The following is a 144179-nucleotide window of genomic DNA, read 5'->3' as shown; positions in this document are numbered from 1 at the left end:
AATCAGAAATAAGACTACCTGTCAGATGAAGATCTGTTTTAAACGGCACAATTGTTAATTAATGATCCCAATAAAGTTTTGACCTAATTCAATTGCATAATGCATAATAAAATATATTTTTTTACGATGAAGATCCTCTAACTTTAGACCTCCATTTCAAGGAAATTGCTTTTTTTCGCTCACGTAATCAATCAGCGTGATCCTACTCTAGCATAAAAACAAACATTACCCGAAGTGAGCTTGAGGTAATAAGGTTTTTGTTTTCACTCCATTACCATGTTTCATTTATGTTTCACAAATGCCACTATCATATTTGTAATAGTGCTGTGAGTTTTTTATCTTCCTCCCATTGCTGGCTTTAATCACGGCCAGAAATTTTCAGTCATCTATCTGTGGTCACAATAACACTAAATCAGTATGTTATGCATTGTACAACACAAGAATTATTTCTAATGTGCAATTTTTGTCAAAAGTAAACCTGGCCTAAACAAAAATGTTTTTTGTAGTGTATGGTAGATTGGCTGCTGAACTGACTTTTAATCCATATTTAAAGAGGTTTTTTCACATATAATTTTTAAAAATATGTTAACACATGTTCTGTAAAAGACAACATTCACATCCAATTACATAAACACATGATCTTTTCTGATGCTTGTTTTTTCAATGTTTGCACCATGGTCGGTCCCATGCTGTTTTACACTCCCAGTTCAGAAGGGTCAAATTATTGGGCTGCATCAAGCAAAGAAAACAACTAAGGAGATTTTAAGTGATGGGACCTGGGTTAAGAACCCTTTAACACATTATCAAGACCTAAAAGAGTAGAGACTGGACTTTGCAGGGATGTAAAAAGTTCATGTGATCTAATAAGTCCAGACTGATGTTAGAGTAGGAAGGGAAGCACATAAAGTGATGCACCCATCATGCATAGCGTATGTGCATGTGTTCTGTAATCAAAGCTGATGGTGACCTAATAAAATCTTAGAGTATGTGCTTTCTTTTTTTTTAAGCAATGTATGAGTTCAAGACATCATTGATGGATAATTTATGATTTCAATATTTTCTTTACAAACATCTAATCTTGGATAATAAATTAACATATGAGCAGTATGACAAAAAAATGATTTGACACTGTGGAACACTTTTTGACTATAATATGGCTTTATACAGTACATACAGCAGCTCCTTTAACCAGCCGCTGGAGTTTAAATTTTCTGCTTTCTCAATTTAGGAAGTGTTTAATGTGGATATGCGTGCTAGCTGATGCATGCTAAACTACAGACATAGCCATTCAAGATGGAAATAAAGTCCTAGTGTAGCACCTGTAAATATAGGAATTAGCCCACATCCTTATGTAAATCTAATCCCATCTGAATAGGGTTCTAGTCTTTATTCACAATAGTCATCTACAGTGCACATAAACTGTGAATACAGAGATTCAAAAACAAACTAAACCCTGTCCTACGTAGCAATTCTAGGTAAGCATTTCCTAAACAGCGAGTTTGCTTTTCTCAGTATCTTTCTAAATGTTATAGCAGTAAGCAGGGCCCAAAGCTAGCTTGCTACAAAGTGACTCTGCAGCATCATCCATAACAGAGGAGAAAATTGCAAAGTCTTCTAAACGTTCTCCTCAATACTCTCATTCACGGTCAAGCAGTCATGTATCGATGAGTCGCTGTCGCGTTTGGAAAAACACAGTCATGTGAACTGTATTGGCCGGAGAAACACCTGCAGTGACACAGGTTCAAATCAAACTGGCATCCACAGCTTCAACAAATCCTGTATGAGGTTCAATACCACATCGACGTCCTTGTTCAGTAGCGTGGCAGTGTTCACTTCTTTTGTGCTTTGGTCTTGTTGTACAGTAGCATCATATTGGTGTGTGTGAGTGTGTATGAGAGAGAGAGAGAGAGAGAGAGAGAGAGAGACGATAATAAGCTGGATACACCACTGTCTCGGGGCTTTGTTATATTCCTTGTGTAAGAATCTGACCTCATCGTGGCCTGGATGTCAACGTGACCTGATTTAACCTGTTTCCTGTTACCTCTCTTCTGTCAGCTGCCCTCGGTACACAATGTCTGCTAAATGTTTGTGAAATTAAAACTCCAAATCCTCATTTTGCTGCTCCAAATGATTAGATTTGTTTACTTTTAATGTTAAATGAGTATTTATCCATGCATAAATCAGCTGTGAGCAAAAACAATTCTGTTTAGCTTATGAATTTTGTATTCCACTAGCGTTACTGTACAGTACATGCTGAGAAATAATTTGTTAATAATCTGACTGAATAAAATGTATTTGATTGCACATACAAACAAACTAACAAAAAGCTGGGGGGTGGGGCTTCAATTTAACATTAGTTTTTTATATATATTTGTAACATTAGAAAATGATTAAAGGATGTTATATTTGCATATATACACTGTGTGCATTTCAAATTATTTATGCACAATATATTATTGGTTCCTGAATGTTGTGTTGAAAATGAAATGCAAAACAACTCTTCTGCAATTATTCAATTAATCATGTTGTGTCCTTTCAATAATCAAACTTTGATGAAGTTTTGGTGTGACAAAATAATTTAACACTCAAGCAGTATGATTTTCTTAAGGGATGCAATAAAAAATCTCTGGTCTTATCATGAAATCCCAACCTTGCCATGGTGATCTGTGCCTAGAAGTCAAAGAGAGCCTAATTGCCCCTACTCTCAGGGTCCGGAGGCATGCCTTATCTCCCCTGGCAATCACAGGGACACTAGCAAGTCATGGACACAGATCAGCAAGAACATTGCTCATGGATCATATTTGTTTGTCCAGTGCATCTTATGGATGCTTAATTGGATTGGCATCTGGGGAGTTTGGAGGCTTGGTTGATGGCCTTGGTTCCAGGTGCACAGTGGTGCACTGACTGTTCTGGTGCCTTACATTCATGGGCAGCGTTGACTTTTTTGGATGATTTTTGTGCTGCGTTGGCTTGTCTGTGGGATGAGACTGGACAAGCTGGCGTTTGGTCTCTGTAGTTATGGGTGAGTATTCGGTGCCCATGATCCATACACCAGTTTACTGGTGGAATCCATATACCAGTTTACTGGTGGAATCAGCTAGCTAGCTAGATAGATAACAAAGTGCACAACTTTGTATCAGATTAGACATAACATCAATTTAGGATACATACTGTATAAAAATGAATTTAGAATTTATATTCTTAATGATTTCATACAGATTGGCAAAAATCTCTGCACATCTCAAAAGAAATATTTTGGCAGAGTTATTGTAAGAATTTGGATATTTAACTTATGAGTCTGCAATTTGGAACCTAAACAAAACTCTAAGCTGAGATGAAAGTCCCTTAAAACACCGGAGTGTCTTCACTTCTAGAATATTTAGTATCTGTGCTTTTTTATTCACAGTACTCGTGAGTCACATGAAAGAGAAAAGAATCGAAAGTGACTTTGTTCTTTGTCTTTGCCAGTCGTTCCAATCAAACATGCACCTTACAAAGCCTTTTACAGACTGAATTATAGGCCTCCATGTGTCCACATTTTTTTGGTGTATTGTTACTTTATTCACAAGGAGCACCTCGTCTCAATATAAGTAAACACAAGAAAGCAAAGCAAGTTTTCCAGTACTTACTGCTTCCTCCGAATGGCTCTGAATGAGTGATAACGTCTACAGAAGTTGATGGAGAAAGACAGCTGACTTTTGGATGGGAAAGCCCGAGAGAACACTTCATCCTGGCTTTTCTTAAGACCCAATACAAAGCACACAATGCACTTAGTGACCCCAAAAATCCTCTTTGATAAAGTCTAAGGGTTGTTGTCATGCTTTATTGGCTGTTTGCTGTTGCAATACTTACAGAGACTTCTGGAGTCCTATAGAAGCAAACTGTGAAATTGTTTAACAGTGATATGGGATATGTGAGACAACTTTTACCTTTTAATGCATCCGCCAGCTAACAATTTAGAAAAGATGTTTTCTGGAGTATATTATTTTCGTTTTCTCAAAGTTTTAGGCTTGCTTTTTTAATATTAACATTTAGTAAGTAAGTAATGTTGTGTGAATATTATGATATTGTAAAGCAAATCATTGTTAGATTTTATATAACACTTAACTTACTGATGTTGAATGTTCACCTTTTTCTATAACAGCAGCTGTTTCAATTTGGTTATTATTATTGGTATTATTTTATGTAGTATTATTTAGTATTAAAGTGCATAGCTTTACATAAATTCTGAATATAATTATTTTTAATTGAACAAAAATTGTAGATTTTAGATAAATTTAAAGTACTGTGCAAAAGTCTTGAGGCACCTGTTTCTCACTGGTTTATGCGTTAAGTTAGATGCATTTTATGCTTGAATGATTCATGCATCACTGTGTGGCTTAACAAAGAAAAAAAATCCTGAAACTAGTCATATACAGTGACTGAAATGAAAATGAGAGCCAAAAACTTTAAGAAAAGTCTTTCAGAAAGTCTGCAGAATTATTCTTCATGACTACATTAACCATACAAGACAGTCTATTTGGAAGCAAAACAAAAAATAAGACTCAAGACTTTTGCATGGTACTGTATCGCTAATGAGCAAGCTGGAGTCGCTGACACAGTCTGAGATTTCATGGGGTACAGTAGAAAGGTTCCTCATGGGTACCTTAATGGTTTAGAAATTAGACTACTGATGGGAAGGTCATAGGTCCAAACCCCAGCACCACCAAGCTTCCTCTGTTGGACCCTCAACTGCTTAGATGTGTATGGCAAATGCTGTAAATGTAAAGCTTAGGAAGAACTAGACTGGAAAGAGAACGCATCCTAATTCGTGTCATAATGGCTAAAGCATCCATAATTAAATCCTTTTATAATTATGAGCTGTATAATAAAAGGTGATACTGTGTAGCAGCAGAAATATTTTAATTAACTCAACTTTACTGATGGAGACATTGGAGCAATTGCAATCATAAGCCATCATAGCCATCAAAACTGTTGTATCAATTGTAGCTCAAAGTCACCTTCATGGTTTGTATGGGAAACCTTCCTCAGAAGTCTCATGTACGTATCTATAAGCAGGCCATATCCTGAGCAGCAGTAATTGGTATCCATGAGATGAGCAGAAGTAGGGCATCAGGTTGAATCAGGCAGGTCTGAAGTGCAGAAGGGATCAGGATCACTAGTATCGCAGGAGTGCCATGTGGAGAGAGAGAGAGAGATGATTAGGTATGCTCACTGTCAAGTATTGGATAAGGTTGCTGTACATTTAAGGTTTCTTAGTAATGTTGATGTACAAGCAGGGACACCAGCAGGACTAACTATGACAGCCTAACTAAAAGGGAGAGTGAGAAGAAAACACAGACATGATGGCACCCTGGGTACCCTCGGCAAGCCTGAGTGACTGTGCAGGGGGGGAGGAGATGTGCAACAGTATCCAAATATCCCAATTCACTAAAAATGTGCGTTTTCATTTTTCATGCATGCAGAAATGGGTGGACAGGAATGTCTGCTGAGTGCGTCACACTTTCCCCATGACATTGAATAAGTAGCAGTTTGAAAATGGAGCAGCAAAGAACTGCCAAGCTAAAAGATGGTATGATATTGCTTAAATAAATACCATAAGTCATGTCATAAACCTTTAAGATTTAATGGTAGAAAAAAAAAATGTTGGCAAATTGCTGTTACATCACATTCAAATGCGTATTTTGCAAGGACATATTAGGGTATTTAAATAAATACATAACAGAAGGGCAAATAAGCCACTTTGCTGGATTTCCCAGTATGCTTGGTGTTCATAGTGTTCATGGTTTAATGATAATAGTAATAACAATAATTATTATTTGGAATTCATCAGCTTTTTCAAGCTGTAATAATGTGTTTCTGATCTCTAATTGACTTGTCCTTGGGATTTTTTAAATGAAACCAACAGCCGAGGATTTGTGGTTAGTAATCAACCTCAAGCAGAGCTATTTCAAGATTTATCATTTCAACAAGTAATTAAAAGGATGCTCGAATTCAGGCTTGCATTTCACATCATAGGCTTTGTGACTTGTCCGGAGCAATAGATAAATTGAGGGAGGCGGAGTTGACAAGGCTAGACAGGGAACACTTGGTGACCCGTGGTGATCCCTGCACACATCCTTTTCTCTCATGTTTGTCATCCATGTCATGTACTTATAACTCAAACACCAGATTAAGAGAAGATATACATTTATTGCTGCTTAAAAAAAAAAAAAAAAAACAGTATGTAAATGCAGTATGTAAATCAGCCAGATCAGACCATAAGCTGTGAATGTTAATGTTAACTTTTACTCTCTTTAAAAAAAAGAAAGAAAAAAAGAAAGAAAGAAAAAGTTTGTGTTTTTAATAGACTCTGTCGACAATAGCTCGCAAAAGGACAACTGGGACATTTCACAGGCACGTTGTGAAAAAGTCCTGTGTCCACAGCCAAAAAGAAGGAGCTCTGGCAGGCTGGACAGCATGAATAGGCCTTTTTACAGGTCACGGACTCCATTCAGCTCTGTGAGACTGTTATTATCTGACAGTCATGGATGTGGCTAATTAATATTCCAATCATATGCCGTGAGAGAATAAAAAACATCTTTGAAAATATGCATCCAGCTTCATTTCTAATGAAAGAGGTTTTTGTTTGTTTGTTTGTTTGTTTGTTAGAAATTTCCTAGAAAACTAGTAAGTTAAATGTTTTTAAAAAGTATAAAGGCTTGACTTTCTTTATTTTTTTCATGACTGAAACATTTTTGGAATGAAAAAAAAAATCACACCCTCTTTCCTCATTCAGTCATCAGCGTGATACGGTACAGTATTACCGTCTGTCACTGAGGCCTTCTAGTGAGAAAAAAAAAAAAAAAGAAAAGAAAAAATACTTCCTACAATATCATTATGGTAAAGAAAAAAAAAATCAATTTACTCAACCAGGACGAATATATGACTCGGGATGTATTTCATTACTGTGACCTTCTGACAAAGTACTGCCCCTGAGACGGGCTTTATGTGTTGACTTAAATGCTAATATTCCCACAATAATAAAAATCCATCATATGAATTTGTCAGTATGGAGGCCTGGCCCTGAGGCGCTGCGTTATTGCTTTATTCTATTAGTCACTTATAAGCAGCTTTTCCCAGAGAACTCCACTCACATGCTGGCGCTGCGATCATTTATCAGAGCATGTAGCCATGTCTGCAGCAGATGACGGCTGCTCTCTCCGTTTCTGCTTGGGGGCTAACAGGCTTTCTGCTCACCCACAATGCTTCGCTATACATCTGTTCGCAAACTGCACCTGAACCTGCCCAGGCGATGACACTTCCCTTTTCATACTTGGCTCTGAAATAGCAATTGGAGGAAACGATAATGTGAAGCTGCTCTGTTTAAACCTTAATGGCCTGCGTGGAAATCCAAGATTTCCAAGAGAAACATGGATTATCAGTGAAATGCGAGATACTGCTCTTTTATTCACCAGAAGGTTGTGAGTTTAACTTCAAAGCCTGCCAGTTAGCCATGTGCTGAGCCACGGTGCTGTTGATTTCTGCAAACGGTTAGAAGCTGCTGATTAGAGCTCTGACCGTAGTCCTGGCTGCGATTCAAAACACAAGTTCATATCAAAGCTTGGTTCTGATATGCTGTCATGTCTCCAGTATAGTGACAACTCATACACAGGTTCTTGCACACTGAATGGTTCCCATAAACTAAGCCTAATGTTAGTCGTTATTTTAGTATAGTTGTTAAGTTTTATTTTTGTAAGTAGATGTTAATTTTCGATTTACTAAATGAAAGAATTCAGTAAAGTACTTCTCAGTATCATGTATCAAGCTATATTTTGTACTGTTAATTTTAAAAGGTAAAAAAAAAAGCAGGCTGGTGAGATAATTACCATTACAGATGCTATAGGATAAGTTAGCGGTTTTGTGGACTTTTCTTTACATTAAGTAATACTATCTATCCATCATCATCATAAGTCTAGGATTACAAGGGACTAGGAGACTACTCCGTTGGACCGAAGATACAAGACAGAGTACACACCAAGGCAGACACGCTCACACACTATATGTAATGTGGATCTGTCAATCAATCTGAGAGAACATGCAAACTCCACGAACACACCTCCAACCATGGAGATGCAAGACAACAGCACTAACCTCTAAGTTCAATTGCTGGCAAGTCATTGTGGTCTAAAAGGAATAAAGTGCATGTTGTAATAGAAGTAACTCAGTTTTGTAACAGTTGTTCTTATAACAGCACGATTTCTTATTTAATTGCTTACTTGTTCAAAAGTAATATGAAGTAAGCCCTATAAATCAGAGAAAAACAAATATGTAATGTTCCTAGTATTATATAACTTTGCATTTCATTTGGAAATCACGGTCCCAGAGTCTGGAGGAAGAGTGGAGAGGCACAAAATCCAAGTTGCTTAAGGTTCAGTGTGAAGTTTCCGCAGTTGGTGATGATTAGGGGTACAGTACCATGTCCTCTTCTGGTGTTGGTCAACTGTGTTTTATCAAGTCAAGAGATTAACTGTAGGAGAACTTCTGTAGGGCCATAAATTTTGGAACGAGATACGTTTTTTCAGCATTTTGTCAAAAATATCTGTCAAAATAAACACTTAAGATGTGAGCAAACACTTTCAGCTCTAAATCAAAGGGTTTAATAACAGCGTTGCATTAACTACTTGAGAATTACAGCCCATGTCATATACACACAACCTGTTTTGAGGAGTATCATAAATAATGGAACAAACAAACATGATTACAGACATAAGGTTTCTGGATCATATTTGAAATGAGAATCCTTTGCAGTCAGTGACCACCTGAAGTTTGGAACCCATGGACATGACCAATAGCCGAGTTTCCTTCCTGGAGATGCTTTGTCAGGCCTTTACTGCAGCTGCCTTCAGCTTGGGTAGCTTTTACTGTTTGTTTGGGGTCTTTATCCCGCTGCATTATGAAGTGCTGTTCTGGTACTTTTGCAGTATTTGTGTCAAACCCTATACACTTCAGAATTCATCCTGCTACTTTTATTAGTAGGCAGGTAATCAATAAACCCCAGTGATCTGGCTCCATTTGCAGCCATACACACTTATGCCATAGTGCAATACCGAGCACGTCTTGGCCATGTTTGACAGATGATGTGGTGTGTTTTGGATCACCAACCGGTCCTTTCTTTCAGCATTCCATCCTCTTCCCATCATCCTGGTACAAATTAATTTGGGTTTCATCGGTCAAAGAATCTGGCAAAAATTTCTGGCAAAGTATTATTTGACCTGTATTTACTTTATCTTGACTGTAGACTTTGACAAGACACTGGGCTTTCAGGCCCTTTGCTGTTGCTGGGCTTGCTAGTTTAATTAATTATTTTTGAGTTTGTACTGGACATGTTTTTACTGACATCTCTTTGATTAGTTTATTATAATTTTTTTATTCTTATGATGGCCTCCTTCACTTGCGTTACACCTCTTTGGAACTCATGTCGCGAGCTACCAAATGCTATTCACTCGAAAGCCTTTTTTTCTTATTCATCAATCATGGAGTAACGAGGGAACGGACCAAACCTGGCCATGCAACCGGGATCTAATCTCATTTTTCAGGTGATACTGTATGTTTGCCTGTGTTCACTGGGCCTCCATAAGCACCCACTGTAAAAGAATCAGCTGTGGGCTATTTACATCACCATCCACAAAGTAATTACCAGGCTTTTTAATATAATACCCAGACAATCAGAAGGTGATAGCATGCAATTAAAGCGTGTTTCCGAGGACTGGAGAGCCGAGCGATGTTTCGTAAGCCATCTGACTCTGACGTCCTGAAAGATAAAGTGCCCGTTGCCTCGAATGTCAAACTGTAGTGCTTTAATCTGATTATTTTCAATTAATATGCATGTATCCCTGTCCTGTGTTCAGTGGCGGTATTGACGTTGATAAATTGAGCTCAGCGTAGCAGAATTTGTCCAGGAGACACTCCATTTCAATGAACGTCGTTCTTCTTTGCCTGGAAGCTGTGTGTGATCTAACCTGTTCCCCTTTCTCTCTCTCTCTCTCTTTTTTTTCTCTGAGAAATGCATACAAACGTACTTCTTATGCCTAGCCACCCGGATCGTCTTTAGGAAAGGGGCGCCATGTCAGACAGTAATCCTAAAGGTCACGGGTATAAATAGTGTTCAAATATAATTGTTTGTCACTTCATCTCTCCATGATGGCGAGTTAGTCCCCAGACAGCCTGTTTGAAGGAGGCAGACAGCCATGGATGACAGTCACGCTGGGACACACTGTCCTCAGTCTGCAGGTCCTGAACCACCAAACGGCCTGGCACTTGGGGAATATGTACGTCTATACGAATGCACCGCATATTTTATGCAACACTCGTTATAATCCACTTGAATGAATTTCTCAGCTCATACATTTACCCATATCATGAATGTATGTTTGTGTGTGTGTAGGTTTGAGTGTGTGTGTGTGTGTGCGTGTCAAGAGCCAGGCTGCATGGTCACAATCGAGTAGGCCGTACTTTTTACCCTGCAGCGCTACAGTAGTCACCGCTCTCAAATTGAAACGTCTACCGTGCTCGACTGGCTGCTCCAGGCAGAAATCTAAAATATGAATTGTGTTTGCCCCCCTCATGGGCTGATTATCAAGCAACGGCTTTCCCTGTTTCATGGTGGTCCCAGGAAGCGAGTACCAAAGAGGCCAAATGGGATGCCAATGGGATCACACTCATGTTGTACTTGTGTAGTCAAGCCATTGTTCCGATCAGGCTCAAGAGGTGATGCTTGGCTGAGTCCTTTTTATGTATGTATTTCCCATTGGATGTGTGTGGCTTGGTGAAAGTCGTTTGGTGTGTGTGTGTGTGTGTCCTGCCTTGTCAGCAGTCACTCCAGCAGATGAGGTGCCTTAGAGGAGCCTTGCATTAATGGAGCTATCCGTCAGACAAATCTTGCGTTCAGGCCTCTGCACTCTAGGGCCTTTCTTTTACCGCAACAGCTTACAGCCTAAGCACTGCTAGTGGAGGCCATTTGTCAAAACCCACGTGACGCGGAGACCTGTTGGTTCTGTTCGCTCAAGTAAAAATGCATATAAAAACCTTTATACATAGTAGTGCATCTATATAAAAAAAAAAAAAATGAAATAAATACATTAAAATTACTTGGTCAAACATTTCTGCAAATCTGTAACAGAAAAAAGTGCAACATTTATGAAAAGTTACAAAGATGCTTTAAGGTTAGAGTTGAGCATTATTAACGCTCCTTATGTCTTCATTCATATTAAAATAAACAAAACACAACCATGTTGTTTCATTTGTTTGAATTGGGACGTGTGTCTCTGGGGATCAGATTGCGTGAAGCATAACATCATGTCGTCTGTGTATAAAAACATCATATGATCACATAATGATTTGTGATGAAACAGTCACTGTTTCTGAGGAATTGATGTTATGTACATCTGGCATGTTCCCGAAATTATCTTTGGGTAATTTTTCTCAGCCAAAGAAAGAACATATGCAAGATTTCACACACACTGCTTCATAGCTCTTAGAGTTAGACTGTAACTTTTTTTTTTTGTTTTTCTTTTTTTAACTTATGTGAAAAAATGCAAGCATGCCCTAAATATAGTTCAAATTGTTCCACACTTGTATAAAAGTCTGACCAGTGCATTCGGGTAAATGTAGGAAAATGCATTATTGCACATTGTTTGAGTGCTTATAAATATTTTTAATTAAAAAAAAAAATCATAGAATTATTCTTTTCACAGTTTAAATATCATGTTTATTTTTAATATGCATACGGCCAAAACATGGTATTGGTGCTAAAAAGTGTCTCACCTATGCTAATGCTTCTTATCTCCCGATCCATGCATCATTTTTTGGTAAATATGCATATATATTTATATTTTTATAAAAAAAAAAGAAATGCATTTGCTAAATACAATATTATGCAATTTTATGTAGTGTCCGTAACCTTTTTTTATTATTATTCCAATCTATTAATAATCTTAATCGTCATTCAGATAAACCCTGGTCAATTTTACAGAAACCTGAAAAATTATATTATTCTAAAATGCTAACTTGAATTTGAAATGATTATGGGCGGGCACTACAGATTTTTTTGCTTTTTTAAGCTTTTACCAACAACAATTTTCACAACAATTTTACAGGGCATATGCTTTTAGAAGTTGACATAATTTTTTTATGTCAATGCTTATATTTTATGTTATACTTATATTTATAAAGAAATATGAATAATTTGAATGTTTAATTATTATAGTTTGAAGCAAGACATTATAATACTAAAAAATAAAATTTTGGGGGGGGCACATATAAAATCATCTTTCCAAAACGGCTAAAATTAGCATATGGTCAAAGTAGTGCAGGGAACTTCAGGACACAAGGCAGGGTACACCCTGGATGGGGTGCCAACCTATCACAGGGCACGAGAACACACACTCAATTATATACACCAGGCAACACTTATACATTTGGAAACACCATGTTACCAGCCGACGCTGCATATATTTGAACCGTTGGAGGAAACCGATGTACCGGGAGGAAACCCACAAAGCATGTGGAGAATGTAAATTATGAATATAAAACCTCCACATACAGATCAGAGGTGAGATTTAAACCACCAAACCTAGGGGTGAGCATGCTTAAAATAATTTAAAAAAGTAATAATAAAAAAGTTAACAAAGAAATTATGAATTAAGTATTAAACTATTCTTCTGGTTGTTTCCTCTTTTATTCCATCCTCTTTTTTGTAATTTTTATCAACTTTTTTGCATCTTTGTGCTTTTTGATTCTCAGCATTAAACATTAGTGTTTAATGTAATGTAATTTAGTCAATATAAGCAGATGTAGAATATTTAGTGTATTAGTATGGTTTGGTTGGAGCCTTATAAATTACACCTACTTCTTTCCCCATGGTAAGGTTGACCTTTGCATAGACTTGCTCATTGTCCTAGTGATCATGACAGAATAAGCAAACAGGCTTACAAATTTGTCTTTAAAAAAACAGTTATGAAATATTCAGGAGACTCAAGAAAATCACCCATAAACTCTTTAATCATACATAAAGGAGCTTTTTTACAGTGTCAGAGTGTATAATCGAAAGCAGTTCAATTAGACTCAGATGAGCACTGTGAAGCTTAAATCATTCACAGCAAACTATTTCATTTAACGCCAGTGGTGTATTGAGGAATTTCTGTTTACGTTATGACAGCCAGCAGTTTGACCGAATTCAGTGTCAGCGTGCTGCCAAAGTGACTGCTGAGTAATGAACAGCTGGAATATTGTACCAGTAAGACAGTACTGGATCATCCGTTGCCTACGAACTATGGAATAACATATTTTTTTTGTGGTGCAGCTGAGGTTGGACAACCCAGAAACCATGCCTGCTCCAGATGATCATCAATGCAGAGCAATGTAAATATACTCAAGGGCACGTTTTAACGAGCGTGGTTTATTCCACGATGTGTGGTCTAAAGATTTCGGCAATGCCAGACTGAGGCTTTGACTTAGAAGGAATACTTGGATATTTAGACATTTGTGTCATGAGTTGAGGAACATCTCAAAAGAAATATACAAAACAAGAAAGGTGATGTGTTAGCCTTTCCGAGATCATCGTAATGTGAAGGATTTCACACATTATTCATTTATTTTTTTACATTTTTTACCAAATGCGCACAACTTATTTAAAAACAAATGTTACAAAGGTTAGAGTCAAGGTAAGGGCGGGATAAGTGTCCATGTCAGGAATTACACCTCTATGAGCATGTCATGATTTCCAGGACAGAATCTGCTATTTGTGGTTTTGTAATTATTTCACTTCTCTTTAATGTTTATTTGTTTATAACTTTAATAAATATGTTGGTATAAATTTCTAGATTGTTTTCCAAAAACGTTATTATTTTTTTTTATTATTATTTGCGTGGCTTGTCTCAATTTTCATAAGTTAGGTCTTTAATGTATTCTAAGCTTGTTTTTAAAATCTTTTATGCATTTATATCTTGTTTTTTTTTTAATACTTTCCAGTTTTTAGACATTATGCTTTATTTTATATATTTATATATATATATATATATATATATATATATATATATATATATATATATTAGAATAAAACTGCAGAAATTTAAATTAAATTCGTGTGTATATATATATATATACATATATATATATATATAATACAGCGACAGTACATTTTGTTTACATAACCATTTTCCAATGACATATCAACCAGTTCATACCTTTGATCATGAAAATCACTTAAATTCAAGGTTTAGTTTCAATTTTTTCTTTAACCTTCTATAAAATCAGGTTGCTTCAATTATATATTGAAAAGAGGCAATACAATTTTAGCTGTAGAAGCATAATTGTAGTTATATAAGAAATTTTCTACGTCATATCATCTCTTTCAGCTTATAGTGTATCTGCTCCTGACCCTCAAAATCAACCTTAAAGATTGTGGCTTTAGTGATAAAATCTTTTATCTCTTTCAGAAATGCATTGTTCGCTCTGTATCTAACACCGGAAGGAAAAAGAAACAGAAATGAAAGACAGAAGCAAGACAAGCATTAAGCACGAACATCAGACGTTCCACCGGCTCATATCTGCAAGAAAACCCCATGATTTGCCTTGAGGAGAAATTCTTCAAGTTCGCCGCATGTGTTTCCGCTGCTGAGCGCCTGTGGAACAGCAGAGATCCACAGCTAGATAGGGTTAATAAACTTGCCTTTTTGGATGTGTTTGGCACTTAAAGGCTAAACCCCTTCACACACTGGCATTATGGACTTCTAAGATCTGCGGTCCTTTCCCATGTGATCTTTTCCGTGTTTGAAGAAACCCTGATCAAAGTGCTCTCTCTCGGATCTCCTTTATTAGATTTTACACTTGCTCCATAGGGGAGGAGGAAACAATACTAAACAGTGCGCTTTGAGTGAATAGATATTTATTTTCCCACAGATCGATCACACCCTGCACAGACTCAACACACAGGCCCATAGCTAATTTATATCAATATGTCATGTGATGGGAAAAAAAATTTGTATGGGTTTTATCTGATAGATTTTCAGAAGAGATTATATATAAGCATATGCCATCATATATAGTTACAAATTCATAATGTTACGGCTAAATGATTTAAAAAAAAATTATTGTGTAGTGTTAAGTTCGTGATAAGAAAAAAGGGATGAAGTAATTGTTTGGATAGAAGTTCGCCGTAGTTCTGCTTGAGTACTATCTAGGCACAGAGCCAAGCGAAAAAAGAAACCTTCTTCTTCATTCTCTGATCGCTTGTCATTAGACGAGGCATGCGGAAGGCTCCAGATTTGATTTTAATAACGTCGACGTCTTCATCGGCGAGCATGTTCCTCCTCTCTGCCTCGGTGCCTTGCCACAGGGGCTGATGGCGCACGTTTCTCCTGCATTGTCGGATTGTCATGAAAATACCTCGTCTTCTGTGTGCTCGCCTCTCAAGAGCTATCAGGTGTGTGTGGCACATTCACCCCTACCCTCCCCTAGAACCTCGCTTCATTAAGAAAACTCTGACGGTCTAATCAAAGAGCCTTTTATTACCTCGAAATTACCCAAATATACCAACTCTGCCTTGATCCTTGAGGCTTTAGAGTGTTGATTGTAACATCATTTCCTGGAAGCCACTGTAAGGCCGTATCTGTTAGTGTAAGCCATGTGAGCTTAGGGAAGCTTAGGAGTGTATTTTTTTTTATTTAATTCCCAGGTCTGATTGGTCGGAAGGTATTGATTCATTTTCTACAGTGGAAGCTCTGGATAAGGTTTATATCAATTCACTTATATCATCTTTATTATTTCTGTATTAGCAAGTCATTAACAGGGATGTTATTTAAAAAAAAAAAAAAGAATAATCATGGAGATGGAGATGGAGATGTTTATTTAACATTTATGGAAGGAGTCTCCAGTGACAGCAATGCAAAAAGGGTTTTAACATAACAATCTGCCTAATTGGAAAAGAAACAAAAGAAATGAATGCTATAACGTAAAATAATGCATTAACGGTAATTATAAATGGATTAAAAAGTATGGCATGCCATTAGTAAATAAAGTTGTTGAAGTGTGAGAAGAATAATGCTTCAAGGCAGGTGCTTACCATTTAGATTTTTTTCTAACGTCACCCCTGTGCTGTGAGCGTGATCATGGTCCACAGGGTCACCGGTCTACAGACCTTTAGTTAAACCCCTCACGCTGAATGCCAGAGGTTACACTGCCATTTTGCTCCCTGTTGCTGTGTCACCATGACAACAGATATAGAAATGACAGCAGCGGCTGTGTCGGGAGCGAGAGGGAGGACGACTCGGTGACGCCCACTGGCACAGCGCCAATGCACAAACACCACGGCCTCGGGTTCACAGAGACCAGGGATTAGTCGTGATACAGAGCAGCTTTGAGTGTAACATAATAATGCTGGTTAGAAAGGGGATAGCAAAACAGGTTTATTTGGGGTCTTATGAGTGTAATGAAAGGGGGATAATGTTCAGGAGTTGGATTAGATATGAATATACTGTATATCACTTTCTTCCTACTGTATATATAAAATTATTGTTAGGATCAGGGGGTAATGTTAATGTTTATACCTTTGCATATGACTTGTATGAAATTCATGACATCAATAATGTAATAATTGTTCTTTCATGCAGGTTATATACATTAAATAAATGGAAGTTCAGGCAGGTCATTTATCAGGGAGTTTTTCCTTGCCATCGTCGCTGTAGCACATGACTTGCTCATCAGGGACAATCTGATCATTATGTTCTAGCTCATACACAATTCCATAATTTTCTTTTAATTTTGTGAAGCTGTTTTGAGACAATAAGCATCGTTAAAAGTGCTATATAAATAAAAATTTCCATACTGTGCATACTGTACAGGTATGCACTGGAGGCCTGGGGCCAATCCAATGAGACTTCGGGCACTTCGGGCAGAGTACACCCTGAACAGGGTGCCTATTCATTGCAGAGTATCCATGCACACACACATACACACACACACACACACACCTATTTAAGTACACTACAGGCAATTTGGTAACATTAGTAAGTCTAATCTGTATGTCTTTTGGAAACCAGAGTATCCGGAGGAAACTCCATGCACACAGACCTGAGGTTGAACAACTGGAACCCTAGACTTTAACTGGTTATAGCTCATGAGTCAGCAACAGCAGTCTCTCCTAATCTTCAGAATCCACCTTAGAGCTTTATTACTGTAGATCTAGCCATTCAATGCTTTCTTCATACTCTTCTTCATTAATTTTATTTTATTTTAACAAAACAATACTACTTTACTATATATATATATATATTACCTGAATTTGCAGGTCTGACATTGCAAGAACAAGAAGTGAGTAAGCATTCCAGTGTCCTGGTCATGAATAGACCACTTGAAGCTTGCACAAAGCATTGGAGGCCTCTACTGGCGACTGAAGTCGTAACACGTACTCCGTCTCTGGGGAAATAGCCATAACGGGGGTCGAGTTCAAGTGTTAATAAGGGAAACGTCAAAAGGAAACTTGCAAACCAAACACAATCACCAGCTCACCATCATCACCTTGCTTTTACATCCAGAGACACGCTCAGATCCCTCAGTCTCTCCAACTGAGAGAAAGTTTTATCCACTTTCCTTCTGCTTCTCTGTTGTTGTGTTTCCTTCTTCTCCCGCCTCTCCATATCATATTCAAGAGCGTGTGTCCAAATACACAACCGCTTTCCCCTGCACGCTTTCAGAACCGTATCTGTTCAATAAACCTGTCACACTTCACACGCTTCATTGAACAACAAAAATCGATACCATTAAAACCCTTCTGAAAAACAAGAAGGTTCTTAAGCATTCCTCTCGAGACCTGACAGCCTACCTTGTATTATATCTTTTTTATTTTTTTACACGTCTGTCAATACAACGTTCTGGAGATCTTAAATACTTCATTATATCTCGCAGCTCAAACTTCTCTCATGTTGTTCTCCCTTGTTTCCTCTGTTATTCTCCCTTGAAAGTAAGACTCTGGTCTTTGAACTGTACAGTACACACATTCATATGTTATAAATACATACAGTATTTTGTATATTTTTTATATATACCGTACATGTAGTTTCTATTTATTAGAATATACATATTATAATTATACGTTGGTGATTTTCTCTTTCGCTAGTCGTCTACTTTCCAGGTTTCCTGTTTAGCATTCCAATTCATTCACAGATGTATAAGCAATTTTAACAGTAAGTTAAGCCGAGGTGGAACTGCTCGACATAATCTTGTGGAAACGTACCAGATGACAGCTCACATTAAATCCCTGACAGAACTCAAGCACACACACACACACACACACACATCAGCTACGAAACATCCGAAGACATGGTACATGGCGAGATGATGATGTTCATTGTGGTTCTTAAAACAATGGTATGGTTCATGTGGCCCATTAAAGCGCTTCATAGCGCAATGATACTGAACTCGACAATCTGATTGGTCAGGAAATATCTGGGATAGATCAGAGCAGTACTGATAGTATACTGTAGCTGGCTGAAATTTCAATCACAGGATTACATACAGGTAAATGCACTTGTTTTAACGCAGGTTTATTTTTAATGTTATGTATGGCGCTTGTTCTGGATAATTTGAGTTGGATAAAAACTAGGTGCAAAAAATGAAATAACTTTTAAAAGAAGTTGCATGTAGAAGCATTAACCTGGTGAAATGTCCTACACAGATAGGTTTATTATACAGTTACAGTTATGGAAGGAGTCTCCAGTGTCTGAACTTTGTTCTCCCATACAGAAAATTATTCAGGACATTTCTGCTCATTAGATTCTTCTAACTTCTATAACGTGAAACAAATAAAGGCTGATTACGGAAAAGGCTGTTTACACAAGCTTTACATTAAAGTAAGCGAGACCTGAATAAAACAAGTGTGTGATTCCTTAAGGAATACAAAATCCATTCAACATCGTTGTTAAATTGCCGTGGTGTAAAAGGAATAAAACATCACTGTGTTGCATGCTGTTACAGGAAAATAATCAACGCCCTCTTTTCAGATGGTATGAAACTATACCGCTGTCAATGATTTCCCAAATAATTAATAATATTAAAATAAAAAGAGACAAGAGTAAACATTTTAAATACATTTAATAAGTGCAATGTTACACTTTGCTAAAAAAAAAAAAAATCAATATTGTAGACAGGTTTGTTGAACATTTTAGTTGGTTAAAAAACATGATATTCAGAAAATGTATGCAGATAGATAGATAGATAGATAGATAGATAGATAGATAGATAGATAGATAGATAGATAGATAGATATCTGGTCTGGTCTCACACTGTACTGTAGTTAAACATAAACTGACATTTTAACAATTTATTTTGCTATGATTATAAAGCCCTACCTTTGACATAATTATTAATACGCACAATTATTGCTATGCTACACCTAAAGTTGATCTCCGCCTCAAAAGGAAAAAAAAGGAAATACCTTTTTCTTTCTTTTTTTTTTTTTTTTTAAGAGCAAGCCAAATGTCCACACAAGGTCAAATCTGTTAGACATCATCCATGCGGGGACATAAACATATGAAACTCTGAAACAGACTAAAGCACGATGACTCTCAGAGCCCTTGGCAGCTTTTCTCCAAAGCACTAGTAGCTAATAGCCTCCTTGTGCCTCTAAAGGAAAGCCAAGTTTAACAACCTATGGGTCGAGGAATTCAAGCTGAGGTCACCCCCGCCCTCTTTTCCCGAAATCTCTCCTTCTCCCGAATGCTTTCCTCGATTAATCAGAGATCCCGGCTCAAGCCGGCCTTCAACTTCTTCCCCGATCCGCACTAAGCCTGTCATTTCTGGCCATTATTTACTTTAATGGGCTTTCGCTGATCCGGGCGCGCCGGCAGCGGGGTGAAGAAAGCGGCCGAGGGTAGCGGGGGCATTAGCCGCCGTGCCCGCCGCTCCCCCTCTAGATTAGCTATGGCAGATGGGCTTTCCGGAGGCTTCCTGTGAGCCGCAGTCTTGATTGAGAGGCCATAATGAGAGAGACGGTGTCCTCACAATGGAGCCGAGCACCTCGCTGCACCGCGAGCGTCTAAACAACCCCCCATTCTTCAGACTCGATCTTTGTTCCCCTCTGCCTTTTCTCTCTCTTTTTTTCTCACTGCTTTATTCCTTTTCCTTGTCCTGCTCCTTCCTTTATTTAATTCATAGGAAGTCAGAGGGGAAGAACAAGCACAAAAAAGCTACTGTAAATACGCAGGAGTGTGTTAAGCCTGCATTAATTGGTCCCTTTTACACTTTAGTGAGCACTTTATTTAGAGAGTTGGGAAGTGCCAAGGATGAAAAGATGACTCTATTCTTGATGTTTACTTAACAATTATGTTTTCTCTTTTCTTCTTTTAATATTCTATTGCAACAAGGCCTTTGAATCGGGAACCGTTTGGACTTTTCCCCATAAAATGCTTCATGATAACGTTGATTTAAAGATTTGTTCATAAACGGCATTGTCGTCAATTTTAAACGTAATACAAAGTGCATAGCTCAGTCATATCAATGTGTGTGTGTGTGTGTGTGTGTGTGTGCATGCGCGCGCAGACGGCTTTCCCTCACAGACCCGGCCCACCACATGATGAGCTATTGAAGTCCATCAATGTCGTTGGGTCAAGTTTGTGTACAAGAGTTGAAATTTCTGCGTGTCCGACTCGCTCTTTCCTCCACGCTCTGAAAGTTTCCACACAAGAGCCGCTACAACAATCCAGAGCCACCAATTATCCCCCTCCTCCTTCTTCTCCTCCTCCTCCTCCTCCCTGCACTTTTAGTAACTTTTTCAAAACTCCTTTCACTCGCCTCTTGTCAAGCGATGAAAGAAACTAACCACCATGTCAAGAGAACTCCGCTGCCTAGCAACCGGGCCACAGTTTAATTCTGATTTGCTTCAGGTCTTGAGTAATGGAAATTGACAACGTTAAGCTAGTCACTTTGCGTTGTTTGTCACCTCTGAAATGCAAACAAAACTCCATTGTTTCGCCGAGTATTGAGCATGATTGATGCCCGGAGTCACAAAGGCATCATTCATTTCTCCCTTGTGTTTTTGCAAGGATTGATGTCATATCTTTTCATGGCATATTAAACGTTTCGGAGGAGCAATGAGACCGGCCGGCTTTTTCATCTCGAAGCCGGCCGTGGCTCTGGCTCTGACGCATCCCTGTAACTAGCGAAGTTTAATGATTCTATTCAGATTGTGCATCCATTTCACCCAGAAATAATGTAATAAGAAGCGAGGCCCTCGGAGCGCCCCTGACACCCGGCCTAATCTGAAAAGAAAGAATAAAGGAAACTTGAAAGGCTCGAGCCTTTAGGATGAAAGTTTTTCTCCCTCATTCTTTCAGTGACACTCCTCTTTTGTTTGTCATGCCACCTTTTTTTGTAGGGTTTTGTCTTTGACACACTTTCACGTACAAATATTTTGATCGGAGGACTCGTAGAGGGAACAAGAAAGACTCGGGGAAGGCGACTTTGAATTAATGGACTGTAATCAAGAACGGGAAGAACTTTTAATCGCGTGTATCACTTTGTACAGTGCATGCCGAGAAAAAAAAAAAAAAAAAGGAGTTTTTACAGGAAAACTTTTCACGCTATTTTTGTACACACTTTTATTTTTCCACCGGTGACTGTCATACATGATTTATCTACAGTATTTACGATTTGCCTAATATCTTTATTTTTTTCGCATATTGTTCACATGATGAATCTTCATGTCCAGCTTCAGAACACTGCATGTCACCTTATCACATAATTAAATGTCTTATGCATGTGATTTGTCCTTAACAGGGAGCTATTGTTTGTATATATTCAACATTTCGCAGGGACAGAAAAGCAATGTAATCATAAACACTGGTGATTATAGTAAAAAAAAAAAAAAAAAGGTAATATAGTGATAATCTTCAGTATAGAAGAGAATAAGAACCAATCTCCAAGATCCAAGACTTAAGCCTGAACGTGTCTTGGTCTTATAAATCCGGACACCTGACAGATTTCAGGTCAGATGTTTGATTTCACTGATTTCCTTTTTTTTAACCGTATATATGCAACACAAACAAAGTATTGCAAATACAAAAAAAAAAAAAAAAAAAAAAAACGAGTGTTTTCATACACATGCCTAATTCACACTCAAAAGTCAAAAGTGGAAATGTGTTCATAAAATGCTGAAATTTGGAGCACACTAGAGAGCCACGACACCAAAACTGGGAAATTGTAAATCGTCGTATTCTCGAATCATATCCTTTGGGTGCATCTCGATTTGCTCCTAAGATCTGAATGAAGATCTAATGTCTCAAAAAAACTGGCACTCAGCATGCTGATTGCTCTAGCTGAGAGCCGGATTTGTATGATATGGAAGCTGGCAATTTCTTCTGCTCCAGAGAACATTTTTCAAAGGCCCAAATGGCACAATAAGAAAGCCATCCATCACAAAGGCGGGAAAATTAGTGCATAAATAAATGGCGCTCTTTTCTCTCTCTCTCTCTCTCTCTCTCTCTCTCTCTCTCTCACTCTCTCTCTCTCTCTCTCTCTCTCTCTCTCTTTCTCTCTCTCTCTCTCTCTTTCTCTTCCCCTCACTGTCTCATTGTATGGCTGATTGTCTGAGGCCAGGCAGCGAGAATAGATGACAATAAACAGGGTCATATCAAAGTCCCAGACGGTGGTATCGGGGTAGGCCTCAGTGGGCGAGAGGAGGCCAAATAATGCTGCTGTCCAACCTCAAGCCATAGAAAAACACACATATGATCTCTCTCTCTCTCTCTCTCTCTCTCTTTCTCTCTCCGGTCTAGACCTACACCAGGTTGGCCTTAAATCCAAACACGGATTTAAGTCGGCGTGTGTGCTGCCACCAAGGCAAATCTTTTAACTGTAATCCACTGAGTAAATAATTTTCCTTTACACCAGTCTGTGATGATAAAGCGTCTATTCCTCTTATCTGAACATGACACGATGCAGCCCTGTACAGCTACATGGATTTATCGTTGTTAATTGTGTGCAGATAGACGTCCTGTCGTCCCCTTTCTTTCACAAACAGGCACCTCAAAGACGGTTTCCAACCTTGCCAGCTAGGACAGATAGAGAATGTCGCAGTCGTCTAAACCCTTTGATTCATATATAAGTCCATCATAACATGCAAGACTCTATAGCTTTATAGTATAGATTTAATATCTGAATTAATGATACCTTACACATACATATACATGTACATGCATTTTTTGAATGATCATAAGATTCTAAAGAGATACAGATACAAATAAGAGGCTTGCTATACAAAAACTGTATTTATGGATTTATTTAGGAAAGTTTGCCGAAAAAAATATAGTACAGTAGCATTTTGTTGGAAATAGACACATGCATCAGGACAATTTTTGCTTTCATGTGTGTGAGAGGTACGAAATGGTGCAAGCAAGCAGTTAGATTAGAAACATGGACAACACATTTATAGCCAAGCATTTATTCATCCTTAGTAACTGCCTGGTCAGAATTGTGCCGGTTAAAATTAGGTGAATTTGCTTATTTTGGTAAAAACACAACGGACTATTTGTTCAAAAATATTAATTAAGGGTGTCAACAAAAACAAGGACAAAATGTCTCGCTCAGTTTTGATCACGCCAGATTTATTTCTAAATATGATTACAGATTATTTTGAATATTCAGAGGAATAAACACGACATTGCATTAGTCCGCTTTGTATTATATTGTATATATATATATATATATATATATATATATATATATATATATATATATATATATATATGATACAGTTGTTATAAATACTGTACACATAGATACACACATACAGTACTAAATGCTACAAGGTTCTTCTTTTCAGCCTCCATTTCTTTATCACAGAGACTCGGTGTAATTTTCCTGACACCCATTATCTCATAACCCACCCATATTTGCATGGCTTTAATCTCATATTCTAAAGATTCATGCTGCTTCTTTTGATAATCGCTCTCAGGGTTCGGGGATGGAATCAGAAACTCGATGCACGCCAACACACAGTTTCATTACAGCCCTGCGCCACACAAAAAGGTAAAATACACTTCTTCTTTTTTTCCGTGATACTAATCCGATTTGTGAGTCATTCGAATCGGAGGTCATTCCCACTCATTTACCTTTGTGATTAAGTCATTTTATTGTAATGTGTATTTTTTATTTTTTTATATATATTTTTTTTCATTTCTATAATCAAGAACCAGAGTGCCACAACAAATACGGCCTTGTGTGGTAAACATATCAGCTCTGTCTCTGCGGTCTCTCCTCGCTCGCTGGAACAAATGCCTTTTAGCACTTCTGCCATCTGTCCTTAATGAGTCCACTCCTGTACGCCTCCCATTTCCATACTGTATTGTGTGTAGGCCCTTGGCCATTTGCATAATTGTTGAAAGATTTTGCTTCAAAATTGATACCCACTCTCCGAACACGAGGCCGTGAAGTTAAAAAAATAAAGGACACAACAGATGATAAAAGAAGACGACGAAAAAAGATGTCCGAGTTAGCAAATCAAAGCAAAGCAAATCAAATTTTTTCCCTTTCACTCTTTTTTTTCCCCCGAATGGTCCTCGGTAACCTAATCAGGACTGGCTTTATCTGGTAATCCACATTTAAACTTTAACCTGTAGGGGGCTCTTTGTGTCAGTTAATGTAAGCATAAAAGAGGAGGCCAGTCTGAATGACTAATCAGATTAATCATATTTCGCAAGACTAAAGAGCTTCTCTAAAAAGGAGCAGAATTAGGCCTACTTCCATCTCTTAGGGTGACTTGGGGGGAAGAAGAGAAGAGGGGAAAAAAAATCAAGCGAAACAATTGAAACTGCAGCATGGAATAAATTAATGTTCAAAAGGCAAGTTTTTAATCAGTTCAGCTGTCTGAGATTTACATACTCAGGACCAGTTCAGGAAATAACACACACAAAGGACAACACTGGGGCAAAAGAGCAAGGACGTAAAGATGTGACGATGTGGAGGATGTGGAGGATGTGGCGCTCAACTAACAGGACAACAATTTACAAACTCAATCTTTTTTTTTTTATAATGTGTTTTTTTTTCATCTAGAAACCAATGTAGAAAAATACACCTCTATTAGTATTTATTAACCCATACTAGAATTTTTTTTTTATTTTCATATGCTCTCGATCACCACGGTTGTAAATTCAAACACAGTTTTATCTTTAAAAAAAAAAAATGCTTTTCCCTTCCCAAAAATTCACGATTGGGTCAAGTTTTTCCACATGTGATTTTCTTACATGATTTATTTACGATCTCACGTACAGGATTATATCACGTGATGTCCTGTTCTACATATGGACTCGAATCCTGTGTGAGATTCCATAGTATAACACGCTGAAATTCACACAATATTTTATCATCCACAACGTCGCATCCTGGATCATCTCTCTCTCTCTTTATAAGATCTGTGTCTTTCAAATTTCTTTGCTCTTGGATTTTTCGTTGCTATTTTCAACAACTCCTATACATCAAAAGCGGCTGGTTGGTGTATTTAAATCCTGTTGTCTCATGAATATTCATAAAAACGTATCGAACGTGAGTCGTGCTTTGTTTACGATGACACGTACATTCCGCCGCCGTCTGAGGCTAAAGTCAGGCGTTTGTCACGACTACGAGATGCTAAACGGTGCAATTTGCATGAGAGAGCTTTGGTGATGAGCGCTGTTTTAATTTTATATTTATTTTCTGCCTGTTTTCACAGCGCTGAACATTTGTTGACAGAATTGCGATGTTCATTACTTGAGGACAATATTTCTCTCTAAATAAAGCAACTGCATGAATAACACTGTGATTTAAGGAGCAGTCTTAAAGTCACGCACTAACTAACACTGTTGCATGAATATGCATTGCAGATCGTGGAATACAGTACATTACTGCTTATGAACAAGTGGGAAAGACGTATCTTTAAATAGTGCAACATCGTTGATTAAGTTTATTAAGACAGTCGATTTGGAAAACGCTGGACTGGAAACAGAGGAAAGAAGACAGGAGTGAGGATCGATAGCGAATTACACTTGTCTAGAATTTATCGTTTTATCTGAACCTTAATATGCCTATAATCATCTTTTTATTAGTTTAATTGTACCCTATTAATAATAATCAACCTGGATGTTTCTAACTGTTGGGTGTCAAATCTGAACTTTTACTTCATTTCGTAAATAAAATCCACCTCTTAGAGACAGGCTAATGAATCCAAAACTAAAAACTTCTACCCCTTTTCTTAACTATTGTTATTATTTTAAAACCCAACCACCATCATTATCCTGTCTTCTGAGTGCCATTAAGCCTTTCCTTTCCCAAGCCTAGGATTTACATATTTACTTTAACATGTACAATATAATGGAATAAAAAAGACGAAGAAAAAAAAAAAGAAGTATGAAAGTTAGGAAAAAGAAAGTAAAAAGATTAGTCAGAAAAAAAAACATAGAAATACATTTATATGTAAGTTTATATGTATGGTTGTAAATGTTGTATACCTTTGGGATGGTTCAATAATATAAGAATGTTGACTCAATAATCTTTAAGTACTGTAACGTCTGCAGAATGATTTTAGTGTGGAAATAACATCTGTAAAATAACAGTGCCATGTATAGTATAATACTGATGTGTACATAAAATGTCTAAGAAAATGTGTATAAAAATGAATTTACTTAAAAGATCTCTTAATCCAACACAAAAATAAACACGTCGATCATTTGCTGATACTGTTTCATTAATTGCTTGAATCAGTTTTAGTCTGAAACCAAATAGATAAATAAAGAGAGCACGTGAGAGAGAGAAAGAGAGAGAGAGAGAGAGAGAGAGAGAGAGAGAGAGAGGTCCCCTGTAGCATTATCTGCATTTTTGGGGACATTTAGAAATTTTGGGGTACATTAAGGAAATTGCTTTTAATGGACGAATAACTGAATCTCCCATGTTGGTTTAATGTTTGGTTTTGATTAACATCTTGATGCATTATTAATTCAATGTCAATGAGATGTCCTCAGAATGTCCGTAATACAAGAATGTGTGTATGTTTGTGTGTAGTGTGTGTGTGTGTGTGTGTGTGTGTATATATATATATATATACTTTCCATTCCCATGTCTGCACTAATCCACACTACCCTGAACTGGTCACCTGGTCTCATCAGCTCCCGGATTTTGAAGCCCCTCTGCTGTTCTTCAACAGGGTTGGACTCCATCTAGTGGCCTAAACAGCTTCCTTCAGCTTGAACTGGAAAAACCCCAAAGATGGAGAAAAAAAAAAAAAATCTCATCCAAACACTCCTTCCTGAACAGAATAATAAATTTTATATTCTGTAATCCTTCCCATGTTTGATAAGTGTGTTAAAAAGTACTGAATCTCTGACTTACAGATTTCATTCAGAATCAATTAGTAATTTTTTTTATTATTATTATTTGATTTGGCTTTGACAGAAGGGGATCATAACTATTTAGGGTTACTGTTGTGATGGAAATGATTGTCTGCCCTAACATTCATGGAAATTTTTTGCGCTGTCAGTTTGATTCTCTTTACTCTGAGGAATCGGGATGAAGTCGTCCAGCGCCGGCGGTTAAAATCGAGAAGATTACTATATGTAAAGAAACAATAAGCGAGACAGAGGCTTTTCTCCTCATAGTCGTGTAATTGACCTCATCTCACAGGTTTCATTTGACAGGGCAATTTCCACACTTATTAAGCTCCTGACACACTTCGAGTAATCGTATTAGCACTTTTGGCAAATTAGCTCCGTTTCGTTGCGAAGTGTGGATATCTACAATCGTCATAGGCTGCCTCCATGCACGATGTGTGATGTCTCTATTTCCTGTACCTGCAGAGAGACTGCACAATTCATATGCACCTTAGGGGCTCAGCCAATCAAAAATCGAACCGCTCAGAAATTCTTATTGAATTTCTTAATCCGCTCAATTTTTCCTTGATGAGACAAAAACTTATGGGTCAGGTCGCTAAGGTCAGGAGAAGAAAAGCTTAAACATTTTCGATATCCATGCATTCAAGCTAAAAAATGGGGTGGTGAGGGGTGACATGGACAACTACGTCTTTTGCTATCAACAGATAAGTTTGCTAACAAAAAAAACTATGTACTGTCAGCATTATACATTCAACAACCCAATATGTATGTAGGTTAATCAATCTGTTGATACAGGCCTACTGTCGATGCTATGAGCGGCCATGTTGATTGGATATTACTGATTTCAAGGTTGAGTAGGCCCAAGTTAAAGACGCATTCGTTCTTCATTTTTTTTTTTCCTAGTCCGAAAATTAACAAGTTACAACATTAAGTTAAATGCAGGATAAGTTTAGGATCATTAGGTCACCATTGGAGCCCAGAACCCCCAGAACAACTGAGGACCTTCCTTTTTTCTTTTTTTTTTTTTTTTGGTTTTACTACGGTCGACATTTCGCCTGGACACTGTCAGTAAACACAGCAGAGGCAGAGAGTATGAAGTCTTTGTGTCGTAACTCACCCAAGCGAAATGAGGCGTCTTGCTGGGTTCGGCTCAGACAAGAAAGTACATGCTGCAACCCTGGATACTAGTTAGAGTTGTGCCACATCCTGATACTTTTATCCCCGACCTTTGACCCTGAGCACATCTGGAAAGCTAGTTGGATTTCAAAAAAGAGAAATGTTTTTTTTTATTATTTATTTTGTTATTTTTCTTTATCCCTGGACGGAGTAGTAGAGCTTCACAGCATGGGTTGAACTTTTGGATATTGACCATGTGCTGAAAAGCGCAGGATAAAGACAAGGCTACGTTGCTGCCTCGCAGCTATATGCTTTCCAGATTTCAGAGGAAGATAAACATCTCAGGGTCCAGGAATAAAGGGACTACAAAGGCCAAGATGCTTTGAAGTGCAAGGATGGCCTCGCTTAATAGACACCGTGCCCACAGCCAAGGCAAACACTCCCCTGGCAAGATGCTTCCTGATTACACATCGAGAAGTGTTCTCACTGATCAAACGCCGCCCATCGACTATTTATTTAGCAAGCTTATAAGATGGACTGAAGCCTCTGGGTGTTAACTGGTTGTGTCAGCACATCCAGAAGGCAGTGTTTACAGCAGCATGGCGTGTTGTTTGTCCAGCACAGCACCAGCGTTCCAACCCTGTGGGCTAGACACTTTACTGTCAAATATGCCGATGACTTCTAGCCTACTGCGAGCTTTGGCGAACTCACAGATTTCCACATGCATCCGTCATGGCTTCTCGTTTTTCATGCGGGTTTTTCATGCTCATTTTAGAGTTGATTACGTTGGCGTCGACATTAAGGAACCTTGTGGAGTCGTTTTTAATGATATGATCTTAAAATGAACTCAAGAATACAACAATATAATTACAACAGCAACATAATCAATCATTCGCAAAACTAAACTTGTCCGCGGTTTGCGTTTGGTCAGAGATATTGTGGGAAATTTTTATAAAAGTCCATATAGCTAATGTTCATAACAGGTTATAGAATGATGCACATGAAATAGTGATTAAAAATTTATATATATATAATATATATATATAATATATATACATAAATTCATAATATAAAAGCTGTAACAATTAAAAAATATTTTTTTCTTTTCAATAAAAAATAAAAAATTCAAAATGCATTCTCAAGCCCTCAATAATACATGTATGTGTAAAAAAATTATGTATGTATATTTGTAAATTTTCAAAATATAATTTAATATCACATAAGGTTTTACAAAAAGACCCTATTTAATTATTATTAAATAATTATTAAAAAAAAATAGGCATTATTTATATTATTATACTAATATTGTTTAACATTAAATTGTTTATTTAGATTAATTCATATTTTATGTATTTATAAATAATATTATAATTTTATTTTAATTTATTTAAAGTAACAAATATTATTTATGCATTACTATAAACCTTTTATAACATGCAAAAAACAGTATTTGTGAGAAATGTCATTGTGAATGCTGTAGGAGTTTATTATTTTTTTTAATGAAGGCTCAGTTTACTCAGAGCTCAAAAAACTATTATAATTTCTTATAAACCTAGTGTATCCCAGTTACTGATAATCATTTATAAGTAATACTTTTTAAAAATACAGTACAACATTCAGCAATAATTTGCTGTAATTATTTATCAACAATATATTTTTAAAAATGAAGTCTTACTTTTTTAGGGTTGATTTATTGAAAATACTTTTGCTACATATAATATTGTTCATTGTGAAATATATGATGCTTAATAAAGCTTAATAGAGTAAGTTTAATAATTAATTGTAAAAATAAAATCCTAATTTACTTAGAAAACCACCAGTTTTTTTTAAGTGGTATGATGTCCATAATATACCAATCCATGAGAATCAATAACAGAATAAATTACGTTATTAATTTCAAGCTAAATACGTTAAATTTAAAGTTAAATATGAGAAAGTGAATTATGGTATTAAGTACAACTTTACAAAACCTTCCAAATTAGGAAAGAAATACAGGTCTCACATAAGTCTCTTTGATCTTTGTGTTAGATGTACCTAGCAAAAAAGTGTTCTTATAAACAGTTTAAACAAAAGTGTGTAAAGTGTGTAATGCCTTATATGTTGTATTATTATATGCTAGGAATGTGGTTGTACTGTAGATACGGTCTTCTTATAAAACGTTTATGATTTTAGTGGGAAAATCAGAATAACTGGATGATGATGATGATGATGATGATGATGATTTTAAAAGCCACAACGAGGGTGATTTTCTTTCCAGACAAGTCCTCTCTATTTTTTACAATGTGAAAAAGTCAGTCCATCCCATAACTTAACATCATGGTTGCTTAGCTACTGTATATTGATATTTACTAGCCATCTCTGTCATGTTTTCTCTTCTTTTTACTTTGCTTATAAAACTTCAGGACTCAAGCTGGGCCACACAGGAACACATTTCTCTCAAACACTTAATATGACACATGACGTGTGTCTCTGTGGAGGTTCTCGACTCGAGTGGGACCTGTCTAGGGAATACAAAGCCCTGTCTATCAGAGTCGAGAAGATGATGTCACGGGTCTGGACGAGTCTCTGAGGAGCGGTGAAGTCTAATCTAATCTCACGGGGTCTGAAACGGCTTCACGTTCGGAAAGGTGAGGAGGGAGGGGAAAACCCCTTAACCGCCCGTGTTATCTCGTGAATGTCATTCACGTCGTTCATTTTTGTGAGTGGAAGTGTTCAGGTGTGAAGGGGGAAAAGCTGTCTGAAATGAAAGTCAGAATTTTCACTTACCGTCGATCTGAAACCTGTATCTAATGATAACCTCTTAATTTCCAAAAATAGCCATGAAGTTTAATATTATGTCATTTTCAAATTGATCAATCCCGTTCCAGTGCCAGGTGCGAACCTCTTACACACCAAGGTTTGATCTTAAATTCTGACAGGTGGTGATTTGTCTAATCTCTAAATTGAGCGTGATATGTGGGAAAAGTGCTTCCTACAAAGTCGTGCAACATTTGACATATCGTTAAACTCAGGTTTTATTCCCATTTTAAACGGCTTTGGTTTTCCCTGGCAAAACACCGTTCCCTGTAAAATAAATAACTGTATTTAATGAGATATGAAATGCTTATGAATGCCTTCGCTCTTCACGGGTAATTGGAGCTTGTCACCCAAAGCGTTCAGTGATATATAGAAGGACGTGGTGGGTTTTTCACATGTGAGACTTTTATATTTATATGTATATCTACAGTGTGCGTGGGTGTGTTTTTAGCATCAGGATGTCACCCGAGCTGGTATACAGTAAATGGGCTAGATTAAAAAAGACCTCAGTATAAGGTTTTGTTTTTGCCATCAGATTATGTTGGAATTTTGTGCACCCAAGCAGCACATACAGTATAGAATGGGGTGAGGAATGGAAGCTGGGGCTGATTTCTGTCCAGGCTAGACCGTAGATCCATGCAGGCAATGAGTGACACTTGTGTCAGGGGATTATACATAGTTACATCAAATTAAATGTGACATATTTTAGCTTGTGCGTTAAGAGGGTTAATGCAGTTTGTTTATTCTAACATAATTTCCCATCCTTATAATATTCTTGAAGGACAAATTTAAAGATGAAGGACTATTCAAAAAACAAGTTGGTTGTTTTTTTTCTTTTTTTTGCATGTGTGTGTGGGGGGGGGAATGGGGGGGTGCTTTAATTCTTTCTTGGTTTATCGTTTGAAATGTTGTGTGAGATAAATCCAGGAGAGCATGCTACTGATGAGACCAGCTTGCAGGCTAAAGGAGCGAAAACAAGCAGAACTTTTTGTCAGATTGTGTCCGAAATACCTCTTACTCAATAGTAACTAATAACTTTTTTCTAAATAAAAGATTGCATTTTTGTACTTTAAAAGCCATATTGCATGAGAAATAGTGTGGTGGTACTAAATATCGTTCAGTGAATATCTTTCAGTAAAACCTGCACGCATTCTCATGCAATGGATGTTACTTAATTAGATATAAATTAGAATTAATGAATATCACGCAAGCTGTGACTGCACTAGAGCATTAAAATGATTGATTAAGCACCAAAACAGCCGTAAATATGACCGGATATCGATGCATCAGTTGAAAGTGCCTGCGTGATTCAATAAATAAATAAATAAATAAATAAATAAATAAGATGGAAACTTTCCAATTTAGGTAACATCTGCATCCGTGGCTCTTGCTGAGAAATGATGTTCAAGGGGAACATTATGTGCACTTTCCCGGCTGTTGCTCCTGAAGGCTCCTGTCCCAGTGTTTCCTTTCAGTGTGTGTGTGTGTGTGTGTGTGTGTGTGGGTTTGTGCACGCGCATGTCCTGCCTCATTACCTCCTCCTAAACTCTGCTGCGTCTGAACATTCCTCTCTCTAGCCCTTGCTTTACCATAACACTCTCCTACATTTACTCTCTCTTCCTCAAAGAGCAGGCTGCCATTACCAGAACAGAACTGCATTTGCATTCCATTGAAAAAAAAAAAAAAAGGCCGTGCAATAATGTTCATAGTTGGTATCAACAAGCTTTTGCTGCCATACAATCAGGGTTTCGGCATTATTCTCGAATGAAATGAATGGTCCGGGAGAAAAAAAGAACATACAGATACTGTAGACTTGAGGTCTCTTGCATGCTCAGATAGATAGCAGCAATCCGAAGTAAAATGTAGGAAACGAGTAAGGAACCGTTCCAGAGGTTCCTACGTAGCATCGATGGCATGTGAGATCCTTTAACTCCATTGTCAGTCTTATTTGAAACGATTTGGCTGGATTAACTGAGGTCATGCCATGCTGATGAGAATCATTAGCAAAAAAAAAAAAAATCTAACTTACACTAATTGCTGCACTTATGTACCAGGCAGCACATCACGAATCAGAAAAGGTTAATTACAATTGCGCCCTGGTTTGATATCGGACCAGTCTTTTGTTCTCCCGCTCTGCTCTGCCTTCCTCGCTTTTTTTTTCCCCCTCAAGATACAAAAAGGCCTTCATCCAGACATGACTGCCTGCATGTTTCTCGATAAGCTTCAGGCACTGACACTAGCCGATTACTTTCGTTCCTAGGAAGTGCTGTAATTAGCGAAACGCCATCAAGCAAAAGAGTTAACACCACTGAGGAATTTCTTCTTCTGAAAAGTTATTTTTTTCTCCTTTCTTCTCGCCCCGGAGGTTTTCACAAGCTCCGCCAGCCTGTTAGCGCGCACACACAATCTTTCCACTAAAGTGAAATTTGTTTAGATGCTGTGCAACATCAACAGAGCAACAAAAAATAGCAATATGCTAGCTAATTATGTTAATGCTCAATGTCTAGGGTGGTGGTGATATACTTGCCACAGCAAAGGAGGCATTCCGATTCGACTTTATCATGTGCTGGCCATAGGCCAAGGATCTCTACACACCATGTCTCGCTGTTCACCTGAAGGCAAGAGAGGAACTGCCTCATCCATCGTTCGTGAAGCCATTACCGAATGCGCGGAAAGAAGATAAATATTGCTGCAGATGCTTAACTTTCTGCAAATGAGCGTCTTCGAGTCAGCTGTCTCCAGCCATGCTGGGGCGCTCGGGTCTGAGAGATATGATTCTTGCTAATGTAAAGTGTTTGTGCGCTGTTACCACCTACAGTCAGCCTGATTTGTTTATTACCAAATTGTCACGAAAGACAAGAAATATGAGTTTCGGACCAGGTTATTAAGAGGGCGTTTGGATGACTTGATGTCTTGATCACGGATTTGACTGGAATGTTTGACCTATCATGCTTTCGACACCGTATGACCCGACTCTGACAGTCAGACTCTATGGCATGCTGTCCTGGTGAGTTTGGTAAACCAACACCGGCATATATATACGGCAGAACAACACACAGACAGTCTGCCGCCACGTTGAGCTAATCTCCACCCATACCACTCCACCCAATACTGTCTGTATCACATTACACCAGTATATATATACTGTGTGAGTAACATGGTGAGTGCGATATGGACAAAGTGAGAGTGTGTGGGTTGGACCACCTTACAGCTGGCCATCCAGGGTTGCCAAGTTTGCATTTTTAATGGCAGATCAAGCTAGGTTGTGATAAGGATCTCCATATTTTGACCATATCTGTTTGAGGGTTGAATAATAAATTTTTATTCTTGTAAACATGACTCAAAAGTATTTCAACCTCTGCCTCAGAGAAATTATGCTTTTACGGAGTTTTGTGAGTGTTACCGAATGCAACACCCACACACTTGCCTGAACCAAGTATTTCGAAGGTGATTGTAATTTATCAATACCAACACGTAAATATGAACAAAATAATCTTTTTTTGAAACTTTTTAATTTGTTTTTTCTTGCACAAACATTTGTACAAAACTTTACTTACAGATTAATAACTGTTTTTTTCTTTTTTCTCAGTTGTAAGACCTTATGAGAGAAAAAAAGTGGATAAAGGAATGAATAATGTCTGAAGGTGATGAAAATGATTGTCAATAATGCAAATCAGAAATGCACATGCAACATTGTCAACTTGTTTCTGACACAAAGACCGAAAGAAAACGTGATAAATATTCTTCCAGGTCATTCTGTAGGTCTAAATTCAGCTCTTCCGCTTTGATAAAAAAAAAAATGAAAGTACAATACAATGACATGAAAAAACCCTGAATGTATTACTGTAAAACTCCACAAGATGTACTCTGGAATTAAAAGCACTCCATCCTGCAAAGTTAAAAGCTTTAGTGTTTATAAACAACACAGAAATATTACAGTGAAACTGATTTTCATTACTGTAAATTATCTTTTTATTTGAAATATCAACACACACTACTGTACACCAGTAGCTCTTACAGTAGGTATAAGGCTAAAGGCTTCTGGTAAAATAAAACATTAAAGCAAAGGTTATGTCTGGACATACGCTGCCACAGCTTCATCTAAGATTTTTTAATTAAATGAAACCACAAAATGCCCTTTAGAGCCATCATTTTATAGACTAGGTGTCGTTGCATCATAAATAATGTAACATTTTAATTTCTAAAATTTATTTGCCAATAGTTTAACAAACATCCTAAACATAACATATTTGCACATCCTTACTGACCATTATGTTGCATTTACTATTCAACTGATAAAATAACATAATACCTTGTAAAATAAATTTTGCTGCTATAGTTTTATGCTCATGTGCTTAAATTATTTTTTTATTTAAAAAGAAATGCATTGTCTATGAAACTGCAATAATGATATAGAGTATAGTACAACCCCTGATTTGTTTTCAAGTCTGTCACATTTTTCCTTTTTCCCTTTAACAATAATAAGCTCAGAAATCAAGAAAAGTACATCAGTGTCTTTTGTTAGCTATAGTTTATTGATTTATTGTCAGAGATTGTAAGTTTAACTATACATGGCATCACTATAATATGAGGGGTAAAGAGGTATTAAACAGTTGTTTAGGGGGGAAACTAATGTTGCCTTATATATAAAATATAATGCTTATAAGTTTGGACACTTTTTGGTAGATGACCCCAAAGGCACCCGTCTTAGAGAATCAGCCAAGTAACAAAAAACATTATATAAAAAAAAATCATAATTTTCAAAACACCTTTGTCACCTTTGTCTCTATTGTGAAAACATGGGGAAAAAATATATGAATATACAATTATTACATTTTTGTTTGGTTGCTTAACAAAAATATTTATCCAGATTTATTAATAGATTTACTGATTTGTTTATGTATTTGTTTGTTTGTTTATTTTACCCATTATACAATAAGCGATTAATAGGAAATACTTTTTTATTTACTGTATATATTGAATAAAATTTATTAACAATAAGTACTGTAACTACATATAAAATATTTTTAATAAAAGTACATTTGTTCATATTTTTCCTTTAATTTATTTTTTATTTCCTTTTATTTTTAAATTTTACGTTTTAATTAATGACTGAAATAAATGCCTATTTTGCATCTTAAGATTAAAATCCTTTGTAAGAAGTGACCAAAAGTGAAGTTTATACATGTGAAATTATTCGTTTCTGTTCAACTAGTAAAAATGTTGTTGTTTGCATCATAGTTTCCTCTACACTTAAAAAAAATGTTAAGGTTATTGAAAAGGTTCCTTAAATATTTATACAGCGCCCAGAGTGGCATTGGCATTTACACTAGGTATATGGAGTGTATGGAGTTGTTTATGTGTGTATTAGTGTAATACCTACATGGTCCATCCTCATTTAAAACCAGCTAAGAATAGGTTGAAATCTCAATCCCGAGCATGTGCTTGCTAGGCTGGTGTGTCTTACACCTCGGTCAGTATGAAAACTTTACCAGAGACGGCGGGACGTCTGACACAGATGGGGCCCTGTAGACTCCAGTAGTGCAAAAGGTCATTAAGGCCTTGTCTTTAACCCACTCCTCATTCCGCACTGCACATTATGGGCTTTTCTCATGGCATGCCATGATGGAGTGACATCACATTTGTGTTTCTAACCCAGGTCACATACACACATAGATATACGCACGGGTTAGGGAGTGTCCTCTAAGGAGAAAAGGGGAAAAAAACTAAGCGAGGCACAGTAAAAGTTGTGTGTGGCTGTGCTGGGGCTTTAACGGTCCTCCGTAGGGCGACCCGCAGAGCCTGCTCATATTTATATTGGCAATATATGCAAGAGGATTAATCTCGTAAAAACCTGACGACCACACAAAGCCCTGGGTAATGTGCAGGACTGTGTGCTTGGGATGGCCGTGTTATTTATGCAGTGTGGATAGGGATGAAATGGCGCTCTCGCCCCCTCTTGCCCCCTCGCACCCATTCTCTCAAGCCCTCAGTCAATATTTTCCTTTCATCCAGTTTACTGCAATTCCTAGGGTTTGGACTTGATTTCGGTTTTCAGTATTACTAAAGAAGTGATGGAGCAACAGTAATGTGTGTTTGGTGTAACAGACAATACATCCGAACTCACATCCTTTCTCTTTCCAATTCCCTGTTTTTCCAAATCACACTGTTTTATGTTTCGCGTGATTATTTCTTCTGAACAAAAGGGGACGTCCCCATGCAGTCATTTTTATTTAACCGAGTGTGTAGAGGTAAAAAAATAAATAAATAAATTTAATAAAGCGCATTAGGGTGTCCAGATGCAAAATGAAGGCGCATTTTAATTCCGCCCTGTCTGACATTAATGATCATTATGGAATGAAAAAGCGTGGTGCTCAAGGAACACTTACTGATAAAAATGATCACCGTATCACCAACAATATTTTGGACAAAGGACAAAGATTGTGCCTAGATATGCTATTTATTATTTTTCCTTTGGTAAAAAACTGAATACGTCCCGTTTATAGTTATGCTGTCTGAGTGCATGTTTCTGCCGTGATATATTTTAAATAAAAAGCAAATTTGCAGCTGGATTTCAATGTTCAAAATGGAAAAATAAATAAATAACAAAGTATTTTCACAATTTGGGATAAATAAACTTATTATCTGACTTAAACACATTACCCATTAGAAAACCGCTGTTCTGAGCGCAGAGCGTTACTTCGCGAGTCGGCCTGGTGTGTGTGAAGCGAAGATTTGAGCTACAGCGTGTTGGCAATTAGCCTCTTCCTTCACAGAACATCTTGTCATCACAGCTTGCCCTTAATGAGATGGATTGTGGAGATCGTTTCCAGCATCACAGAGAAAAGCCTCCAGATAAAACCACACTTTCTGTTGAAAAAAAAAAAAAAAGCTTGCTTCTTTTACAACAAAGCCATAATGCTTTCTTTTTTTTTTTGGGGTGCTATAATCAGTAGAATATTTACTGGTTCACCTTAGGAACGTGACAGAAAAGAAACATCTGAAGAAATCGTACTATTTAAGCTCGCATAGGAGTTCCACTGAGGAGGCTTAAAATGTTATTAGGCTGAAAGTGGTACGGTGATAAAACGTTAACGTCCTTTGGATGTGGAGATCCAGCGCAGGCTTTAAGTGATCGCACAGAAGGTTATAGACTTATGAGTGAGGTGAAGTATGACTTAAACACCATGATGATAATCTCACAGTCCAATACTATGGTATTTAAGCACTGATGGCTGTAGAGACAGTTACGGAGACCTAAAAAAAAAAAAACAGACCATAAAGCACCAAAGGTGTTTACAAGCAACTCAGGATGGAAAGCTGAACAGATTGTTTTTTCTAGCAAGCTATAACAAATTCATTGTTATGTTAAAATTGCCCATTGGTGGATCAGTGGTGGGTTTTTAGCTGCAATGCAGAAGACCCGGGTTCGATTCCTGCCCAAACTGGTCCCAAGCCAGGCTAAAATGTGAGGGTTGCGTCAGGAAATTCATCTGGCGTGAAACCTGTGCCAAGTGGTGTGCGGATCAGCTGGTCACTTGTGGTGACCCCTCAATAGGAGCGGCTGAAAGACCAACAACATTGGCACTTTTTGTTTTTGTGATCGTTGTGAATCTGGTGTCTCTGTAACTTTTTATCCCCAGAACAACATGTACAGCCTACGCTCTTTTGGTGATGTGTTTTACTTACTTCCCGGGCCTGTTTCTGCCCCAGTGTAATACAACCCATTACCATCCATGCTAAGTTTCAAACTTTGTATAGTTCACTTGTTCATATTCTCTTGTATCTCTATGTCTATGCATAGCCTTGTTTTTAAAAACCAGAACGATCTTTTAATCATGTATTGTGTAGTTTAGTTGAGACGTTTGTTTAATGGTTTATTTCATTTGGTTTTGATATCTTAGCATAGATATTCAATTCAAAGCAGTTTATTTAATATTCCCGTATCATGATGGAATTTTATAATGAAAGGCAAAAAACATGCTGTTTTTCTATCAAGCCTGCTGCTTTCTTTAATGATAAAGTGAGCGATATCTTTTGGTTTTCTTTTTTCAGATTGGTAACGTCCATCAAGGTGGCACGGCGGCTTAGTGGTTAGCACAGTCGCCTTGCACCTCCAGGGTCCAGGTTCGATTTCTGTTTCTGTGTGCATGAAGCATGCATGTTCTCCCTGTGCTTGGTGGGTTTCCTCTGGGTACGCTGGTTTTCCACCCACGTTTTAAATACACGCAGATTAGGCTAATTGCTGTTCCCAAATTGCCTATAGTGTGTGAATGAGTGTGTGTGCTCTGCAATAAAGTTAAAGAAGGGTGATATTCTGAGTTTAGTGCCTTTGTGCTTATGCAGGTTTTGTTGTGCTAAAATTTTGGGTGCTTTCACTATAAAGACTCGAACACAGTTCAAATCAGAAATCTCTGAAATGTGCGGCCAGAGCATAGAACAACATTAGTAACATGTACTGTAAGCTATCCAGGGTAAAATGGTGGGCATTTGTACTTGCGCCTTATACTAGGCAGTTGTGCCTACCTGCAAAAAACAGTCTGAAGAATTGGGTACTTTTGACAAACAACATTAGTCATGATGTTAAGATGATATTCAGAAGTTATTCACAATAAAGAACTCAGTTAAGATACACAATACATGTCCACTTATTTAGTTATTGTTAATTAGTCCCTAATAAATGTCCTGCATTTGCACAAACATTATGAACTTTAGGAAAACCTTTGAAATGGAAAAAAAAACATTGACCAAATTCATTGACAAAATAGTGCTGTAATGTAAAAAAAATTTTAATAAATGAAGATGAGAAGAAAAAGAACAAATGATTTTTAAAAAAGTTGTTTTCTGTGAACACGAAACTTTTGCTAAATGATGCAAAATTTGCCCCTTAATGAGATGGGTATGGGTGTATCTGGATTGAAGTTCATTGCTAGACAATTAAAAAGAAATCACATTTAAACATTGGTTGTTTGTAGACATACCCATAATTTTAGTTTATTCTTTGTTAATCAAATTTAAATCAACAAATGTTAGGTTAAGTTAGTTACACTCACAATATTTTTCCAACAAATTCCACCATTTGTTTTATGACTAGTTACAAGAATTTGGTTCGAGCTTCACTGAGCCAATCATAGAGCATGTGCGTGGAACTTTTAGTTTGTTTTTTTTTAACAGTTTTTAACAGTTTTAGTTTAGTAATCAGTCTAAAACATGTCATTATATGTCCATCTTTACATTTCCTTAAATAATTGGATTATTTTGCTAATGTAACGGATTGTCCAGCAACTGAAAAATTAATGCCCTGATCATTTTTGCATTATTTTTCACTTTTTTTTTTCTTGTCTCTGTTGTTTACTCTTTCTTCCCCTATGTCCTAATGTATGATGTAAGTCCCTCCGGGTAAAAAAAAAAAAATGATTTGAACCCTGATGACAGAGCTAGCAATGCTTAGTATGAATTTTCCAACTCACTTCTTAATATCCTTTTACACACCCTGATGAAAAGAAGATCCAGGCTCTATACACATGATACACTGAATCAGCACATCTCCCTGCATTAGCTCCCGTCTTTTGACATCTGTGTCTCATATGTCACATGACTTCCAACAGCCAGAGTCCAAAAACAACCACAAAAGCCCTGTGGAAACCTTCATCTGTGGATACACACACACACACACACACACACACTCTCTCGCTCTCTTTCTGAAACACACACACACACACACACACATACAGTAAATCTCAGCTTCAGCAGGAGGTCGAGGCATTCCCCGTAAAACAAACACTGCAACATCTCTGAGCGCTTTACCTGTCTACCTCTGACAGATATACAAAAACCCAGAGTATGGCCAAAAACAACATCAGGTGACCATTTCTTCAGGAAAAACATACAACTGCGTTTACAACTATGTGTTTAAGATCAGCTCTTAAATGAAAGCAAATCAGCAAATAAAATTTTATCCTTAAATAACTGCTCTAACTGCTTCTGACACAACATGAGGAGCTTTATATCCTCGGATTTTAACTCCAGATTCAACACATACTGTATGTACACACACACACACACATACACAGACACACACACTGGATTGTATGATGGGAGGTCTAAGATGAATTAAGTTAAATTTAATTAAATTCAATTTAACAATTATTATTGTCGCAAAGCAGCTTTACACAATCAAAAGAATTATTAAAGATGTCTTTTATTCAGTCAACCTGTAAAAGGCATAGACAGACACACAGACGGACAGATAAAGAGACAGACAGACAGACAGACAGACAGACAGACAGACAAAGAGACAAATACAGACATAGAAACCAATGCAAAAAGATACGCATTCTGATAGACATGGACAGACAGACAGACAGAGACAGACATGCACACAAATACTGTACAAGCAGACATAAAGACAATTAAACTCGGAGACAGATGCACAAAGACAGACTCAGACAGAGAGAACCAGACAGACAGGTGTTTGCAGACAAATGCCACATATAGACACTCCACATACAGACAGATCAACACAAAGACACAGATAGACACTTACTGTACTGGCATGCATACAGATGGTTATAAATACATATGAAGAAAGGTAGACATATACACCCATCACAGGCAGAAAAACACAGACAGACGGACAGAGCGATAGACAGACATAATGAGAGTTGGATAAAATTACAAAAAAGGTTTCACTATTTGTGATCATTAGATTAATTCATTTTCAGAACATCTACACGTCTTAGCTGATCAGTTCTTAAAGCCATGTTGGCATTGTGTGTGTGTGTGTGTGTGTGTGTGTGTGTGTGTGTGTGTGTGTGTGTGTGTGTGTGTGTGTGTGTGTGTGTGTGTGTGTGTGTGTGCGCGCTCTCTCCTCATCTATGCACAGTTCTACAGCTCCCCGTTAGATGGAGCTCGGTGTGTGGTGCCAGTTGCCCAGGGAAACGGAGGAAAGGTGCTTAGCTCGGAGGTGTTTGATTGGCCGGCGAAGGCAGCCAATAGAAAATGCCTGTGTTGATTGGCATCACAGGCGCTACAGCTGCGGGACGTGGAATGAGAAGCAATAGAGATGAGGGTCTGAGGCTGGTTTTATGTCTAGAGGGATAAAATATATATTTAAAAAAAAAGAGCATTATGTTCATGTTGTTTATTATTGTAAGTCATTCATCTAGTAAAACATTCATAATAAATTAATCAAAGATAACAAACCAAAGAAAACAATCATGTGAACATGTGTTGTGTATTCTACCTTAAGGATGATGACAGAATTGAGTGGTTGTCCTTTGTTTTCATTTTTGTTTTAGAATGAGTCTAATTTGAAAATATTTTAACGATTAAGCATTGTAAACACACACACACACACACACACACACACACTTTTTGACCCACTTTTGCTTTGATTACATACAGTACATGTTCACCATGGCATTGTCTCGATGTGCTTATGTAATGTCAGTGCAGAGACGCATTAATTTCTTCAAGATTGAATTGATGATTCAAAGAAATTTCTAATATTCTACCAATGCAACTGTGTACAGGTTGGCAGAGCCAGCTCTTAATACAGGTTGTACTCCTCAACTACATTTAAAAGCCTGGACATGACGTCTGAGACACACCCTACAAACATTAATACTGTATCCAAGAAACTTACATTTTTAGATATTTTCCACAACAAAATTATAATGCATTAAATATATGTATATACTGTTAGATGATAAATCTTGGAGAATCTTGGAGAAATTTTTATTTAAACAAAATATAAATCTACTGATTTATTACTATTTAATACTGATATTATACCTCGCCATACTAACACCCTGCCTCTCAAATTTTCGCCTTAAACTAAAATTTCCAATAAATTTTCGTCAGCATGCGAAACATTTATGGCATACAATACACCGAACCGTGGCGAAGTCGTGCGTGAGTCTGGGAGCCGTTCAGAACTTGTTCGTGTCAGTGGAAGGCCAAACGAATGAGTTTAAGTAATTTTTTTTTTTTTTTGGGTTTTTTTTTTGCATTTAATGTAAGAAGCTACTTTAAGTTTCATGTTTAAAGCAGCTGGTGCCGAGAGGAATTATGAATTAGGGTTAAGTCAGGTTTAATGACTATTTATTTCATATTTTACTTTATTCATGTCTTTTCTAAATGTTTTTGATTGTTTTTATATGCAAAATATGATTATAGTTTTGGAAATTGATAATATTGTAAGATTTTTGGCTGGTATGGATTATTTGCATTTACATAACTTCTTAAAATGTGTTTTGCAATATGAAATTTCGCCTTAAGAACTCACCTCCTAAACGGATTACAGTTGTATGCCGAGCTACTGCTGTAATATATGAAATCTATATAGGAATTAATCCAAGAAGTTTAACAATGGTGCTTGTGTAGGAAAATAATCCATGACGAGGACAATTCAAAGTCATTGCTTCTTTTTATATTGCTGGCAGCAATTAAATGTTTTTAATTAAATACTAAATTATTTTTATCCATTTACAGTTATGTATGTTGTGTAACATCTGCAGGACAAGTTAGTTCTTACTGTCACTAGTCGTAGAAAAGCGATAATCAGGCATTCTCTTTGTTTATACTGACACTGGAGACTTCCTTCATTAATGCTTATACAAAAAATAATAATTCACTCTTTTGATCATATCAGAATAAAAAGTCTGACCAATCAGAAGGAAGCATTCAACAGTGCTCTGGTAAATCTGTATAGATTAAACAACTTAAAATATCACAGTGCATGAACGCTAATAATAACCTCCCACTTGTGAATGTGATGATGCTGCTTTGCCTTTACAGGTTTTTATTTATTTTACTTCTCCTGCCCCAGTTTTACCCAGCACTCCCTGTGCAGATGTGGTGAGAGCCCACAGTCTCACTGGCACTGGAACTGCCAATCAGGCTCACCGAGGCACACACATGCAACCTGAACCCTGTGCCCGCTGCTCATTACGCTAATGAGGCAGAGCGCTCTGGAGGTGCACTGATGAAGGTCTCGTGTGGCTCTGTGCTGAAACTGCTGAAGTGCTGTGTGAACACTCTGGGAGGAATGCAGGTTAACTGTTAAGCAATTATTCATTCGTTCGTTTATTCATTCATTCATTCATAGGTTTATTTCTTCATGCATGTATAAATGAAATCTACAGTATGTACTGTACATACTGTATGTATTATATTTCTACAAAAAGCCACTCTTGTTTTTTTTTTGTTTTGTGTTACATCCCAAATACACACACACACACACACACACACACACACACACACACACACACACACACACACACACACATTAATATTCTCAAATCTCAAATTTTTATTTGTCACATACACAACCCTACAGTATGCAGTGAAATGCTTACATGACTGTTCATAACCTTAACAAGGAAAGATGAAATGGAATACGAAAGATAAGATAAGGCAAATTGCATTAGAAAAAAGTGTAAATTAGTGAATTCAGGAGTTTCCAATTAGGCCTCTTATACCCGGTGAAGGATAATCTTAATGCTTCAGACATCTTGGACAATGCTAAGCTTCCAAATTTGTGGAAACAGTGTGTGTAAGACCCTTTTCTATTCCAACATAACTAAGCTCCAGTGCACAAAGCAAGGACTATAAAGACATTGTTTGATAAGTTTGGTGTGGAAGAACTTAACTGGCCCTCACAGAACCCTGACCTCAACCCCATCGAGACTGCAAAAAATTCTCACAGAAACATTTCAAAACCTTGTGGACCACCTTCCAAGAAGAGTGAATATTTCAATACAATGTCAGTTGTATCCAAATACAGTTTTGGCTAAATACTTTTGTCCATAAGGTGAATGTTCCTAATATTTTATTTTTACTGTAAAACACTTACCAGATATATTGAAATATTGAAAGCAGTTATTCACATGCGGAAAGTTGTATGATTTAGAGCATCATTTCAAATTGAACACAGGAAAATGTGTTGACTTATGACACAACACGTTCATGCAGATCATATGATCATAAAAGAAATTGAGGGAAAAGCAGCAGCTATGGCATTAAAATGTAGAATAAGACCTTGAGATGTTTCTATGTTATCTGAGACGTCCAATACCATTTAAATTTTATCTGTATAAGCAGTTTTGCAGAAATCCAGATGTAGCTTTAGATCCATAATGAACAAGCCAGAGGTGATATTGGCAAGGAAAAACTCCATGAGAAATCATGATGAAAGAAACTTGGCATTATACAGAAAAATCATAAAAGTAAAAAACAAATCAACCTATTCTCACCGTGCAAATCTTCACATGCAATTTATGTCCAGCTCCCTCTATACTGTACGGTAAATATATTTACAGTAGGTTCTTTCAAATGCACATGTTGCAAAGTTAACTATCACTTGAACACTCTGTACACTGTGTGTTGCGCTGTTCTGTATTTTAACCAACCTAACATTTACCTATTGCTCGTTGTGTAGAGTGTTTATCAATGGACATTGTCAGAAAGCAGCATTGTAGGAATTAAAATTCTGGATATAAATTTTAAAAATGTGTATTTCTTTTTAGCTTCATCAGAAATAATGGTCTTCATTTGGGTTATACAGATAGAAAGACAATAAATGCAATACCTCCGTAACTTTGTTATATAAGTTCAAAAAGTGCAGTTGTATAACAGGAAATGTATTTCATTTAACATCAATTCCATTTTGTTGAGGTTTACCAACTGTTCACTGATAGAGACTTGGGTATAAATCGGTTCCTGGCAGTTTCAGTCCTTAAACTATTTGAGTGATTTCAGACACATGCCATCAAAGACAAACTGTTTTTACTATTTGAATGATATTTAATAAATCATTTAAGTTTGTAAGTGCTTTCTTTTTTTAAGACAAATAATACTAGGATCATGAAACAGCTGCTTTTCTCTGCTAACACAAACAGGGAGCATGGTATTGTAACAGATATTTTTTGAAATGTTGAAAAACTCTGTATTCCCAGTATCCTTGGAAAAATAATATATATATATATATATATATATATATATATATATATATATATATATATATATATATATATATATATATATATTTATATATGTTATATGTATTGTAAAAAAATTGCACCTTAAAAAGCTGGGCATTAAGTGTGGTTGCATGTGCAGAAAGAGAGAGAGGTGGAAGAAAAAAAGCATTTTAAAACCTTAAAAAAAGTAACTGCTAACCAGTTTACTGTAAAAATGCATGCAACAGTTTTAGTCTGGTTTTTGCTAATTGAGTTTTACTAAAACAACAGTTTTGAGAGTTACAATAAAAAGTTATTAATACAGGGTGATTCAGGAAAATCCTCAGTTTGGGTGTTGATGGCTCTCAGTGTGGCTTTTGACACAAGGGATCAAAGGATCCTTATTGATAGACTTAGGCAGTGGATTGCTATATCTCGCTCTGCTTTGAAATTATGTTCTTCATATCTTTATAATAGATTAGTGGGCTGACTAAAGTGTAACCCACCTAGTGCCTTAAGTTGCCTGGTATATAAGCTCCAGGCCCCTTACAACCCTGTACAGAATACATGGTCTCTGGTCATGAATTTCCTCCGATTTCTGTGACCTGTAAAATAAAATAAAAAATAAATCTTTTATTTTATTTCCTTTATTTGTTTAAACATTTCTGAAACTTTCTTGATGTTTTTTTTGTGTTAAAAGTATAACATTTTGGCTGAAATTTCCTTTTTTTTACTTAATTAATTAATTAATTAGCCAAGGCTAGATTGTTATTACACAGTACCTAGGAAAAAGAAGATTTTACGTAAGTGTGGATAGGTACAGTATGTCTCTTTATGTGCTCCCCAGCTATATCGGGTGCCGCAAAGTTATTTTCTCTTTATTTGACAAAAACATTTGAAGTTTTACAGTATCTTGTAATATCTAAGTATATTATATACATATCTTTTAATCGCTAAAAACATGACAAAACTGTCAACTTTGCTTGGATGGCAAAACATTTTTTACAGCTTAATAATGACAAATCCGAGGTCCTTATGTGTGCCCCTGCTGGTCTTGTCCTGAAGATACAAACAACTTGAATGTTTGTTCTTATCTGTGAAATCCTCAGTCAGAAGTCTCTGTGTTACTTCTGGTGTCTGACTTTTTTGTTTTTATCACGTGAGAAACATTGCTAAACTTAGATCTATGGTATCTCAGGCTGAGTTGGTGATGATTATTCATGTTTTTATTTCACCACAATTGGAATACTGTAGTTCGTTCTACAAATGTCTTTAAAAAGACATGCGCTGCTAATATTCTGACTCCATCGACAAAGTTTCTTAAAAAGTTTAGAATTCAGTTTATAATTTTAGTATTAAATATAGGGCTTTGCATTGTCAAGCTTATGTGTACATCAAAGACCTACTGCAACTGCAAAATATTTTTAGATGTGCTTTTTCTATAGAGTGTGATTTTATGTGACTCTTTTTTTATAATGTTATTACGTGTTTTATTTATTTATTTATTCCTCTTATTAGGTTTTAAAATAATTCTATGATTGTTTTTTAAAGTGTCGGCTTGGTCTGTTTTATCTTGTTAAGCATTTTGTAATTCTATATAGAAAAGTGCTATATTAATAAAAACTTTACTGATTTACTTATCTACTTACTTACTCAATGCAATCAAGATTCAAATAATGTACCTTTATTTATCCCAGGGTGAAAAATAACTTTGCCTTGTTGCAGCTGCTTACAGTTTTTTCTTACTTTTCTATATTTTGCTACTGTTCCATGTTAGGACCTAACATAGAACCTTGTGGGACACCATCTTGTACTGTTTAAGTTTAATATTCTCTTTTAATGGTAACACTACTATAAACTGTTAATTAAGATTTAAACCAAGCAACAAGCTGTTGACAGAGAACCTTAAAAAAATCATGTCGTTTACAATGTGATGCTCGTGGTAACCTGACTGAAGTTCTGCTCATCTCAATCTTTTATAGTTATCTAAATGTATGATCTTTTTGTAATTTGGTATTTTGTTTGATTAACAGCATTTACTTGAGCTTTTAAGTTTAAGTAGTGGTTGTTAAAATATTTCTGCAACTTTCTTTAACAAAATGTCCTTTCTGTGTTAAGATTTTATCAATATTGGCTGAAATTGGCTTCATAAATATGTTTGCTTCTTTTACTTAATTGAATAGCAACAGCTAGCTTGTTATTATACCTAGGAAAAATAGACATATTATTATTATTATTATTATTATTATTATTATTATTATTATTATCAATAATAATGTAGGGATTTGTGTCCTGTTTTCTGTGTCTGAATGAAAATTATTCTTTCTCTTTCTTTCTTGAAGATGAAGAAATCACAGAAGAAAAGGAAGAAGAAGGAGGAGCAATTAATTCATTGCTGCGATTATACATTGCTAATAAATTAGCGCTGGGATTTTATTACTTCTCACGCACAGTGCCTTGATATCACTTGCACTTTGGCCAGGCTGTTTGTTAAAATGGTTTATTTTATTACAGACACACTAATTTCCTGGCTTCGGGCCTTCTAGCCACCCTTGTGTGTGTGTGTGTGTGTGTGTGTGTGTGTTCAAGCATGTGCAACTGAACTGCACCGGGTGTTGCTGGAACTTTTCCATGCATCATAATCATTTGTTAATTCACTATGCTAATTAAGTAATTAATTCTGGAACAGGAGATTAGACAGAGCACAAAACTAAATAAATAAAGAAGCAAAGCGTCGGGTGTTACCGCCGGGCCGCCATTTCAGACGTGCCACATTAGAAATGCAAACTGACTGTGGTGCATCGCTTCGCCCAAGGCCTGTTCTGTGAATGAGAGCTGTGCAGCGTTCACAAAGAAAACATTACAGCATCCATACACTGGGCTTGCACATACATCAGTGTACACCAGTTTATTACAGCTGCAGATTAGCACGCTGTGCTTCACTCATTTCAACCCAGCTAGAGAAGTCAAACTGTATGACATATGCACAAGGTTTTTTAATTTGAGGATTATAACACTTTGACACATGCTGTTACAGGAAAACAATCAACAGTGCAACAAAAATGTTTATTTTTCTCATATCTTGGAGTGTTGTATTCCTTGTACGTTACCAACTAAATGTTTGGACACACATTCAGTGTTGTTTGTTTTGTGATTTATTTTCTACATTCTAGAACAATTCTGAAGATTTCAAAACTATGAAATAACACATATGGCATTATGTAATTAGGTAACAATCTAATAACAATTAAAAAAGACAGTACAACAATAACAAAAATTTGCTAAAAGTTGTAATGTTTAGTTTATTAAACATTGATAGATCATACAAGTAGTCTAGAATTTAGAATTACATTAAGGTTGTAGAACATCCAAAAGACATGTTCTTGTTTACAGTATGTTAGTTATAGCAGCTGTAAACAGTCCTTCCTTCAGCATCATCTCTTTTTTTCTCTCTTTTGAAGTTAATTTTAAAAACCCAATTCATCATGTTACCAATAAAGTCCTCTGTCCTGAAGAATTTCCTGTGATGGGAACATTACTGATGCTATAAAGTATTTCCACAAACGTTGCACAAGCATCTCCTTACTGTTACTGTAGCTTCCTCGAATCAGTTAGGCCCAGGAGAGACTATTTTTCCTCAAGAAACAGCACTTTTCACTTTTAAGCTGCTGGTGGCCTTTTATCGATGCTTTGTAAAAAGGATTCTGACGTACCGTGTTTGTGTTTGGTTTGCCAGCTGCATAGCCGTGGATAGGGAAGTGCTCCAGAGAGTCATCACCACCGCTCAGACAAGAATTGGCTGCCCTCTCCCCTTACTGGAAGAACTTTATAGTTGCTGTTGCCTCAAAAAGGCCAAGAACATATTAAAAGACCCATCTCACCCCGGGCACCCTTTGTTTGACATACAGGACTCTAAGGGCAAGGACTTATAGATTTAAAAAACTGTTTTTATTAAAGACCTGTGGCTGCCTTAAATGCTGCTGGAAAAAATTAAAATGTGTATACGATGTATATCGGTTGGACTTTATTGTTTGTTTGTTTGTTTGTTTGTTTGTTTGTTTTTTGTTTGTTTGTTTGTTTGTTTGTTTGGGGTTGTAGCTATCTTTTTGTGTCATTGTTTTTGAGGTGGTATCCGCACCAAGGATGGCACTCTATTTCGTCGTGCTTGTGTAACGACAGAAACGTTTCTACTCTATTCTATTATCCTAGTGAAATTATAACACATTTTTCAATCTGTTTATTGATTGTAGTGTCTGCCATAAATGTCTCCGTGTTAGAGCTGTAACTATGGAAATTTAATATAAACCTGGGATTTAAATTTTAAGGCAACCTTAAGGGCGGCTGCAAGCCAGCCTAGTGCTTCAGTAACTTTTTTCAGCCTTTTTTCAGTAACACTCCTGTATGTAGGTTCGATTGGCGTGTTTAATAAAGACATAAAAGTTCATGATCCTTAGTGTTTTATCAGATTAGAAGTATTGTCTTGGATTAAATTTGTGACTTTGTTGAAAATCAAATCACATTTCATGACCAATTTATGCAGAAATCCAGAAAATTACAAATGGTTCACTTACTTTTTCTTGTCAGTGTAATTGACTTAATACACTGGATTCCTAGGACGCTAATATGACTATTGCTGCCTTTAAGCCCTGTCAGTAATATTATAATTACAAACTGAGTGCACTTGAACACCAACCAAATGTCATAATTACATGTAAAAACTTGTATTTTTCTATTGCTACCTTCAGGCTTGTGTGTATGAGTTTCCAGGTGTTGATTATGAAATGCTATGTGTTTAAGTGGTTTGGGTGAGTAAAAAAAAAAAGAGAGAGAGAGAGACTAAAATTAAACCTAAAAACGTTTCAACGGATGTTTGTCATTTGCCTGCTCCTGTTAGGGGTTTCCACTTCAAATCATCCACAGGCTTTACAGTACATCAGATGCACTTCCTGACACAGCTCTCCCTATGTTGTCTTGGGATCCTGGCTGGTCTTGGGATCAATTTATGCAATTTATCCATGGCTGGGGTTCCCATTAGGAAATCGAACCCTGGTCTTCTGCAAGAAAAATCACACTGTACAACTTGGGTTAAAAGCTAATTAGCTTGAAGTCAGCATAATTAACATGGTTAAAAGTGAATAAGTCTGCTATTTACTGTACTTTATTACACTTTCTTGCTAACTCTTATGACCTTTGCTGCCTTCAAGCCTTGTTATATATTAATATTATATAATATTGCAGTTATGAAATGATTGCACTTTTAGCACCATTGTGTAATCATTTACATGGTCTTTTTAAACAATTTTTTAAAACAAATTTTAAACTAGTTTTAAACTATGACTCCAGGCTTTGGATCAGTAACAAAAAGTCATGACAGCTGTCGGGATGAATGTCAAACCTACATCAGAAACTAAAATATACACCAGTCAGCCATAACCTCAACATCAACTCCAAGTAAACTCAATAACATTGATCCCCAACATTGCCACCAACAAACTGTAGGTTTAAGGGGATGTAGGAATTAATATGGCACAAATCACTGAAAACGTTAATGCCAGCTATGATAGAAAGGCACAAGAACCCCCATAGCCTGCCATGCATCGGGCCCATTAGGCAAAAAGACCAAGGTCTCCAACCCGGCCCCCAAACTCTCCAGAGCTGATGAGGCACCACATCACAACCCACACCCTGAGATCATGTGGAGCCACGCCCCAAGGGGGCAGGGCCGCCCCGATAGTGCAAGGGGAACCCAAACCTACTGAGAGTTTTAATGTTAATGTTTTTAAGGTTAATGCTGATTGGTATAAGTGGCTGTTCTGCATGTTTGGTTTTAATTTCCCTTCAGTAGGACAAAATAAAATTGTCATTAATGATACAAGGAAAAATAAGAAAAACATTTCCACATTAAGTGCATCAACTTAAGAACCTAATGCAAAATAAAAAAAAAAATTTTTTGGATAACAGTAAGCACTTAAAACATTTGTAAGTTCAAAACCATTATCAATACAGTTTATGTTGTTTAGGGTCATGACCAACCAATTTCATGGCACAAGCACACACACATACTCACACATCCACTCTAAAACCATGGGCAATTTAGAAAGTTTGATTAATCTAGACCATACGTCTTTGGACTCTCTGATGATAAATATGATATATGATCAATATGCTATATTTGTGTTAATTTCTTCTGCAAAATCAGATGTGCCTCATTTCACCTGCACTTTATACACAAATCCACAAGAGGGCAGCAGCCAATGACTTCTGAGAGTTTATTTAGCTTCCCCTGAAATATCCTCCTAACTGATCCCCAATGTGCAATAGGTCACTGTAGTTTGTTCATACCGAACCAGTGTTTATTTTGACCGTGTAGTGAAACTGAAGTAGGGAGTACAAGTGGCCGCCGCTGAGGCATAAACATCCTGTAAGATAATAAAATTGCACAATGTTCTGTGAATACCAGGCGGACAAAAAATGCTCATGTACTGTATCTGTAATGGAAAAAACAAGTACGACAGAGGTATACAATAAGGCAAGAACTGTATGATTGCACCTCTACTGAAACAAAAAGTATAAACCTATTGCTATTACTGTACTGTAATAGCAGTAATACTTAGGCCAGTACTTAGGCACATGCAAGTAAGTGATATAGAGCAAAAAAAAAAAAAAGGTTTCTACATTAAAAGGTACTATTAAAATCAATAAAACAGTAAATATGAAACAAAGTCAATAGTTGGTGTGTTAATCCTTTGTTTAAAATATATATAAACTTTGTGCAGTTTTATAAGGAAATTAGTTGCTTATTTTAACTGAACATCCTGCAGAACCAGTCGCAGTCCTTTTTACCCTTTTTTCACCAAAGTGAACCAGGCGCTTTCATGTCTGATGCAAAAGCTGATTCGGAGCTGGATCAATAGTGAACCTTCTAAGAACTGGGTTTGTTATTCCATGGGCTAGGGCTTGTGTCATTTCATGACTGTATACATCTACTTGTCCGTCTTCCCACTAATGCTAACAGTGATGCTAGCAGCGATGCTAGTGGCAAGCACAACAACAATAATGTCAATATCATTCAACATTATTTGAGCATTTAAGCTGCCTATTGCATATTAAGTCCATTTTTTGATGGCAGTCACAAATTTTTAGTTGGCCATGATAATTCCCAGCTCTTGACTTTGTTCTAGGCTAGCAAAGTGTTGGTGCCACCATTAAACCAGTTTTTCTGTCTAAGGGTTTTCGGAAAACAAAGAATTGGTTCATAGCGGGGGACCGGCTGCAAACTAGTTCCAGAACTGCCTTGGTTTAAAGGGGGTATCTGAGGACACGTGCTTCTTTTTCATGCTTGCAAAACCCAGTAACTTTTTTTGTCTTTTTCGATCATATTATTATTATTATTTTATTTTTTTTGCCTAAATTAGTTTTTTTTGTTTTTGTTCATTTACTAATGTTTTGAAATCAGATAATTAGTCTTAGTATGGCATGTGTAACAGGGTGTCTAAGACTTTTGTACAGTACTGTACATGCTGATGAGTCCTTATGTTACTGTATGCCCACAGGCGCAGTGTAGATACCCTCCCAGAAGAGGACAGCTTTCCTTTTAAGTCTGGTTTCCTTTAAAGCTTTTTTTTTTTTTTAATCTCAGGACTTTTTTTATATATATATTTTGCTACTGCTGTCTTTGGTTTGCTCATTAGAAATCTAATTCTAATCTTGATTAAATAAACTTATTTTTGGTCCTCAGTTTTCTCATTTTCATTCATCTGTAGCTTAGTAACTTCATACAGTACTTCAGTTTGAAAAATAGCTTAGACAGACATTATTCTGGATTATTAGTCTTATTTCATAGGTGGCATTAATGTCAGACTGTGTATATTATATTATAAGAAGCATCCTAAACACTTTGATAACTTATCTAACACTTATCTTAGCTGTTTCTCTGTTGATAATACCGGTATCTGTGTGTATTGTTTTAGTCATGATAACTATCTAACTACATATGAAACTAACTAAATAACTATCTGACTTCATAATGCAACCTACTTAATCAACTGTAAAAATTAAACCGCAGGTTCAGATATAAAAGATATTAAAAACATAATTTTGGTTTGAGTCTTGTGTGTCTTTAGTTTACCTTCATATTAGGTTTTGAATATGTGTACCTGTTTTGACTTGAATTAGTTTGTCGATTTAAGCCCTGATGTTTCTGCTTCTCAACATTAAGTCTTATTATGCATTGTGATTGTTAAGCCTGAGCCATATTCCCATGTTTCTCGTTCCAATCTTCTTAGTTGTTTTTATATTTCTGCGCTTCCTTTGTTTCTGCTCTACTGTTCCCTGGTTACACTGTGTTCCTGTATTTCTGGTGTTCAGTCTTTGCCTCGTGTTTTGACTTTTGCAATGGGTCTGGATGACAGAATAAACATGCTGACCTTATGCGCTTGTGTCCTGCTTCGCATGTCTGCAAGTAACAAAATTCATGCTACAATTTACACTTTTGCTTAAACAAATAATAAATCTTTCTAATATGTAATCGTTTTAGGAATCGGAATTAATGTGATACTTTTGAAAATGGTCTTAGTAACACACACACACACACACACACATTACATTATGCTTCCTTTTAGGAAACTCCCCTTTCCAAAACTCCCTCTCTGCTGAAATTACAACCTGTTGCTTTGAAGCCAAGCAAGTAATCACATTGCAGTGATGCACACAGGATATAAAGGTAAAACATCCACAGCATTAGCCACACAACTGAGTAAACCACTAGAGAATTTCCGGGATAAGATATATGAGAGGAAATGCCACCAAATACCTCTGAACTCCCCAACTATAGCAAACATGCATGTAGAAAGCAAAGCTTCATCCTTCAAGCAACCATATCAAGCGGAAATATCTGCCATCAGAAAACAGAGATTACTCTGGCCTCATGACAGCACAAGGTCATGCTCTGCTGAAGCTATTCTTCTTGCCATGTATCGAGCACATTAAGCGCTTTTGTTTTGGCTTTTATGTGAACTCAGTCCTTCCACTTTTTGTTTCTAAATTGACACAAACCATGACATTTGCATTATAAAATTTTTCTTTGATTAACATTTCAGTTTTTTTCAGAACATGGATAGCAAGTGCTTTGGAAAAGCATCTACGTGCAGGTTCATCTTTGATCCAGCCGTGTTATGTCACTGCTTTAAAAACATATTGGCTGTAGCTGTATGATAAATGAATATGTTGTTTTAACCAGGTTAAGCCCAGCAGTGCTGCGATGACTGGAAAGATGCACGTAATGCTCTTGGCACACAGAAGTGTAAGGTAATGAGATTTCCCAAAGATCTGTGTCTGCACAGATACACCAGCGTCCCCGCGGGCCGTTCGGCAGGATGGCTACCTTTAATTAAGAATTAGGAGTGGACATTATCTGTCAGGCCGTTTACCATGACGTGGGCCCATGAATGGGTCGATATTTGTCTTTGTCTCCAGCATTCGTGTCTGTCTCTGCAGATGAGGGTGTGACATCATTCGACAAAGACCAAAGGTAAGTCTGGGACATTGTGGCATCAATCACAACAGAACACTACAGGTGAGTGTATGACATCATGGCATTAATTAACACATAAAATACTACAGGTGAGTTTATGGTATCGATCTTCAAAGAAAGATGCTATAGATTAAAACATTAAAAGCGATGGATGACATTAATAAAGGAAAAGCTGCAGGCTAGTGTAAGGTACCAATCACCAGACAGAATACAGCACATGAGTCTATGTTATCAATCACTAGACACTGTGCTGCCGGTGAGTGTATATTATTGGTATCAATAAACAGTAAGCCTACTGTGGGTGAGTACACAAAGGAAAATACACTGCCTGGAAAAAAAAAAGTCGCTATTTTAGAAGCATCGTACAATTGGACTGCATCAAGCTGAGAAAACAACTATGGAGATTTAAATATACTGGAGTTAAGAACCCTTAAACATCTTAGCAAAACCTAGAAGGATAGTGCTGTACTGTTAGTTTTGTGGAAGAAATGTGGTCATTAAAAAATCATAAATGGAGAACCCTTTAAATCTAATGAGCACTCATCGGATTGAGACTAAACAAGTGTGTGGCCATAAGAAAACCGCTTGTTGTGAAGGTTTTCTTTCCAAGTGTTTCAGGCATATTTCAGGACTTAAATCATGAAACATTGGCTCTGAAAGCATGAGGAATACTTTTCATGCATAACCTCGCCACCACATTTTTTTAATGTTTTTTGTCCAGGTAGCATGTGTTGTTGAACAGCCTTTGATATGCTGCACATTTGCCGTGGCGTAATTTGAACAATTTATGCAGTGTCCCATCATTCATTTTTAATAAGTATACATTCTTGTTTGAGACCTTCTATTGATGTCTGGATGTCTTGATAAACTCTTCTCCAATGCATTCCAAAGACTTTAAATGGGGTTAATGAAGATAACTCCTTCTGCTCTCAGAGCCACTCTTCCACAATCTGAGTCCTGGCATATGGCCTGCTATCATAAAAGATAAAAACCAATAGATGTTAGAACATGCTAGAATAATGGTGGCGATTAATACCATGTCATTTTAAAGGTGTAAAAACATTGAAATTTACCTAATTAGTATTTGGATAAAAATCATAAACCCTAATTGCCCTGTACACCACAAATACTAACAGGTCTTTGTTACTATTTCAGTCCACCCAATAATGCCTAAATGAATCATAGACATTAATAGACAATGGACTCATGAATGCCTGGTTAAATGCGTATAGATATAAATTGCCCAATTATGTGAACATCATTGTACAATATTGTACTGGACGCTCTCCCTTTTCTTTGGCCAGTTGCAAGTGCATTGGCTTACAGTATATCTGCCTCATCCAAATCCAGAAACAACCCAGGAACTATTAGAGATCCTTTATCCAGGATGGATAGTAAGTCACTCTCACTCACCTAGCTGTTGAAATCACCTGTTTGACGCTGACCTGCATTTAATTATATCTACTTATACTACTTCATTTATAATATATATCTTTGTCATTCCACAGTGTATTTCTTGTCTTTGTTTGTAAGTTAGGGCAGGGGCAGTGGCTCAGGTGTTTGAGGCTCTGGGTTGCTGATTGGAGGTCCAGGAGGGCGATCTCCATCTGCGCTGGATTTTGGCTATTAAGATCTTTGGTGTGACCCTTAATTGAATGCTCATACAAGTTCCACAATAGGAAGGGAGACCCACCAACTTAAAGGATGACCAACAAGAATGGTGGACGAGTTTAAGATCCCTGGAAAGCTGGCCATTTGAGCAGTGTCATGCGGTGGACACTTAAATACAGCGAGTGGTATGCAAGCGTGGGGATGTCTTGCGTCCCAGGGACTTTAGAGACATTGAACGAATGCTGTTGAGGAAAGCTTCACGAGCTCCCGCGGCACTTTCACTTTCGCACAGAGCTAGCTTTCATGATCCTGCCACCAAGAGGAACAGGCTGCTGTGTCTTCACGTTAAGACCCCTGTTTCCAACCAGGAAAGCAGCCCAGCCACCAGACATCACAAGGAACTCCCAACTGTGGTCGCACCTAAGGAGAGCTGGGAGGGGCCGGTTGGCCAGTAAGCAAAGAGAAGCCATTGCTCGGCCGGCCTCGTGCCTGCATGCCAGCTGGGCACTGCCAGACCCGCACATCCACACCTTCACTATTTTCTTCCTCTTTCTTTTTCATTCTTCCTCCTTAGACCCTTTTCTTCCCCTCCTTTCCAAATAAAATGACCCTTTTTCCATAAGACCTCCCCTGTGTCTGTGTCTCTGTGGTATGGCGTTAAACCCTCTACCTGCTATTAATTCACTGCAATATGCTCCTTCATTTTAATCATGCCAGTTTAAATTGTGCACTGGCTGTTGTTACACTGTCTTGTGCTGTTTGTACACATTTATACACTTCATGTAGTCATTTGTAGTTGTGTAGATGGTATGTCATTACTGTATGTGTTTTGTGTAGGCCCTGGAAGAACATTGTTTCTTTCGCTGTGCACTGCACCAGCTGTGTATGGTTAAAATGACAATACAAACCACTTGACTTTATTTGACTTGAATTTGATTACGTTTTGAGTCTTTGAACAGACATCAAGCATATTGCTATATTTGTATCCATCTGCCTCTGCATTGTGATATAACTCCTCTATATAAGAAACATAATCTTGTACATTTGTGGTATAGTAGATGATAATGCGGTTACCTGACTGGTGAGTAGTGGATTTGGTGTAAATGAGTTACAGTAGCAAGGCTAACTCCTTTCTTTTTTTTGTATTTTTTTCACCAGAGTGGATCAGGACCAGTATCTGGCATTGGTTACAACCGTTAAATTTTGTACCCACAACTGCATGTGTTTGGGTTGTATAGAGTGTAGGGTTAAGGGTCTTTGCCAAGTTCCAAACAGTTGTGACCTGGCGGTGGCATGGCTCGGACCGCTAGCTGTTTGATTAGCACCCCAGAGCATCAACTACCTAAACTGCCATGGCCCCTCCTTGTCTTTTATCAATAAAAGAAAGGCATTTACATTGGAATAATTGATATTAATAAATGTTATGAAGATGGGTTAGTTATTTTAGAACAGAATGTTACTTGGCTACTACTAATAATAATAATATTGTTGTATGTTTTAATGTTGTAATTGCATTGCTAAACACTTACATTGGTGTTGTTGAGCTATTATTAGATATTATATTGTAGCCCTCCTATCCAATATCACCAGCCAGTACTGCTGGAGACACATTAACTCATGTTGAGTTCAAAGTTAATAAAAACATTCTTGTAATCTGAAGATTTGAGGGCAAAATATCTATCCTCCTTTTTCAGGTTCAACTCTGCTCAATTTACCCACATAAAAACTGTGTAAACTATAAAGGAGTGTGTTGATGCAGGCCGATCCCGACAGCAGACATCCTCCCTTGGCGCCCTATCCTAGCTGGCTCGGCATTGTGTTTGTGTGTCACCATCATTAATTAGAAAAAGAGTAGAGGTGGGTTTTGGAGTAGAATGGTGTCTTTGAGTAGGGAGGTGGATAATTAGTCCTTAGATAGGCATTTCATTAAGTGTGTGTCAGGAAATATTACCCATCTAGCCGCTTTGCTGCCATAGCAATTGTTTTTTGTTGGTGGGGTCTGCAATAAACCCCTTAATGAAATTTTTAGGGTTTATCATCCAGTGACTTAGTGGACAGTTATATAAAATAATTTAACTAATGCTATTTATATGCCTATATTTTTAAGCGTCTCAAAAAGTTTATACGCAACATTCTCTGTCCTGCACTAATCCCAGGACTCTTCTTCCTAATCTGAACATCGTGTCAACACATTTTTTGTCTACACTTGTATCCAATAACAATTTATAATCTCACCGCCAGCTTTTACCCCTTTTTGAGTCTGGTTCCTTTCAAGGTTTCTTCATCTTGTCATCAGGGTTTTTTTTCCCCTTGAACTGTTGCCTCTGGCATGTTCATTCGATAAGAAAATATACCTCTGGATCTCTTAGATGTTTACCATGCAGTTCATTATCCTGGAGACCTGGAGAAGTCAGTGTAGGTAGGATACGAGAAAATATTAAATTATAGGATGACATGAAATTATAGAACTACAGTACTATACAACGTCAAGGCTCTTACTGCGACAGGCTGCAAAGTTCCAAAAAATAAAATAAAAAAAATTGGTTGTTAATGTAACAACCTTAGCAGCAACCAGAAATCATCTGTTCCAACCAGTCAGCATTTAGCATCAGCACTATATCGATCACCGGCCTGACCATCTGTACCATATCATCTGCATGTGCTTATTACTACAGAAGTTCATGCCTTACATTAGATTTTTTTTCTTTTAATAATTCAATAATTCATAGGCTAAACTGGTCAGATACAGTACAGGGGCTTGACTGAAAATGAGAGCCAAAAAGTCCTTCAGGAAGCCTGGAGAACTGATTTTCTATATACTATTCTTTTAATAATACTATATTAAAAATCCAAGAAAGTGACTCAAGACTTATGTGCAGTACTAATATGACTGTTCCGTGAACCCCTGAGGAACTCTTTAGAGTTGTAAATAGTTAAAAGAAAAATACTAGCATGTTAAACCAGGGGTAGCTCAGTGGTTAAGGCATTGGACTACGATTCAGAAGATCCTAGGTTCAAACCCCACAACCACCAAGTTGCCACTGTTGGGCCCTTGAGCAAGGCCCTTAACCCTCAACTGCTCAGATGTGTAATGAGATATAAAAAATAAAATAAAAAGTCTCTGGATAAGAGCGTCTGCCAAATGCCCAAATGTAAATGTAAAGCACAATTAATACTTAACCAGACATGACAGTCAAAATAAATTTAGGATTAAAGATAGTCTTGCAATAAGTGGGCCAATAATTTTGCAAGTGCTGACTGACACATATACAAAGATATTTATAAAAGAAAGAAAGAAAGAGCCTACCTCATCAAAATCCAATTAACTTATTTTGCATAATCTTTTATAATTTCATACTTGCCTGCTTTACCCGAAAACCTTAAAGACATATTCATGAAACTTGCAGACAAACATCAGAAACAGGTGAACCCCTCCAACAACCCCAACATGCTATCTCAGTTGTCATGACCCTAACAGGCTGTGTGATTGGCATATGACGCCCCACGGCTCTGTGATTTCCTCTCATTCTTTCCACATCCTCACTCCTCCGCAGGAGTTAACAGAGACTACACCGGCTTCATAAACACTTCATACAAAGCACCAGGGGAGATGTGAAAACAGCCCTCCTCTTCATCCTCATCCTCAGGAAGCGGGGCAGAAGACAGTAAAGGAGATGATATTAGACCCCCATTGTTTAGCAGATTTGTCATCTATTTTTATTTACACTTTAAAATAGAGGGTTAGTGGAATATATGAGGTTAAAGATTAAACCTAACCCAAGTATCATAGTAGTATGTTTAAATGTTGTTGGATTTTCTGGTGGTTGTACCAAATCCATCTGTTCATTTGGCAAAGGTTTTTTCCCAGCTTTGTGATCTCACTGACTTTAACTGTGGCATGGTGATTTGTGCCAGATGGGTTGGTTTGAGTATTTCAGAAACTGCTGATCTCCCGGGATTTATCCACACATCAGTCTGTAGAGCTGGTGCTAAGGCAGTTCCACAGGCAGAAACACCTTGATGATGAGTGAGCTCATTTCAGTTGACAGGTTAATGCTAATCAGCACTCTGTATAATACTGTGTAGAAAAGCATCACCCTAGCAGGGATCATCAAAGCATTGTGATGACGTTAATTTGGCTACAGAGGTATTAGGTTGTATATTAAAGTTAGAATTACTTTGATGAAATGATGTTGGAACATTGAATCAAAGGTGTGAACCAATGGTGTGACTTTGCAGTACTACTGTATAGATTATTGGGAAGCAAATTTAGCATACTGAGCAAACGTTCTACCTTGGTGGTATCCAAGCACTTGTGAAACACTGAGATAAGTGCTTTCGTGTAGCAGGGGATTATATATAGACGTAAAAAGAGTTTTTACTCTCATAACTGTGTTCTGTGACAGGTTGGGTGATACCGTATCCATTGTAACATCACTAGGGAGCAGGGAAAGCAATCTAAATGATAAAAAAAAATTACATCTAAGATCTGTAAAACAGATGTAATTAAGAAGGAAAATTAAACAGAGGGGTAATATTGCAATACTAAGAGATGAGTGAGATGAGATACAGTACACGTGTTGTGTGAGTGAAGCTGTTGTGTCCTTCCCAAACTCAAATCAAAATTTTAAACCCTGTTATGAACATTAGGGATTGTTGATGTCATCTGGCTTTGTGTGAATGAATGTTAATCATCATAAATACTCCAAATAATGCTTAGAATTTCATTGTCTTGATGTTTTTACAACATTGTGTTTGTGTTATTTATTTACCATTATCTCAACATAATTTAATCAAAGTCATGCTAACTTTCAAAAACAGCATTGTCCAGAGGTTCTCCCGATGGTTGAGGGCATCACAACATTGTTAAAACTGCATTACAATGATCGTGCAAAGTTAGGGACAGAAAGCGTAACATGATAAACCTTGCGGTAGGAGAGCTACAGAAGCAGAACACCACATCATGTTTCACTCCTGTCACCCAAAGACAGGAACATGATGCTGCAGTACAATGGGTACGGGATCACCCAAGCTAGGAGGGGTTCTTCAAGAAACACTGGGACTTTTGATTGTGCAGAATAAAATAACACATTTATAAGAGTAAAACCTCCCTTTATTTCTTTATTTAATCCTCTGCTACATTAAAAAGGTAGAAAGTTTTCTCAGTAAGCCAGAGCCATGATCGGACTGCCAATTGGAGTCGTTCTCATAAACATTCAGCGAGTGGTAGAAAACTTGTGGAAAAGACGCATTTGTCAGTTATTGCCACATCCACCATACAGTCCTGATCTAGCTCCAAGCCATTTCCACATTTTTGGGTCATTAAAGGAGCACTTGGAGGCCGGTGTTTCAGAAATGAAGCAAGCAGTCTATCAAAGCTCTAGCATACTGAAAAAACTTAAATTGATGATAGCCAAGCACTAGCAAAACCCTAGGATAATACATTCCCCTTTCCCCAACCATGCCCTTTCCCATCACACTGCTCACCAGCATCTAAACACAGAAATACAAAAGCATCCTGACAAATTCTATTACAGACTTGTGGTGGTAATTAAATGTATTTTATTTTCCATCCATCCACTGTTTATACCACTTGTACTTGGTACGGTCTCAGGGGTCTGAAGCTTGGAACCCGTCCCAGTGAACTTTTTTTTTTGTTGCCGTAAGTAGTAGTTAAGTACAGTAGCTCATAGCCAGTTGCACAGTAATTAAGTGTTATATCCCAGTCCAAAATCACTGTTTCTCCAGCACGCACTGTTTCACCATTCCTATTGTATGTTCCTTTTTGCAATGTACTGTATATTCTGTAATAACATATTTCTGTCACTAGGTTCAAATTTCCTCTTCTCTACCCATTGTTTGAAAACCCTGTCCAATGATATTTTCACAATATCATACAGAAAATACTGTATATGTGAGGTCAACTGGGTGAAGAAGTCAAGCAGCAGAGCTAAAACCCTCTCTCACATACACACAAGAAAAAAATCTGCTCAGTGGCATTTTGGAGAATGTTGATGCAAATACAGGTATAGAGAATGTTTACAGTCTGTTATTACATTACAGTTTCCACAGCAGTCACAGACTACTATAATATAGAGCCAACCAAAGTGAAACTGAAGCTGGTAAAGCGGGTGGACATTCTTTGTGAGATTTTTTTTTGTGAGCACCAAACCACTTTTTTTCTGCCAGTAGAGATATACAAAAATGATAGCTTTTATGTTTTTTACAATGTCTATTATTATTATTATTATTATTATTATTATTATTATTATTATGAGGTGGTATAAAATAGTGTTGAGAAATAGTGTGTTAGTTTTGTAAAATTATAAAATGGATGTATGGGTGCGACCCCGAGACAAAGCAACAGTGTTCACATTGGAAGAGCTCATCATCAGACAGAAAAAGGTCAGGCAGATCTGCAGCTCAACCAAGCACACGCTCAACATCTTTTGTGACATTCGCGGCATACAACATCGAGAAGTTCATCCCCAGGGGCCAGACCGTCAATAGCACATTCACCAAGCAAGTTTTAAGGTGAAAAAAGACATATGGCAAAAGTATGTCTTTACTGCTTTAGAGTCCAGTGGTGGCATGCTTTACACCACTGCATTTGATGCTTTGCATTGCACTTGGTGATGTAAGGCTTAGATGCACCTGCTTGGCCATGGAAACCCATTTCGTGAAGCTTTTTTACATACTATAAAAGGCCACTTGAAGTCCATTGCTTTATGACTGACAGAAAATCTCATCGTCCGCTGACCCCACTCTATTGTTCCCAATCGCTTCCACTTTGTTATGCACAGGTGTCATCCTATCGTGGTAGCAGGTATATATATATATATATATATATATACAGTTTATGCTAGCATTAGTTGATGGATAATATATATTGTATGAATGTATGAATGTATGAAATGTACATACAGACGTATGAAATGACCAATGTATGAAATGTACATACAGACAAAATCTTACATTTATTTATATAGATTGTGGTAATCTATATATGTAGTATGTAGGTGCATTATGATCATTTCTGTGTCTTCTGTGTATACATGGTATGATTGGCTCAGTCGAGTCACGCGTATAACCACCTACAGTAAATGGAAAAAGTGCTAAATAAGTAAAAAAAAAAAAAAAAGATGCTGTGGCTTAATGTGGCACATGACTGCTTATAATGTCCCTTCAACTCAATATTTTAATTTTATTTAGTTTTAACTTTAAGCAAATCCCGAAGGACTGGCAAAGCTTAATTAAATTCCGTTTTAGCCGGTTTTGTGTGAAGCACAGCACAAAATCAGCTAGACAGACATACAGACATTTTTTTTTCTGAGCCTGGTTTCGGGTTCTCCAATGTATTAAACCTAAAGATATCATTAGAACATTATTATATACTATATATAATCAAATTAATGGTATTATAATTATAATCCATATTATATTTTTTAAGTGGTCACTTGCTCAATAACATGTCAACTTACCAATAATGGCTGTAATCAGTTCTGTCAGGGTCAGGGTTTAGAATTCAAAGTTCTGAGGCTCCTATAAACAACCAGAATTATATTCATTAATCATAGTAATAAATGTTTACCCTTCGGTGTGAATTAAGCAACCATGTTCTCGCAACAGGCTTTTAAAAGTACTTGTGTACTCTCTTTGACTCTTTGTTAAGCTTGAGGAAAGGATGACTGTTTATTGTCAGCCATGGAGCAGAGCGATCCTGTCATCCCTAGGGCATCTGCCAAAGAGACTGAACAGTTTTCTCCCTTTGTGATGAGCACACTCCAGTCATTGAATTTCCTATGATCCTGTTTGATAATTATGTTTCAACTGGGCCCAAAATGTGGCCTGCATTTTCACATTTAAAGTCTCTGAGGGGGTTTAAAGGGAACACTAAGAGGAACATTTACCACTACGTATGTTTGACTCGCTGCGTCATTAGACTTGAGCAAACATAAGGTTAAAAGGTGAATCATATTTCACTTACTTGTGACCTTGTTACATGGGCAGTAGGGACAAGCAAAGGTTGAAGGAAGTGGAAACAATTTGGAGGAGTGGGAGCACATGGAGTTCCACAAAAACACACTCCCTTAGATGGAGCAAAACTCCTGAGAGAACATGGCTGTGTATGGCTGCTGTTAAACTGAAAATTACGTAAATAAGATAATTTCAGATCTCTCTCTTAAAGTGGGTAAAAAGTCATGAAAATTAAAACACATACCCACACACACGGAGTGAAAGAGAGATGGTATAAAAAACAAAATGAGCCAAAATGAGTCATAGTTATAAGGTTTTAAGGGTAGCTTTTGAAACGCCAATTACATTCATTGGAAAAAGGTAAGAGCACATGTAAGGTTCCTTGTCGTAAGCTGGAGAAAAGCTTTAAAATGATTACAGTAATCATAAACACCCCACAATGAAGGTTAGAAATGAACTCTTTTTTTTTAGTTTAGAGTCAAGTAACTTATTTTGTTGCTAAGGATGCTTCTGGATGCCACCAGTGATGTTTCTATCTACATGCTTCCTCTGAGCAACATAATTCATAATCATGTATACTGTAAGTTTCTACTCTTACTGTATGCTGATGACACACAGTTATATGTCTCAGCAAAGCCAGATGAGAGACACCAGTTTAATAAGGAATGTGTCAAAGATATTAGACACTGGATGCTAATTGACTTCATTCTGCTTAATTCTCACAAGACAGAAGGACTACATCCAAAAGACCTTATAGATTCCAGTCTTTCATTTAAAGCTCATATAGATAATATTACTAAGATTTTTTCATCTTAGAAACATTGCCAATATAATGAATATATTGTCACTACACAATACAGGAAGATTACATGATGCAGAAAGCATAGTTGGTCCCTGCTTACACTTTCTACATACAGTAATATGGTCATTTATTATATCACATACAGTATTTACCTTATACATTATGTGACTGTTACCAAACTTCTCTCTCTCTCTCTCTCTCTCTCTTTTTCTCTCGCTCTCTTGCTCCTGGTCGAGCTACAGTACACATGCTACCCCTGAGTGATCCAGACCCCCTCTGCCCTCCGGACCTGTCTGACTCATCCTGGTGCCCCACTTCTAGTTGGAGATCTCGTCACATGAAGGCCCCTTGTGGTCTACTTGGGATGCATTTAGTGACTGGGGTCAGTTTCATTTGACCTTGAAGATAATCATGGACTGGGCTGATGTAGACAGCAGTTATCTGATGACGTGTGATTGCAATCGCTCAATAGTTCAGGACTGAAATTCCCAAAAACAGTTTTGTACCTGAGCCTCAACTAACAGAAGTGGTCTTCGTATTAACTTAAATACCTCACATCCAGAAAGAACATTCCATTTCAAAAGGATTTAAAATATTGAAAAAGTATTCAAATATGTAAAAGGTTTTCAAATTTTATTTTAAATAAATATGGCGTGTGGCATGCATGTATTCAGTCCCCTTTAATCTGATAAACCCTAACTAAAATCCAGTGGAAGTCAACTAATTAGTAAATAGAGTTCACCTGGGTGTCATTTAAATTCAGTATAAATACAGCTGCTCTGTGAAGCCCTCAAAGGTTTGTTCGAAAACATTAGTGAACTACCAGGATCATGAAGCCCAAGGAACACACTAGACAGCTCGGGAATAAAGACGTAAGAAGTTTAAAGCAGAGTTAGGTTATAAAAAAATATCTCAAGCTTATCCCAATAGTTGTTGCAAGAACAGTATTGTCGAGTGCATTTGCAAAACTCATCAAGCACCATGATGAAACCGTCTTTTATGAAAACAAGACCAAAATATTACCTCTGCTGAGTTACCAGCCCCAGAAATCACCACTTAACAACCAGCACCTCAGATTAAAGCTGTTATAAGGGATTATTACAGAGCATAACTCAACATATGCTCATTACAGAGTGTAATATCAACTGTTCAACAGAGATTATTGTGTATTTTGCACACCTTCAGCGTTGTTTTACAGTGTAGAAGGAAATAGAAATCAGAAAGAACACTGAATTAGGAAGTGTGTCCACATTTTGTCAAGTATTTGTCAATGTTTTTTTTTTTGTTTTTTTTGTAGAACCAAAGAACCAAACGCTCTTTTTTTCCCTACAGTACACAACAGCCAAGTTATTTTCTTGGTTAAATGAAGAATTCATAATATAAAGAAATATTTTAGTGCATAAAGGTATACAGTATTTTGCCAGTCAGTTCAGGGTCAAACACCAGTCTGCGAGAGGTAGGAAGACCCTCGGTGAATGTCACTAATTAGTGTTCTCTGTTGCAGTCAGCAAGAAATGAGATAAGAGGAGGCACAGAAAGCTAGGCAGTGAAAGCCAAGCACAAGACACATGCAGCTGTGTGTGTAAGTCTGTGTGCACTTGCCAGTGCACAGAAAATATGATGAAATATAAGATGCTGGTTGATTATGCCACGGCCACCTTGAGCTGGCCCGACTTGCAGCTGCTGCACCCATACAGAAAGGTTCATCTCACTGCCTATCAACTGCCCTGAAGCAGTCACAACAGGATAAAACCCTGAAGCATGCCTTTGGCTTAGTGTTCCGTGTTGCAGTGAGCTACAGTATAAAGGCAATAAAACATGAGAGTTGATACTGTATGTGTGTTAATGCATATAAAAAAAGGTGCAACAAAAATAATTTTGAGCCCCATTCTTTACTATCATTAGCCCCAGAGAGGGTTGTGACCAATCTACTGATCACACACTCTCGAACTTATCAACTTTACCGCTTAAACCTGTATAGAGGGTCGCGGAGGGCCTGGAGCCTATACACCAATTAGCCTATTCTGCACATCTTTGGACTGTGGAAAGAAACTGGAATACCCAGAGAAAACCCATTAAGCTCGAGGAAAATGTTGTATATATATATATATATATATATATATATATATATATATAAATATATATATATATATATATATATATATAAATATATATATATATATATATATATATATATACACACAACATTACCCAGTCATTGATTGTTTTCCTACAACAGCACACTCGCAAGTGTTTTATTCCTTACTTAATGGTATAACAGTATGACAAGGTTCTGTGTCCAATACAATTCTATCGAGTGTATTGTGTCAAAAATATCCGACATTTGTGCAACTGGAAAAAAAAAATTGACTCGCAAGCTTATAAATATTTCCTGCTATTCACCAAGGCAGTATGGTGTTTTTTAGCACTCTATGGGAAAATACAGTGTTTTTACTGTCATTCAACATCTTTGTGTCGAAACAAGAGGAGTTGATTTGAGATATGCATCAGTAACCTCTTTCGGCTGTCTGGTTTAAACATGTTTAGATCTAAATTGGGCATTCAATGCTGCTTTATGTCAGCGTGTTTTATCTACTGCCACTTTTTCATTTTCAGGAAACATCCCCAGTGACTGTAGATGCCTATCTGTAAAAATGCATATTATAATGTTTACATAGGAGAATGAATTTAGTGTACAGTATAATGTTCCATTGTAGATATTTCAACATTACACAGTTCAAAGAAAATGAAGATTAGTGGCAACGTTCACCCGTTCTTTAAACACAGAGATTATATTTTCACACCCCTGAGGTCAAACCTGATCGCAGCTTCACCTCTGGAGCTTCTTTCCAAATATAACATCCTTAATCCGACCAGCATGTAAAAGAAAAACATGGCAATACCAGATCCATTGATCATCACATGACTATTTTTTCTGCCAGGTTCTTGTTTGTTTTCTGATAGCTATTCTTGATATAATAATAATAATAATAATAATAATAATAATACATGCACTAGATAAAAGTTTTTTTCCATTCAGAAATCTCATTAAGTCTCCTTTATAAAAAACACTGTCTTAAAGACATACATTTCGGTTATACGATATCCCTCCCGAATTCTTGAAACTTTCCCACCAGGAAAAAAAACTTTCCCACTATTTATTATTATTATTATTAGTAGTAGTAGTAGTAGTAGTAGTAGTAGTAGTAGTAGTAGAAATAGTTTTTTTTTAATCTAATAATTTCTACACATTGTGACAATCTCAAAAATTTAATTCTAATAAACACTCATAAAATCAGGTTGTTAGTTGACAAGTAAAATGTGTAACCATTTATATGGCGAAACTTTCCATAAAGCAGTGTTTGTTTATCAGTTGTTGCAAAGGGTCTTGAGTTTTCAATATTTGATGAAGTAGTTTGCACTATCTGGATTGTTGGTATCATGTCCATCTGTGCCCATAAGAAAATGTACCATGGTATACAGTAGGTACCTGTGAAGTTACCCATAAAGTCTCTCTTGAATTTTTAAAAGTTCTAACAACTCATTATATGATGATTTTAAATCTGGTAGCTGTAAAATCCCCCAAAAAAGTTGAAACAGTTGACTGTTTACCAACGTTTAACATCACTACTTTGGTTAAAAACACTTTTTAAGTATTTAAACACTTCACAAGGCAACAGTTGGTCAAGTTTAGCTAGCGGGAGTTTCCTCTATTCTTCCATTATGCAGATCTTTAGCAGCGCAATTGTACGGGGTCTTTGTTGCCACTTCATAATGCACCACACATTCTCAATTGGAGCAGGCAGGCATTTTAGTACCTGTACTCTGTGTTTAGCAGCACTGCATGTTTATCCCTAGCAGAATGCGGATTGGCATTGTTCTGCAGGACAATAAAGGGATGTCCTTGCAAAAAAAATGCCGTTTAAATGGCAGCCTATTTTCCTCCAAAAAACAGATTTTTGTTCATTAATGGTGTTCTCACAAATATACCATTTACCCACGAGCACTGGCACACCCAGTCCAATGACTGATGCTTCCTTTTGAACCCAACGATGATAACAGCTTGGATTGTCCTTTTCCTGTTTGTCCCAGAAAACATGCCAACTTTTGTTTCTAAAAACTATTTGAAATGTTGACTCGTCGGACCACAAAACACATTTCCAGTGTGCCTCTGGCTATCTCATATGATCCTCAGATGAGTCCAGAGAAATCTTTGATGCATCTGGACAATATTGACGTATGGCTTCCGTAGGCCTTAAGTTGAAGTTAAAAGTGCAGTGAAAAATGATGTTAATGGACAAAAGTATATTGTACCCAATTGTTCCCACATCATGATCTCCACTACAGAAGCAGGATGTCTGAGGGATCAAAGATCATGCAAATTCAGAAGTTGTTTTTATCGGCTTTGCCTTTTGCCTTTGATTTGACGGGTGTCCTTGAATTCCTTGATGATAACCTGTGTGAAATGAATCAAATACTGTGTATAAAGTGCATTAATAAATGAATGTATGCTTTATGTAATGTAAAGCATGTTACTGTATCTGAAAGAAATCAATTTCTAGGAAGTAACAGTGTTTTAACTTTATTACAGTGTATAATTGTTGATTATTTTCCTAAACAAACACATCACAAAGTGGTTTATTCCTCATAGGTACACACTGAATTATGCAGCAAACAATTTCCACTAAGACCAGTGACTCTCACATTGTCCTTGTCTTATAGCACCAGTCTGGAAATAACCTTCTTATCCCTGATAGACTTTTATATTAGCTGACAGATCATAACACTCAGAATATGACATGATAAAACCAGCCCAAGTGCACCTCGAGCTCTTGCAGCCTTGTGATGCAATAAGGATCGCTCTTTGAAGATGGTCGCAAATAACATCTGGCCATACAGAGGCTATGTTAACAGTGTCCTGTAAATATTTTGGGAACCTTGATAGCCGCCTAATGGCGGAGATAAAAACGTGTGTCCTTGGTTTATTGTGTAGTTCTCCTCACAAATGGCTAATATACCTCTTTAGTCACTGCATAAGATTCCCACAAGGCAGTGTCCAGGGATACACTCGAAGTTCATTCAACTATATATGCATAAATAGCCTTAAACTCAATTTTTATTCTGTGGGAAATGTTGTCTTGACTAAGACATTTTTAGTCCCAGTTGCTCAATTAGAGGAACAATCCTGAAGTTATAAAGCACTTGGGAAAAATCTTTTAGCTAAAAACATATTTCCTGTAGTAAACAACTTAGGCTCAGATTTGAATTATGGTTAATAAATGCAATTGTTAATAAATGCCAAACTCATTAAGAAAGCTATGCTTATAAAAGGAAAGTGATATTAGTAGCGACTTTTTTTTCTCTCTGAAATAAAACTGTAGTAGTATCTGTATAAGGATTCAAGTAATCAAGGTTGAAAATAATCTAAAATCTACTAAAGCTTCTACCTCATGGGAGAATTCTCCATTTTGATTGGACAGACAGTGTTTACTACACTGCTTAGCCAAAACATAATAAATTTTAAAAAATCACAACTTCACAAGGGCCAAATTATTGGCCTGCATCAAGAACTAAAAAACAATTCATTTATAATTAGAATTTCTAGAATTGAGTTAAGAACTGTCTGTATATTAATAAAACCTGGAAGGATAGTGCTGAACCTTCAACATGTTGGAAGACGTGGTCAGAAGAAAATCATGAATGGAGATCACTTAAATAATTAGTAAAGATGTATAAAGTAAGTATATACAGAAAGTAAAACCTTAAAGCAATGTTTAGTAGTGAATACGCAGAACGAGAATTTACATGATTGGGACTAAACAGCTTTGTGGCCATAAGGAAACCACTTGTTAGTGAGAATAAAGTGATGAAAAGCAAAAAGGAAGCAAGAGGAGTCACTTTCACATAATTCGCCACAACACTGTGCAAAGCTAACGGTAGTCAGTATGTAATGCCATGACTTGAGATGTTTATTCTTCATTTTTGGAAGGAGTCTCCAGTGTCATTGTTTTAAAATAGTAAATTTGATTTTTGCTCATTTTTAGAATGTCTTGATTTTTTATTTTTTTTAGAGGTTGCATGATGAGGTACTAGTGTTGTTGTTGTTTTCATTGTTGTTGTTGTTGTTGTTACTTTCAGGAAAGAAAAAAAATCGGTTTTCTGGCTGGTGAGGTATGACAGTTTATAGCTATATATATTTTTTAGCAACAGCAAGCAACTTCTTTCACTGAGATTCCATAACGTTCTTTAATTCTTTAATAATAAAATATAATTTTATTTAAAAACTAGATTTGTTCTTTAATCGTTAAATTGAAATAGAATGAGGAATCGAATCAGCTCTGCTTTGCCTCCGGCTGTATTACATCACCCTATTATATCTTTAATTATTTTCCCATAACATCACACCCATAAGTGTACCATTCCTTTATTCCATTATTATTTCACTATATAATCACCAGGTGCAGAAACAAGTCATTATAAATCATGTTGCATTAAACCTGATAATGAAGTGATGTAGACATGTTTAGTAGTGTGATGAAAACACCTCAGAATTTGGATTTATTGTACAGTAAGTGACAGATGAGCCTCTGTATGTTCATAACACGAACAACATTAATTATTCAGTGTTGTGTTTCTCATTTATGGAAAAAGGTGTTATTTGTGACTGAGTGTGTGTGTGTGTGTGTTTAGGTGTGCTTCCTGTATCACCTACACTGTAAAAAAAAGAAAAAAAAAAAGAAAGAAAGAAAAAATCTGCCTTAACGTAAAAAAAAATGTTTACTAACAAGTTGACAGCTTTTTTTTTTATTATTTACCCAACTTTTAGAAGAATTTGCTGGCCAAACTAAATATTTCACATTGCTGTTTAGTTGACACAACGTGTACCAAGTTCAAAATCTTACTGTAAGTTGGTTCAACCTTTAATTTAAATATTTAAGTCAAGCTCATCTATTGCAAAATGTACTTTGTCTCCCACACACAATTAAAACACACAAACATTACTTAGGAAAACATTCTCCTTCCAAAACTAGTGATCTAGTGATAACAGTGATCTGTATAAAACAGGAGAATACAGGTTCTAACACCAAATTCTTATCAGTTCCTTACTGATTCTTTTATATTACAATATCATAAACATTTTTCAAAACTATCAAAGATGAACAGTTCTTTACCAATGTGTCAGACACAAAATATCACAACAAAAGTTTGTTTCTCAACATGTGGATCTGAAAGGAGCGTGCCTTACCGATTCAAAAGTAATCGTTTGGATGGCTTCATAGGTGTATGTACAGTTCTTTTGGAATTTATTACACAGAGCATAGACCCGACCAAACATCACTCCTAAAGCCGCTGTATAGTCACCCAGACGCTTAATCACTACAGTCACCTCCAACACCATGTTCACACTCCTCCAGTAGCTCCTAAAGGCCAACCGTCACCCCTCTGACCCCAATCCTCCACAGCAGAGCTCTGGGTAAAGAGAACATGAGAAGTCTTGTAAAGACAAAGAGAAATACATTTCATAGAGTATTTGGTTATGATAAACAATAAAAGATATTAATAAAGCTGTGTACCACCAGAGTGTGTAAAATACTGTTTTTGGAAGTCTAGTGATGGGGTAAAGCTGTGTCGCTGTTTCATATTCAAAAGGTTTAATATTTTTAAGGGCTTTACTTTGTAATTTTCAGAAATAACTACATTTTTTAGAGTAATGTTTTAAATTATCTGGGTATATACTTAATTTGTTTTTCATACAAATATGTAAACAGATATTACACTTGTTGATGAGCATTAGTGACTCTGAAGCCAGACTAACATGGAACTTTTTATATTACTTAACTTACTGAGTACTGAATCATAAAAAATCAGGGTGCCGGGTTGTATCCTGAGCTCAGGTTACGCTTTGTGTTTAGAGCTTACCAACTGAAGTACTCGTCATTGATGGAAAAACAAATGGTAGAAATAATTAAAAGGTTAAAGCGTATTAATGTAATCAGTAATAGTATTATTTCGGATTGAAATAATAGATTGTACTGGCTTGTATGTGCATTATGGTCATTTCAATGTCTTCCACATATACTCTGTGAATACACGGTAACGTCATACTGTGTGTTAGACGGCTAGGAGTTCAATATAACAGTTTAAATGTCTTTTAGTTTAAATGGAGTCCAGTTTGTTGTTGAAGGCTCAGGTAGATTTGTAGGAAATTCCAGTCCTGAACAATCCTAAATGAATGCCTATAAATTATCCCTAAGTGTAAATCATTATGTCTATGTCTATGCGCTGTGCTTCGGGATGCCTTTTCATCTCATTTAATCTCACCCACGTGCCTCACAGCCAGTATTAACAGGGAGAGGCTCCAGATCCACTACAACCCTGATTACTGAAGATGGTTGAGGATGAATGATTGAATGTCAGGTGATGAAGACAGATGCAAGTACAGGTGGGCTTTATTTCAACAGGTTAAAAGAAAGAAAAAATAACAGGCTTCAGTCAGGAAATCTATTAACTGACTTTCAAGGACAAAATCAGAATCAAAAGCACAGGGGGGAAAAAAAACATGATCAAAACCAGATAGGAACAAAGGCTTGATGATGTTATGAGCAAACACAGAGCGAGGTTTCACATCGTGCATGTGTATATATTTGATTAAGTCCAGGTGTGTGTGAGATGGGTATTCAGGTGAATATTGAAATGATAGCAGGGGATGAGAAATGGGAGTCCACATGCAGCATGATGTGATGCAAGATTCTGGGAAACAGAGACGATGGACGAGTCCAGCGCTGAAAAGCCAATGTGGTTGTGTTTGTAATCTTTCCTTAAGCCTTCGGAATGTGCTATCTAAATTCTAAAACAAACACAGTGTCATTATGTGTGACAGTAAAGCTTATTATTATAACATCTGGTTAGAGATGGTGAAGTGTTGTACCGGAACAGGATATCAAATGTTTACTTTTGTACTAATAGAGTTTGCGTGTGGTGTGCGTGGGGTCTTTCCTAATGTATCTACTGATTTGGAAAACTTCGTCGTGCTTCACTGGACATTTTAGTGCTCTGGTTTTGTCATATGACTGACAGCAACAAGACAAGGAATCAGTGTCAATTAACCAAAACATGGTGCTAACACCTGGTCGGGAATATGTATATACAGAACACGACAGTATATGTGTGAGAGAGCTCAACTCAGAGTGCATATTTATTTGTAAATCTTCATCCTTCATCCATACATTTGGTTGCAGGGGGCCTGGAGTATATCACAGGGATACACAAGGTGGATGGCTTTCCAGCCCATTTCAGGGTACAAGGACACACACTCACAAACCCAAGCAATTTAGAAACGCCAGATTACACTGCATGTCTTAGGGCTGTGGAAGGAAACCACAGTATGTGGAGGAAATCAGTAAAGCACAAGGAGAACATGCAAGCTATAAACAATCAGGCCAGACGTGAGGTTCAAACCCCCAATTGTGCCCTAAATCTTCTTTATAAATAGTATTTTTAATTATTTAAAAAAATACATTACTGATCAATTTCCTGTTGCATGATACAATACAGTCTCCACTGTGCTTCCATTTTTTTTCTGATCCAGCAAATTCCCATCTACAAACGTGGCATAATGTAATCGAGTTTTCTCTAAAAACTTTATATTATAACAGGCAGACAGATCCAAGTTTTAAAACAAAGATGCAGCCAAATAAGAAATGGTCAAGTGCTCTACAAACATCATGAACATGAACAACAAAAACTAGAAATGCCAAATGTCAAAACCATAACTCAGACAAGTAATTAAATAAACAAAACTTAGTGTCATGACAAAAATGTTCTCAGGCAGAGTCTTCGCAAAAGACTGCTAGATATGTAGTCTGGGTTATTTATGCTGTGAGAGTCATTGGGTTCAGGTTTATGTAATTTGATGTTCAGTGACCTTGAGCATTGCTATGACTGTGGTTGATGGGAAATGAAGTCCAGTAACCTTGAACATGGCCGTGATCGTGGATGATGGGAAATGGAGTCTGGGTTTGGTCATGTCGTGAAGCTGCAGTGAATTATAGGAGCTAGAGTACGGTACATCATTAAAACCGCTGCTAACATGCTAACATGCTAACATGGAAATATTTGGACCATTGTACTATTTACCACTTTTATATGGTTGTTGAATATCTTTTTGTACTTTATGGCTGTATTTTTGTTACAGTACACATGCACAGACCATTATCGCATTGACTTCATTAAAATACTAACATGCAATTGGCTGGTGTACTTTATGATGCAGTAACACCCACATATTCTGTACATTTATTAGAATTGATGTTAGAATAGAAGTTTTTATCCAAAAAAATTTCTAAAAAAATGTAATGAACACTATCCAGCTGGTTACTTCAGTTATCATGGAAAAATATGATAAAATGATGCTATAAAATGACGACAACTCAAATATTGACAATTTAGATCACCCAAAATGTGACTTATTTATTAATCATAATATGATGATTATTATGTGACCTTAATAATGATTTGATGTGATAGGTCACATTTACTGGGATTTGAATCATAAATTATTTCTTATGGGTAGATTTAAGTCTGATTGCATGTGGGTGTGAATGCTAGCCCATTACTTTTAAAATGTAAAATTAAATTTTCATGGTAATTGAGTCATAAGAATTGAATACTGAACTGGATCTTATTGAGCAAAACAACCACAGGGACATTTTTTCTCTGTCTTCTTATCCAAATAGTACCCTTCTACAGGAGCGGTTATAGTAAAAGTGAAGCTATGTATTGATTTTAAATAAATAAAACTAATTTTCTTGAGGTTAGAGGAAACAATCAGGAACATGTGAAGGGTTAATTTGCGAAAAAATGATGACATAAAATTAAACTGACTGCAGTGTACAATTGTTCATACGTGACACCTAAAACTACTAAAGCAGTTTGTTTGTTTGTTTGTTTGTTTGTTTGTTTGTTTGTTTGTTTGTTTGTTTGTTTGTTTGTTTATCATAATTTTGATTTGGGCAATTAAAACAGGTTATTTTTTGGCAAATAAACCCTTCATTCATTTTTAAATCTGTTTACAAGTTAGAGAAATAGATTTATTGATAGATATTCATGCATTTTTCTTTTAAACCAGAAATACTTGACTATTTTGAGTGTTATCAAAGTCTCTTATTATTATTATAATTACTGTAGTAGTAGTAGTAGTAGTAGTGGCATTAGCCACCAATTATATCAATGTTAGTTTTTTTTGTCAATAGAGTTCAGTAGTTGAAATGTATTTAAATTTCTACAAAAATTGGTTAATTAATACTTTATCTTTCTGATCGTTCATTAAAATTGAACGGTTTTAATCCTAAACAATCTTTTAAAGAACTTTAGTAAACACTATGCAAGCTGGTTAATTCAGTTATCATAGAAATGTTTATTTATATTTAAGCATTTTGCTTTTAAATCAGAACTACTTGACTCAGTTCCTTATTATGAGCTCTATTAAAGTCTTTAAGACTTGTGAGAAAGGGCAAACCCTTAGATATGCAGCGGGTAGAGAGAGGACAGGAAACAAGTGACTAGAAAGAGAGAGCAGTGTGTGTGTCTGTATGTGTGTGTGTGTGTGTGAGAGAGAGAGAGAGAGAGAGAGAGAGAGAGAGAGGTCGACTGTGATGCCTCATGGGAACAGATAGGAGTGTGTGTATTTGTGGGGGAGGTCAGTGGATTAAGTTCATCATTGCTTGTGTCCGGGAGGTGAAGACACAGTGTGTGTGAGTGTGTGAGTGCATGTGTGTGTGGAAGCCTGACAGGTGTTTTTGTTGCTCATCTGGATTTCGTGCTCCAATTTAGGTTAAGGAAACGTATTCATCTGAAGCTCCTTCACGTGGACGCTCTCAGTCTCCAGCTCCTTGTAGCATTGGGTATGATCTCTTCGTCTTTTCATCTCTTATACACTTTTGTTTTCGCAGAGGAGTTTCTGGACATTTCCAGCTTATTACTGGACAGGCATGAAATATCATATCCAGTTTATTGTTGATAATTACATGCTTCATTGTCAGTACGCAGGAAAGGAAGTCAAATGTAATTGTAGGTAAAGGAAAGGAAAGAAGAAATACAGGGTATCATTTTTCCTTTTGGCTTTTCACATGTAGAGGGTTTAAAAATTAAGATTTATTTATTTTATTTATTTAAAATATTTTTGTGCTTATATTCTAAGTGCAAAGAATTTGAACCTTTTAACCTTGTTTATTTATTCTTAAAGTAATTCTTAAAGTGTGTGTGTGTGTGTGTGTGTGTGTGTGTGTGTGTGTGTGTGTGTGTGTGTGTGTGTGTGTGTGTGTGTTTGAGGCACACAAGGAAGTATGCAAAAAGTTGGAGTGACCTTATCACTTACAAAGATCACTATATAATTTACCGTGTTTTTATTACAATGTACCATTATTATTGGCACCCTTCATGCACCGAGCGGTAAACCTATGGGGACCCTGTATTGTATTATTTGAACAATATATTTCCAAAAGAAACATTCTGAAGACATTTTGTAGTTTATGAAGTACATGTTCCCCCTGTGTTTGTATACGTTTCCTCCCGGTTTCCGTCCAACTCCCAGAAACGTGCTCCTCCCATTCTCCCAGAGGATTGCCTACTCTAAACTGTGCCGGTAATTTAGGATGTACAGCTCCATATACATCTGAACCCTGCTCAGGCTAAAGGGCTTACTGATAAGATAAACCATTAAATACAGTAAGTTGTTCTACAAAACGATGCAATTACTTTCTAGACTTTTTTCGTAAATGTCCGAGAGAAAAAAAAGGAGCACTGAGTCACTTCCTGTAGTGATGTACAGGGACAATGTTCATACCTGACCTTTTCATGTGGCTAGTCTCAAACTGACTAGTTTGGATCACATTTCCTGTCTAGAGAGGGTTGCCAAATCCACTAAAAGCAACACGGGATTAATTGATAAACAGCCCCAACTCTAATCCCAGGCAGTGGCGGCTGGAGCAAATGTTTTTGGGGCGGGAATGGGGACGGGGGGGGAGGGGCAAACAAAATTTAAATGAAACTTTTAATAAACACCTGTAAATAGCCATAAGAAGTGCTGGGAAAGCAACAAGTGTAAGCTCAGCCGCGATCTCTTGACTGCTGCTTAATTAGAAGATCAAGTCGATCTGGTCCAAGCTGTTTACCTTTTTTTTTTTTTTCGTCCGATCGCCTTGCGAAGGGGTATTTTAGCAAAGAAATTACAGAATTTTCTCGCATATTTATCTGCCGTCCACGTCAATCACTATTCAATATATTAACTTAAAATCTGCTGACTGTTAATAAGACTCGTTGAGAATTGTCCAATCACACGAGCCCAAATATTTAAAAAACAATATTGATTTGCTAAGAACAAAAGTGGGAGGGTTCAGGGCGAACAGTGCTGCACCCCAAGGATGATTTGAAAAAAAACAATTAGAGCTCCACCTCAGAACACATGCTTTTCAAAACTTTACTTCCCTACATAGACAATTGTTTGTCTGGCCCCGCATACACAAACAGAAATGAGCATAATACAGTTTAGATGTTTCATTTTCTTAAATTATATTAAGAAATACAGTAGAATCTTGTAACTAAATGACTTTATATCATAATTAAATAATTATTATGTTAAAAAATTACATGTTAAAGTAAAGCATTTTTCTCTGACTAACTTTAAGGGAGCGTAGCCCCAGCGCCCCCTTATTCACCGGTGTATCTACTGTATAGGTCGTATTTTATCGTGGGACTAGCACACAGTATTTTAAATATAATTTTTTATTAATAATTTAAAAAAAAGTAAGAAGCATGTAAATAAAGCATATAAATCGCAAGTAAAAAAAAAAGAGAAAATAATAAGTGAAATTTCTTAATTGCAGTGCAACATTGATGTGTAACTTTTTGCGTGTCAAAGTGACAACAGTGTAAATAGTTTTCAGAAGAAGAAGGCATTCAGAGACATTAATAAAAGCTGTCCAAAGAGAGAGTACATAACGTTCAGGGTATCTTTTGTTAATTTCCTGTTCTAGTATAACTACAGTTCCAGTGCAGTGATTGGTGATCATTTTGAAGGTTTCCCCTTAAAACAGCTTGTTTTCATGGACATGGTATCTGATGGTTCATTTATTCACCTCCATTGTGTGCTTTAAAAGCTAGAATACAAAACAGCAGGCACATGAGAATGATTCCTGGCAAATCTCAGTCCGTTCCAGACTTTGAATTATGACATTTTTGTTCTGGCCTCGATTTTCTTTAGTAGGATTTTAGCTGCATGTACCACATGAAAGGTGTTAAAGCCAAACCTGGTCTTTGCAGAATAACAGATCAAAAAAACTCCCTTTATTTCTCTATATAATCCTGTGCTACACTAATGCACTTATCCCAGTGTTTCACCAGTGCTTGGATACCATCAAGGTAAAGTTTTCTTAGTACACTGGATCCATAATCGAACTGCCTGCTTTACAGTATGTCTGAAACCATGGCCTCCCAGGAACTCCTTAACATGTGGAAATGGCTTTGAGTGCAGTCAGGACTGTACGGGGGATGTGGCAGTAACTCCCAGCCGAGTTCCTGTAATGTGCAAGTGGTGTTGGTGAATGATTGTGTGTACAGTTCACACAGACAGATGCGTCTCTTCCAAAAGTTGGCCCTTAAGTTATCTGTCGATTATTAATGATCAGCGTTTTACTCGCTGAATGTTCACAGGATTGACTGCAGTGGGCTCCGAGTCACATCAGCCGGTATCATCATTCAAGGACGTAAAGATTTCTTTAAAATATTTGCACTATTTATATGATTTACTGTGGCTAAGATTCTCATCACCATCCTGTGCTTGAAGTCTTCTATAAATGTCAATCGGGTTTATCCCTCATATTTTTAAAGCCTTTCCCAGACCATCTGTCTGTCTTTCTCATCAAGATGCAGCATTTTCTTTCAGGCTCTTACTTTGTGTACTTTATTCATCAATCACACAAATAGAAAGGAGGATGTAAATAAAGGCAGGCAAATAAGACATAATAGGCATACACAATCATATCTCGAATGAATCTGATAACAGCTCGAGCTACAGTAGTCCAAACATAGGGGCTGGTAATGGCTAGAGTGCTTTCTGTTTATTTACTGCAATCTAAATATTTATTGTAATGTTGGTTCCTAAAGCATCATATGATATAATGTAGCATTATACAGTGTATATTTTTATTAACTTCCAGTTTATACCAAAAAAAAAAAATCAATAAAAAAGTAAATAAATAAACAAATAATTAAATAAATAAAATAACAAATAAATAAATGCATAAATCAAATTAATGAAAATTTATTGAAGAAATGTCCAACACATTATTAAACCTAGGCAGATAGTTCTTAAAGTTTCCTTTGAGGAAAATAAGGTGGTCGGAAAAAGTTAAATGGAAAATTCACATCAGTGATCAGAATTCACTTAAATCCCTGTTGAAGCTGCGCTGTAAAAAAATAGACAGGAAAAAAACATAGCTATGATTAATAGTGAAATTAAGAGCATTTCCATACACACACAGGATGATGAGAACTCACATGATTGGGACGAAATAGCTGTGTGTCAATAAGAAAGCTACTTCTTAGTGAGACTCATCAGAAAAAGTCTTCGGCTTGTTAGGGAGCATAAAGAAAGGTCTGGGAAAATGTCTCGTGGTCTGATGAGTCCAGATTGAGCCTATTTCTGAATGAGAATCCGGGAAATAGGGGAAGCACATGAAGTGATGCACCCATCATGCATAGTGTCCACTGTACAAGCCTCTGGAGACAGTGTTATGATCCGGAGTTGCTTCAGTTGTCTCAGGTCTAGACTCAGCAACGTTATGTGGCGATAAGATGAAGTCAGCTGACGACCTGAATGTATCACATCTATAGAGGTTTTCTTCCCTGACGTCATCCTATTGTAGGACTCAGAATGTAAAAGAGTGGATATAAGAGTGAATATAAGACTTTTGTTGTTGTTGTTGTTGTTGTTGTTGTTGTTTTGCATACAAAATTGCTGAGGTTTAGATTTTGAGATTTTGCGTAACACTTAGAGCACCCCTTAATGCCCTGTAGTCATTTAATCACTATGCTATTTACAAAATGGCCAACACACAGTTAAAGGTACATAAACCATTATATGTATTAGACACAAAAGAACAGACTTTTAAAAGAAGCTTGAATCTGTCTGAAACACGCACCAAATGTAGTGTAGCCATATGCCTCTGTGCGGAGCTCCTGATGTGGTTCAGTTGAACAAATCTCAATGCATCTCCAAGACACACACGCACACACATGCACACACACTCCTTGACCAGAAAAACAAACAAACAAATAAAAAGTTGCATATAAATATTTTGTTTCACTGCATTTATTTATTTATTTCTATTTATTTTAGTTAGTCAGCTAGTTAGTAAGTCAACCTTTTTCCTTCTAGTTTTTTTTCTAATTTGCATTGAAATATATTTAAATATAATTTTATTACATTAATATAACATATTTAGCAAACTTTTATTTAGCAAATTAGTAAAAACATCTCAAATGATCTGTAATAATCTTATAATTGATGTATAATAATTAATAATCTCATAATAAAAATATTTTATGAAGTTGTTTATATTATCTATATGTTATTAATTATTTATAATTATTATATTATTATTAACATATTTTCACTTGCTGATGTTTTCAGCCGTATATAGTAATAAATAACATATAATAAAAAAAAAAACTTAACATCTTAGAAAGGGAAATATTCATCTTTAATTTCTTAAAATGTGATTACAATCAACCAAATATAACATTATTAATATTATTTCTAATAAAATGTTACTAAAATTGTAAAAAAAAAATAAAAAATTGCTTGCTCTCCTGGCAGATAGGTTTAATAATTTTTAGGAATGTATTTTTTTTTTTTAAGCTGATATCGTAGGTTTGCATTTCATGCAGTGTATCTCTGTAAAAGAAATGATGCACGAGTAAGAAGCAAGAGTACTCTTAAGGACACTTAATTGCACTGTTGGTTATTGTTTTTCCCTCTATTACCTGTTTTAACTCTTGTGTTCCTAATAGAAAAACCATAGTAATCACTGTATGATATAACCCTTATTTGTAAACTGTACTGTTCTTTTTTTCTGTAGTTACAGTAAGTGAAACCTCTCTGAATAGATAACAGTGTGTTTGGAGAGTTTTGTAGCTCAAACTGCTCTGTCGTTAGACCTTTTGTTCAGGACACTGTTTCATTTTTGGCTCTTGAAGTGGGAGTGAGTAAGTGGGGGAGTGATAGAGCACAGACGCTGCTCACAGATAGCATGGCTTGTTTGTTAATGCATCATGAGCTGTCATGTTTCAACATTTCACAATCTGGTTTCGGGGTTGTGATGTACAGTTGAGATCATGTGGAATTTGTTGAAAATTGGTGTCTGCTAAATGGACCAAGAGTCAGCACAGTTTTTTGTTTTTTTTAAGGGACAAAAAAGCATGCATATGCATTTTTGTAATTGGAATTTTGTATTTGGTTTATGTATTAATATTAATGTACTGCAGTATAAATGTATTTATTTATTTATTTATTTTTGATAAATGTCTTGGCTTGTTTTCATTTGGGTTTCCTGCATAACCACAATGACGTTTGACTTCCGGGTGATCCCAGTGGTATTTAACCCTTGGGTAATCTCTATGTAAGGTTGGCGATGCAGCAGAGCTTTACAGTAATCTTTTAGTAAGTCCAGCTGCTTTTACCCGCAAAGCATCACGTGTCTTCCTAGTTCTGCCATCATGCTGTAGTTTACTAACTAGCCAAGCTGACTCAGTGTCATTACTCAACACAAATGCGTCATATTGCTGCACTGCATTCTGGGACATTGAGTTCAAATGCATTAACATCTCCATATGTTTATTTCTTATTGATATATGTTGGAGATGATGACTGAGATAATATTTTGTTTTTCAGAGCTAATAGAAAGAATCAAGTATTATTCTATTAATATTAATATCTCCTTTGCATGATGCCTCCAACCCACCAACCAACCAAGATATTACCACCAGAATAATGATGTGCCCAACAGATCACATACCTTTTAACACAAATATATTTCATGCATTCTGGCGTGGATTAAGATAGATCACAGAGATAAATTTGAACTTTACGTCTTCTTCCTGGCTGAGTTGATGGCTAAGTGCATTTAGCATAGTCTTTAGTGTTGCATCTGCTCTTAAATGCACGTGCGTATTGAACAGAGCTCAGAAGGACTGTGTCTGCCGTCACAGCGCGACAAAGAAGTGGATAATTGTTTTTATAGTGGCCACAGTTGTGCTGATGTGGTGCATTTCCAGCCCAGCCCTCCACACAGCGGGAAACGAAAGATTAAATGACTCATTAACTCGATCGAGGAGCACTTTCGAGTGCCTGGCGCCTCTCTCTGCCAGATGGCGTTAACAACCGCTGCTTTTAAGGGGAGCGCAGATAGTTTGGTCACTGTTTAAAGCTGGACCAAACGCACCTTCTCCATCGAGGATTCGCCATTGTCCTCCAGGGAGTCGTGCAACGTGAAAAGCAGACGCTGGAGTTTTACTGAGCTCGTGAGGACGCTGAAGTTTTGAGACAGTGTGGGAATCGTCTGACTGCTTCGTGACTAGGGTTTGGAGAAATCATCATGTGTGCCATCTAAGCTGCTCCAACCGTCATGTTCTTGTATCGCTTCTCAAATAGTTCTAAGCACATATGTGCTTGGATTGGATCCACGAGTCAATTACCAAATTGTGTTAATGAGTCAATTACCAAATTATAACCAGAATACAGCTGGAGTTTAAATATGATTAAGTGCGATGATCAAAGTGTAACCAAAAAAAAAACAACAAATAAATAAACAGTTGAAAATCATACACCGCAGTAAAGATGTATGATAAAGGCAAACACTATTAATAAATGGCCAAGACTTTGCAAATGATTGAGTGAGCTTGATTGGAAATGCCAGCTAGAATTTATGTGATAGAGAGCTCAAACGTCTGAGAGCATTCTATCTGATTTAACACAACAAAATTCATTACAAAATGCATTATTAAAACAACCAGACAAGCAATAAGTAGAATCTTTTGAGTACATGCACGGATTTTAGAGTTTCTTAGTATGTCTTCTGCTTTAAAGGGGACCTATTATGCAAAATTCCCATTTTTAGACATTCTGATGGCTCTCCTGTGTGTGTGCGTGTATACAAACTAACAAAAAAACATGAGAGAAAACATTCCCTGCTGTTTGTCCTTTTTCTATTTTTATACAAGCTAAGGTTTGAACAAGCAAATCAGATCCCTCCACACACCCCCTATTGTGACTTCATATAGACAGACAATGTCTCCGGGCTTAACGCGCAACTCAGTCCATTTCTGCTATTCTCTTGGGGTGCATTTTTAAAAGCTACGGTACAGTACATCAGGCTAGGCTATTAGGTAGCAGCTAACTGCTAAAGGCTAAGCTACAGAGGTGATCCTGGAAGGGCTAGGGTAGCTGTATAAGGTCCCAAACATGGTCTTTTCTGGTCCCTGTCTTCTCATTCGCTAGGAAAAGGCACTTCCATAGAGGGACATGTTTTTAAAAAAAAAAAAAAAAAGGTTGAAAAAGAAAAAAAATCAAGTTAACTAGAATACAGGATCTGAGTTGACTTCCAAGAGTTATGCAAACTTGTTTAAAAAGGAGCATAACATGTGACCTTTAAAGACAGTGTACACTTGAGCTGGCACGGACTCCACAAGTCAGTGCAAAACCTCACTTTGGATCAAATCCATCAGGTCCAAGCATTTATTTTTTATAGAGGAGATTAGACATGAGGAAAATTTGACCTTTTGTACAAATCAGTTAATAAGGTCAATTTCACACCTTTGCTAAAACTGGAAATATTGCAGACACTTAAAAATGACTGGGAGTCAATGGGCATCATTATTTGATCTGACACGCCAACACAGTCGATATGGAACGTAGTATTTATTTCATAATTACACTATAGTGAAGGACATACTGTATACTTCTTGCAACTAATCTTAGGAAGTGCTAGAAATGACATGTTCAGATTTAAGTGGTTTTAGATCGGAAAGACTTTTCAAACAGCTGCTCATCTGGTGATTAATGCCATAATTAAACAGAAAAGATAAAAAAAAAAAAAAGTCTGGATTCACAGCAGGGGACTTATTTTATATAGAAATGCTACAAAACGTAAATAGGTTCAACGTACAGTAATTGTTCAATCAGTGTAGCTTTTGCTGCAATATAATTCTCAATGTATTTTTAAAACTAGCACTACATTTATTTTATTGGCTTGATTCACTCGACATGTAAAAAAAAAAAGTTTAATATTTTATATACATACATCATCATATAACCATAAAACGGTTCATCTCAAATGGTAAGACACTGCTCAAATATGTTTCCAGGAAGTCAGATCTACTAGACTGATCTACAACACAGAGTTTCCTGTGGCAGGGCACCTCCCCTATAGAGCTCATCCTGTATTTCATTTCTATGACTTCCAAACTGTCACTGCATCCACCCCAGGCCTCCTGACCCGCCGTGACCCCGTGTACCTAAATCACAAACGACTGACAGTCCTTCCCATCGGAGAGAATGCTGAGAGATTAACTGAACACATGCAATTGCTCCACGAGAACTTCTCATACTCTGGCTCTGCACGTTGTTGTAGCTTTCAACATCAACAGTCAGGCACGTATATATGTTTTATGTCTCTGTCATGCTGTAGGGGGCATTTATTTATTTCGCTGTATTATCAACCATTAATAGTCTATTAACGGGAAACATGGCTGCAAATCAATACTGATTCTCCTTCTCCTTCAGTTAACATTCCTCCCCATGATAGGAGTGTTCTCGTCCAGGAGGACTTCACCCCCATCCCAGGCTTAATGAATGGTTTGATGAGAATGAAATGATGCAATATATTTGTATACTATCAATTTACACTCACTACATCTCAAACCATGTGAACACTGAAGAGATACAGTATGTGCTCTCAACCATCAGCTTTAAAACACTTACTCGGGGAATTGCGCTTGAAAGAACGGTGCTGACTTTTCACCTATACGTAAATAAAGTTTCATTTTACACTTGTTTAATTTAAAACAAAATTCAGTTGATTTAAATATGTTTGACGTTTTTATTTTGAATTTTCTTTAAAAATTGTTTCTTAAAATTGTGAGATACATACAGTACAGTTAATACTGTATATATTATTTAAACATTGTTTTTTTCTGGTTCTGATGTTACATCACCGCCTAGCATTTTTTTTTATTTGTAAATTGTTCATGAACACTATTACAAGAAGTTTATAAGATAAAAAATGTATATACACCCTCCATCTTTAGTGATTTTGATTACGATCTTGATTACGATTTTGATTATTATGATTTGTTATTTGTCCTTTATTTTGTCTCTTTATGTCCTTATTATATTATTATATATCATCGTAGATAATAATTCAGATTCTTCTAAGTTTGTTCGATTTAGTTTGTGCTTAAACTTTGCCATTTCTCTGATAGTTCTGTAAAGCAGCAAGAGTGTAAGAAAGACACTTTATAAATAAAACTATTACTACTACTACTACTACTACTACTACTAATAATAATAATAATAATAATAATAATAATAATAATAATAATAATAATAATAACAATAATAATAATAATAATAATAATAATAATAGTAGTAGTAATAGTAGTAGTAATAACTGCTTACTGGAAATGTTCAAAATTTTTTGTACATTTCCAGTAAGCACTTATTTGTTGAAATATGTTTTGCCAAATACCACTGAAGCGTGTTGAACTAATATATCCTACAGACGCCAGTGCGTGCCTGTGCCATGCGCCGCGTACACTTGCTGTATGGAAGTGAATGTTTTCCACATTAATAATAAGTAAGCGCAGGTCTGCTCCATCTGCAGGGACGCTTGCGGGTCTTGTGCAGGAAACTCAGGGTGTTATTTCATCGCTCTGTTGTGCTTGGCACCCGGACATTCCCCTCCTGCAACAAACACCACATCTGTAACTAATAAAGCTGTTTCTGTTACACCGGGAGGCCTTCGCTGTGAAACTCGAGAAACATACATGAAACTGTTCTCAGGTTTAAAATGAACATAATATACTGGTAAAAAATGAGGCCTATTATTGCTGCAATTAAAATGGATCACGGCCTGAAATGTGATCAGTTAACAGCAGCTTGATATGTAACTGGAATGGTTAGGACTGTCACTGGTATGCCGGGTGGAGAGGAGAAGCGTAGGCTATGTTAATAATAAGATTCTTAATAATATTGTGTTTTTGCTATTGAGGCTTTTGTTCCAGTGTACAGTGATGTTCAGCTGCTCAAGTCTGCCCTCTTGTGGTCTTTATCAGTAACATGTTAGACAAATAAGTAGATAAATTACGCATTAAAGCCAAGTAAAAAGTAGAATTTTGACTGTATTATTATTATTATTAGTATTATTAGTATTATCAGTATCAGTAATTGTAGTAGTTATATTAGTAGTTTTGATCGTATTGTTGTTGCTATTATTATTAATAATAATAAAAAATAAAAAAATAAAATAATAATAATAATAATAATAATAATAACAATTTGTATTATTATTATTATTATTATTAGTATTATTATTATCAATCAGAGGTTATAAACATGGATTTTTTTTTTCACAGAAATAGAGCCCAGTCACAAAAATGTATTTAAAAACTAAAACCTTAATAACAGTGCTACAACATTGCATGATAAAATTCCATCACTCTGTGACACCTATTTGGATGTGAGTCTTTCAGCTGCTCCCATCGAGGCGTCGCCAAAGCGGACCATCTGTATCCACGCTCAGCTTGGCACTGGTGAATTGAACCCAGGCCTTCCACATGTCAGGCGAGAAACCTACCACTGAGCCACCAATGCCGTTGGAATAAACAATAGAAAATATTTCTTTTTTATTTGTTCCCCTTAACCCCCACCCCACACGCAGGTTTCAAATCAGTGACATAAACAAATATGTTTGTTTGCATGAAGTATAAAAATAAAACAAAATTATGAGATGGAAAAATATGAAATCATGTCATATGAAAACATGGTAAATTCTAGAAGAGAAAAAAAGAAGAAGAAATGACCACCAAATTGAGCAATAATAAATATAATATACACACAGATAAGTGTCTCAGTCAGGCATTGAGCCACCTCATGTCAACACTACCATTGCATTACATGTAGGTTCCCTTTGTGCCACCTGGGCAGCTCTGGCCTCTCGAGGCATGACTTCACAAGACCTCTGTGTGTGCTGCGGTGTCTGGCACCAGGGCGTTTGGCGGTGGATACTTTGGGTGCTATGGGTTGCAGAGTGGGGCCTTTGTGGATTGGACTTTTTTGTCCAGTGCATCCAATGGGTGCTTAATCAGACTGGTATCTGGAGAGTTTGGATGCCAGGTCTTAGACTCGTTGTGCATGGCACACTGTGGTGTGAACACTGTGTGTTCTGATTCATCTCCATCATAGCCAGGATACTGTATTTTTTGTGAGTTGTGCTGCATTGGTTTTACTGGACTTTGGTCCCTGCAGGCATGGGTGAGCCTTGTGCGCCCATGATCTTGTCACCCGTTTACTGACATATAATTGATAATCAGTGTTAATGTCTTAATGTGTTAATGTTATATGGTGTTCATTTTATGGCTGATATAATGTTTTGCCTCAAGCCTAATGTGTCTGGTGTCTGATTTTCAAAAGGTCTTATATGTGAATCAAAAGCTTGATTTTAAAGGGCATCAGACTAATGTTTACCGATCTGAGTGATCTAATTAAACCTTAAATTACAATCATTACGAAAAGGGCAATGCCACAATGAGTAACATGTTTAGTCCAATTAAATCTTAAGTGACAGACAATGCGGCACGTTTTTTTTTTTTTCTCCACATTTTATATTATGTCCTTTAATGAGACGTCTTTAAAACAGAGCTTCAGGCTCACAGTAAACATGTTGGATTTTCTCACAAGTTTCCACAGTCCGGACCCCTGGTGACCTGTTTATTTAGGTGTGTGCTGATTAGAAGCTCACACGCTGAGTTCCAGCCTCCACAGAGTCTGAAATGTGACAAATATCTCTCCGTGCCTGTCTCTCCTCGCCCTCTGTCTCTCTTCCCCACATCACCTGAACCTCGAAACACTTAACGGAGCAGCTATCCGAGCATGCTTGTAGCATGCTGTACTTCATTAGAGCAGCTCATAAAATCCATAAATAAACTGTCGTCTTTTTTCCAGCAATTGCGTCCACATGGACGGCCCCTTCCATAAACACTGTACATGTTTACTGTTGGTTCTTACTACCTGGAGGGGGGAGACTGTGAAAGGCTAAGCACAGGTTCTTGACGGTGCATATATCACAGTTTCAAAGCCTGTTCTCACCATAAACATCATAAAGCATAAGCATTGCATAGCGTCTTATTTCACGAAAAATGACATAAACATGAGATGTAGAGGTTTTAATGAGAAGACATGGTCTAAAGGGGTTTCTTACTGGGCGTTTGGGGCCACCTTTTACAACCCATGACTATGGTAATGATAGCTCTTATTTCTCTTGGACGATGATTGACATTTTTGTTGTCGTCTTTTATAGGAGACGGCAAGGCCTCAGAACTGCGGTGGAAAAGTGATCGGCCGGATGCACCCCATGGATGCAGCATCCAGTTTGCAAACGTAGGCTCTTACAACCTTGAAAAACCATAAACACAGGAATGGAGAACCCGACAGTGGAATCGAATGAGACTTTGTCACTAAAGTGCAACATGACCGGCAGCCACAAATTCATCTTCACATTTGTTCCCGTCGTCTACGCTTGCAATTTCGTAATTGGGATAGTGGGGAACAGCATGGTGGTGGCTGTTATTTATCGCTACATGAAGCTGAAGACTGTAGCCAATGTGTTTGTGCTCAATTTGGCTGTATCGGATCTTACCTTCCTCGTCACGTTGCCCATGTGGGCCACATTTACTGCCCTGGGTTACAACTGGCCGTTTGGAAGTTTCCTGTGCAAGGCCAGTGCAGGCCTGGCTATTTTCAATCTCTACACTAGTATATTCTTTCTGACGGCGCTCAGCGTGGATCGATACTTGGCCATCGTTCACCCAGTGGGTTCACGGCAGCGGCGCACTCTGCTCTACGCCCGTCTTACCTGCGTGCTGCTGTGGGTATTTGCCTTCGTTCTGAGCATGCCTACTGCTCTAAGCAGGGACACCATGATGGTCAAGGATCACCCCGCCACACTCTGTGGAATCTTGCAGCGAGCAGATCACAAGCAGCTCAACCTTCTGGTGTCTCTCAGCATCCTTAAGACTGTTTTAGGGTTCCTGGTGCCCTTCCTCATCATCATCACCTGTGACTGCCTGATGGGTTGCGCCCTGTTGAAAGCCAAAGGCTTGCTGAGGAAAAGCGCACGTTCCCGAGAAGACGAGACTCTGCGTATGCTAGTTGCTGCGGTCCTGGCCTTCTTCGTATGCTGGGCTCCTCACCAGATCTTCCACTTTATGGAGCTTCTGGCAATGCTAGGGGTGGTGAAAGACTGCCACGTCCTGGACGTCATCGACACGGCCATGCCCTTCAGCGTATGCCTGGCTTACTTTAACAGTTGTGTCAACCCCATCCTATATGGTTTCGTGGGCCACAACTTTCGCAAGAACCTCCTGAGGCTGCTGCACTGTGAGGGGGGTTCTGTTGTAAGAAACTCCAGTATCAGTACCAAGATGACTGCAATGTCCACCAGAGCTTCTCAAGTGCTGCATTTGTCCAGTAAGAAAAGCTCTGAGTGTAACGCTAACACAGTGGAAGACCCAAAGACCTAGTTCAATCAGAACACCGGGAAGGTCATCTTTCTCGTTTCATCTCATTAGCATTTGGAAGATCTTCATTAAATTAAAAAAGACAGATCTTGAGATAAAGGTTACAATGAAACCCTAACTGAATCATGAAGTTTGAATTAAGTGTGCTTTAATCCAGAAATGACTTACAATCCAACATCTTGATGAATGTATGGAAGTCTGTATTGAAGGTTAATAGTATTATAGTGAAAGTGAGATGTGTTGAGTTGTTTGTGCCTGGGTTAAGAGGGCAATGTCCCATAAGCAAACTTGGAACTTAGATATGAGTTTAAACACGTCAAGCACCACATATAGGCTTTTTCCTTATATATATCTATCTTGTCTAAAAATTGAGCAGGTAGCAGAGGCCAGTTTTGTGTATGTTTAAATCAAGGTAATGTGTGTTGCTTATAACTGTGGTTTGCAGTGTTGCTAGGAGTGTGATTGTCATAAAATTTCAGCACTTGTAACAAAACATAAAATAATATGACATTTAAGATCAAGTATGATCTCGATGGAGGAAAAAAAAAAGGAAAGAAATCAGGGAAAGTATGCTTGTCTGCTGGTCTAATAGGATTCCACTGTCATATCTGGCAACCCTGGTGACAGCGCATAAGTCATACTCATCAGGTTTTACTCACATATATGAAATTTAAGATATTATACAGATCACAACACATCAGCTGAAGATGATTGCAAGGCGAAGGATCGTGGTTGTATGAAGTTGATCCTCTTATTATCGATTACTATTATCATTCCTTGACCCATTATCATAACAGCACTGTTTCCATGGCAACTAAGACAATAAAGAGCAGCTACTGTACATTAGTCTTAAATATTTAAAATAAACCTACCTAAACCCTCTCGCACATCTATTAAAGAGTTATCTCGAATTCCAGTAGATCTTCGTCTATTTTTAATGCAAGGTTATGTACGTGCGTAGTAACGAATGTCCTTCTTACGGTGTTATTACTGTATCAAAGTTGGCTAGCCTGTTGGGAAAACAAATGTTTGCAACGTCCAGAATATTTTACTTTCTAGATATGCAAGCAAGCAGTCGTCTAGTGCAAAGTTATTACAATCAGGGATCACTTTTACAAGCAAAACATGAACAATATTTAGGTATGTCATTTAAATAGGAACAATAATATTGAGGAGCCAGAAAGTTTTTATTGCAAGCCATATGACCTGATTTAACAAAACCTTACATTTCACTAGACATGATTTATTGTTATAATAATTATCATAATTGTGGGTTGTGGTTATGAAAATAAGGGAAAATCACAGACTGCCGTTACTCCACAAACCCCATTCTGAGAATCTAGAATGTTCTTATAAAATGACCTCAAATAATAATGAGAAGTTTTGGACATATTCAAAAATCCACCAGGATTTTAAACATCAAATGGATAGTCTGTACAGTATGTACTACATTTATAGCTTTATTGGTCTTAAAATCTTTGGAGCACTTTTTTTTTTTTTTTTACTTGTTAACTCCACCCCCATCCATTATTCCTTCTTAGAACATACAGCAGCCAAGATCAGCAGTTCATCAATCTTATTTTAGCAGCTAGATAACCTTGAAGAGAAAGAGTGAAAAGTGATTGCACTATACACAGTAGTAAAGTTCGGCTTTCAAAAGGTTAAGATATACAGCCAAAAATTAAGTTTTTTATTTTAACTGACATTACAAATAACTTTTATTTTGGCATATCATGTACTACGATTATAGATCCAAACAATTTACAGGTTTATGATACATGTACTGTATAAACACTGGCTTATCAATTTAGAAGTAGAAGAAAAAGAAAATTGTCTATTTTAGTGTCTTTTTTATTCCATTTTATAAGTCAATTTCTCCATAATAATACAGTATATTACAAATTATGCAGTTATGTCCTGAAAGTAAAAGTAATGCAAAGTAAAGTAAACGTGCAATTTGTGCTAAAAAAAAAAAGTTATGCCCAATTTTGCATTAATTTTGGTACAGTGCAAAATTTAGTAAAATATATTAAATATAAATAAAGGTATCTAGTAATTCCTATTATAAGACTAATTATAGTCTACGTATAGTCTACGTATAGTATACTAATATAAGTTAATTAAGCCACTTTAACAGAACTTTTTTATTTTACAAATATCAAGTTTGGAATTGGCCTGCTTTGTACTAGCAGATGTTTTTTTTTTATTATTATTATTATTTTTCATTAACATTTACAATACTGTATTTCTAGAACCATCATCTAAATGATCTTATATTTGATTTATAATCGAATAATAAAAAATCATTACTCTAAATATTTTACTACCTAAGGTATGACATGTTGCTGTATGTCTTTGAACAACAGCTCCCTTGGTATAGTTCTACTGGTGCCTCTTTTTTTCCAAAGATCATGTTTTGTTCCTTAAAGCGATATCATCTGGCGATGCTGCACTGGATCCTGCTATGCTTGTGTTTTTCAGCAGTAAAGATGAGGACATCTGTAACTTGCTTAAGGGACATAAAAAGAACTGAAGAGTCTTTTTTTTTCCCAGGCATTTTTTCCTCAATGCATTGTAGTTTAAATCATCTTGACTAAATAATCATAAAATTCCAGTCGTCATTATTTTTATTATATCTTGCAACATAATGGTAAGTGTTTCTTACAGTTCTTTCCAGTGAAACTAAGACAACCATCCGATTTAAAAACTGGGATGCAGTGCAGCGGTAACGTAAAGTTAGTGCAGCGACCAATAATTGATGCTTTAAATAAACAAAATAATAAATACCAAGCTATAAGCTTCCAAAGCAGCTGTAAACTTGAGAGTTAATTATTTTTATTGTAGCCCATAAGAACATAGGTGTCGCTGCTGTCACAACCACTTTAAATGTTCCTCATTCAGTTTTACCCTAAACTTTTACTCATGTAGTGGCTAATTGACATCTAATGAACATCCTGTAAAATTTTACATTCTTCATTCATTTAACAATTCTAATTATTTAATCATATTTCATATTTTATTTTCATCCTGTTCTGACTGCATTTTTCAAACAAATTGATATAAAACGAATTAAGAAGCTATTGCTGTGACATGCCACATAGGGCTTTTAACCATAAAACTGTCAGGGAAAATGCCATGGGATATCAAAATGTGTTCCATGTGGTTTCTTTGGTCTGTGTTATATTCCCCTTAATAATGTTCCTTAAAGAAGAAATACTGTAGGTCTAGCCTCGTATGGGTTAAAAGATTTTAATAGGACATAATAATAATATAATATGATTTTCTATCTGAAAGAAATTAATTAACCCTTAAAACTCAGCATCGGTCAATGAACGATTTAAAAAAACTAACTGCTTATACAAAAGTCCTAAAGTGTGTTGTTTGAATTTATGAATATGTCAGGTAAAACCAGTATAATATTATTTATTTATAATTATTATGATAATATAATAAGTTATTATTAGCCTTTAAAAAATGCTGAAAATTTTATTGCTACCGGAATATGAAATGGACTTTGCAAATATTTTAAACTCACAAAATGCAGAAAACAAATGAAAACAATAATAAAATTAAATTATCATATTTATCTATGCTACAGTATACAGTATTTGTACAGTAGATTAATTTGCCATAAAATTCAGTTCATTATATTGCTTTTCAGGTCGGGCTGAATTAAAAAGATTATGTCACACTATATTGAACAATCCTGAACTCTATATATATATTTATTAAAACATAATGCAAAGCTAAAAACGCTCTGATTATTAAGAGCTACAATAATTTTAATCACATTTTAGGATCTGAAAATAGACCATTCAAGACCATCATTTCAAGGCTTGACTAAACATAAAAACAATCTAAGCACATGGATGAAATGGAGGAGAAGCTCATCATGTGGATATATAACTATGAAACATGCTCAGATTTACATAGATAGTATATTCACCTAGATTGGGTATTTACGTAGGACTGCTGACTGGTCCTTTTTTTCATACTAGTAACGTTGTAATGTAAGATGTGAGACTGTATGTGACTGTAAATAGTCTTTGGTAGTAGATCAAATTGTTTAAGTAGAAGGTAAATATTTATCATAAGTATAAATAGTTTAATGTTTGTATTTGTATAATTGACATGCGTGTATTTGTAGCTTGTACATTTTAGACCTCTGGTTTAGTCTTTAAATTGATTGTGATAATGAAGTGCTTGAAAACATTAGTTAGGCTTAACAACATCTTTTTTTTTAAGAATATTTCTGTGGCTGTGTGACATGCTGGGAAAACTATTCACATGATGAAATTTCCTGGAGTTTTAATTTCTGTAGGATTTTCGGAACTTTTTCCATATTACATTTTGACAGCCGGTTTCTGAGCATAACCAGACATATATATATATATATATATATATATATATATATATATATATAGTATAAAAGTATCTTCTGCAATAGAGAGTTTGCAGTAACTGGCAACAAGTCTTTCACACCACTGTGGAGGAATTTTGGCCCACTCTTCTTTGCAGAATTATTTTAACTCAGCCACATTGAAGGGGTTTTTGAGCATAAACAGTCTGTTTAAGAATCTCAATTGATTTTTTTAAATACTTTTTGACAGTACTGTACAGTATGTACATTTTGCTACAGCACTTAAATAGCCAGTGAAGCACTGCGTCTAGACATTGAAATTAGCTAACAAAGCAAAATTGTGCCACCTTTGGCTTTTTACCTGACATAATCCTAGCAGGAAGATGCCAAGGCAAGTAAAAAGTTTTTTTAAATAAATTAATTTTTTGGAAAATTTGATGGTTTCTATACTGTAAAAAGTTAAAGTAGGTTAGAGGCAGAAACCTGATCTTGGTCTGTTTGTTTGTTTGTTTGTTTGTTTGTTTGTTTCTTTGTTTCTTTGTTTGTTTGTTTTCCCAGATTGCCACACATTTAAACACGAATATATTAAGAATGTGATATTTCCTAATTATTAGAAACTTCTAGTGTTGTCTCAGAAAATGTCTTTCTTAAAAATATACATTAGAAAACATTCATTTGTTGAGATAACTGATAAATACCTCAATGAGAAATATATACTGTATGTTTTACATATTTTTATATTCAGGCAAATAAATAATGTTGATGTTTTATGAATTTTCTCCTATTGTTTCATTTTTTAAATATAAAAAAAAACAAAAGGTTAAACTCTTTAAATACTTTACAAACCAATAGCTAAAAATGCGCATCTTATCTCACTATCAAATACACGTCCTTGGTTTTAACCGATGTCGCTTTCTATCTGTTTTTTTTACACCACCTATAAATATACTCTTTCACATGTTAAACATTAAATTGCGATCTTTGTTTAACCTGTACGAACTCACGGCTAAAAATGACCTGATATGCTGGGGAAAAGATGTTAAGGGATTGGTCAGCAGCTGATGATCAACCTTTATAAAAGTAAGCGTTGGCGCACCATTGACCTGTGATCAGGCATGATGAAGGTTCTTGTGTTTTTAGGGCTGGTAGCAGTGGCTCTCTGTGAGCCGACCAACTATGTTGGGTAATTTTTTTTTTCTCTCTTCATAAAAATGCCACTGATTTAAAACAAATGCAGTGGAAAAACTGATAACGACTCTTTCACCTTTTTGTTACAGGGATAAAGTTTTCCGTATGTGGCCTGTGAGCGATACACACATAACGTTCATCAAGGAGCTGGAGGGCAAAGTAAAGGTACGTCCATTTCTTACGACTGATCAAAGAAGCAAATATCATAGTTCTGATATTGGACCAATAAAAGTATTATTAATATTATTTTAAAGAGTAAATATTAGGGAATGATTAGGTTATTTGTCCTGAACTGTTTGCAAAGTGATTACACACATTTTGGAAGTTTTATTCATTATGCATTATTCTTTATTTATTACAAAATGTTATGCTACAGTACATACTCTATATCTGCTACATAAAAATAATACTGTAATGCCATAATGCAATGCTTTGGATAAAACAATAAACACTTTATTAATAAATACTATACAAAATATCAAGCATGAATTAATATCCCTAATGTCCATGTTAATCCTTTACCATTTTAAGCAACACCTGTTAGGGGTTAATTGAGGTCATGTTTATTGCTCAGTGAAGCATAAATTAAATACTTATAAATGGTTTATTCACTACGAATTAGATTTTATCTATCAACACATGGATTGGTCCATAATCAAGGATCTATTGAGTAAAAATACCTATTTAAATTATTTATTAATTGTACAATTGTGCAAATGAATGATTTGTTAAGATATAGTTATGCAAATTACTGAAAACAAGTGACTCAAAGAAACTCTTGTTGTATAATGTATAATATTATGCCAGTGCAGTATCAGTATAAGAGCTTATAAATCCTAAATATATCACTAATAATACAATATTTTAAACCAAAGATTTGTAAACGTCATGTAAATATGAAGTGCTCATATTGTACAACTTTTTTACACCATATTGAAAGATAAATTTTTTGGGGGGAAATAACAATTGAACCGTATTATATAAGGATCTGAAATGCGGTCAGGAGGTGTGTCTATCTTTGATATGTTAAGCTAGACCTCTTTTGATGAAGAGACATACTGTAAATGAGACAATTAACAGAGAAAGGTGTGTATTACGCCCTCACCAGGTGGACTTCTGGAACCCTGAGAACCCAAATGCAGCCACGCTTTTCAGTGAAGTCGACATCCGTATCCCTGCTGCTTACATTGACATGGTTTTGGTCATGCTGCAACAGAGCGGCATGGAATACCAGTGAGTAAAGAGATTCTGACCTTGGAGACAAACTTCATTCAGGATGTTATGAGCTTGTTTTAGAGTGGTGTTTGTCTTACGTGTGTTACAGAGTGCTGATTGATGACGTCCAGGCAGCCGTGAGACAACAGTTTGACAATGACAGGAGGACCAAAGCCCACAGCTACATTAAATACAACAGCTGGGCAGATGTGTGTATTTTTCTCTTCACATAGCTGATGATCTCCGTTTGTGTACTGTGTATGTGTGTGTGGTTTAATTGCATGGTGGTCTGACTGATAGATCGAATCCTGGGTCAGCTCCATGACCAAGGGCAACCCCGCACTGATCAGCCAGTCGACGCTTGGGAAATCATTCGAGGGCCGCACCATGCATCTGCTCAAGGTAAGTCGCGGGTTTAGGCACACAACATAATATTTTGTAGCTTTACAGATTTTGGAAAATGCAGAAAGAGTCATGGAAAGGTCCAGGGTTCGATTCCCAGATTGCATCTGTGTGCATGGAGTTTATATGCTCTCTCCGTGCTTGGTGGGTTTCCTTCAGGTACACCAGTTTCCTCCCACAGTCCAAAGTCATGAAGATTAGCCTGATTGGCGTCCTCAGATTGTACCTAGTGTTTAAATGAGTGTGTATGAGCCTTGTGATAAACTGGCACTCTGTCCAGCGATGTACCCTGCCTCGTACCTGGGATAGGCTCCAGGATTTTTGCGACCCTGTACAGAATAAGCAGTATAGATAATAAATGTAGAGAATGACTGAGACAAAACTGTTGTAGTATTATTATTGTTTATGTCTGTTGTTGTAATTTTATTATTATATAACTTCCTTTAGCTTGGATCTCCTATTGAACTCATTTTACTCATTTTATTATACAAATAAAAATAAAAAAAAATTGACTTTGATTAAAATCCACACTCTGTAAAAGCTCTAAAGAAATTAACAAAGTTTGTAGGATCATATTGTTTTTATAAATTCTATTTAATTATATATTTCTATTTCTATTTTACTATAATTTATTTGATTGTATACTCTTTCACACACTCATATTTAGGTTTACATTAATTCAAATCTAATAAAAATAAATAAATTTTCAGTGCAATAATGTTTCAAAATGTGGTTCTTGAAATGCTTAGCCATGCAGTAATGTGTGAATTATCACTGACTTCAGGTGAGAGTTTAATACATTAACTATTGTTGTTTCATTTTAGATAAATATTAGATAATGAATTCATTTTTATTTCACAGATCGGAAAGAACACCGGCTCCACCAAGCCTGCCATCTTCATGGACTGTGGAATCCACGCCCGCGAGTGGATCAGCCCCGCTTTCTGTCAGTGGTTCGTCCAGGAGGTGAAGCCAAACTTAGTCACAGATCTGCAGAACAAAATACTTACCAAGTGGTGTTCAGTAAAAAATAAATAAAACACTTCGGGCCCCTGTGATGTTCTTCATGTTTAGGCCGTGACCACCTACGGAAGCAACTCTCAGATGACCAGCCTGCTGGACACGATGGATATCTTTGTTCTTCCTGTGTTTAATGTCGATGGTTATGACTACACCTGGAAGAGCGTAAGTTTTTTTATTCTGTATGTCTCCCTCCTTAGAGAAAAAGTCTATATTTGCTGTTCTTTAATAATTAAAAATAAATGGATTTTTTTTTTCTAACACAATATAATATACTGTATAAGACCTTTTGAAATAGCTTCTGATAGTTTCTGTCAATTATTTGTTTAAATCTCAGTGCATTCTTCTTAATAATAAAGAAAAAATGCGAGTGAAGCTACTATTCAGTTTCATAAATAGACCCACATCTAAATTTAAACTACAATTAATGGTTAAAATGAACAATGTCCTGCTGAACAATGTGAGCAGCACTAATGGTACATACCGTACATGGTACTGAAACTCTTGCCCTGGAAACACTTAAGTGTTTTTCTGATTCCTCACCTACTGTACAGCATGAACGCTTTGTTTTTATTATGAGTTTAAGGAATAATGCGGTGTTGTGGTGTGTGCATGCAGGACAGGATGTGGAGGAAGACGCGATCTCGCAGGAGCGGATCCACCTGCATCGGGGTCGATCCCAACAGGAACTTCGACGCTGGCTGGTGCAGTGAGTACAGCCCTGATATACAGCTACTGTAAACCTTATTATTATACTCTTTTTATTCTTTCTGGTCGACATCATGATGTAGCACTTTTGTATGTCATAAGTAATTTATTTCTCTGATTTCTTACTCTTGCAGCTACTTATTTAATCAGATAATTGCATAGATATATTTATTAGTTCAATAAAATAATTAAGTGTTGCTTATAAAAATAATGAACAAAAGTAATGTGTTTTGGTGTTTATGGTGGTAATGTTATATATAATGGATTAATCTTATTCTATATATAATTTAATGCAAAATGTTTTTATTTGTATTTATTTATCTATTTATTTGCACATTATTCCTTGGTGATCTTCTATGCACCCTTTTTAATCATTTAAAACATTTTTAAACAACAACTTTAAACCAAACAACCTTGATACTTGAATAATAGATCATTTAAAAATATATTTTGACAACTGCTTATAATAAATTTATTATTATTTTATTTGTACTGTGTATTGCATGATAGATTATGCTTAATTTTATTTATTTTGAATTATGTTTACTATTGTACTTCATGCAAAATCTTGGGGCTGTACATACAGTAGGTTTATTTGTTTGTTTGTTTGTTTGTTTGTTTGTTTGTTTGTTTGTTTGTTTATCAATTAGGTTCTTGATTTTTTTTTGTTTATTTATGTTTTTGCTATTAAATTGTGATGCAACTACAAAGAGGAAATAATACAACCATTAATGTATTGGTATTTTTTATTATTATTATTTATTATTGTTTATTGTTGTTGTTGAACAATAAAGCTGCCTTTTAGAGTATATTAAAAGATATGATATAAATAAAGTTAATATTATTACCAGTAAGAGGAAGACCAACGTTAAATAATATGAATTTGTTTTTCTTTTTTACACACACACACACACACACATACACAGCGGTGGGAGCTTCCAGTTACCCCTGCAGTGATACTTACTGTGGACCTTCTGTCGAGTCGGAGATCGAGGTTCAGAACGTGGCAAACTTCATCCGCAAGAACAAGTCCATCATTAAGGCTTACCTCACCATCCACTCGTACTCTCAGCTCCTCCTCTTCCCATACTCCTACACATACAACGAGGCCAAGGACCATGCCGAGCTGGTAGTGATACACACACACACACACACACACACACACACACACACACACACACACACACAGACATATGATAACAATAAGAGTTTAAACTAATTATTTTGAATCATGCTAAATGAAGCATGTAAAGTGAGATATTTATGTGTGATGAAATAGAAAGGTTTTTGAAATAGAAATTCTTTGTTATTCCACCAGGTGGCAATATTGAGCATTCATGTGTGGTGTAAACTCAGCTACTGATGAATGTGTTAATGATGATGTGATGTTTTTGCAATGTTTTAATGTTCTTTCCCTGTACTTTTCCTATTCCCCCACAATAGTTTTTTTTTTACCTCACAGTGTTTTTTTCATTCCCTTGCAATAATGTTTGCACTCCCTCACTATTAAATAGTTTTGCCTTTCCTCATAATAATTTTTTTGTTGTTCTGCATTCCCTTTAAAATTATTTTGCATTCCTTCACAATCCTTTTTGGATTTTGTGATGTGTGTGTTTAGATGGCCGTGGCAACATCTGCATCAGCAGCTCTGCAGAGTCTGCACGGTACTCGCTACACAAGCGGCCCTGGAGCAGCTACCATCTGTAAGTACCACACACACACACACACAGACACACACACACACACACAGATCTATCTTCCAAAACTGCTTTATCATGAGTTTGATTTCTTCTTTGGTGCATATTTTAAAGAATATAGAACAAATCCAACATTAAAATAAAATTTTTGTTCTTATTTTTTATTTATTCATATTCGTTTATTTATTGTTTATTATATTTATGTACTCAAATTTAGCATGAAGGAGCATCCAATTAAATGCAAAGCATGTGCTCCACTGTGTCAAACCTGTTAAAAGAACCCATGGTTACAAATTAGATTAGATACACGTGTGTGTTTCAGTGAAGGGAGCTCATGATAAAAATCCTGATTTATTATTTAATATTAATCTTACAGTATATTTATACAACATGTTATGTGGAATTTACATAAATACAGCACACATGCAGTAGTAAACACCTGTGTAGAAGAGTGTAGATTAAAACATCGATCTTAAAAGATTTCTTTTTTTTTTATTATTATTAAAAAGAACAAAGTTTATATAGGCTACAGTATCTTCAGTCCTCTTTCTACTGGCAATTTCTAAAGTCACTGATTTGACCTTATTTAACCTCATTTAATAAAATCTAGACTAACTTGTGTGTGGTCTGATAAATTTAAAGTTTTTCTGCTGCTATCTTTTTGTCCTTCATTTTTGTATTTTCTTTTTTTTTTTGTATTATTTGTACTGCTCTGCTTTTCTTATTTATTTATTTATATATTTATTTATTTATTTATTGGAAAGATTGAGTAAACGACTATCTACAAGTGCTTTAAAAGATCCTGTGATTTCATCAGTAGGCTTTCCAAATTATAAATTCAGATGGTAGTCTGTGATGTGTCAGCACCCCCATCCAGAGTTCCCTGGGAGAGGCTCCAGGCCCCTATACAGAATAGGAATCAGCCTTGTTAGATACCACACCACCAGGGGGCGCCATAAATCTTTAAACAGATATGTTGGAAAACAAACACATATTTTTATATTATTTGGTGAACAGACAGTATATTGTTATATAGAAGAATATCCATTTATTCATTTATTCAGTTATTCATTAATATTATTTTAATATATATCTGTTTGAAAATTTATGAACGAAGTACCAGAAAAAATTCATGGCGCCCACTGGTAGTCTGGTGTGCTTAAGTGACTAATTAGAATGCTTATAACTATAAAAATCCCTAATGTCTAACATAGAGAATATAAAATCCTGTCTGTCCTCAAGAAGTCTTTTTTTTGTAAGTGTTTGTATATGATCATATTTTCTGGATCTAGTGAGAACCCTGGCGGCTGCATTTTGGACTAACTGAAGCTTGTTTATTGAGGAGGCAGGACAACCACCTAGTAATGCATTACAATAGTTCGGTCTGGAGGTCATGAATGCATGAACCAGCTTTTCTGCATCAGATACGAATAAGATGTTTCTAAGCTTGGCAATATTTCTAAGGTGGAAAAAGGCTGTGATTTTTTTGTGATATTGGAGATATCATGTGAATAGTCCTGTTTGAGTAAAACAATCAAATCTGATCTCTACTTGTGTTTTCGGTCGATGTGTGTCATTTAATTTATAAATAAAATAAATAATTTGATCATCTAATCTGTGCTCTGTTTTTATTGTTAATGCACAATTGTGAATAAGTATGATTCATTAACACCACATGTGGTCTTCATTATGCGCTTGACTTTCCTCCTCAGACCCTGCTGCTGGTGGTTCTGATGATTGGGCCTATGATCTGGGTGTGAAATACTCTTTCACATTCGAGCTCCGTGACACCGGACGTTACGGCTTCCTGCTGCCCGAGTCTCAGATCCAGCCCACGTGCGAGGAGACCATGCTGGCCGTCAAGTACATCGCTGCCCACGTGCAGAAAAACCTGTAGAGGGAGAAAAATGTGCAAGAAATACATGCATGACAATAATAGCAATAAAACATGATTTTCAATAAAGCATTGCATATGTTTATTATTTTTATTATTTTAACTTAAACACTTAAAGTTTCATTGCATGTTTAAGTGCGTCTCTTTTTTTTATTATTCTCACATAATTTAAAAGAGGCCATGATAAGGACTTGCTAACAGCTGAGAAATATACAGTACGTAACATTACCCTTTAATTATTATCTCTATATCGATTGTACAGGACATTATCAATAAGAAATAATGACATAATTGATAAGTGACATTTCTTATTCTAAAAAAGTTTAAAGCTTTTTTCATTTGTCTATTAATTAAAGGAATCAGACTTCACATTTAATACCTGCTCATTAGTATAAAAAAAAAAAGCCGCTGAAGTGACGTTTACTCTTTTTTCCAAACATTAAAATGTTTACACAATTTAAAAATGTACAAATTTACAAATAACCATCATCACACATAATCTTAGCATTTAACTATGCTTTTTCTTCTTCATCTTCTTTTTCTTTTTACTTTTGTTCATAGAAAGTGTATGTGAATTTATAATTTTTAGAACATTTAGAAAAAACAGAATGAAGATAATTGTGAGGATAAAAGTGACTCACCCTCATACTTTTACCATAAATTAATGTCTCAACCATTTGGAAGAGGCCTTTACTATGATCTGTTAGAAGAAGAAATGATCAATGGTTATTGTTATTGTTGCCCCAGTGACATAAAAATGCAAATAACACATTTTCCTTTGTTGTTCTTAGTAAGAATACTTGAAAGCAGTAAGGGATTCATTACTTTTCCTGCGCTAAATGAGATCAAAAGCATGAAAAAAGCAACAACAACTGGAACACTGTTTTTAAAGTAATATTTTTTATTGTACTTATGCGGAATGTTTGTTTTTGGCAAGTTTCGCAACATTACTGTATTAGCACTGGCTTGTTTCCTGTCCGTGTGCGTGTGCGTGTGTGTGTGTGTGTGTGTGTGTGTGTGTGTGTGGAGACAGAGAAACAGAGAGGAGGTTTGTTCTGTGGGCCTGCTGCAGGCTACGTATCATACACGGTCCACACACACACACAGACACACACACACATACAGACACACACACTTCTCTTTATAACAGTGTGTAAGCATAGTGTATTTGGCAGTGGTGCTTGTTTTTTGTGTGATAAAGATGCCTGCTAAGACAGCTGTCAGACAGCAGGAAGTGTTTTAGGGGAACACACTGTGACTGAGAATAACACAAACATCATCCACAATAACACCCTCATACAGAAAGAGAGGGGCAAACTCAGCACCCAGTTATATAATGTTTTAGAATTTGGCTCAATCAATTCTCTCAGCACTTCGACTTGTAATACAAAAGACTGGCCACGAGATGGAGCCAAATCCTCTGTTGCATTCTTTGTGTTCAGCCACTCTTGAATCATGGCAACATCAGAAGAGTCTCTTACCTGGACTAAGGAGATATAGGAGTGGACTATTGCTCACTGGTCTTTTCAGATGAAAGTAAATTTTGCATTTCATTTGGAAATCAAGGCCCCAGAGTCGGTGATGATTTGGAGAGCCATGCCATCTGCTGGTAGGAGAATTTTAAAGCACTGTATGCTTTCACCTGCTTACTGCTATATGGAGATGCTGAGTTACTTTCCCAGACTGACTAAGCCCTGCCTACAGTGCCAAAACTACGACTTGAACTTATAAGAGAATTTATGTTCATCTATTCTCAATAAAAAGATAAAAAACACCAGACGTGAAGGCTGCTATCAAAGCAACCTGGTCTTCAATAATACCTCACAGGCTGATCGGATTTATTCCATGCTGCACTGGTGCAGAATCAAGTTCTGGGTGTTTAAATTAATCACATTTATCAGAATGTCAGTATTGAAAATAGTTTTTTGAATGATTTTAGGAAATATTAAAATATCTTGAGCTACAGGATTTATGATCTCCAATGAATACTGTAAAAAAAACAATTACTTTTTGAATTAGGTTACAAAAGAAAAGTAAAATTTTGTAATATTATAACATTTACTTATAACTTTTTTAAAATATAAACACCTGTAGAAATCCAGATAATTAATATCTTAAAAATGCATTTTAAAATGTCAACAATAATAATAATAATATTGTGTGTGTGTGTCCTGCAGTGGGCTGGGTGTACACATCATTGTGGCATTGAGTCCTTTGGGATAGTCTTCACGCCTCCTGCAACAGGGTAAGCAGTATATATTATCATTATATAATAATGATAAAAAAAAAAAAAATAATAATAATAATAATAATAATAATAATAACTACCTGCAACTGTCTGATATTACTAAGTAAATTAACATTATTCTGAAATAAAATATGAGCATTATATATACTTTACACACACACACGTTTTTATTTATTTATTTATTTATTTATCTATTTATTCTAACCCCTGACAGGGTGTGATCCTTGGCCTTGCTGCTTTCTGTTTCCGTTTTAAACATCATGCTGCCTCTTATAATATTGCTGATTTAAATGTTATTGTCCTGCTGTACATGTGAAGACGTATAAACTACCCGTGACATTAATTAATGACCCCCCCCCCAATGATAACACATGATGCTAATTGGTGCTCACACTCTTGCACTGCTTGTTCACTGCATCAGGCTTGAAGCACACACACACACTCCTGCAGATTGTGTGATCCGGTGTCTGAACCAAACGCGACGCGTCGTGCTATAAAAACCTTTCATTTATATTCATATTTATGTATGCTATAAAACGCTTTAGTGCATAAAGCTAGTACACAGGACAGGGAGAGTGGGCGTGCGCGAGAGGAAGGACACGAGCAGGTCACGTGACACCCGGGGGGGGGGGGGGGGGGGGGGGCGGTATAACAGGCCAGCGCGTGCGGGTGTATAAATGCGTGTGTGCGCTCGCGGCGACTTCCCGGTGTGTGTGTGCGCGCGCGTGCATGTGAGCAGTGTGGAGGAACACAGACATGGCAGGTAGGTCCGAGAGGAGCGATATACAGCGGGTATACACCGTGTAACTCGAGCAGTGTGAGAGTGTTGCAGTGTCTGAGACGCGTTATGCGCATGCGTGTTTGCGCGTTGGTTTTCTCTCGGTGTTATTTCGGTATTATTTCCGCTTGCTTTAACTCTTGTCGCGCTTTATTCTGTGCGGGGTTTTGTCCCGAATGCCAACACTAGTGCGCTTAGGTCGGGTCGTGCTCCCGAGTGCAAGTTTTCAGTAATTGCATCATGTAGCATCCGTGCGAAATACGGAAGTGACGATTTCCGGTTATGGACACGTCCTTCTGCACGTAGGCTTAACCTTAAACGGTTTAAGCGAGATGCCTATTTTGTTGGTGGTGGTGGTGTTATTATATATACTTTAACATTTTTGTAAAAAGTCATGACCTTGGGAGAAAAAGGGGGGTCACGTGATTAGGGACGCTAACTTCCAGCCAGGTGTTCTGTCAATCCGTCCTACCTGTTTTTGATTGACAAGCTCAAGGATTGTTTCATTCATTTTATGTTCTGGTAGCATTTTCATCAGATTATGCCACCTCTAAATGTTCTAATGACTTAACATTAGGTATTGGGGACTCAGCAGTCACCTCTCAATACGATATCATGATACCTGGTGCCGATTCAATTAAAATTGCAATTTTATAAATATCCCGGTTTTATAAATACAGTAAGTCCCCAACATACGAACGAGTTCCGTTCAAAAGGCTTGTTTGTATGTCCATGTTGTTCGTAAGTCCAGCCAGCTTTCATACTATCCCAATTGGCTATACACAGTATATTACAGTACAGAGTTTTTTTAGACTCGTGCAGATGGTTGAACCGTTCATATTTAAAAGAACAACCAGTGTCTGCCTTCTTTTTTTTACCTCACTTTATTCTCAATTATTTTTACTTTTGTCACCACTGTTATTGTTTGGTCCTTCTTAGCAGTACCAGCTTCATCACCGCCGCTTTTACGTTTGCTTCCAGACATTCTGAGCTGAACGCACGTGACAATATATGTAGGACATGTAGTTCAACACGCTTGATCATATGTTTGTATCTTCAAAGATCTGAAGCTTGAATGTTGGTATGTAGGGGATGTACTGTATCCTGATTCAATGTTAAATTTTTTTCTGATTTTGTTACAACTTTAAAGCTTAAGTTTAATGATCCGTTCCTTATACCATGAGTTTTCTCAATTTAAAAACAAGCGCAGCATTTAAAGACTTAACTAACTTTAAACTAACTTTAAATACAATAGTTTAACATTTAACATCAAATAAAATCAAACGAAAAATAATATTTTTACTCAGCAAAATTTGTCAAGGACGTTTGTGCTTGCATGGCTGTCCTCTTAGTAGTTGAATAGCTGTGCTTATTAACCCTACTGTCTAATAACATTTCAAATTTTGCTCATTACAAAGAATTTAATGATACAAAGCCACCTTTTTTTTATATTCACGTGCAAAATTTGTCTTAAGTGTGTTTTGGCACCTTAAAGTGTTTTATGTCTTTACCACACCGGTTTGTCAAGTATTGCAAAAAGAATGTTTTTCTTTAGTTTTTTAATAAATCCGTATAGTTAGCTATTGTGAAACATCCTTGAAGCAGGTCATTCGCGTGTCGTTTCCACTTGTGTTAAAACTGCGGTAAGTGGTCACTTTAGCAGTTTCCCCATTTTATTTATTCAAGAATAAATAAAATGGGGAAACTGTATTTATTCAAGTATTTATTTATTTTTTTGTCAAGAGAAACCACAGAACGTAAACTACAATTTGAAGACTTTTACCATTATGGAAACAATGTCTGTAAATTGGTGCATCTTTAAAGATGTGGAGTTACTTAACTTGATCTTAATTTTTAAATACCTTTTTAGAAGTTTTGTTTTCCTTTAATTGGTGTTTGTTAGATGATGCAGATTGTTCACCACAGAAATTGCTTTGAGTTAGACATTGCTATAGAAACAATAACAGAACAAAGGCATTAATAACTAGATTTTTCTATTTATATTATAGAAAATTTCACACTGGAATAAACTTCATAAAGTTTAATAAAGCACAATTTTTTCCCCCTTCTTTCTTTTCTCTCCCCTCAATTTAAAAAAGTCATAATTGAACATTCCTCACAAAAGTCTTGGCCCACGCATCCACATGCTGCCATCTCCATGTTATTGCTGTAGTGAAAATTGGGAGATCATTCATGTAATAATTTCTCATTGTACGTGTCTGATACTTTCTCTTTGTGTAGGTCTGACCTGTCTGGTAAGTGCATGCATATACAGTGCGTAGGTATAAAAAGTTACTTAATGAAGGGTGTGTGTGGTGGGAATTTCATCTGAAACTCATTTGTCTAATGCAGGACAGTTATTAGGTGTGTTTTGTGTGAACATTATTTCCTCAGTGGTCCAGATTATTCTTCTGTCATGCTGAATAGGTGATCAGAAATAAAAATAATCTGAGTAATTAAGTACATTTCTAAAGTCATATATAAACATATAAAAAAATTGCATTGTTTCTCCTCAGGAATTGTACTAAAAATTTTAAAATGCAGTATCTTAAAGTTTGAACTAGCCACTTTAAAAGTGTGCTTACTATAAAAGTATTTTGATTATTTTTCCAAGTTTGCTCTTTCAGATGATTTTATAGCTTCTGGGTTTATTCCCCTTTTTAGTTTTGATTGATGCTAACTGCACTGTGTATTCTCTTTAGGGCTGCAACTAACGATTATTTTGATAATCGATTAGTTGGGCGATTATGTTTTTGATTAATCGGATAAAACCTAACCGCTTCTTTAATTTGACATTTCGCTTATAACTATTAAAAAAAAAAATCAGGGTTTTATGTATAAAAATAAACTTTTTAAAATGCAAAAGCCACATAAAGAGTTTAATAATCTTTAATTTTGACATTTTAAACCTTAAATGAAATGTAGTATATAATATATGTGTATATAGTATATAATATATATTATGTAGTATATAATATATGTGTATATATTGTGTGTATATATATATATATATATATATATATATATATATATATATATATATATATACTCAACAAAAATATAAACGCAACACCTTTGTTTTTGCTCCGATTTTTCATGAGATGGACTTAAAGATCTAAAATTCATTCCAGATACACAATATTACCATTTCTCTCAAACATTGTTCACAAATCAGTCTAAATGTGTGATAGTGAGCACTTATGCTTTGCTGAGATAATCCATCCCACCTCACAGGTGTGCCACATCAAGATGCTGATCTGACATCATGAGTAGTGCACAGGTGTACCTTATACTGCCCACAATAAAAGGCCACCCTGGAATTTTAGATCTTTAAGTCCATCTCATGAAAAATTGGAGCAGAAACAAAGGTGTTGCGTTTATATTTTTGTTGAGTGTATATAGTTTAAAATGCGCTATATTCAGTTGATAAGATATAAACAGCTAAAGTAATGTAATTTTGTATAATAAAATGATGTATGCATAAGTAAAACCACAGTAAATTACAAGTTAACTTTGTAGTGGACTATAAAAAAACTGTAGAAAAGCAAAAAGCTAATAGTCACAAATATACTGTTATTTGCATTCGCTGAAAACTACAACAATCAGTAAATGTAATATTCTACTGTTATTCGCACCGTTTAAATTAAGCTAATCTAAAATGGCGCCATTTAACTTATCACTATTGCTCGTGAGGTGATTGCGCAATGTGATGCTCGCGAGTAGCACGTGAACAGATCTAGCGCGACTGTCCCGAAGTTAGCAAACAGTTTAAACTAAAAGCACTTCAACTTTTACACGATGAAGAGATACAGTTTTTACTGACCCTGCTGACGTTTCGCCATCCGTAACACCAACACGTTTTCTTTTTAAGTGTTCGTGCATGACATGCCATGAAAGCTTGGTCTTGCATAGCGTGCAGGTTACCGTCTTCTTAGAGGCGTTTAATGTAAATCACTCCCATACCTTGGAGGACTCGGGGCGCGCGCTTTTTCCTGCCGGCGCTCCTGTAACCTCCATTGCGCGTGCGGCTGTGTATCTGTGTATTTGTGCATCTTGTGGTCGCGCGCCTCAGTGACGTGAGCAGCTCAACTAATCGATAACGGCATTCGTTGACAACGAATTTCATTATCGATAATTATCGATTTTATCGATTAGTTGTTGCAGCCCTAATTCTCTTAAGCTAGTAATAAGCTAAACTGCTAACAATCCCTATTTACTGTGCAGGGTTGAAGGATTCCACAAGCACAACACCCAGACCCGGATGGGGAAATCATGTTATGTTCCCTCCCTAACTACAGTATTGGAATTGAGCCTTAATTTAGGGAAAACATCAAATTTTTGGTTTTCTAAAATCAAAGTAGTCAAAATGTAGCTATTGTGAATTTGATTTAGTATACAGTACCATTATCAGTCAGTTTGGGTTCACACGTCTTAGTGTTCGAAGTGGTCTCGGGAATTCTATGACTTCAGATATTGTTCAACAAATGGTTCCAACCGAGTAATGTGATTGGATCAGGCGTTCCGTAAGTGCTGCTATAGAGCATAACACTGAGATGTCTAACTATACGCATCACTCCGCGTCACAGGTCCTCTAATCATTACCTTCTGATCAAGGGCACTACTTGATGTCTGGAACAAGGGATACTACACCTGACATGGTGCACTAGCTTTCTATTTTACACTATTTAGGATTCCACCCCAGACCAATTAGTTGGCTCAGGCAATTATAAAACATAACAATAGACATAGAGAATAGAGAAACAGGGGAGTTGCAGGACTGCGCACAACCTCTCAACGGTTTATTCTCCTCATCTTTTGGCTGCATAATACCAGTAAGAATTTAAAACTCTCCTTCATCCCTGTTAAACTAAATTTTGGTTTCCAGTTCAATGTCCGGTCCTTTCTCGATTGGCAGACGTGTCTTGGAGCAAAATAACTAGTAAAATAAACTATCCTAATCTGTTGATAAATGGCATTTGTTGAACTGTTGTATAAAAGCATTATCACGTGAGTGGAAGTGCTGTTATACTGAATATCAGCCTGGCTGTGATAATCTACGACTGCAAGTGAGATATTGCTTAGTTATGATACAATAGAAGTGTCTGATAAAAAAAAAAAAAAAAAAAATCATAAATTGATGTATTTACTGTAATTAATTTATCTTGAGGCAACCTCCAAAAAGGACTAATAACTAGAAACACTCGGTAGTGACACATTTTCTCTATTCCACTCCTGCTAATACCTTTTTTCTTTCTTGAAGTAACTCCAATTTTCAGAGTATAATGTTTCGGGGGGGTTCTCCCCCCCCATAACACCTAAAGTTCTTCCTGAAAATAATCTGATTAAAAAAGATTCGTAACTAATCCTTTGATCTGTTTATTCCTCAGTTAAGTGGATTACACAGTGCACATCAGTCAGATCTCCTAACACTAAAGATGTACATGAGCGCTTTATTGCAGTTAATTAACGAATCAAATTTCCCTGTGTGATGTTGGAAACTTTTTAATAGAGAACTTTTTAAACAATTTCACTCTAGTTTGTAATTCTTTGGCAAGACCTTCAGCAGTTGAGTATAGGATGTCAAATCACTTGGTCTTACTCGCTTACTGTAGCGGTGAAATCACTCGTCTGTGTCTTGTTGCTTTCCATATTGACATACACTGGTCTATTGTAGTGAAAGCTTCTCCTGCTGACGCCCAACACACCATGGAAACACTGTTCAAGAGCCTTTGGGCCCTTTTGGTGCGACACGCATTGCCTGCATTGGATATTGGAGTCATGGTCATATGTTAATGAAGTACATGTAGGGGTCTTTTTATTTATTATATTTGTTTATTTTTTAACTATGCTGTTGAATTGTGGATGTTGCAAGATTTTATCCAATTTATAATGTTGGCATTTCTATAGTAATGGATAATTCAAGTTGGATGTCCTACATAATCGTAATCCAAATGGATTTTACGTCAGAATTTTCAATATCTGTGCTTTGTAACAGTCCAAAATAATGCTGTGTGTTGTACGGTATATTGCAGGTTTCTGATTTCTTATCTAGAAGGCAAAAATAGTGTGCTGCTGTAGAATTAAGTGAAACCCCCGATACGCCTGCAGGTAGTATAGCAGTAGTGGTGAAGGTGAAATAAAAATGAAACGAAACGGTATATTAACTGAAGCTCACTTTAAGAGTTTTGATTGGCTCGATAACTAGTCTTGACGCCTTAGGCAATTATCATATAATTTGAAACGGAGCATAAAATACAGTGAGACAAGTAATCCTAAACACTGAAATCGCGTTATCTAAACCGAGCTTTAGTGTTGGAGTGCGAGATTGGAAGTGAACACGGTCACAGTATGAAACCCCCGGCATCACTCCTAATCTTGATCTGCTCGTGCCGGTACTGTCTGTATTACTGCTGTAGTTAGAGGCGTCCTCCGAGTGGTGTTCAGTTTCTGTTGATGCACAATGTAGGGGAGGACTAATGCATTATTCATGCTGTAAAGATATTTGAGGTGTACTGTATAGGAGGTGTGGAGGAAAAGCTGACGGTATGCTTCTTATGAATGAATGGTAAACAATTTTACCGTTTTATATAGAATATGCAATTCCCTTTGCTAAATTTGCCGTCCCATTCAGAATATTCCCTTGTCACATGACCCTGAGAGAAACTCTGCACCTATCGTGACCCTGATGAGAATAAAGGCTCATAACCCGTCTAGGAATCCACTATTCTTTTAATAGAGTTAAAAATGTACACTAGATACTTTGTGTTCCTGAGGCTTTTCAGGAGATCCTCGTGTATTTAGAGTCTAATAATAGTTTTAGCAATAACCTTCTGAAAGGTGGAACGGAGTGTTGCCTTATTACACTAGGTAATGATTTTCTTCCCTACAGCTATTACAAAGCTCTGTATTAAACACAAGTGAGCCTTTTGCTAAGTCCCCAGCGTGACGTGATATTGCGTATGGGAAACTGGCACGTTTGCACTGCCTTTAGTCATGGAAAAACATTCACACTGTCCTATTTCATTAAATAAATTGCAATATGTTAACATACAAGACAAGGCTTTAACTCCAACAAGTGATCTGTTTATGAAAGTGCTGTTTAAATATACTGTGTTCAAACCTTCTGTTTTCCAGACCAGGCATTCGTCACCTTGGCCACAAATGATAATTACGCTAAAGGAGCGGTGGTGCTCGGGAAGTCCTTGAGGAACCATAACACTTCCAAGAAGCTGGTGGCGCTCATCGGACCCCACGTGTCAGAACTGTCCAGGTACGCCTCAGTCACTGGGTTGGAATTGTGTTAAGAGATGATTCCACGGAATGGGAAAGCTGTTCCCGCTTCGTATTTTCAGATTAAATCTGATTGGCAGGCCAAGTTACAAAGCAAAAAGTCTGGGTTGTGTATCAAATTCAGAAAATGGGCATCACAATGAATAAAGCTTATCCTGTAGATGTTTCATGGTTTATCGCATCAGTAAGTTATTATACCCAAAAGTGGTGGTCTTTAGCCTTAACATATTGTGTTTAAACCTGATTTTGACATGAAGGTGGAGGATTGGTTTGGTCTGCTTGGGTAACATCCTGTTTCCTGTTTAGTTTTTCTCTTTTTTTCATATAAATGGATACAGGGACCCTGTTGACCAATGATTCATCATGTATAGTTGTGAAAAGTGACGCAACTCACCATTCAACCAAATAAGCATTACTCCAGATGGGTGTTGTGTAATACACTGATGGCTGCTTGATATGGTTCACATGTGGAAGAAGTGATATTCATGAGGCTTTGTATAGAATCCTGATTTAGTAAGACTATAAGGGGAAAAGTACTGAGCTGTACTAAACTATAATGTTGCCACCAACTGTGTGGAATATTCTTTAGCATGTTGTGATACAAGCTGATTTTTCAAAGTTTAAATACAACCAGTTTTTGTTCTGGATGCATTTACTGCATGTGTAGAGTTGTGTTGGGCAAATGGTGCCTCAAGTTTTTGGTTCCCATGTGTGTTTATTGCACTGCAGTGTAGACTAGTGACGGACTTTGATTCATAGTGATAAAAATAGAATGGTGTCCTTGCCAATGCCTTCTGCATATGGTGTCGGCACTACCACGTTACACTGGTGTAGGAATACCAGTATAGTCCTGGGGGAGTGAAGAAGGTTTGCTAGGAGATGATAACAGAAAGTACTGCATCATGAGCATTTTGTGTGATTAGGCATCACTGCTGAGTTTTAGAGTAACACAACTGCCTGTCTGATGTTTGGTGATTGAGTAACTGTTGCAAAATTAGTGTTTCAAGACTGAACATGTAATCTAGAGTTGAACAATTTAAAGGAAATTCCATTTAACGGAGTATGGTTGGGTGGCACATTGGTGTCATGGTTGGCACTGTGGCCTCGCACCTCCAGGATAGTGGGTTCGATTTCCGCCTCGGGTCTGTGCATAGTTTGCATGTTCTCCCTGTGCTTGGTGGGGTTCCTCTGGGAACTTTGGTTTCCTCCTACAGTCCAAAGACATGCAGGTTGGCGTTTCCCAACTACATGAGATTGTGCACGAGGCAAGGTGCCCAAAATCCCCTGGAATAGGTGTCGTGACCCTGTACGTGATGAGCAGTATAATAAATAAATAAATAAATTCATTAAATATGAATGGTTATTTATTTACAAAATATGGTTGATGGCAAAAGTTACTGTAGCTACAGTGCCAGAATATTTCGCTTGCATATCACCTAATTTTACCCCATTTGGCTCTGCTTTATTGTGTGTAAAGATGAGGAGCTAAAAGCTTTACGCACTTTTTACACCTGGCCCAAATCCTACGAGTTCAGATGCTAAAGTTGGTTATAAAACCTTCAACTAGGTCATAATTATAGTCGGATCAGTTCAAGGTGTTAATTTAAAAAAAAAAATTGTCAATAAAAAAAAAAAAACCTGAACATGAAACAATACAGGTCAACATTCATGTGTGTTTTTCATTTAACACTAGATGTGCAAATGTGCCAAAGTTGACCTGTGCATGGAGTCAGCTTAAATGAATAGAGTAATTTTAATATATATATATATATATATATATATATATATATATACAGTGGTGTGAAAAACTATTTGCCCCCTTCCTGATTTCTTATTCTTTTGCATGTTTGTCACACTTAAATGTTTCTGATCATCAAACACATTTAACTATTAGTCAAAGATAACACAAGTAAACACAAAATGCAGTTTTTAAATGATGGTTTTTATTATTTAGGGAGAAAAAAAATCCAAACTTGCATGGCCCTGTGTGAAAAAGTAATTGCCCCCTGAACCTAATAACTGGTTGGGCCACCCTTAGCAGCAATAACTGCAATCAAGTGTTTGCGATAACTTGCAACGAGTCTTTTACAGAGCTCTGGAGGAATTTTGGCCCACTCATCTTTGCAGAATTGTTGTAATTCAGCTTTATTTGAGAGTTTTCTAGCATGAACCGCCTTTTTAAGGTCATGTCACAACATCTCAATAGGATTCAGGTCAGGACTTTGACTGGGCCACTCCAAAGTCTTCATTTTGTTTTTCTTCAGCCATTCAGAGGTGGATTTGCTGGTGTGTTTTGGGTCATTGTCCTGCTGCAGCACCCAAGATCGCTTCAGCTTGAGTTGACGAACAGATGGCCGGACATTCTCCTTTAGGATTTTTTGGTAGACAGTAGAATTCATGGTTCCATCTATCACAGCAAGCCATCCAGGTCCTGAAGCAGCAAAACAACCCCAGACCATCACACTACCACCCCCATATTTTACTGTTGGTAAGGTGTTCTTTTTCTGAAATGCTGTGTTACTTTTACGCCAGATGTAACAGGACACGCACCTTCCAAAAAGTTCAACTTTTGTCTCGTCGGTCCACAAGGTATTTTCCCAAAAGTCTTGGCAATCATTGAGATGTTTTTTAGCAAAATTGAGACGAGCCTTGATGTTCTTTTTGCTTAAAAGTGGTTTGCGCCTTGGAAATCTGCCATGCAGGCCGTTTTTGCCCAGTCTCTTTCTTATGGTGGAGTCGTGAACACTGACCTTAATTGAGGCAAGTGAGGCCTGCAGTTCTTTAGATGTTGTCCTGGGGTCTTTTGTGGCCTCTCGGATGAGTTGTCTCTGCGCTCTTGGGGTAATTTTGGTCGGCCGGCCACTCCTGGGAAAGTTCACCACTGTTCCATGTTTTTGCCATTTGTGGATAATGGCTCTCGCTGTGGTTCGCTGGAGTCCCAAGGCTTTGGAAATGGCTTTATAACCTTTACCAGCCTGATAGATCTCAATTACTTTTGTTCTCATTTTTTTCTGAATTTCTTTGGATCTTGGCATAATGTCTAGCTTTTGAGGTGCTTTTGGTCTACTTCTCTGTGTCAGGTAGCTCCTATTTAAGTGATTTTTTGATTGAAACAGGTGTGGCAGTAATCAGGCCTGGGGGTGACTACAGAAATTGAACTTTTAACTGTGATAAACCACAGTTAAGTTATTTTTTAACAAGGGGGGGCAATTACTTTTTCACACAGGGCCATGTAGATTTGGAGTTTTTTTTCTCCCTTAATAACATAATCTTCATTTAAAAACTGCATTTTGTGTTCAATTATGTTATCTTTGACTAATAGTTAACGGTTTTTGATGAGCAGAAACATTTAAGTGTGACAAACATGCAAAAGAATAAGAAATCAGGAAGGGGGCAAATAGTTTTTCACACCACTGTATATATATATATATATATATATATATATAATAGGTGCGAGGTTGCAGTGGCTCATTTGTTGATTCTTGATTGTTTGCCAAATCAAGGGATTTTGTATAGCAAGCCACCTCGAATGGGTGAGTAATTAATAAACCCACTCTTGATGTCAGTGAGTTCTTTAAGGCGGGGCGTTGGAGAGTATTGAGACAGGGCCAACCGTAGTGAATGTGAGGGCCAGTTCTGGTACGTATCTGGCGTCTCCTTTTAGTCCGCAGTAGTATTCCGACCCGAGAGCCGGTTCTGCTACAGCGCTGAGTCAGGAGTTTCTGTTCCAGCTTTCAGTGCAGTTGGTGTTTCATTTTCAATTAGTTGCTCCATTCAGTCGCTTACGTTGAATTTTATTTGTCATTTTTCCGTTGCAGATCTGATTCCTGTGTAACATCCTGTGTAATTTTCATAATTGGCATCCCTTTGAATTATGGTTGGCTTGGGTTTGACAAGAACAGAAAAAGGATGTTGCAATGTGGGGCTTGCCAACGTTGTAACCTTGTTCATCTTTACTTAACCTTCACAACGACTGATCTCTAACAGGGTTACGTAATAATCTAATGCACCTTAAACCCCGCCTAAGCCTTTCTCCTGATAATGTTGATCTGAGGATTACAGAGCCTTCATTACAGTCAGTTTACCAACACGCAGATCACCTTTTACTCTAGGAATTTACTTAAAGTGAAATTTTAACATGGACTACATCCCTAGCACAAATTAAGCACCACATGTCTCAATGTTTTTAATTGAAAACATTTATAATTTACAGAAAAGTAAAAAATGTTGATGGTCGTTTGCAGCGATCTCTTAAAAAAATTAATTCATAAAAAAAAAAAACTATTGCAAACCTGCATTTTTTCCGATAAGTTTAATTTTAAATAATAGGTTGTGTTGTACCTATGCATCCATCTGCAAATTGGTCTCCTCCCAAAATTGTGCCTTGTGTTTAGGATGTGCCACTTTGGCTCTCTCCACCTCCACCGTCTCGATTTTGGCTCAAACACGTCCAGTACATCTGTTCCGGGTTTCAAAAACGCTATCTCGCACACTGTTACAGTAAACATGCAGGAAGTGGGTGTGAAAAGGAAAGTGAATAAGCATTAGGACATATCAAGGCATGCGTGTGTGAGTGGAGGAGTTGTTTAATGTCAGCATGGAGTATGCAATCAAATCAGGACTTCCAAGCCATTTCACATGCGTTTGATGTTCGTGTGATGGTTATTTGTCCCCGCTCAGAATTATATTTCTATAAAATCCAGTCATCTGTAATGGATTATCAGATCTGCCAACGTTTATGCCTATTACCAAAGTATGCTAGTAGCCTAGGGTTGTGTCAGGAAGTGGATCCGGCGTAAAAACCTGTGCCAAGTTCTGCTGGTCCGCTGTGGCGACGCCTTAATGGGAGCAGCAGAAAGACGAACAACCCACGTGTGCTTGTACGTCAACTTATTGTTCACAGCTCTGCCAGTTATTTTCCCCTGTCCAATTAAACGGGAGATGAGCCGATGGGCACGTGAACCTGGAATCAATTGCACGAGTGGTTTAAACTAGCCAATTTCTCCCTGCCGTTTCTGAGAAGCTCCACCCTTTTCCTGTCTCATGCTTTTTGAGACCTACAGGTTTCCTCACTTACTGCTGCAGTAAAAGGAAAAAAAATTAATTTTTGGGGAAAATTCATTAGTGTTTGCAACTTGGCCAGCTTTCAACAAATCCTCTATGGCTAAATTTGTCATTGTTCAAATGTTTAAGGTTTTTTTCGCTAAAAGAAAAAACAAAGGGTGTTCGTGTTTTTGTTTTTTTTTTACTTTAATTTTACCACTCTGGAAGAAATGAAACCACTGCAAAATAATCAGTTTCTCATTTTATTTATTAATTTTTATTTACTTTATCCTCCAGATGCATGCTTTAGTCAGATTACCAGTTCTGTTTCTTTTTTTTTTTTTTTTTTTGTGAACTGACTATTTCTCCTAAATTCAAAATGTAACTATTGTTATTTAGAGTGTATATTTAAAGAAAGTGACGTGACAACACATCAAAATAACCCATGCAGGATGAGCTTCAGTAACTCAAATAAAACATTGTTAATGCTTTGGTTAAATAATATTTTAAGAAATCGGTATTTGGTAGAATAATAACTCTGATTTGCAGTTACGGCTTTTATGCGTTTTGGCTCTTCACCAGTTTTTCACATTGCTGTTGGGTAACTTTTATTTACACTCTTTTTGCAAAAAAGCAAACGGCTCACCTTTACTTGAGGGTTTGTGGCCATCCATCATCCTCATGATATTCCAGAAGTTTTCTGGAGTAAATTGCAGTGCTCTGTTTTTAATTTTTTTCAAATTATATTGATTCTGGATGTACTGTATAATCAAACCTGCTTGCACCATGAGCAGAGAGAAGAAACACGAGCAGTTATTACACGCAGTTTAAACACGGTGCTTTATTTATTAGAAAACCTGATGTGTGTGTGATTATAACTGTAAATAAGGTCATTATAAATAAGGGTAGGTTTCCAGTGATGAGGTTGACCCAGTTCGATTTCGTCTTTTTCAGGGCAGTGCTTCAGACGCTGTACGATGAGGTCAGGCTGGTGGACGTGATGGACAGTGGGGACACGGCGCACCTGGCCATGATGCAGAGACCAGACCTGGGCGTGACCTTCACTAAGCTTCACTGCTGGAAGCTCACACACTACTCCAAATGTGTGTTTATGGATGCAGACACTATGGTGAGACGGAACGCCACGTCGCTGTCGGAAAACAGAGGGTTGGGTTTCTGGCACGGATTTCATGAATGTTGCGTGAGATGTTTGTGGAATGTCGCTACCGGCTATAGGATGTACAACAGGTTGACACTTGGTTTTATAATCGGTGTTTGAAAAGCACAATGTGTTCTCGTACTACTGTATGTATAATACTGGAATACTAATTGTGCTTCCTCTGCATTATAGGGATAAAAATATTCTCATCAATATTTGAATGCATTTGATGCTATAGTTATTAAAATTCAAATCCAGTAACTTAAAAACTTTTTTACTATTAAAAAAATGAATTCTGTTTATCCACTGATCTATTTATCATTACTGTGTAATGTGTTGTGTTTAGGCGGTTGCGAACATCGATGAGCTTTTTGACAGAGAGGAGTTATCGGCGGCTCCGGATCCCGGATGGCCCGACTGCTTCAACTCCGGTGTGTTCGTCTTCCGGCCCTCTAATGAGACCTACGGCAAACTCCTCGAGTACTGTACAGAGCACGGCAGCTTCGACGGCAAGTAACGTTCGTCTTTAAATATTTGTGTGTTAGGAAGAGAGAAGCTTTGGTTTAGGTTTTGATTCGTTATTACAACCTTAAACGGTTCTGCTTAGAAATAAATACGCCTTGAATTGCTGCGGATTCTTGCTCCGGGTTTATTTTAATTTTTTTATTTATTACTCTGACAGCTGAGCTTAGATTTGCAATATCTCAGATTATGCAATATGGTTTTGTGAGTAATTCTGCTGCGTGTACAGGTTGTACCAAATGTTACAGAAACACCTGCGTGAAAAACATGACCTCAGAAGTATAGGTTCTGGTGGTGCGTGTATTTATTTAAACTCCCTTCCTTTCTCTTGATGCGTGTACACACTTCTGTTATTTGTGTAGAGAAGGTGTTAAACTCCCCAACTGTGCTGAATAAAGAGCAGCTTTTTCTGTGCCCATGTCCAGTCTTGGCTCGTGCCCATCTTCTCCCCACGGCGTGGGCGTGGTGGTTCTGAATGGACCCATTCTCCCTGTGGACTGGCTTTTCAAACGGCGTTCTACATTCCAGCTATCTGTCCAAGCAGAAATCTCTCAGATAGACGTTGTTTAAAGCTTAGTGACCAGACACATTTTGTCTTTTCTAAAGCTGACTGGTGAAATAACGCCTGTCCTGTTTCATTATGCCTAATAAATGAGTGATGGTTTTTTTTTTTTTTTTTTTTTTTTCCCTCCCTCAACGAAGGTTGCATAACACAACGACTCCCAGGTTGTATCCATGACTCAGAGTGTTCGTGTTCCACACGGGGGAACTTGGCACAGGGGCCATGCACAGACAAAAAGCCTGCTGTTCAGCTGTATTTAATGTACTTGCTTGTCTAAAAGGGTGCCTTAACAACACTATCAGCACTAGTGTTAATAGACGAGTGCTGATCAGGCAGTTGTGCACACTGACCTGCTGTTACATTAGGTATGATGCTGACAGGGCTAAGTATCTTGTTTGTTTTAAGTCTGGATTTTGAGCTGCCTGGAGCTAACAGGCCTGTATCGTTTTAGTGATGGGTACTGATGGGTTTTACTGAGTCACGGAGCTGGGCATTATGGGAGCTTAATCATTCAGAGCTTTAAAGTGCATGAGCAGGACTTGCTTTAAATATTTTGTTTTCCTTTTAAGGAAGAGACCGCTCAGACACTGCTGCTTTTGTGAACTAGTTTACATTTCCACAAACACAGCCAGCAACACGTTGGTTAGTCTGAGCTAATGTTCATGGAGAAATGTGAAGTTTATTAGATCCACTGTGGCAAAATGTGAATGATCAGTGTGTGCCATTTTAGTTATAGCACCATGGCTCCCAGTGACCCCCTCTGCCCTCTCAGGACCTGTCTGACTCAACCTGGTGTCCTGATTCTAATTGGAGATCTCGTCACATGCAGGTCCATGTGGTCTGCTTAGGATGTCTGTGGTGAGACTTGGGATGGTTTCACTTTACCACGAAAACAGTCCTGGCCTTGGGAGATGCGGACTGCTGTTCTCTGAGGACTTGTGTCTGCAGTCACTCAATAGTTCAGGATTGACATTTTTGGGTTTTTTTTTTTTGTACCTGTACCAATAACGAATGTGGATTTCAGAGAGGTGTTTAAGTTAATATGGTTATATTGAACTTCAATACTTCAGAAGAATTTAAGTTTGTATGGAATGTTATTGCATATCTAAATGGTCAGATCGTCCCTGGTGAGCAAGCCAAGGACGATAGTGGCAAGGAAAAACTCCCTGAGATGGCAATAGGAAGAAACCTTAAGAGAAACCGGACTCAATCAGGGAACCCATCCTCATTGGGTGATGACGGATAACGGGGATTAATCTGCATTCATACTGTGTGTTCAGTAGAACAGTTAATGTTAATATCGAGTCCAGGTAGTTATTGGAGACTCAGGTAGACTTGTAGGAAATTCCAGTCTTGAACTATCAAGCGACTGCAGCCAAGTCAAGTCCTCAGAAAAACGACTGTCCCCAGACACCAGATGCATTCCAAAGAGACACAAGAGGCATCCTTGTGGTGATCTCCAATTTCTAATCTCTTCAACTTCCAGCCTCCTAACACACAGTACGAGTTCAGATCAATCCCTGCTATACATTATCACCAAACTGAGGATGGGTTCCCTGTGGAGTCTGGTTCCTCTCAAGGTTTCTTCCTACTGCCATCTTGGGGAGCTTTCAGAGGTAATATCAATTTGATTAATAAAGAATCTCATATGCATTACATAATTTTCTTTTCATTCTGTAAAGCTGCTTTGCAACAATGACCATTGGTTAAAAGCGCTATATAAATAAAATGGAATTATAACCAATTAAGACTTGGGTTCCTCTTTCGCCACTGAAACTGCTCTGACCATTTGATGCGAGTGGTATCTAGCACTGGGATGTTGGCAAAAGATCATTTAAGTGCTGAAAGTTGCAAGGTATGGCTCTTGCTTGTTTGTCCCGTGCATCCAGTGGATGTTTGTTTAGAATAAAATTCAGGGAATTTAGATTATATCAACAACCTTAAACTGTCTGCTAAGCTCTATACACATCAGTGTGTGACGCACTGATAACTTTCTGTCATAGCCAGTATTTAGTTTTTACGGTGATTGAAGCCAATGAATCATACTTCTGTTGGATTAGACCTTGCAGGAGTTGACATGGACGAGCCTTGGGTGCCTGTGATCTTGTCACCATTTTACTGATATACAATTGATTAAATGTTTAGTTCACTTGATGGTGGTGTTCGTCAATGCTGCTTGAAATCAAGAGAATAAAGTCATGAACCATCTAAAAATACACACATTAAAAATCCTGTCTCGTTACTGAGCTTTGGGTTTCTGGGAGAGTGATGCCTTTAACTTGGACGCAGTTCATATCCAAGTAGTCTTGAAGTTGGATTATTTCCACTGGTATGTAGTTAAGATTAGGGTTTACTTTTGCATTTCTGGTAGATTTCTGCATGATAAAGCCCATTACACTGGTATACTGGGGATTAAATACCCCGGGTCCTGTAAACATCATTAGCTCGTACTTCAGATGTTTTAACGAGGCTTTGCTGGTTGCTGTTTCAGACGAGCTTGATGTTTGCTGCAGCATCTGGTACTGAACCTCGTTCCCCTGGGAATAAAACGCAGGCAGTCTAAAGGCATTTGGACCGTTATGATGGTAGTGCTTTATTTTTAGTCGGGTTGGTCTCTGGAATGTGAGACTTGACCTTGATTTGACCTTATGTAACAATCTCTATTATCTTGACCTGCTGTGAAATTTTTTTTATTAAAGTTTCAAATGCAACAAGATTTTAAACATAATCTTTTTTTTTTTTTTTTTTTTTGTACATTATAAAGCCTCAGATAAATTTATAGATGTTCTTGGATTTTCTTACAAAAACCAAGACAGGTGTGCGAATTTGAAGACTTTTGTAGTTGATTTTATCTAATATAAGGGTGTGACCTGGAGGTTCTTTTTATTTTTTTTTATTTGCTTATGGACACGTACTCTTACTGTTATCTTTTGCCAGACTTAAAGCAGCACCAGCTGGCAAGGTGCATTCCTCCAAAGCCCTTTTCATCCTCTGAAAATGAAGACTCTGAGACTTGCTCGTGCCCAGGGGGGATTTCTGAGCCGTGTCACGCTGCTGATAGCGTGCCTATTTTAAACTGCAGGGTACACTACGCTGAGTGAATTATTAGTTAGGAGGAACGCATGGGTAATTATCTCGGCTTAAGCTGCTATTACGCTTGTGGTATGGTCTCTGGCATCTTGCAGTCAAAGACTTGTGCATGATTTTGAATAAGATATCTGTTGAATATGAATGGACAACATGGCCTTGTTAAAATTGCTGACACCTGCTGCAAAGCATGGGGTTTTTTTTTTTTTGTTTTTTTTGGTCTTTTGGGGACCTGGCAATTTCAAAACCTGGGTATTTAGAAACAGTTTTTTGGAGAGCTGTAGATTTTTAGACCAATGCGGGTGTAAACCGGTTTTGGAGATCTGGAAGCTTGTAGTGCCATGTTGGGTTGGAAATTTGAGAGCAGGGGGGGTGGTGTAAATGGCACGTTTTCAGCCTGCCTTCACTTTACAAGCCATGTCGCCTTCAATTCTGATATTTGGTCAGGTCAGATTTTTGTCATGACCTGACTGTTGACGTTCATAACTACACAAGCCATCTAGATCTAACCAGGTCATATTTGTATACCTCATTCTTTTCAAACAATGCTAAAAAATATTATATATTTTTTTATATACATGTTTGGGATTTTATTCTGGAGGATAACGCTGATCTGCGTCACTTCAGGCTGGTAACAATGACATAGCTAGTAGGGGTGGGAATCACCAGTGAAAACCCCATACAATATCATGATGCCTATGTAGACAGCAATTCAATTTATGATTGTTAGCACCACAATTTTATATCCTGATTCAATATTAAATTTTTTGCACCTACCACATTGGCAGGCAGCACAAACTGTGTGAACACTTCAGAGCACCTGTAGAATCATGGAGGAACTGGAACATTTTATCATCTCAAATGCAAAGATGTATAAAGGAATTAAAATAACTTTGGGACAGTCAATACAAAAAGTGCAAAACATAACCTAAAGGTCCCCCTTTCTCCAAATCTCTAATGGCCTTTGCCCAATGAGGTTTAGAAGTGGATGTTGGGCTCCACCGATCTCTCAGTTCTTGACTAGATTTGTTTTGGTTGGGGCAGATGTAAGCAATTTGCCTTTGGAAACCAGGTTTGTACGCGTGGATAGATTTGGAGTTTCTGGGTTCAGAAGTAGGGTTTTAAGGGTATGGGGTTCATGAACACAACCAGAGTGCTCTTAATCTTGTTTTTTAATATATATATATATATAATATGAATAGAATTTTAGTTCAGGTATAGATTTCCTAATCTTCTCCTTTGCCATGTTCTCGCTGGTGGTCTTTTAGTAGTTGTCCATTTGAAACTTGTTGGACTTCTTTAATGTTGCACAATATATTCTACAGCACAAGCTCTTAATGTTTAACCTATGGTCTCCAAGGTCACGCTTTAATGTACAGCTGTCTGTGTGTGACTTGTACTGTGGGTCAGATACCGATTCCCTATAAAGCACATGTACAGCATGCCAGTGTCAATGTATGGGACTATTTATAAATGGAAAGAGTGGGTGTCACATGGTGTGGTGGTAAGGTCAGAATGTGGGCGAGGTGATGCAACAAAGGTATAGAGGGAGGGAGGAGGAATAATTTATGATCAGTCGGAATTGAAGGTGAAGGATGCTTGCATCAAAAAGAGATCATGTAGGTGCTAATTTTGTAACTGATGTTATGCCAAAGTTTCCCCTTATGTCATTTGCTAAACATGTTGATTTTGTACTTAAAGTGGGTTTAGCAACTTCAGTTCAGTGTTTATTCAGTTTACCCGAGTTTATCTCTGGGCTGAGCTCCGGTGGTACACAGCAGGTCTACGAAGTGAATGAGCTCTTTATGGAAACATGACCTTGGATAAAAACAATGGGCTTTTGGTGAGCAGAGGGAACCTGCCGATATGGTCACATGTTGGCAAACCTGATCTGAACACACTGTTAATTACGAACATTTTGATGATCTGTTTAAAGTCTTCAGTCTCTAACAATTTCCAACCCAAGTTTTGGTTGGTATCACCATATGATCTTTATTTATTTTTTATTTTTTCAAAGCAGCCTGTCTTTGCTGGAGTTTTCCAGTTGCATTAAACAGATGAACCAACTTTTGAAGGTGTATAACTTGTAGTCCCTGACTTGTGCCGTTCGTAAAACCAAATAGCTGAATAATTCCAGGAGTATTACTCCACTTCATTCTTTTGTGATATGATGCATTGTCATGCTGGAAGTGTGCGTCAGAGTGCGGATAAACCATAGCCATGAAGGGATGAATTTGGGATGAAGTCAGCTGCAGTTCAAGTATGTGTGCCAAGAAAACATGCACGCTATGGCCATCTGCCTGTACTGATCTAGATGTTCTGTGCTTCTTTTGTGGTCATGTTTCTTAAAAAACAACAGGCTGTTGTAGATGATTGTCTCTCTGACGTGGAGAAACTCACTGTCCTCTCTGTAAAGGTCAACTGCTCTAAGCCTTTACCTGTTTTTCTTTATTTTCACTGCTATTTTACAAATGGCCATTAAACATTTTCGTTCCTGTAATTATAATGAACTTTTTCATTAACTCTTGTTCATTGACGGTGTACTCTTGTCTGCTCTTCAGGTGGAGATCAGGGAGTTCTCAATGGTTACTTCAGCGACTGGGCTACAGCAGACATCAGAAAACACCTCCCGTTTATCTACAACATGAGCAGCATAGCAATCTACACTTACCTTCCTGCCTTTAAACAGTAAGTACAACATCCGGAACTTTTGTTTTTCTCGAGTTCGAGGATCAACATGACCAGCTCGGAGTGTACGGTTACAAGAAACGCGGGTCACATGAATAACGGTGACGACGTTGTGACGGGGTTATCAGGTTTTAGGTAGAGCCACGTGCACTTGGTTGGATGACTGGATGGAGACGAGCGCGATTCGTATACTGGGGATATCAGATGTCACCAGTATACCACTGACTCTACGTCTGCTGAGAATAGCTTGGCTAATTAAAGGCTCTCAGCTCTATGGGCTCGAGGAAGCGGGACAGCCCTTTAGCCCTCAAGGATCAAGGGCTTAGTCTAATTTCTATTTAAAAGGCCCGTCACCTTGTCCCTGATGGAAACATGCACCCGTGGACAGCCAATCAAATGACTCACTGCCTGGTTCGACTCCTTGGCTGGTCTGGGTGTTGTGTTCCTTATGCCATGGATTTGGACTGGGAAATTTCTGTCCTTGTGTTTAAATACAACTGATTGCAACCTGGGAAACCGATGAAGGCTCTGGTGAAGGAACGTTTGCCATGCAGCAGTTGGCAGTTTGGTGATTTCTGTGGTGCTATAAACTGTTGATGGCATCATTTAATTGGAATCACCACCTCATTTTAGTTGAGAAGAATGGGTCCATTACCAGCTGCCTACTTCATTCATGTGTATTAGGGTTGTAACAGAATATATATTTAAGGGGGACCTGCTTTGCCAAATTCAGTTGTTGTTTTTTTTGTTTGTTTTTTTGTTAAAGACTTTATAAATTTACAAACTTTTTGGAGAAACTTATGATTTTTTTTTTTTTTTTTTTATTGTTTAGGGTTGAAGCAAGCAAATTAGATTAATATCCAGTTCCCAACACACTGCCCCCACAGGTTAACACACAAACTACAGTTGGGGCTGCAGGCTGACGTTAGACAGACAAACGAACGCCAGTGTAGAAGTCAATCAAGCGCCACTACAAAATGCACAATAAACGTCTAGGACGTTCAGAGCACGTTCGTTTATCCAAAAACTTAATGCCCGTGTGAACAAGGCCTTACCATTATAAGAAAATGTACTTCATTTTAGGAAAAACGTTATTGTGAAAGGGAAGTCTTTATTTACAAAACCTAGTTAAATTCTTGACCACTTTAACCAAATCTGTTCCCTCAGGTATGGAGCAAACGCTAAGGTGGTCCACTTCCTTGGAAAGACAAAGCCATGGAGCTACGCCTACGACCCTAATCAGAGGAGAGTGCAAGGGGACGTGCAGGAAGCCTCATCGCACCCCGGGTATCTCCTGGATTGGTGGAGTCTTTACAGCAGCTGTGTGCTTCCGCTGAAGAAGGAGGAACATTCTGAGCAGCCTTTTATATTCAGCGTTCGGGTAAGTTTTTTAAATGCCAGCAGTCACTGTCTGGACGACACTGCTGAACCACTTTTTTTTTTTTTTTTTTTTTCTACTAAACGTTGTTCACCCAGTAACTTGCTTAAGATTTGTCCACTCCTAGGAAGGAAAGAGATAAAAGATCCCTAAAGGATTTCTCAGCTTAGTGTAGATCTAAACTTGGCTCAAAATTTATACACTTCCACACCAAAGCAAATATTTCATCTCATTCTTTTCACATCAAAGCAGTGAAGCTAATTTTTTATTTATTGCCGCCCTACAATTAGGTTTAGCGTGTCTCGAACAGCATTTTGTATAAAATGCTACAATTTTTTTTCTTTTCTTTTTTTAATTCAACCACGAATTCAACCAAGAATAGTGCAGCTTTTGCAGAAAACAAACCTCTTCTGTTGTCCACAAGAGTTTACATTTATTACATTTATCAAAAGTCCTTATCCAGAATGACTTGCGTTTTATCTCATTATACATCTGAGCAGTTGAGCAGTTAAGGGCCTTGTTCAAGGGCCCAACAGTGGCATGACTACAATTTGAGTTTATGGGTGGTTGTTCAATAAAACCTGAGGAGGGCAAAGTACACAAATCCTGTACAGTAACAACCTTGGATTACAAGTATAATTCGTTCCAGAAGCAGGCTCGTATTCCAAAATACTCGTAAACCAAATCTTCAAATAAGAAATTATGGAAATTCAAATTATTCTTTCCACAGCCCCCAAAAATAAATACATAAAAATAATTCATACAAAATAAAGTAAAAATAAAACAAATTAACCTGCAAAAAAAAAAACCTTTAAAAAAAAAAAAAAAACAAAAAATAACACGCGCACACATGTGGTCAGTGTTGTAGTAAACAGTACACGCGTGCATGGATGTTGATTATACCAGTGAGAGACATGCACGAAGACTATTACCCACAATTCCGCAGCGCAAGAGAAAAATCATTGGCGCATGCGTGATGCATGATCCTCAGTACTCGTAAACCAAGTCATGTTCGTTTTCCAAGTCAAAATTTATTTACAATTTTTGCTCGTCTTGCTCAGGTTTCACTGTATTTGAGTACAAGAATAATATTTACCCTAAATGTCTACAAGTAAAAGACCTCCATTTGCTTATGTACTTGAGTAAAAGTGCAAATGTGCTCACCCTTAACTATTAATAAGCTTGTATTGGCTCCGTGTTCTTTCATAGTAAAAAGCAATCTTCAACATCTCTCTCCTTCCCAATCGTGAATGTGCTGTTTTCATTGAAATCAGGAGCGAGGCTGGTTGCAGACAGCAAACATCTGTTGTGTTTATTGGGCGTGTCTTGGGCGGGGAAGCATGTCTCTTGTAAAACTTGCAATTACTAGTCAAAAGATGGTGAAAGATGGTGAAAAACGTATTAAAAACTACTCTGATACTGTTGTGCAACACAGGCATGTAGAAATGTGTTGGAGTAAAAGGACAGACATCTGATGTACATTTAGGTGGAATGAACGTAAAGAGTATCCTTTTAAAATACAATTATAAAATATATACTTAAAGTAATAAAGTACGTGTAGTCTGTAACCTCCCACCTCTGAGTACAGCCCCATCTACTGGACTGGAGTAGGGATCAGAAGATGCAAGTGAAAATGTAATTTGTATGGGATATAACTTTTAAACGATCAGTAACACAAATTGCACTTTTTTTTTCTTTTTTTTTTTGTAGTTTATAAAAAAAAAATTAAAACCTGCAAGAAATACAGCTACCTTAAATTAATAGGTGCTACTGAAAAAAGTCACAATTTACAAAAATCTAACGATCAGCAATCTTCCTTGGGATTCGCAGCTCTAATTGTAAAGTTGTAGAAAATTTAACTATACAAATGCATGAATTATAACTATGCATAAATTTACATTGACTACTTTTTTTAAATGGTGTTTATTAAAGCAGTCTCCCATGCCCGGATAAAGTATTAACTTTTTTTTTTTTTTTTTCCTTTTTTAATTGCCTATCGAAGACATTTCCGTGGTGGCAAAACTGGTGTAGTTTTCTCAATAACGGCAGCTTTTTTTTTTCCCTAATTATTTTTTTTCTAATTTAGTCATGTTCAATTCCTCCCCATCACTAGGGGGCTTCCACATTTAAGCTTCTACCACCATTCAGTCAGGAGGGCTGCAGACTATCACGTAATTCCTCCGACCCACTAATGTGACTGACCATCTTTTCGAACTGCTCGCTCATGCACCATTGGGGGTGGAGTAACGCACTCTGAAGACAGTGCCCTCTGCTTGGGCGAGCTCAGGCGCCCCTGATTGGTTTGTAGAGCCGTATTTATGTGGGAGCACGAGTACCTCTCATCCCTCCCCTCTTGAGAGAGCTCGGCCAATCAGTTCTCTCTAGACCTCCGGCTGTGAGGGGTTACAGCATCACCCGGCGATCGAACCAGCGATCCCCGGATGATGGGGCGAGCACTGCGCCACTCGGAGGCCCCCCCTTTTTTTTTTTTTTTTTTTTTTTTTGTAGAAGAGGAAGTGTACAGATATGGGTAATGGAATCCAGTTTTTATTGGCTTTTATTATTAAACACAATGCCTATAAAAATGTGTCCTGTAACAGCGTGCAGCAACGTGTTGATTTGATGTTCATGTAATGATGTACACTGTATCTGTGCATGGTGATGAGCATGTTTTCACGTTTCCTTGCTTGATTTTTCCCTTACAGGAGGAGTCTCATGCGCAGACTCAGGCTCAGGCCCTGCCCGGGCCGCCTCCCCTCTCCTCAGCCGAGCGTAAACAGCGCTGGGAACAAGGCCAAGCAGACTACATGGGAGTGGACTCTTTCGACAGCATCGAGAAAAAGCTTGTTGCTTTCCTGAAATAAGAAGGGATGGGCGGGGGGTGGGGTTGCAGGGGAAGGGGGCGACGTTTGTAAAAGAGCTCCTTTACAGTTTGAGTGATGGTTTTGAAAAGTCAAAGTAGGTCCCATGGCTGCAGTGCCACCCTGACTGGTTTTTCCTTCAGCTATGCAGAACTGTCACTGCAGCGTGCCACCAATTTTCTTTTCTTAAAACTTTTGTACACTGTGAAACTGGTATTCATTTTCTTCACAAAAAACAGATTTTTCTTTTACTATATTCCAGATAGGCATTTTTTTTCCTAAACCGAGCCGAATTCCGCTGTTAACACAGAGGAGATGACGCTTTAATAGCACAGATTTCCGGCACGGCGTTGTGTTCTCGTAGTTCACCAGTAAGAAGTCTCTTGAGGCTGGGTCACATGACTCGCTCTCATTCAGTAGTGACGTCTGTTCAAGCACTTTTTACTTAAAGCACTTCGACCTTAAAATTAGGATTTAATATATTTTTGCTTCAAGTTGTTCCCTTGGTTTCACCAGTGTTTATGGTCGCTCACAGGAAATCTGAGTTTTCATGCACTCGAGTCATTCTGGATGTCTACAGTAGTCCATGTCCACGTAACCCGAGGTGAATCTGTCTTCACCTTCGCTGATGCTGCTGCTGTCCTCTCTCTCTGTCTCATTGCAAGTGTCTTACATTTTCATCTGCACAATAAACATTGGTGAGATTGTTAAATGTTGTCTCGACTCTACATAATCCCTTTGTTGTGCCAAGTTCATACAAAATGGGTGGAGCTCTAAAGTATTTTAGTACGGAAAGCACATTTCTAATCATAAGCAGTTCCAGGATACCATGTTTTTAAAAGGTAAACTAATGTTCAAAAACCAGGTAGGAAAATGCACACACAGCAGTGACGTGTAGAACCGTAATTGGCAGCAATAACTTGAAGTAAATCTTTTCTGTACGGGTTTTTATGATTTTTAAACAAATTCTGACTTTTTTTTTTTTTTTTTATAAAATCCACATAGGATTGATTATAAATCATTGACTAGTTAACTGGTGAGAGGATCATGGGCATGCAAGACTTACCAACTTCTGTCTGACCAAACTTCAGCCTGTCGTGTCCGATACCACAGAAAAGCCAATGCAGCGCACATAAAAATAAATTAATTAATTAATTTAAAAAAAAGTCTGGCCCTGAAAGGCACCGGAATTCCCCTCGCATGACTACATGAGGCTTAACAGACACAAAGCCCAATGCTGCTGACCCGGCCTCCAAATTCCCCTAATCTCTGTTCAGTTTTGTGCACTTGGTATGTGCTGGGCAAACAATTCCGATCCATGGAGGCTCCAACTGCAACCCACAGAACTTTGAAGGATCCTGGTGCCAACTTTCTGGATTCAGACACCACAGCACCCCTCCAGAGGTCTTGTGTCATTCCCTGAGAGAATGGATCTGACCGGGGGCACGATGCCGAGCTTAATATTTTGCATTGCAACATTTACGGCTGGTCAGTTTTTTTTTCGACAGTTCTTTTACAATTTGTCCCCCCATCCAAACTGCCAAGTGCTCCAGAACAGAGAAACCACCAAATCTTCTGCTTTTATAGAGATCCAGGGGTTGGCCTTCTTTATAACTCATTTATCTTGATCAATTGTGCATCAAAGTGCACCTCTTTAGTAACCCCTGGCTGTTAACTGCTGTTCTGAATATGGATGTGGGAAGGGTGTGCAGAATGTTTTCCACCTGGTTCTGAATATTGGTGTTATAGTGTTTTGTGTTTTTTTTATTACATTGTTTGTTTTTAGGAGTGACTGGATTTCAGAATCTGTTGCATTTTATCATCACCTTGCTATAATTGTGGCTCTCAAACATCTATAAGTCAACAGTCTCGTGAGTGTATAGTAAATGAGGATTTTTTTAAAAAAAACACATTTTTAAAACGGAGCTCTATACATGTACAAATTAATGTCTGAGGTGAGCTGTATTTGCTGCAAAATTCTTTTACAGTATGTAGATGTTCAAGTCAAACCAGGATTTTTTATTGTATTGAATAACAGTAAAAACTTCCTTTATTTCTCTATATAATACCTGCTACACTAATGCACTTATCCCAGTGTTTCACTAGTGCTTGGACACCAGATTAGGAAGTTTTCTCGGTATGTTTGAGCCATGATCAGATTGAATGTTTCATGTCTGAAATGCTGGCCTCCCATAAACTCCTTTAATAGCCCCTTCAAACCAGGCTATTTCTTTTTTTATTATTAAATGATCACCAAAGATGTTCTGGTTTTGCAGAATAATGCACAACTTTACAGCCCACTTCAGTTCTGACCTCACTCCAAGCCATTTCCACATCTCTGGACTGTTAAGGGAGTTCCTGGGAGGCCAGCGTTTCACACATGATGCATGGAGCTGGCATACTGAGAAATCTTCTTATCTTGATGGTTCCAAAGCACTAGTGAAACACTGGGATAAATGCATTAGTGTAGCAGGGGATTATTTTATTCTGCACAATTAAAATTTTTACTTAAACCCCCTTTGGATTTCTTGTGTGCACTGGAATGTCTCTCACACATCTTAAGCAGTTCTGCAAATCCTCAATATTTTTTTAAAAATAAATATACAATCATTGGTGCTTGTCCTTAAGTATATTAATAATAAACCCAAATAAATCCAAAAAAATAATCAAAAACCTTTTTTTTTCACTTTTAATTTTGTCATTTCTGAGCTCAGAAACCAAAAGTGTACCAGTGTATCATACAACGCTCTTGCATGAAGATTGTAGATTTTGTGTGCTGTGATGTCACTATGCACAAATAGGTGGGGCTTATTTAATGAAGAAGCCTTTTGGCACAAATGTTAATCTTGTTTATGAAAATCAGACATTATCTGTATACTGCATGTAGAATCTCCCCCCCCCCCAAAAAAAAAATATGTAAATCAAATTCATTTAAATAAATTAATAATAAACACTGCTCATCCCAGGACACTCATTGAGTTTCCTCATACTGAAGATCGTTTAAACACGCGTTACACTTCTATACCTGTAGCGTAATGATTTATAACACACTATCCGGTCTCACCCAGAAGTTCCTTTTGAGTCTGTTTTTTTTTTCTCTAGGTTTCCTATTCTCCTTTTTTTTTCCCCCTTTTCACCTTGTTCCTTAAAGCTTTGTGATCATGTCTACTGTTGAAATCACTATCAATAAAACTGCTTTTATTTTTTTCCTGTTAGAATATTTTTAATGTGTAAACTCTTACATTCTCCCGCACACACACACTGCTTACTGCTTGTCATCAGATCAAACAAGCAGCGAGTGTGTTTCTGTATTAGTCGTCCCATTTGTAATTGTCACATTGACACACCGAGTTTGACTCAAGGGAGCATGACAACAGAATACAGTAACGTATAGGGAAATAACCGTGTGTCATGTCGTGGTGGAAGCAGTCGTAGTAACAAGTAAAAATCCTAGGAAGAGGATGTGTGCATTTTTCCCCCATGATTATTTGTTAATCCCATGATTTATTTATTTTAAGATCAAATCAGTCGAATGTGATTTCTGTAACCGTCATGTTCATTGCGTTTCTGAGTCTTGTACTTTAACTACAGGTTGGCCCCAATGACTGGATATCTCGCTTTAATCTATTAAAAGTATAAATTGCAGCAAAACCTCAAATTGACGGCATCTGCCTTTATTTACGTTTACAGGCCGCTGAACATTTCTTAATGTATCGTAACTGATGTTCAACACAGATATGATTTTACTGACTTCAGTTTAGCACAAATATAAAAGCACAAAGAGTTCTGCTTCTAGTCCATCTTCTATTGTTAGATTAGAAAATATCCTGGGTCTAAAATACAAGCTGAAATGTCTGTAAATCCAGACTTCTGGGCCGCCCTGTATACGGTCTTTATCCAGTTTAAAACCGTCTGTGTTCACTTTTTGTTGTATTTGTGAAAGCAATAAACCCTCTTTTATTACTATCTGTCTCTTGCTCTTATGATTCTTTAGTCGCCTGATTTCAGTATTTTACAGACTCCCCAAAATATACTGTTTTTGTATTTAAAGGTGCTGTAGATATCATTTTACAAGATTAAGCATAAAGAGCTGAGTAAGACCTCACTGGTGTGTGTGTTTTTAACATTTAAATCTGCTCATGACAATGCAGTGATTCAACTACTGGAGTTAGAATACTGCACTTAATAGAGTTAATATTAGAAAGGATTGTCATGGCAGCATGTTGGCGCACATTCTACTGTACTACCCTACAAAGATCCAAAATATCCATGTCATGATTTATGAAAGCGGTCACAAGTGCAGTCGTTGTATTATTCTCTTTATAATTATTTCTAACAAGTACAGTTCATGTATTCATATTCATGTTAGGAGGTTGCGGAGTGTGTCTCCGTAAAATGACTGACAGGACCATTATGTAAATACTAACATACATTCTGGATCATAAGGCAGTTTTTTAAGAGGTTTTCATAGATCACAGCTTAAATCAGCATTTTTTTTGTCGCATTCAAATTTTTTTCATAATTATCTATATTCACATTTATATTATTATTATTATTATTAAATGACTTGCATGTGACAATCCACATAAAAAACTATTATTTTACAGCTTATCCATATTCATATAATAATTATTGTTATAACCTTAATATATAATTTAATAATAATATGAATGACTATAAATATATAATTAGGAAAATAAATAGGATATGATTTAAATAAAATGCTGGTTATGTAAAATGCAATAGTCATAATAATAAAAATAATAATAATAATAATAATAATATAGGACTATTGCATTTTACATAACCAGCATTTTATTTAAATCATATGTTTATTTTCCTAATTATATTATATTTATAGTCATTCATATTATTATTAAATGTATTCACATTTTATTTATTTTTCAGCTTATTCATGTTCTAATTATTCTTATTATTATTAAACGACTATAGCACCTTTAAAGAGTAAACCTATAGACCCTGATCTAGTTTCTAGTAATTTGTAATTTATTGCCAAAATGTACTGCACATATATGATATTTAAACATTTTACAGAGAGGCGTCTTTATCTGTGAAATATAAAACCCATGTTTCATTGAGGAACACATTCTACCTAGTGTCATTATTTAATTATGTACAAAAATATTCTAGGAATTATTGTACAAATTGAAGTACGAACTGTCCAAAGACTTAGAAGGCCATATTCAATAACTCGGAGTGATACTAAGAGCCTGAGGAATCATTTTTACACACCACAGAGAGCTGTAATCAAAGCTAAAGGTCAAATGAAATATGATATTGTGTGATGTTACTGTTATTAATATTTGGCCAGGAAGTGTATCAAATATTATACCTGTTGACATAAATGCATTTATGTGTCTGTTGTATCCTGTATGAATATAACTTCATATTCTTATGTTTAGTGGAGTAGTTTGGTGTGTGAGAAGAGGTCAGAGAAGATTTTCAAGGTTTCATGATAAATATGTAAGAGAAACATAGCGATTGCAATGATGTGGGAGGTCACAGTGTGTACCGCCATCTCCCTGTTTCCTGTTCTGAACTCCAATGCCAGTCTAAAAATACTAAAATGGCTGCATGTCCTCATTAAAAAACCACACATGACACCCTACATACAGTGTCTAGTGACGTTTCATAATTATGCCTTCCCAGATCATATAAAATGATTGGTACTTGGCAGGCGAGCCATCCTGAAGCAGGAACATTTGACCAAAGGACCATTTAGTCATTGCGTATGATAAATCAACTACCTTGGTGCCTCAGTCTTCTACAAGTTTTATAAATATGAAGCACAGAGCGGTCCGTAAATCAGCTTACATTTTAAGGTTTAACAGTGCCTCACACTGGACGTCAGCACGACTGCAGAAACAACAGTGTGATGTTTACAAATTTCTACTGGTCCAGAATTAGAATTTAATTCTAATTCTAAAAGTAATAGGAAACAAGTGGGTTATTTTTAATATGAATAAATTCATTTGTGTACTATCAACACATTTTATGCCTCAGAGATCTTCTTTATATTATTATTATTATAAGTAGTAGTAGCAGCATTAATTGTATAATAATAATTTATTTACTTACTTAGAATATTTAATATTAAATACTTATAACTATTAATAATAAATAATAAAATTATTTAGATGCAAGCAACAATGAGCGGGCCCAAGCACCTTGCACCATAGTGCTGATATCTAATAGTGCTGATGTTATAGTGGGCCTGATGTTATAGTGTTCTTATAGTGATTATTGTTTGTTTCCAGCATCTGGGGCTTTTGCGGGGTCTTAACATGCTCAAAAAGTCATATTTTGCTGCATAGCTTATACACACTTGCACATATGCATGCAAACCTGGTACACATTTAAAACTTATTGAGCTGAACAACTTTCAACAGGAAGTTGGTTATTTTGGGTTGCTTGCAAAACACACCCAATAGATTTTGATATACTCCTCATAGGGGTTTCATACCATCGCCACCAAACCAGGCCTATGTGATCTCAAGATATTGAGAATGCAGAATTGCAGAGAGATTTACACAATCAAAAGAATTATTTAAGTTTGTATGAGATGTGAACGTGTATTAACCAAAATAATAAGATTGTTTCTGATGAGCTAACCGAAGAACACTGCGACAGTAGCAAGGAAAAACTCCCTAAGATGGTAATTGGAAAAAACCTTGAGAGGAACCAGACTCAACAGGGAACCCATCCTCATTTGGGTGAAACAGATAGCAAGGATTGATCCTCAGTCATACTGTGTGAGACTACAAGTTAAGTATAACAGGAGATGTGTTTAAATTAAAATTAAGCCTAGTTCGTTCTTGGAGGCTCAGGTAGACTGAAATGATGTCATAATCATACCGGTACTGGTATTGGTATTGATACTGTATGCCCACTTTAAATACATGTGCCTACTGTGCTCATATGATAATTATTGTGCAATTATTGCTGCTGCTGCCAAAACTACTACTATAAAAATTTTTACAATAATAATAATAATAATTAAATAAAGTAAATTAAAAGTATATTATTATTAGTAGTAGTAGTAATAGTAGTAGAAGTAGTAAATTATTTTTAATTTACGTAATTATTATAATTATAATAATTATTATTATTTTAGTAGTAGTACTTATTTTTCATGATTATTATTAAAAATTATTACTTTATGTACGATAATGAATTACTTTTTTAATTATTATTTTTATTATTATTATTATTATTATTTGTAGTAGGGGGAGTAAATAATAATTAATAAAAATTATGTAAATTATGTAAGTTATTATTATTATTATTATTATTATTATTATCAATTATTTATACATACTTTAATTTGAAATTTGCATCATTATTATTAGTAGTAGTAGTGGTAGAAGTAGTAAATAATATTTTTTATTTATTTACATAAATTATTATTATTAGTAGTAGTAGAAGGTGTAGTAGTAAAAGTATTAGTAGTAAATAATCGTTCCTTTTTTATTTAATTACCTAAATTATTATTATTATTATTATTATTAAGTTATTTACTTACTTAAATTTGTAATATTATTAGTAGTCGTTGTAGTAGTTTTAGTAGTAATAGTTATTATTTTTAAATTACTTTAATAATAATAATAATAATAATAATAATGTTACTTACTTAAATTATTATTATTTTTCACAGTAGTAGTAGTAATACTGTAAAATGAATTACACAATAATAATGATAATAACTTACATTATTATATCTACAATTATCATTATTATTATTATTTTGGTAAACCCGTGTCAGTGACCTGTTTATGAGATGTACACGCAGTTACAGGGGTGTGTGCCAATCCACTCCGTTATCCCTCTCTAGGCGGCCTACACACACGCACACACACACACACACACACAAACACGCGCGCGCAAGCACGCATTCAATTTGCACTAAGTGTGTGTGTGATGAGACGCGGCCCCGGGTCCTCCCCCTCCCACCCTCCCTCTGTGTGTGTGTGTGTGTGTGTGTCAGACAGTAAGATGGCTCCTCGGCCGCTGGTCCGCGCGGCTCTGCTGGTCGCCGTGTCGGTGTTCCTCACGCTCTCTCTGGCCTTCGCGCTGCCGTTGGCTCTCACCTGGCTCGCGCAATGCGTGGGCTTTTCGGAGGAGGTGGGGGCCACGCACTGTCTCGCGCTGCTGTACGCGCTGTTCGTGCTGTGCGTGGCCATGCCGCGGATCCCGCGCGGGTCGGTCTCGGTAAGCGCCTCCGTGGCTCACGCGCTCTCTTATCGTTTATACGGAGATTATTTAATAAAAGAACTAAAGTGATGGGGGGAGGAGCTTAAAGTGTGTGTAGTGTGTGTCTGGTGTGTGTGGTGTGTGTCTGGTGTGTGTGTGGGCGGGTCCACTAATATATATATATATATATATATATATATATATAAAGTTTATTTTCTTTTTCTTTTGCATACTACAATCCTTTGATTAAGTAAGAAGTGCGTTCAAGTCAAACCGGGACTAAGTGTTCCCTTCATTTGTTTGATCTGTGTGTCAGTGTGTGTTGTCAGTGGGTTTATTAGGAACCTGTTCAAACATTTAGGCATGTTTACAACCCTGCACGTGGGTAGGGTATCTCAGAGTTGGTCTAGTGATCTAAAGGTCTTAGATTCGAACCCCATCACCACCACCAACTTGCCCCTGTTGGGCCCTTGAGCGAGGCCCGTACCCATCATCTGCTCAGATGTATAATGGATGCACCTGTAAATATAAATGTGCATGCAGGGACTGTGTGATGCAATCATGTCAACAATGGATTTTATCAGCACCTTGGTGAATCTGTGCTACGAAGAATCAAGGCAGTTCTGAACTCCGTACTAGAGAGGTCTACCTAATGATACCTCAGAACAGTTTTGGAGTGTGGAGTTAAGGGGAATCTATAAGTTGGGAGGTTTAAATGTTAACATTTTTAGTATTAAGGCTGATTGGTATATTTGCTCACTATATATTTTTTTCCTAACTACCTACTTGCTAAAATACTTACCTACTTCCTTTTTTACCCATTTATTTATTTATAAACTGGATGCCGTGCTTTAAAAAAAATATTTAGAAATTTTTGCCATCTCCTGAACTCCATTCTATTCACAATGATGCTATTTTATTCTGGTGGCGGCAAACACAAAGCTCGATCCCATACCCATCCTGAAGATAGGCGATAGCCGGGATTGCATTAACTATCATACAATCAATTCAATTTTATTCAATTTTATTTATATAGCGCTTTTAACAATGGTCATTGTATCAAAGAAGAAGCTTCACAACAATGAAAGAAATTCATTAAATAATAATAATAATAAAAATAAATAAATAAATAAAATATAATAATAATAATAATAAAAATAATTAAAATCAGCGTTCTCTAGATTGTTGCCAGTATTCATGAATCCAGTCTGGTCTGCGGAAATATCACAATTCACAACCCAATCTGGATCCATCGGGGTTCATTGCCTGTCCATTGATTTTCAATGCTGTGATTGATACCATCATGAAAAAAGTGTTTGCTGTTCAGTACGGCTGGAAAGTCTGAAGATCAACACCGACAAGACCAAAATTTTAACAACTAACTGATCAAAGGTCCATCTCATTCAGTTTGAACAGCTCCAGAAATTTAAGTACACTGATCACTAGTGGCGGAGGACAAGACAGCATGCAGCACTGAAGATTACAGCGGGATTGGACAAGCAGTTGTGTCATTTGTCTTCCTCAGATGGTGCCTTTGCAAGATCTTCCAACATCACCCTCAAGACTTAAATGCGCCTCTGATTTTACCAGTGCTCCTCAATGGTTCAGAAACTGGGTTGTGCCAATGCAAGATAGGGACAAGATTAAGAGCTTCCGAATGAGATGCTTGTATCAGACTCTGTGAATTTCCTTTCATTACCACATCCACAGTGAAATAATTGGAGAGCGATGCAAGGATTGAGGTGGAGAGCCTACAGAGAGGACAGAGGTGGTTTGGTCACGTATACAGAATGAACAGATATGGACTGATGAATCCAGACACCCTTCACCAAGAAAACATGGATCAAACACATTGAAGATAACCAGCAAAACCGATGGATAGATCATATAAATGCCCAAATAAAAGCCAAGGACTGGATGAAATTGAAGATCATGCGTGAAGGTCAAGATCCTCAGCAGTGAACCAGCTTCAGAGGAAATCCTGACTATCCTGACTATATGCTTGCTAGGGGACAGATGATGATGATGATGATGATGATAATAATGACTAATACGGTTGATTAGTAAATCATTAACCCTCTTGTTCTGCAACAGTATTATAATATAATAGTATTTTTTTTTAACTCATATCATTCGAAGATGAGTGAGAACAGATGTACAAGGGTTCCTAAAAAAACTGGACACTTTCCGTCACATTACAACGATCTGATTTATAACACATGTTAATTGTGGTTTATACTCATGAGCCAAGATGAGTGTTTTTTTTCCCCCCAAGCCAATATTTTTCCATGATGACAGTTTAAGAGGCCGTGTTGTAGCAGAACTGTGTGTGTGTGTGTGTGTGTGTGTGTGTGTGTGTGTGTGTGTGTGTGTGTCCGGGTCGGAGTCCTTCACAGTTTGTTTGTTTTTCTAGCTTTAGTTACAGAAAGTTAAAGAGAAACACTTATGAAATCAGTAACAAAGGTAACAATGAAGATTTATTTTGTCTGTCTGTCTCTGGAAAACATGAGAGTTGGTGGTAAAATGTATTTGATTGCTGTGATTGGGATGTTATTGTGGACGTGGTTTATTTGATGGACAAGCCATCAGGTCCCATATTCTCTTAGTGTTTTCTTTTCTTATATGACATCACATTAAGGAGAAAATACATTATAATTGACTTGACCTTTTTGACAACAATGGGGAAAAAGGACCAAAATCAAGGATTTTTTCCCCTATGAATAAAAAATTAAAAGTAATTATAATAATAATATATATACACACAACTTTTTTTTATATTTTGTTTATTGTTCTCAGTACATTTACATCTAGTGCATGTGATTTTATTTTCTATTATAAATTTTATTTAATAATTTTTTTAAATATTTATATGGTATTTTTAATAAAATTTATTGTCTTATTTATTTTAATATAAATTTTCCTTTTTAAAAAAAAATATTTATTTTATTTATGTCACCTTTTAATTTCTGTAACCCTGCGCTTTGTAAGCTTTCTTTAAAAAATTACATTTATAGTTTGTTGATTGTTCAGGATTAAGTATTGGCACCTGAGTACTGCTCCTACACTTGATTAAATGCATCAGTTTTGATTTATATATGGAAAAAATTTGATATGAAACTGTGTGTTAGAGAAGTAAAAGATTTAAATGTGCAGTGAAAGGAGTCTAAATGAATCTGACAGAGAACTGCTAATCGTTACAACAGCATAAGAAAGTTACGTGAAGCTGTTTTAGTGAGTGACGTATTGTGTGGTTTTCCCCCGCAGGTTGAGGGGAAGGCGGTGTTCATTACTGGATGTGACAGCGGCTTCGGGCACGCTTTAGCCAAGCACCTTCATAACCTGGGCTTCACCGTGTTTGCCGGATGCTTCCTGAAGGTAGCGTGTCGGAGACGTCACAGAGTGTTGTGGTGTGTGTGCGTGTGTGAGAGAGATTATAATAAGAGGAAGTGTGGAGAAGATGTAAGAATGTAAACTGAAACTGTATTATCAGCTAGTTAGATCATTGTGGTTATAAAATGTGACTCAAACCAACACTATGAATAAACACTACGGGCGAAACTGTTATTCAGATTTAAAAAAAAAAAATTGGAAAATCCCCAAAATACTACTTTTACAATGAATTGAATATATCTTAAGAAAATGTCGAGGTTGTCAGGACGGAGGTGTGCAGCTTTAGCTTGAGAGACTGAGTTAGATGGTGTTGAGTGTGTGTGTGCGTGTGTGTGACGGTGTTGCCCTGTAGGATCAGGCTGGTGAGGGGGCGGTGGAGCTGGAGAACATGCACTCTGACAGACTGAAGGTTGTGCAGCTGGATGTGTGCAGTGACGAGCA

At 36.8% G+C, this 144179-nt stretch overlaps 4 protein-coding genes across 4 annotated transcripts in view; all 4 read left to right on the top strand.

Moving 5' to 3' along the window:
* The first annotated feature begins 77873 nt into the window (after positions 1-77873).
* Positions 77874-94127, top strand: agtr1b (angiotensin II receptor, type 1b). The gene is made up of 2 exons (XM_053493998.1): positions 77874-78089; positions 90819-94127. Exon 2 carries the CDS (start codon positions 90937-90939, stop codon positions 92038-92040), a length of 1104 nt encoding a protein of 367 aa, XP_053349973.1. The 5' UTR covers positions 77874-78089; positions 90819-90936; the 3' UTR covers positions 92041-94127.
* A 3236-nt stretch (positions 94128-97363) lies between these two features.
* cpb1 (carboxypeptidase B1 (tissue)) lies at positions 97364-104590 on the top strand. Its single transcript, XM_053493997.1, has 11 exons — positions 97364-97580; positions 97675-97750; positions 98694-98818; positions 98910-99009; positions 99101-99202; positions 100064-100168; positions 100277-100387; positions 100841-100931; positions 101857-102059; positions 102549-102633; positions 104340-104590. Exons 1-11 carry the CDS (start codon positions 97513-97515, stop codon positions 104522-104524), a joined length of 1251 nt encoding a protein of 416 aa, XP_053349972.1. The 5' UTR covers positions 97364-97512; the 3' UTR covers positions 104525-104590.
* A 2815-nt stretch (positions 104591-107405) lies between these two features.
* On the top strand, positions 107406-132849 carry gyg1b (glycogenin 1b). Its single transcript, XM_053495021.1, has 7 exons — positions 107406-107532; positions 114682-114817; positions 120835-121009; positions 121386-121548; positions 127772-127898; positions 129066-129279; positions 131982-132849. The coding sequence occupies exons 1-7, from the start codon at positions 107526-107528 to the stop codon at positions 132138-132140; spliced, it is 981 nt and encodes a 326-aa protein (XP_053350996.1). The 5' UTR covers positions 107406-107525; the 3' UTR covers positions 132141-132849.
* A 7293-nt stretch (positions 132850-140142) lies between these two features.
* Positions 140143-144179, top strand: part of bdh1 (3-hydroxybutyrate dehydrogenase, type 1) — a 9475-nt gene continuing 5438 nt past the window's right edge. The window contains exons 1-3 of the mRNA XM_053494901.1: positions 140143-140366; positions 143613-143723; positions 144091-144179. The exon at positions 144091-144179 is cut by the window's right edge and continues 53 nt beyond it. Of these exons, the coding sequence (XP_053350876.1) occupies positions 140151-140366; positions 143613-143723; positions 144091-144179 (416 nt within the window). The 5' untranslated portion in view covers positions 140143-140150. The remainder of the gene's footprint in view (positions 140367-143612; positions 143724-144090) is intronic.

This window comes from Clarias gariepinus, chromosome 4 (assembly GCF_024256425.1).
Source record: "Clarias gariepinus isolate MV-2021 ecotype Netherlands chromosome 4, CGAR_prim_01v2, whole genome shotgun sequence".
In the NCBI taxonomy this organism is placed as follows: Eukaryota; Metazoa; Chordata; class Actinopteri; order Siluriformes; family Clariidae; genus Clarias; species Clarias gariepinus.
The sequence above is the reverse complement of the archived record's forward strand: the minus strand, read 5'-3'. Positions and strand labels throughout refer to the sequence as shown.

Bases quoted from the DNA above. Each gene is read 5' to 3' on its own strand.
- gyg1b (XM_053495021.1), top strand. The intron at 114,818-120,834 runs GTACGCCTCAGT...CGTCTTTTTCAG, and splicing joins CACGTGTCAGAACTGTCCAG to GGCAGTGCTTCAGACGCTGT. The intron at 129,280-131,981 runs GTAAGTTTTTTA...TTTCCCTTACAG, and splicing joins CTTTTATATTCAGCGTTCGG to GAGGAGTCTCATGCGCAGAC.
- cpb1 (XM_053493997.1), top strand. From the start codon at position 97,513: ATGATGAAGGTTCTTGTGTTTTTAGGGCTGGTAGCAGTGGCTCTCTGT. The intron at 97,581-97,674 runs GTAATTTTTTTT...TTTTTGTTACAG, and splicing joins GAGCCGACCAACTATGTTGG to GGATAAAGTTTTCCGTATGT. The intron at 100,388-100,840 runs GTAAGTTTTTTT...GTGTGCATGCAG, and splicing joins ATGACTACACCTGGAAGAGC to GACAGGATGTGGAGGAAGAC.
- agtr1b (XM_053493998.1), top strand. From the start codon at position 90,937: ATGGAGAACCCGACAGTGGAATCGAATGAGACTTTGTCACTAAAGTGC.